Source organism: Ixodes scapularis, unplaced genomic scaffold (assembly GCF_016920785.2).
Source record: "Ixodes scapularis isolate PalLabHiFi unplaced genomic scaffold, ASM1692078v2 PGA_scaffold6__148_contigs__length_123643588, whole genome shotgun sequence".
Taxonomy (NCBI): Eukaryota; Metazoa; Arthropoda; class Arachnida; order Ixodida; family Ixodidae; genus Ixodes; species Ixodes scapularis.
In genome coordinates, this window is record NW_024609881.1 from 107,895,116 (window position 1) to 108,034,830 (window position 139,715).

Sequence of the window (139,715 nt, forward strand, 5' to 3'; positions counted from 1 at the left end):
TATCATTAAGTTTCTCCCCATGACATCGGATAGGAGTTTGTGATAAGATGTCGAGCGATGACCTAGTAATGAGATGGCGAGGCCATCTGTGTAGGATAAAATGCATTTTTTGAACAGCAAAAGTGAGCTGCATATGTCTGACGTAGTTCCCCGATCCAACGAATCGCATGATTAAATTACACTGGCCGAGTCTGGTTTTTTCGATACTTGGGAGGTTTAGTGGTGATGAGTAGGATTGTGCAAATACTCAAATTGTAGATTTATTTTAAAAATAATATTGTATTATTCGATATTTAATTTGAGGTCAGTTTTATCATTCCTACATTTCGAGGTATTGGCAAAGTCACGGTCGCGGCGGTTTGCTAGGTCCCACTGAGTGCGCTTCTCACCGAGCACCGGTGCACTGCGGAGAAGCGGTACCCGCGGCGCGGACACCGCGATCCTACGAGCTTCGCTTTGCCGCAGTGCACCCGCGTGCTCAGGGGGAAAGCGCACCTTCAAAACAAATTGATCCAGGAGTGCGCGTGGTGTATTTAGGGGAGGGTGGGGAGGGCTTGAACTTTGTAGATGTTGATATCTCCCTCGCAGAACACGTTAAAAATTAAACTACGCCGCACGCATTATTTGTTTTTTGTTTTTTTTTCTCTCAAAAGCAGAATGATTTATGAATTTCCTTGAATCAACTCTTCTGGGCATCACTCGTAAGTTTAATTTTATGACAAATCCGTCATTTATTCGAGCTTGCTAAACAAAACGATCCTAAACCGAAACTGGATAGCTAAAAAAAAAATGAGGATACATAGAACATTTTATTTTGCATAATTAATCACTCACTTATTTTTAATGTACGTCTATAGCGCTGGTTTTATATATATACTGCACTGATCTCACTCACTTTGTATATTTAAGTATGCATCTGATTAGTGTAGCGAGAAATGACTGGAAATTATGACCCTAGTCTGGCAACCAAGAAAGTCCAGAACGAAAAAAAAAAAAATGGAAGCACACGCTTCTGAGCGGTTACCGCAGTCCCTGATTCACCTTGAAGTTACCCGCGACTGCGCGTACTCGTCACTTTTAAAATGCCGGCTAAAGAAGGTGTGAGTGTCAACCAACAACACTGCAAAAAATTATAAATTAAAAAAAAAAGGCGAGAATGCGGGAGCCGGAGTTGGACGACGACTCGAGCGAGCTGCCGGACTGGAAACTGCCGCTGGCCTTCAACGATGCCAGGCACGCCGAATCGCAGTCCGGCGCCGCACACACCGTCAGCACGCAAACGTGGAGGATGAAAGAACGGGTAGGCTACGGGACACGAACCCCTTTGATGACTCGCTCGCGAAAGAGACAGTTGACGAGCGATCGCACGGCGAGCGTGTGCCGGCGGGACCGGCGGTCCGGCGCACGTTTGGACGTTGGTTCGCTCCTTTTGATGTAACCGAAAGTCCATCGGGCGGTCCTTTTTAACGGGAGAGTGTAACGCCGTCCTCGTAGCCTCGCTACTAGCTTCGTTCTTCCCTCCGGTCGTCGGGTTGGACGAAACTGCGATGCGCGCGAGGGGCGGTGCAGAGATCATCCTGACCTTGAGACCGCTCTGGTCACGAGGTGACGAGTGCTGTCACGTGACTGGTCGCCGTGCCCGCCGCCGCGACGTGCGTGCACGCAGCGAGCTTCCACGAGGATTCCCCGCGTCGTTCTTGGCGCCGGGCGAGTGGAAGCTCCTTCCGCGCATGCGCCGAATGACAAGGGGCAACGTTACGATGTGTGGTCGTGTGGCCGCTTCTCTAGACCCTGGAGGGACTCGATTGCTTGCCATCTCGGTGTGTTGTCGACGCCTGTGCGCGACGGAAGACGTGTGCAGTGGTGTGGCAGTCGTCGCGGTGCTTGGAACGCGTCTCAGACTGGTGTTTTCACTGCATCGTCATGAGTGGTTCCTCAATTTCCGCCTGACGGCGACAACAACGCACAAGTGTCATGCTGTCGCCTGCCACGATCATGGCAGCGCCACGGGGTCTTGACGTACGACAGCATCGCACTCCGGCATTAGTGATGGCGTTTGTCACCTTTTGGGGACCGCCTTTGACGCATCGGCAGAATGAGATGCCGAAACACCAGTCAGGGACACGTTACGGGCAAGGTAGTGGTGTGGTGTCGTCCCACCGGCCTCCTTTCTGGTTTCAGATGAAGACTGTGAGCGTAGCCCTGGTGATGTGCCTCAACATAGGAGTGGATCCACCCGACGTGGTCAAGACGCAGCCGTGCGCCAGGCTCCAGTGCTGGCTCGGTGAGGATACCGGCATCCGCAGAGTTACCGCAGCACGACGACGGTCGTGCTGGCCAACTGTCGGAAATGCGGAGCCACACCGCATTTCCGAAGACTCCGCATTTCCGCATGCGGAGTCTGTCTGCTTTTTGCAGGGGTTGTGGGGATGTCAGAATGCCAGGCTCCAATTGGCTCTGAATAAAGAATATGGGGTACACCTCAAAGCAAGCTGCCTCGAGGTCTACCCACTATCCTTCAACCAGAGCCAATCGGAGCTCTGCAAAAAGAAGCGGACGAACTTGCGCTCCGCATTGCTTCAGGGTCCCAAGCTGGCGGCCAAGCAGGATCTGCCTAAAAGGTCGCCGGTGTACAAATAAGCTTTACAAAGATCCATTTAAACCTGTTTCACCAGCTCGGAGGGAAGGTGGGTGCCAGCAGTCTTGCCACAATTGCGCCCACTTGTAGTCGCCGCCGGGATGAGAATGGCGGGAAGGTCTCTCAGTAGTTTCATCACCCCCAGTGCATGCTTCCTACCTCTGGCAACAACTTTGTGTCTCGTTTGGGCATGCACGCACGGCCGAAGCATGGCAGAAGGCTACGAGCGCATGCCGGACGCTAGGCGCATGAAAGGGACTTTTTGCGCTCCTTCCCCTGCCGGTGACTACTGCAAACGGTTGCTGCTCGTAGTTGTAAGCGGGGCTTCAATTTTTGCAAGCACGCCATTGCTGGTGGAGAGGGAAGATGTGGCCCTAGAACAACTAGATGGGCTACGCTTTGAGTATGAGCCCTTCATTCTTTGATATTTCTCGTAGGCACCTCCACGTTGGGGCTAAATGCAGAACGGGCACAATTGACGATTGTTAACGTTAGGAAGAGGGACTTTCTGACCTTTGGATACGGTGTCTGCAAGCTTGGCAACATTGATTTGTTCCGTTGCGGTTCGATTTGACATACCTGGAGGACCAAACGCCGTTTCCTCCAATTTTAGATAACTGGGTACGACAATCTTAAAAGGGCATGAAACCGCTTTCTGCAACAGTCTATTTATGGTCATAACTCAAGCTTTGGGCTCTAAGCATTCTAAAAAAAATACTATCGCAGATGCGAATGGGTACTGCCGGACGAGAAGAAGGGCCGGGGTCTTCTCCTCATCCGACGGTGCCCTCCAGTGTCTGTGATAGTTTTGAGGTAATCAGTCTTTTGGTACTGTTTTTAATACAGGAATCAACCATGCATGAATGTAATGTCTGGCTTTAGAGATGATTAGAGCCCATGGATATAGTTGAGACCATATATAGACTATCTCAGAGGGTGGTTTGTGCCCCTTTAAACATCAAGATGGCTCAAATGTCGGTACTGTCAAGTGTGGCTCATTCGGTGGCTCTAGCTAGGAGAGCAAAGGTGGCACGCGAGCGCTCGCCAACGGCGCGTGTGGTGCGGTGCAGACCCTTTACAGTCGCCGCCGCAGAAGGCCCTGGAGGCGATTGGGGCGGCCCTGCAGAAGCAGTACGAGCGGTGGCAGTCCCGGGCACGCTACAAGCTCAGCCTGGACCCCACCGTGGAGGAGGTGAAGAAGCTCTGCTCCTCCCTCCGGAGAAACTCCAAGGTATGCCCCGCCCCCGACGAGATTGGCTCGACACGACGTGGCCTTCGTCGCCATTGCACCGTTAAAACCTTACGGCCGGTTCACACGTCTGCGTTTGAGTGTGGCCGACTTCGTTGCAGACGCTTGCGACCGCTTATGGCTGGAGAAGACACAGGCGTCATTTGTCACCCTGGAGCACTTTCGGCCTGCCTACGTTTTGCGCGCCATTCTCTCACCGTGTGTGTGAAAAAAGTTTAACAGCGTTAAAGGCCATTTCTCATAGGTGATGCATAGATTTTGTCTCTCGAATACTGCGAAGCCTTTGGCCTGGTTACACGCTGATCGGAAGAGTTTCAGGGCTGCCCGATAGATTGTACTGGAGTGAGCTCTTGTTGTTAGTTATCTCAAGCGGTCACACTCAAAACGCCGACGCGTGATCAGCCTTCAATTATCACCATGTTTTCCAAGAAGCGGCCCTCTCTGGCTTAGTTGCTTCGCCGCTCGTCTGCTGCTGGCACCTCCCGCATCCTGCTCTGCTGAGGTGCCTCCCTTCTCTCTTCTCTGCTGCAGGAAGACAGAGTGCTGTTTCACTACAACGGGCACGGGGTTCCCAAGCCTACGGTCAACGGCGAAATCTGGGTGTTTAATCGGGTGAGTGATGCGACAGGTAGCGCTTGACTTCGCTACGTGTTAAAGTGGACTGCAGCGTCCGTTACAAGCTGTCGAAGCCAATTCAGCACCCACGACTTCATGCACCACGCATCACTACGCCCATCTGACTCTCAATTAACTCTATTGACTTGTAGCATTCGCTGTGGTCTATCCTAAGGTGAAACAATGTATGGGGGCAGTTTCTGCTGCAAATGAGGATGCATTTAATGCATCATTTGAAAGACAGATTCCAGGGGCTCTGCGTTAAACACTTGGCGAAAAAGTTGTCGAGGTTGCCAACCGCCACGATGGGCAGTGCTGCGCTTGACCTTGGCGCTAGCCGTTCGCGGTGGTCAGCGATCTCGCTTACTTTCTCGCCAAGTGCACGGCTTAGAGCCCCTGGGGTTCGATTTTGGTCACTGTGTGAGCGAGATGTAATTTGCCTCGTAAACCGAGCAAACGTAGCGTTCGTAGACGTTTCGTCTAATAACTTGAGCAAAGAATGCCATTGTCTGCTGCAAAGCACCATTTGGAGATGAAATAAACAGAACACCAAACGTCGTCTATTAACAGATCGGAAAATAAAGTAGATCGTCTGCTGCAAACTGTGCTCCGCGGCGAAGTGAGATTGAATGCAGGTTGAAATCGTGATTGTCTGCTATTTTGTGTTGGGAGCAATGGACAACCCGCGCTTATTTTGATGATGTCAAGTTGTTCTGCTGCCTTACATCAGCCGACATCGACCGGTGGAACAAGTGCCAAGGACAAGTACATCGGACACCGCGAGATTTTTCACGCTGTTTGTGTGTTGGCGGGACGTTCTCACCAAAATATTACCCGATTTCAAACTCACTAACAAGTTGAACATGTACCATTGGTTGATTACGTGCAGGCCATGGCGCCGCGTCAAATCAGAAGCCGAGAACGCTCTTACTCTCACCACGAGCAAATTCATATCCCCAGGAGTCAGGTTCCGAGTATGGTCCTTGCATCCTGGCAGGATTCAGAGCAAAGGCGTTCAGTGTTCGCTTCTTTCTCCAGCCTCCCCTTCATGAATGTGATGAGAAACAAAGTCGCTGTGTTGCGTCGTTTGCAGAGCTACACCCAGTACATCCCGCTGTCCATGTACGACCTGCAGCAGTGGATGGGGGCACCTTCCATCTATGTGTACGACTGCTCCTCGGCGGGGCTCATCCTCGATTCCTTCAACAAGTTTGCCGTCCAGCACGAGCGGGAGTTCGAGATCTCCCTCGGGGTCAAGGGACAGGCCCCGCCTTCCTACAGGGGCTGCATACAGCTGGCCGCCTGCAGGCCACACCAGGTGGGGCTCCTCTGTCGTCATTTTGAGCAGTTTTATATATTAGGTACAAGTTAACTGTTGTTATTGAAAGCACTGGCCGAGTGGCACGAGTCATCACCCGATTTGAAGAGATCAGTGTTGTGCATTCATCCATGCATCCATCCCCACCTTGTCTTGGAGTGTGCGACGACCCAGCAGGTGGGGAGTTTCACACGCGGAGCAACGGTCCAAAGTGTCGACACGCTTCCTTTACAAACTCGAGGCTGTTCGGCATCCAATCCCCATTCTCAAGTGCCGATGCAGTTGAATCCTCGCTTGGTTGGCTAAAGGGCTTCCTAATGGGGGTGAGAAAGGGGATGAGACATTTTGGCTAGGAAGTGGTAATCGAGCACTGGATCTGCGGGAAGGTGAACAGGCATCTCACTATTGTCTCTCGGAGCAACCATAAGAGGTTTTTCTGGTATGCGGAAGAAGACAGTTTGAACCTACGGCATTTGATGCTGACCACAGTGCGGCTAGGAGAGGCGGGCACGCACTCTCTTTACGTTGAGTACAGCTACGTCTTCCCTCGTGCCACTCTGCACCAGCAGCTGTAAACTGGAACAGAAATTTCAAACGCTTGTCTGCAACCTTTATTCTGTTTCTCCTAAGCTATCTTCAAGTTTCCTCCCCAGTCTCAGGGTTTGAACATCATGATTAATACACACGAGCTCTTCTGCACGTTGACCATTGTTTCAGAGAAACCAGGTGTGATTACAGGGTTGTTAGGTTCTTTTATTGCAGTCCCGTTGCAGGCTGAAAAAAATGAAAGCCGTTTACAACTCCCTGTAACGCCAATTAGAGCGCAGCTCTTGAGGAGGAGGAGGGAAGGGAACTGGGGGGGTCAGTTGACCTCGGAAAGGGGGGGGGGGGGGGGGGGGTCACGTGACGATGACGTCATCAGTGATGATGACGATGACGATGTGGTTGCCGATGACGTCATTGGCATCCGCATCGTCATCGTCATCATCACTGATGACGTCACCAGTGACATCACTGATGAGATCATCGGCATCCGCATCATCATCATCATCACTAATGACGTCATCGTCACGTGGCCCCCCCCCCCCCCCCCCCTAGTTCCTCCCGAAGGAACCCGAGGTCCTCCCGAGGTCCTCCCGAAGGAACCCGAGGTCCTTCCGAGGTCCTCCCGAAGGAACCTGAGGTCCTTCCGAGATCCTCCCGAAGAAACCCGAGGTCCTCCCAAGGTCCTCCCGAAGGAACCCAAGGTCCTCCTGAGGTCCTCCCGAAGGAACCCGAGGTCCTTCGGAAGGACCTCGGGTTCCTTCGGGAAAATTTACCCATAATGCACCGCGCGGTTACGGCGACGGCGACGCCGCTCAAGCCGGAAACGGGCGCCTAAGAGCTGTGCTCTAAAAAGTGATTTTCCCTCCTCATACATCGGCTTGGTGGGGCCAGCGAAGGATATGGCGGCGTTCTTGCCGCTGCTTGGAGTGCCACGGGACTGCCTCTGGAACATCCCTTGCACGTACCATGTCTTTCTGCGGCGCAGGTGCTGCCCATGAGCCCCGAGCTACCCGCAGACCTGTTCACGTCGTGCCTGACCACGCCAGTCCAGATGGCCCTGCGCTGGTTCGTGCTGCAGGGGGGCTCTCGCCTGGTGCCCAACGTCACCCTGGAGCTGCTTGAGCGGGTGCCCGGCCAGCTCCACGACCGGCGCACCATGCTCGGGGAGCTCAACTGGATCTTCACCGCCATCACGGACACCATCGCCTGGAATGTGCTGCCCAAGGCCCTCTTCCAGAAGCTCTTTCGACAGGTGGGCAGGTGGCGGCCACCTTTGAGCAGACAACAGGTCGCCACTGCGCCTGCTGTTAGTGTCCCGCTTAGTCCATGTTGGCTGGAGGATTGTCCGGCTTTGTCTGTGCCAGCCAGGGAAGTGTCCCGCTTAGTTCATGTTGGCCAGAGAAGTGTCCAGCTTAGTCCATTTCAATAAAAGGTCTCTCGATATGTGTTGACCAGGGGGGTGTCCCAAATTAGTCCATATTTGCCAGATAATTCTCCAGTTTAGTCTATGTTGGCCAGGAAAGTGTCCAACTTAGTTTGTGTTGGCCAGAAAATTGTCTGGCTTAGTCCGTGTTTTGGGCCACGGTTGACCGAGGTCTGCTCTTGCTGGCCGGTCGTTCGGCGACCAGCGTTGGTTCATGCACCCTTGCGGATGCTTGCCTCCCCGTGCCCAGGACCTGTTGGTGGCCAGCCTGTTCCGCAACTTCCTGCTGGCGGAGCGGATTATGCGCGCCTACAACTGCCAGCCCATGTCCCAGCCCGCCCTGCCGGCCACCTTCCAGCACCCCATGTGGCAGGCCTGGGACCTTGCCCTGGACCTCTGCCTGGCACAGCTCCACCGGGTCCAGGCGGGACAGCCCTTCCAGCACTCGCCCTTCTTTGCCCAGCAGCTCACTGCCTTCCAGGTAGCCACGACGAGATGCGTCTTCAAAAACTGAAGCTTGTGTGGGATTTCCCCCCCCTCGAATTGGTGTGATTGTAGTTGTAGAGCATCTGTCGTCGATGTCGCCAAATTGCTTCAAAAAGAAAATCCCAGAAACCTGCCGCGGTTTTCTCAGGATTCGATCCTGGGTGCACTGATTGTGAAGTGAGTGCGCTACCACAGAGCCGCGCCAGCTGCTTCAACATGCCACCCAATGAACCGCGTGTGTTGAGCACAGTTGCATGTATGAGTCTCGTGCAGCACCCGCTAAACGGCCCTACTTGCGTTAGAGGATCTCTGTGTGTATGAAATAGACAAGTGCGTCACTGTCCGAGCAGACATTGGCGATGGTTCCTCCACGTAAGGTGCAAGATACATTAAAACAGATTACAGTCGGTGACAGATTCCAGTTGATGCTCTGCCTTAAGTGCGAGCTTTCTGCCCTTGATAATGCTTTGTTGCACGTGCAGCGAAAAGCCGGCAGAAGGCGAGAGGTGCTTGCTGGAGGCAGAGCATCTGCAGGGCTCTTAACCTGTCACCGACCTTGGGGTTCGACGAGGTGTCGCAGCTGTTGCTGAATGTACACTTTAGATTCACTCAGGACTGTTAAATGTCTTGCGTCTCCACCCTTTGCGTCCCCGCGCAGGTTTGGCTGACCTTCGGCTGCGAGCGGTGCTCCCCTCCAGAGCAGCTGCCCATTGTGCTCCAGGTGCTCCTGAGCCAGATCCACAGGCTCAGGGCCTTGGACTTGCTCGGGAGGTTCCTGGACCTGGGACCCTGGGCCGTCAACTTGGTGAGGGCGCATCTTCCCGCTTTGGGGCGGTCGGTTCTCCCGAAGTGGAGGTTCTTGGGCGGTGTGCCACGGCGCTCGTCCTTTCCAGGCCCTGTCGGTGGGCATCTTCCCGTACATCCTGAAGCTGCTGCAGAGCTCTGCCCGGGAACTGCGGCCCCTCCTCGTCTTCATCTGGGCCAAGATCCTGGCCGTGGACCAGGTGAGGCACACCCTCTGTCCGCAACGCTCCTTTGGATTGGGTTCGATTTTGGCGACTGTTAATTGAAGTGAATTGGACTGTAGGGTAAAAATTCACTGAACTCATTGTTCAAAATCCAGGAAGCCACAAATTTTGTTTGAATTATTAGAAGTTCAAATTATCATAAATTCGTCTAGATATGACACAAGCTGAAATTATGCTTTGTTATGTGAATGTCTGCACATACAAAGCAGATAGTTGATGATTTCACTTATGGAATGTTGGTGAAATGTATGAGGTAAGTTTATTCGTTTCTCCGAAATGTTGTCTATCATACCGTTCAGAGAGCACATGACACTTCAAAACAAAATAAGGTTTGTTCATCCAGCAAAAAAGTTCTCGATCGTGGACTATTAGCCCCTTCGAGCGCGCTTCTTTCTGAGCACCGGTGCACTGCAGAGAAGGGGATACGGTCCATTCGTCACATGCACACTCGTCACAGGACGATTGGTCACAGGACGATTCGTCACACAGGAACATTCGTCATAGGATGACTCGTCACGCGGCCAACCGGTCCCACAATAGTTCGTCCTCCCAAAAATGTATTGTTCAATTTGGTTCGGGTGGACAAAGGCGAAGAATTTGTAACGAACGTTTTAGCTTCTGATTCGGTCCCGAACATTGAATGTTGGTTGGGCCTCACAAAGTGGGTCACCTCTTATCTTAGCATGTCTTTCGCTTCTCGAGGTCAAAGAATTTGTAACAGACGTTTTAGCTATCTGGGTCCGTCCTGAACGGTGAATGCGGAGGCCATAAAAGAGCGACTATTTTTGAACTGAGACTACATTCGAAAGGATGGAGGTGATCGCAACATAGAGAGGTAGAGCCATGATGCTGCACGAGGGGTACTCGTACACATTCGGCAGAATTAATTCCGATACTTGTTGGTTTTGTCGAATAGGTGTATGCAAGGCAAAACTAAAAACTAATTTGGCTGCCAGTCGGATTATTGCTCGTTCAAGCCTGCAACTGAGATCAACCTGCTCAAGACCCGTAATATAATGAAAGGAAAAGCGGATGAGTATTGTAATATTAGTTTATATAACCATTGGTTTACGTGACAGTGGAAAATCGTGAAACTCCTCATCAGGGTATGTGGGCAGATGTTGAAATTTACAATTTACTATCGTCCCCTCCTCGATCAATGTGACCAGTTGCCCGCATGACGAGTCATCCTGTGACGAATGTTCCTATGTGACGAATCATCCTGTGACCAATCGTCCTGTGACGAGTGCGCATGTGACGAATCGTCCTCATCCCGCAGAGAAGTAACGTTGCTTCTCCGCAGTGCGCCAGTGCTCGAAAAGAAGCGCACTCGACGGGGTCGCAAGAATAAAAAGTCTGAATTGTACGAAGATGCCGTTTGAATTAGCCGGCTTACTAATGCATTGAAAACATTTTAGGAGAACCAAACTTTTGAAATTTGTTTGAATTATCCGGATGTGCTTAATGTCCTAGTTTGCATTATCGTGAGCCTACAGTAGGCACTACAGAGATTGTCATACCTCGAGGCGTTTAAGGCACCTTGGACACGCTGGCAGACTTTTAGGGCAGAATTGCATTCTGGCGAAAGTTTAATTGGATTTCGTGTCGTCCGAAGGCACGCTTCGGAGGGATCCGGAAGCCGGCAAGGCTGCTGCCTGCCAAACCTTTGCTCCACCAACCACCAACTGCGTATGTCAACTCACATTGTGTGTCTACAAGTCGTGCTTCAACACGTTATGAGTTGCCCTATTAGATGCTCTCTGGCCTTAGTATGCGTCTATGGATTCTCCCCGTCATCCCACGAAATTAGAAAAGGCGGGAGGAAACGATGAAGCAACACTTTGAAAGGGACGAGCCATTTTGCGTGCGACAGTTTCATCGATAGACTGAAATACAGCTGCAAATCGTATTGCCCCACATCGCGCGCCGTTGTCGTGGGTCAGGCACGGATCGAGCGCCGGCCGGCCTCGTAGAGAGAGGCTGACGCTGGCGTGTGTCTCAGTCCTGCCAGGTGGACCTGGTGAGGGACAACGGGCACCGTTACTTCCTGAGCGTCCTCTCCGACACCCTGTACATGCCCGTGAGTTGCCCCCTGGGCTGTGTTCGGCGGCGTTGGGAGGCTCACAGCTCCCTCAAAACACCCGCAGGCGGAGCACCGCACCATGGCCGTCTTTGTCCTGTCCTGCATCGTCTGCAACTACCCCAGCGGACAGGTGGGTGCCGCCGCCGACCCGCAACGGGGACCCGGCGGCACTCGTTTTTTGCACTCTTTTAACAAAGATTATGGTTTTGGATGGCGGAGGGGGGAGGGATTTTGTAAAGAGATGTAACAGTAAGACAAATGTAATGTTGCCGACAAGATGTAGTGTCACCAACAAGATGTAACCTCGCAGACAGATTTAACCCTTTAACGGTCGGGTTTTTTTTTCCTCGAAAAAGATGTTTCCCAATGGTTGGGTTTTTTTCCGGGGGAATAGTATGAAAATGGTCAATGCACAGTTTTTCTTTAATTGTCTAGTGGGAGCATGTGCAGTGCTTGCAAGCTGTTTAGGTTTAGAAGTATTCAATTAAAATATTGAAGGCAAAAAGTTGTCTCCTTCCATTCAATTTCATTTTGGCACACCCACTTCCAGAGCATTCCGGCACCTTTAGCTTCCTAACCGGAGGTACTTTACAAAACCGCTCCGTCAGATGATAAGCTCTTACACTTTGAATTTAATTCTTAAAAGCATCGGAAGTCTGAATCAAAAGAGCCAATGCTCCCACTGGCACTTCCGCCAGGGCGGCCTGTATGCGAAGTCAGCATCACATGTGCGGAGCATCCAGGAGCGTCCATTTTGTAAATATAAATGGCGGGGGCCTGACCGGGAGCACCGTCCGGCGGTCTTTCGGCAGGAGGCCGCACTCAAGGGCAACGTGATAGCGCTGTGCACGGAGCAGCTGACGGACCCGAACGGGCACCTGCGCCAGTGGCTGGCCCTCTGCCTGGGACGCACCTGGAACGGATACACGGCCGCCCGCTGGTGCGGCATACGGGACAGCGCCCACGACAAGCTGGCCACCCTGCTCAGCGACCCCGTGCCCGAGGTACGTCCCCCAACCCGTCGCTGCGTTCTGTTGAGCGGTTCCCAATCGGGATTGCTGGCGTTGCAATCGCGGATCGTGGACCACGACGTTTCACGGATCCTTTGGCATCAAGGCGTCGGGACCTTGCGGCGATGGCGGCTCGAAACGTTTGCCCTTATTTTTTTCCATAACTGCTACGATCAACCACCGGGATCACAACGTCCGATGTCGTAATGGGTGGCACTTGGCATTTCCATACGTTGCCGCCTGCATGGTCGAGAAAAAATGCTTCTGTACTTCTAGGAGATCCATGTTTACTTTTACCCGAGTGTAATAGGTGAGGAGGCCAACATGACCTTTCTAAGTCAGTCTCCTGAGCGTTCAAACATTTTAGACAGAATGTTCCAGATACCGAGGGTAAAAGATAAGGAGTCCAGTGCGGCCTTGTGTTATTCCAACACTTTGACGCTCGTTGCTCCTTTCTCAATACTCTTTTTTATTTCTTCTTTTCAAGCACAAGTCCGCCGATTAAACCTGTATTTTCAGTTTTACGCCAGTCTATCCTTTTGCATCCGTGACTTGGAGGTCACGGATGCAAAAATTGAAAATGCGAGGTGCGTTGATTACGAGAGGGGAAAAAAAAGTCCAAATATTGGTACCCGTTGTGGGGGTGTGTTCATTATGTGAGTGCATTCATTATGCAAGTAAATACAGTATATTTTCTATTTATTTTTGCGCATCAATATTTCTTGGCTTTTGACAGTGATCGTTTAATCTCGCGGAGTCGACAAAACCTTCGCTTTAGTAAAATCTAGTTCCAGGGTCACCTCATAGATGACGCAGGCGTGCCAGTGCATTCTCTCATCAATAGAAAGCACCAGACCTCAATCCTAAGCAAACGCAAATGTGTGGACGGGCCTCGGCATGCCAACTGCCGCGGCACAATTCGTCGCAACTTCGAGGCCACTTTTAACGCTCGTGCGGCACGGGGCGTCGAACGGAGCGCAACGGTCAAAGACACGTCGCGGCACCACTTTTTCGCCGTCGCCTTCGAATGTTACGAGCGCCTAGTCCGAGGGTGCGTGGCTGCACCCTCATCCCAGCACGTTGGCCATCGCCTCCCCAGGTGCGAGCAGCGGCGGTGTACGCCCTGGGCACGATCCTGAACTGCCCGGCCAAGCGGACAGACCACGCGGACACGGTGGACCAGGGCATCGGCATGAGCCTCATCTCGTCGGTAGCCCACGACGCCAGCCCGCTGGTGCGCAAGGAGCTGGTGGTGGCCCTGCAGTGGCTGCTGGCAGTCTTCGAGACGCAGTTCGTGGCCGTGGCCTTCCAGTTCCTCGAGGAGGAGACCAAGGAGCAGTCGACCTTCCTCAGCCCGGGTACGTGGTGGCAGAGCTTCTGGCACCTGTGGGCGCCCACTCTGAGGGGAGCCGGTTAGGACCGCCGGCGTGATTTTTGTGGCAAGGGTCGAGGGCACTTTGATAAAGTCTTTAGGTGCCCTCCGGCAACGGACTGGCGTGTCCGTGGCTTCCGGTGGGACAGAAAATCAGGTGGTGCTTCGGCTCCCGGTGCACTCTCGCTTCGAAGGTTTAGTTTTTTCCCAGCAGACTTTGGGGGTTGGAGTACCGTGGCCAAGTGACGTTTGCATCGGTGGGGGCAGCGACTATATTTTGTTAAGATGGAAGCTTGCACGATTTGGCGATTCATAGTAGCAGCAACGGCGCAAAACGACGAGGACAAAAGTTGAGGAGACACCTGGAAGGTCGAGCGAGGGTGCTGTTTGTCCTTCCATTTCATAGCTAGTTCCTTTGAGTGGACAGAACCGCCCGAGAAGCTGTCTTGGCCGCGCTGGCATCTGGAGCGGGGTGGGCTCTTTGTTGCAGATTGCACGCCAGCGGCGATGAAGAAGGTGGCCTCGAGGGACCGCATCAAGCTCCTGCCCATCCCCAGCAACAGTGAGTGGCTTCCGTCCAGGACACCCGCGTAGGGTGTCGATCGGACGCCACTGGGGTCTGTGGTCGCTTTTGGTGGAAAAGTTGTTCCTCCGCCGGAGCGTAGGAGATGGCCGGTAGGGTATCTGGAGCGTGTTTCCGACCGCCGCGTCTTCATTCGTGGTCCTTCGATTTCATCCGGATGATGTCGTAGAAAGGTCATGTTTTTGCCTGCCGCAATCGTGGCAGTCACCTTTTTGGACGCGAAAAACACACCAGTCGAAGATGCGTTAGGGGATCGCTTTGCGCAGTCCTGTCCGCGGCGGTGGTGGACGGCCTCCCAGAGGCAGCCCTGGCGGCGCCCGCACAGCCTCCGCCGGCGGACCGGATGCGGCGGGTTTCGTCGAGCACGTCCATCTCGAGCCTGGGGACCCCGTCGGGGGCCCTGGGGGGCGGCGGGGTTCACAGCCAGGTGTGGAAGGCCCTGCAAGCCCTGGGGCACGACCCCCACCCCGAGGTGGCCCACCTGGCGGGGGTGCTGCTGGGAGCCTACAAGGACAAGGCCCAGTCGAGCTTCGAGTGGCGCAACCGCCGCCGCAACTCGGTCTCTCACTCGGAGCCCTCCTCGCCCTCGGGGAAGGCCGGCTACCTGGCGTGAGTGGGGCTCCCTCGACGGGTTTTCAAGGTCGCACGGGTTCCAAGGTCGCGGTTATTTTCAAAGCCGTAAGGACCTTCAAAGTGACGATGATTTCCAAGGCCGCCCAGACCTTCAAAGCTGTGCAGTTTTTAAGGGGTGGATAGCTTTTCAAGGTCATACAGATTTTCTAGGTAGAGAGTGCGACACTGTTAGCGCGAACAAGTGATTGCCAGCTTTTAGTGTTTTTTCTCTTAGAATTAAAAGGCTGTCATCAAAGATACCATTGTTATAGAAAGAGCTCATCTAGGGCTCTAATATAAGGGGTAAAATTGTGTGCCCACTAGTACTCCTTCCTAATAAAATGCGAAAAGGCACCGATGTCATGTTCGCGCCAGCAGTGTCGGATGTGCACCACTGTCATTTGACGGAATATATTTTTCAAGGTCGCAGATTCATATAAATTGCAAGATTGTACAGATTTTCAAAGCCATATCGATTCTCGCTCGAATTTTTCTATGTTAAGCAGATTTTCTATCAGACTTTTTATGGCATACGGATTTTCAACATCGTGGATTTTCAAGGTTGCACCATTGGGGAAGTGGGTGAAGAAGTTTCCTCAAACGACCTTGGGAGGGGGGCAAGAGATAAGCCACAATACGCACGAAAGAGATATTGAGGGAGCTCTATCAAGGTCACTGCAGCTCAATGAAGCCAGCAGGATTCGGCTTCCTTAGTCAAGCTAGCGACCACGCACTCTCGAGTACGCACTCGCATATTTTCATACCAGAACCTAACGACCTGGCGACATCCGGAAATGGGATTGATTTGGCCTTGCTGCAGAATGTCTTCGATCGATTTGTGACCCAGCATCAGTTCCTTCGGGTAGCCACGAGCGTGCCTTGTGGGACGCCCCGGCTGTGACAGTTTTGCCCCATGCCTGCAGGGGCGACTCGCCGCCCGCGCTGCATGGCCAGCGGCCGCAGCCGACTCGGGGCCATCCGTTCCAGCAGACGGCCCACTTCAGCCGCTCGCGCAAGATCTTCGACCGGGGTCCCCAAGTGCCCGCCCCAGTGAGTGCCCCCGCCACGCTCCTCGGGTCAGACGATTCTATGCCAGAGCACCTCTGGCAGAACGTGCGGCGCCCTCTGCAGGGCCGAAATGAATTCTGGGAATTGGCTGTATAGAACTGGTTGTTGCTGACAATGGAGGCAGTATGGGTGAGGGTGGGCGAGCTACTGCGCCACACCCTCTCTCACACGCTTTTTTCGGTGCCACGCGGTGTAGGTGCTGCGGGCCCAAAAAGGAACGCACAGGACGTTCCCGCGTGTCGTCGTGCACTTGGCAGCCTACGTTTTGGGATGTTTCGCTCCGTACAGTTTTGGAAGTTTTCCGTAAAACAGTCGGACGCCGAAATGCGTTTCCCGATTTGGCATGGGAGGAACATTCTTTCTTTCTACAGCGAAGCTCTATAAGAGTTGCATGTCGGATTTCTGGAACATTTTTTGTGTCATCATCCTCGCCGAAAAAATTTCTTTAGCAATTGAAGCAATAAGTGCACATCATGCATACAACATGCAGCGTAACATTTGTTTCAAAGCACAAAACAAGCATCCGAACCACATAATTGATGAAATTCACAGGGTCTCTTATGTCATCCCTAAGAGGACTTGAAGGCAGGCGAAAGCCCAAGCGCCCATGCATTAAAGACAGATTTACCCGCTGAGTCATCCCTCTTAATGTGCTGACTTATCCTTCTCAATTTCTGAGCCATCCTTCCCAGTGTGCTGAGTTATCATCTTAACTCGTTTAGTCATCCACTGAGTGGTCACTTAAAGGTTGTGGTACCTTTTCTGTCGCCTACTTTGAGACATATAAGGCTTTTGCCTTAATAAGGCACTCCTGATAACAATGCGAAGCGCTTAGCACGCGTTTCTTGGACAGAATTGCAGTTGCTTAAGCCGCCGCGGCAGCGGCAGCGTACAAAGTCTTTCATACATAAAGAAGTTTTGGTACAGTGCATTTACTTTTCTTTCATCAATCACTTGGTATAGACCCTTTTCCTATTTACAAACGTGAACTGCCGCTTGCGTCCCAAGCGACTTCCAGTCACGCCGTCTTTGCAAGCCTGTTGAGCTTGCTTACGTCACCAGTGCTAGAAAGCATAAATGCTGCACAAACAACAAAGTTGGAGATTTGACGAGGCCCTTCGGCTGTAGAATATTACATCTTAAAGGAGTCATGAAACGCTTTTCCAACTTTTTCCTGTTTAACTTTCCTCCTCAACTCATAAATCGCGCATTCTACCGAACAGTTCAAGAAGAGGGAAAGCGGGAGTCCCCTCTTGTTTGGACTCTCGTTTGTGTAATCCGGACACATCCATTCTCCCCCTAGAAGATTAGCCCGTCACTCAAAATTCAGACGAAAGTTGCTTTCCCTACCCCGTTCACCCCGAAGCTGACAATGCTGTGGATGCTACGTGCTCCTCAGGCCAGGCACACTTCTTTCACGTGATGTCGCTCTCTCGCGCATACCCACGCACAGAGAATGAAGTCGGGTGATGAAAGGGGGGCGGCTGGTTGGTCCGGCAAGCGCTTGGCTTCCGCCACAATGTCAGCTTAGGGGTGAAGGGACTAAGTGAGGTCAGGCGCCGTGTGACGTGCGTTTGGAGCCGGTGACGCGCTTTTGGGACCGCAGATGTATCCCAGTGAAAGGGCAGAGAGCTTACGAAGGGAAGGAGGTACGAAATAGTCCGCAGTGTTTTCGAATTTTCATACCGAAAGTCGGGCTTTTGACTTTCTACCTTTTTTCTTTTGGCCCACTGAACGACATGTGCAATTAGTAAAATCCCAATATAAATTGATTTATTCCAACTCAAAATTCGTTTCATGGGCCCTTTAAAAGAGGCAAGTTGGTTTACAAGAATACTCAAAAAAACATTTTTAACAGATCTCGCACTTCTTCGTTCTTTTGGTGTTCACCTGGAGAATTGGTGGTGAAACATTTCATCCACATTTCAAGCAGCGGTGTTAAGGTGGCCTTTGTTCATTCTTTTTATAAAGTTCTCTGGGACGTAAAAAGCTGGAGCACCACCTGGTGGCATTTGCCACAAAAAGGGTCTATAGTGCAGTGAGCAGTCATTGCAGGTGATACCACAGCTTCGCTGTCCAACCAACTGCTCAGCGAGGATTGAAGTCCCAACTTTTTTTTTTTTATGGAGGTTTCGCCGGTTTGGTTAAAACTGGCAACTATGCCGTCTATGGGTCACGCCGGAAAAGTAGCTCGGTTCCTGGCTTCTCTTTTTCCTCCTGTCGCGAGTGCCCGGCAGAAACCACACTGACCGCGGGGCCCGCCCCCGTAGGTGGCCGAGGACGACACGGAGGAGCAGGCGCAGCCACAGACGACGGTGCCCCTCGTGAGCACGGGATTCGTCGAGTGGTCGTCGCGCTACTTCACCCGCCCCTTGGCCAAGGTAAGAATGTGCCCCCCCCCCCCCCTCCCCTTTCACGGTGTCTGTGGCCGTGTTCCAAAATCTACTCGATCTGACTCCAGAGTAAAGGTTTTCTACCTTTAGTCGGGAGTAAAGGTTGAAAATCTTAGTGCTCGGAACCTATTCGTAACTCTTTGGGTCGTCTCGCAATACGACGCGCGGAAGTAGCTCGGATCAACTCGAGTAAGACGTGGAGTACGAACGACCCTTTTGATTCCAAAAAGTTGCCCCGACACTCTGCCCACCGCTGAGTTGACAGTGTGGTGGAAGCCACTCGCCCGTCGTATCGACCGTACATCCATCTTTCGCCGTGTGATCCCGCCCACTCCGACGTGCAGAGAGCGAGGTCGGGCAGCGATCGATATTGTTTATAGAACACGTAGCTTCCGCCGCACCGTCGGCTCAAGTGCAAGCAGGGTGCTGGGGTTGTCGGACGTATCGAGTCGTGGTACGATCGTTTGTCGCCTGACCACGTCCTTGTCACCAGGCGTCCCAGAACGGAGACCCGGAGAGCAAGGAACACCAGGAGAAGGAGTGGAGGTTCCTACGCAACGCCCGCATGCGTGCCCACGCGGAGCGGCGCAAGGCTGGTGAGCGAAGGCACTCCTTCTTGCGCGTCTATGACTTTTGTTCGTTTGGCCTTGCCGCGGAATGGCTTAGATCGATTTGGCATCTCTTTTAGGAGCGGCTTTGATCGACCAGGCCTCGTCGTAAGGTGGCTTTGATGTTGACTTGGCCTTGATGTAGATTGGCTTTGATATTGACTTGGCCTTGTCGTAGAGTGGCTTCGATATTGACTTGGTTTTGCCATAGAGTGGCTTTGATATTGACTTTTCTTTGGCGTAGAGTGGCTTCAGTTGGTTTAGCCTTGCCACGGAGTAACTTTGATCAGCTCGATCTTGCCATAAAGCGGCCCTGATTGATCTGGTACCCCGCATTTCCCGGCGGGGCAGGACATTGCCGGAAACCACGGCCAACAAACGTGGGCTTGGAGCGAGACGGCCAAAGAACTCTCCGACAAGCTCGTCCCGCTCTACGTTTGCCCGTGGGAAACTGTGGCGAATTTTCGGCTCACGTCCTTTGCCCTGTGGCACCGGCTCCTTTCGGCTTCCGCTGCCCCTTAGCCGACTCGGCCCGCAAAAGGAGCCGACTCGCGTAGCTTGCCGTGTTCGGGCGTGCCAACCGTGTTCAGAAAGCTGTGAGCCACGTCAACCCCCGACCCGTTCGCGCGTACCCGAGGCGAGTGCCACGCTCGGCACGTATGGGAACGGTCGTGGGTTGCAACATTGCCGGCGTCCTTCCCCGTCCAGGCACGTGGTCCGAGACGGGGCGGGTGGAGGAGCAGGTGTTCTACAGCCGGTGTCCGAGCGTGCCTTCCTGCCTCGCCTTCCACCCCTACGAGCCGGAGCTGTGCGTCGCCAACAAGGACTCCTACACGTGAGCAGCCTCTCTCCTTGCCTCAATTTTTACGCATTCTTGTTTGGTGAGGACGGCTTTCGTGGCTTTCGCGCCGCAAACCCGCATAATCATCAGCCTTGGTTTTGCGCCTTACTGGGGTCGCTCGCTGCAAACAGGGGTGTAATGTGCGATGGCCCCTAGCCACATACTATACTACTTCATCTTGCATGTGTCCATGGTGCGGACAAAAGCACGGGCACGTAAGCGGAGCTCAGCCAAACGTTTTTGTTTGTACTAGAACATGCACATGGAAGGTGCTTTCGAAAGCCACACGCCCGTGACTGTGCGTTTGTCCGCGTTGGAGGTGTTTGTGAGATGAAATATAGGTTTCTTTTTGCACCTTCCGGTGATAATTCTTTTTATGAAATTATTATCCACATCTTTTGAACGCGGCTCTGTTCAAAATACCATCGTTACTGCTGTCTGCGTGCGGACAACCATTCGTGAGACAAAAAAAAAAAAAAAGTGAAAGCCGTTTACAAATCCCTGTAACACCGAATCGGAGCGCAGCTCTTGAGGAGGAGGAGGGAAGGGTACTGAGGGCCACGTGTTCTCGGGGGGGGGGGTCACGTGATCCCCCCTGAGGGCACGTGACCTTGGTGGGGTTAACTGGGGGCAATCACGTGCCCCCCTCAGAGGTCACGTGACCTCGGGAGGGTGTCACGTGACCTCGGGTTGTCACGTGACCCCCCCCCCCCCCCCCCCCCCGGGTCACGTGACCAAAATTTTTCCGCTAGATTTAGCGGGGAAACTTTCCGCTAAATTTAGCAAGGAAATTTTTTCCGCTAGATTTAGCGGAAAAATTTTCCGCTAGATTTAGCGGGGAAATTTTTCCGCTAGATCTAGCGGGGAAATTTTTACGCTAGATTTAGCGGGGAAATTTTTCCGCTATAGCGGGGAAATTTTTCCGCTAGATTTAGCGGGAAAATTTTCCCGCTAGATTTAGCAGGGAAATTTACCCATAATGCACCGCGCGGTTACGCCGACGGCAACGGCGACGCCGCTCAAGCCGGAAACGGGCGCCTAAGAGCTGCGCTCTAAAAAGCAAATTTTGTGGACATCTGTTTTGGGCAGTTGTTTGACACGAATTAACGCGAGTGCATTGCAGTGGTGCAGCCCGTCGGCAACGCTTTTCATCAGTAACAAAACCCCGGCTAGGTGGCACAGGCTGCCTTCCGATTTGGAGAGTTTGGCCGTACGCATCCTTCCGTCTCGCAGGCTCTGGGACGAGCACGGCAGTGCCCAGAGTTGCCACTCCAACGACAACCCGCCCCAGACCCGCATCACGGCCCTGCGCTACCTGAACGCCCACGACCTCTCGCTCCTCCTCACGGGATTGGGTACGCCGCCCCCCCGGTTTTCTGCACGTTCCTGCAAGTGCAGGCACCGATACGTACCCCCACGGACGGTATGAGCCGAAATGTTTTTTTGAACGGTCTGAAGTATATAAGACTTCAACTTCACGACGTTTCATTTTAAATTTGGACCACTGCTCTCAAAAACACAGAAGCACGAACAACTGTTTCGGGTCACATCGTCCGTGACAGTATACATTGGCCATGCGGACGTCTGCGGCCAGTGCGTGCAGTAGACTCTCCTTAATCCAAACACCAGAAAGCCACGAATTTCGTTTGAATTATCGGAAATTCATCTAAATACGATGCGAGATAAACTTATGATTTGTTACTTGGATGGCTAGACATACCTTGCAGATATCTGATGATGCCTTGCTCTACAGAGGCCTACTAATTATAAGCTGGTATGCCACTCAATAAATATTAGTGAAATGTTTGAGATGAGTTTAGCGATCCCTCAAAAACGTTGTCTATTGTGGACTGTTTAGACAGCACATGACACCTGAAAACAAAATTAAGTTTGTTCATCCAGCGAGAACATTGTCTATTGCGGGCTCTTGGCCCCGTTGAGCACGCTCCTTACCGAGCACCGGTGCACTGCAGAGAAGCGCGCTCTACGGGGCCGCGAGAACAAGAAGTCTGAATTACACACAGACGGTCAAAGGAGGCGAAATTTTCGCACCTATTTCTTTGTGTTGACGTGGTGTCCTTTATGTCGGCAGCTCACAAACACCAGCGTTTCATTTGTAAGCGCAAGAAAAGCAATTTTAAAATGAATAAAACGATTTCCCAATACCATCTGGTAGTTGGGGGGCCGAGCTTCGTTGGAATGTTTCGCCTCACAGGTCCATTAGGAGCAGCGCCGCGACGCGGCGTGTTCGATGGAGGCGCCCGGGAAAAAGCAGCGCTTGGCACACCTCTCAGTTCTAGTACACCATACCTCAAGTATTCCCACTTGGCGGGATTGTAAGGTGTTGACGATAAAATTGGCGCTACCTAGTGACGACGATAGTAATTACGGTACCCTTGGCCGTTTATGGGGCCGTGACGTCGCGAGCGTGACGTCGGGGGCAAATATCCTGAGACGCATCGCGCCACCTTGATGGCCGATTTTGAAGTGCTCGCCAGAATTCGTCGGTTGGAACGAAAAATATAGCCATCTGCTGAAAATACAAGCAAGGGATTATCATTTACAGATACGGATCGTATTTCACCCACTTTGAAGTGTTCCGGGGATATTTCAAGTTTCAAATCTGCAGCTTATAAATACATTGAAAACATAGCGGGACAACCAAAGTTTTGAAATTTGATTGAATTAACTGGAATCATGAAATATCCGTGTTTGAATTATCGCGAGCCTACTGTATTTCGTGCAAAACGGGAGCTTACTGCTTTTAGTTTGTTCATTTTTGTGCAAGTGTGGAGCAAAACATTATTGACCGTTGTTATTAAAAACGTCGGCTAGGTGGCGCGAGCTGCCTCACAATTTCAGAGTGTTGGCTCTATGCAACCATTCGTCCGTCCTGTGGTGCGAGCCTGGGGAGTTAAGGAGGGTGTCGCTCTCTCTTTCAGATGACGGTGCGGTGAGGGTGTGGAGAAACTACTCCTCTTCCCAACGGCAGCTAGTGACAGCCTTCCAGGCCCTGGGAGACGTGCCGTCGACCGCACGAGGTTTCTATACTCTCCCTCTCACTGTTTCTTTTGACGTAGAAAAATGTTTGAACAGCAGGAGAGGCCTTATTACAGAACGTTTCGGGAAGAGACTCCCTTCGGAAGTCTCTTCCCGAAACGTTGTGTAATAAAGCCTCTACTGCTGTTCAAACATTTTTCTATGTTTACGACTTTCTTGGTGAAGACTTGTTCATTAATACACTTTGTCTCATTTGAGAGGGATGATTTTTTTGTGTAATTATTTATTCATACTGCAGGCTCATCCATTAAGAACAACAATACACCAAGGCACAAAAAACAAACTGACACCTAGAAGAGATCACGACCATTAGTTAAAAAGTATTTTCAGAGGGGCTCAACTCTAAAATTTGTAATGAATGTCTCGATTTTTGTACGATCAAGAGTAATTTTTGGTGACTGGTTTCATGCAGTTACTGTCTCGGAAAAAGATTAAAATATAAATGTATCATGATATGCGCGAAACTCCCTTATAATTTTTTTGTTGTTAAAACGAGCGTTTGCTTGCAACACTGGAGTCGTGTACAAAGGGCACTTTATTTGAGTTTAACCGTCATACAGTGTGTCCCAGATAATTCGGACAAAACTTATAAGAAAGGCGGAGCGTTCTGCAAAAGGTGAAACCAACTGTATGTTGTTTGAGTCTTACAAAAGTGCACAATTTTTTTTGAAGTGTGGTTAGTTATATGTACAGTTGAAGCTCGTTAATTCAAACTTGTGGATAATTCAAACTAACGTACAGGTACCATCCTATGCATCTCCATTGGAGGAACTCCCGGTAATTCAAACTTTGCTTTGTTCAAACAAATGCTTGATTCCCCTTGAGTTTGAATTGACGAGATTCTACTAATTAAATAAGACTGATTAGCTTACTTCTTAAATATTCCCCTAGGGGCTGACGTGTGAATTGGAAAGCTGTATAGCGCATTGAGAAATACCTAATTAAGGTGTTTGCTACATTATACGTTGCAAACACCCAATTAAGGTGTTGGCAACTATTTAAAAAGTTAAGTAATTGGTCTTAATTAATTAAACAACTTAGTGTGCTATGAAAATTTTGTGCACTTTCATAAAACACTTGCTAACAACATACAATTGGTTTCACTCCTACAGAGTGCTCCGTTTCTTTATTTTTTTTTAATGTTTGGTGCAAGTTATTTGGAACACCCTGCATATTATGTACATATACTTTAATCTCTTTTCTGAGTGCCTGGCTTCAAGCGTTTCGAGTCCTAGTAAACCAATAATTTCAGTCACATTAACAGAGATTTTTTTATGTGCCGGGTCTCACGAAAAAAGTTACTCTTGATTGAAAGATGGGTCATGTGATATTATGACGCCACACGGGACGATTTTGGCCCAGTGCAGCGGACTAGAGCAGCTCAACAATGGCGTTCCCTCGCAGGTGCTGGGATGGTGCTGGACTGGGACCAGCAGACGACCACCCTGATTGCGTCCGGAGACGTCAGGGTCATCCGCGTCTGGGACACTGGTCAGGAGAAGAAAATCCTGGTGAGGGACGGCCGCACACAACTTCGGTAACCGGCGGTGTAGCAGCCGCTGAGCGGTACCTCCAATGTTCGCGTTCTGCCAGGCTGCCGGTACTAATGGCACCTGCCGTTCCATGTTTTCCGACGGCACACGAAATCAGCGGACCAGTCCTCGATACCGGCCGTTGTAGACTACCGCAGAGGGAAGTGGTTCGTAAAAAATGGCACCGTCCCATATCTGCCCAACGTCGCGATCCTGACAGTTGGTCGGAGAAGTTCCGGCAAAAAGTGTCGGCGAGCGTCGCCGTCGCTGCAGCGTTCTCACTGCCGAAGCTTTTGTGAACTGTCAATCTGAACGGCAACCTACAGTGGAACAGGCGTAGCGCGACACTTCTAGGACGTCGTCGGGCGGAAATTGAGAGCACGAACGGGGACGCGCTAATTGCGCCAGTCGTGGATATGATTTGGGCACCGTATTGTTGCACTTAGACACGCAAAGCCTTCCCCGGGTCGCTCTGTTTTCGCGGGGTGTGCAGTGACGCGTGGCACCCCTCGCAGGACATGCCGACGGGGGCGGACTACCCGATCACAAGCCTCTCCACGGACCACCAGGGATCGCTGCTGGTGGCTGGCTGCGGGGACGGAACCATCCGGGTCTATGACCGGAGACTGCCGCCGGCGGACTGGTGAGTGGTGCTTGGTGGGGCGAAGGTCACCGCCGCGGGGGAAGGCCGAGCGGACGACGGGCACCGTGCTGCTTCGGCGACTCCGAGGCAAAGCACCAGACTAGGAGTCCCCCCGTCGGCGGGTTCGGATCCCAACTTGCAATCCGTTTGGGGCCGATCGCAGATAGGGCGCCGCGCGACAAAGATTTCGGTGGCACGTGATCCCCAAGGATCAGTTTGCCGATCACCGGCGGCCCCCTCTTGCTGGCAACCGGGTTGCTGCGTCAAGGAGAGGGCTTCTCTGTGGGGCTGCGTTCCTTGGAATTATGCCACATGCCAGCCAATGGGGTGGCTGCCACAGACTGCAAGCTTCGCTCCATGCGACAGGAGAATTTATGTGCCGTTTGGCGCAGCTTCGAGAGCTGATAACACCGGTTCGCTCCATGGGACAATTAATGCTTTTGCATGAATAATCGAAGCGAGGACGGAATTAGGCAACCATTTGCCCGTAACAGTGGGCACCTTTAGCTTCTTGTTCCTAGGGAGTTGGGCACGCGACCTTGCAATCCCTCTTGCGGGTGATTGCATTGATCAGTAAACCGGCCCAGGTGGTTGCAATTAGACCCCCCGTCCTTTGCTGGCGTACCAGATGCCCTTCGTTGGTTTAACCGCTTGATCTGACGACGCGCGCGTCGTGCAGCCGCATCATGACCCTGAGGGAGCACAGCAGCTGGATCGTGGACGTGCATCTGAGCGTGCGGGAACGGCGCATCACGAGCGGCTGTGTGACGGGCGACGTGCGCTTCTGGGACCTGGGTCAGACGTGCTCCACGCGCACCCTGGCCACCAACATGGACGTCACCGCCATGGCCGTGCACCCGGCCTTCGACGCCTTCGCTTGGTCAGTGCCCCCCTCTGCAGCCTCCTCGGGTCATTCAGTGGCAGGCGTCGCGGCGCCTAGACGCGTCTGTGTCCGGTGCGTTAGGCGTCCCGTGCCGTCCGTGCATCGAAAGCGGTCCCGGAGTGGCAGCACATAACGTCGCGGGAGTTGGCACGCTGTGCCCTCGGACATAGAAGTTACGGCGAAAAAGACGAGCGAATGCGTTACAACTTTTGACTGTGGTAGCTTTTGTGAAGTGTCGATGCAGACAGCGAACCACAGCAAAGCAGGCATCCTCCTCCACTGCCGCTCCACCTTTAGCATCGCAGCTTGCGACGGCACAATGCAAGTGTCACGTCGCCAGTTGGAAGTCGAGGGACCACAAGGGCGCGGTAAGCGCTCCAGTCGGAGACACCTTCCAGGCACCATACCGGCATGGCACGCCAGGCCATGCCGGCGTGCCATGCCCTTGTCCACTGCCGGGTTCCGCTCTTTCGAAGTCCGTGTGTTTCTGGTCTAGTTCACAATTGCGTTGACATAGATGCGGGGGGCTTCAGGGAATTCACTGATGTCCCAGCTGGTGCATAATGAATTCCCTAAAGCCACCGTATCCCCTCGCCCGGTATTGTGGTGCCTCAACCCTGTCCCGAGCGGTGTGCGTACCGCGTCCTCAATTCATGCTCCTCCGGTTTCCACCTAACGGCGTCATCAGTGTCGCGCCGTTACCTGGCACGATTCTGACTGTGGCACAGCTAGGCTAGATGGCACTAGGTATTGCCCGTCATAAAGCCTTTAGCATCCGTCCAGTGATCCATAGAAACCCAAGGGCGAATACAGCGGATGCCTCTGTTCCGCCGTCGGTTGCTCTCCGGCTTGAAAGTTTGCGGAAGCTTCGACAGCTAGGAGTCTGGACGCCGCGACGACTGCAACATTTGCGTTCGCACGTCCTTTTCGCCGCAATTTGCGTGACCGATCGCCAAGATTGCGACATCTGAGAGTGTGATACGCTGGCTCCCGAGACATACTAATTTGTTGCCTATTTCGGATCACTTTCGATGCATGGGCGGTACAAGAGGATAATCGCACCAGTGGAAGGCGTGCTCTAGGTACCGTATGGAAACAAAGTGTATATGGCCTTGTCCGGGGCACTTGAAATGCACCGGGAGGGTTTTTAGAGAGGGGGGTTCAACAACGGCGATGTTGACTTGGGTGTCGCAGCGGCTCTGCCAGCCAGGTGATCAGCGTCTTCAACAAGGAGGGCGAAAACATCGGCTCCATCAGGCACCACGACTGGTTCATCGGACAGCGGATCGGCCCGGTCTCCTGCCTGGCCTTTCATCCGTTCAAGGTGAGGCCGTGGGCGCTCAGCGTTCGGGCGAGTGCCATCGTTTAGTTCTGTGCGGCCCGTCGGCTAACGAAGCCGGGTGTACAGCAGACTTTCGTAAGCCGAAAGGGTCGCCGAGGACAAGAGCGACTCTTTGGGGGTTGCCCAAAAGTTGTTTGTGTACTCGGTGCGAATTATCTTTGGCACCAAAGTTTGTACAAGGAAGCCTTCGTGGCGCTGGAACTGGGAGCGGAGGCTTTTTGGGAGACATTCTTTCCGCACTTTTCAACCTACAACAGATTACTTCAATGAAAAGACGGTTATTGTGCAGGCGAGCTGGTGTAAGTTACAGATGATCATTGAAACCCGTTGTCTGTCCCACTTTCTTCTTACTTCACGAGTTTCCGATATTTAAACCACAGTCTCGGGTTTCAATCATCATGTATAGATTACTTCAACTGGGCAATCGCTCGCAAACTACCGGCCGACCCTACGACTGCGCTCTCTCGGCACGAGGACATCTTTTCCTCTCGTGTGTCGTCAGCAAAAAACGATTGATTGTGCACGTTCAACTACTTTCTTTTTAAGGAAGCAAGTGTAAGAGTTACTTTTCTGGCAGCGGCTTTGCTGCAATAAAGTGCTTAAAGCTTCCCAAGGTACACCGAAACGCTTATCGGGGCCCAGTCGCAGCTTTGCAAGAGCCACGTCTCCCGTTGCAGATGTGCCTGGCCGCCGGCAGCACAGAGTCCATAGTGAGCGTCTATGCGGCGGACCGCAAGCACTGACCTCCGGCGTGGCCCCCCCCCCACCGAAGCCATGGCCGCCTCGCCCCCGCAGTTGCGGTCCCGCCGTTAGCAACCTCGTCCCACCCGTCAAGTCTGGCAATATCGAACAACCTAGGCAAAGGGACGAGAGCAGAACGCTCACCGCTGGAGAAACTGAAGCCGACTCGGCGGTGGAAGCCGATCCGGGGATAAGAGCCAATCCAATGGTGGGAGCCAATCTGCCGATGGGTGCCAATCAGATGATGGGTAGCGATCCAATGACAGGAGCCGATCTGATGATTGGGGCCAATCCAACGATGGGAGCCAATCAAAGGATGGGCACCAACCGATGCAGACGACAGGTCATCAAGTGCCACCCGTCGGCGACGGAGGCAAGCCTTTGAGGAAACGAGCTTCCTCGGATGGCCACTAGCCATTAGGGACGTGCCGGCCACTTCGGAGCATAGTTTTTTTTGCCCCCATGCTTTCGAGCAAACCTCTGGTGGGAACCTTCCTATGCCGCCCGTGTAGATAGGCGGGGCAACTAGGGCGTGTACATTGTGTTTGCAAGGGACTGCACCCAAGTGCTTTAATCATCCGTTGTTTCACTGCCGCAGATGGCCGCGGGTGCCATTGGCGCAGGTAGCTTTGCTGTGGACGATGTCTCACATAAAAGGCACATTGTTTTGTTTGGAGCCTTGGGTCCTCTATGTGCATGCATTTGAGCACGACACATGCTCTACACTCCACACGTGCGTCACAGCTATGGTAGCACGGTAATTTGGTCGTATAGCTGTGTGGGGCTATGAAACAATTTTTGGACTATGCACGGTAATTCAGTCGTATAGGTAGCCTCGTCGGGCTATGAAACAATATTTGGACTATGGCTCTATGCCATCGCTTATAAAAGACGGAACGGAAAAACATTCTTACTTTTGTGCACGTTTAGCTTGAATGAAAACTGCAAGGTACCTTTTAAACGTTATTAGCAAACCCAAGTGGAGGAGACGGTTTTGTTTACTTGCAGTGCATGGTGCCACTAAGTCTTCGGTTAAACGAAGGCATGGCAATGATGTGTGGCTTTTGACAGACTTGGACACATGTCCAAACAACAAGATTTATAAAACTTCTCACTACGACTCACCCTGGTGTGCGTCGCAAAACTCCACGCCATACCTTGGGAGCCATATCTGGCTGCAGACTGGGAAATAGTAGCAAGTTTTCTCTGCATTGCGATAATGCAGCAACGCTTTTTTTTTTTTTCACTTGTACAAATCTCGTATACTTTCAGTAGAATCATTTCATGGCCACCCTTGGAAGGAGACTAGGATGGTTTTTCAATTTATCTTTTTGTGGCAATAATCCGTTTCCTAAGCACCTTAGAAAACCCAAAATTATGATCATGTGTGGTCTTTTCGTCTATTGCAATAGACCGATCTCACCAGCCAGTTTGACTACGCCACCGCTGCCGCAATGCATTGAGGGAACTTTAGTTTTTCTGCGCGTGCGACAACCTTGCTGGAGCCGTGCGTGTGCAGGCCACGAACAGTCTCGTGCACTGGCAATTGCCTCCTGTGAACTAAACTTATGGCGGCCTCGCGCATGCGCCAAACGCTTGGTGAGATCAGTCTATTGTGACTATGTAAAAAGTTTGAAACATTTTTAACAAGAAAATGGGACACGCACAATTGTTTTTTGGGGTTTTGTAGGATGCTTAGGGAGTCTTCTCCATGAGAGCACAATCTGAATATCCCCTTCCATGCCCCTTCAAGCTGCAGGGTATTTCCTGGACCTGCCTTTATTCGCAGGGAAAGGCTGTCTCCAACAGAGTGTCGTGGAAATCACAAACATGCTCACGTAAAGGACAAGACTGTCGCGTAGATGCTCGTTTGCATTCTAAGGACAGTCTGCTCCTTCTTTCTACTCAACGACACGCTAATCTGTTTCTTTGGCCGAAACACACTCGCGTGAATAGACCATAGCACGACGAGAGCCGTTCTAGCCACACCGCTGCCATACTGTGTCAGAGGTGCTTCAGCAGATTGTGCTTGCACGGCCGCCTGAAACCTAGCGTTTTGGACACCATCTCCTGTCCTTTCACCACTAAGAGGTGATCTAAACACACAAGCAACACAAGAATCTGCGTGGCTGGCAAACACTCGTGTAGAAACAGCCACCGTCTGCCACCGCAGCCACAGGGATCGGGTCGTTTGTTCTTTATTGAATGCCAAGTGGGCCTGCGCTGCTATCTAGTTCAGTTCTTCAATGAGAGGTCTCGACCCTACGTCACTGGCCGGAGCCTTACGCACCACGGTCTCCGCGGCCCGTTTAAATAAGGCCACGTTTTCGGCCACGGCCAGCGCTTCCGCATCCACGTCCGGGAGGCAGGAGAGTAGCTCGCGACCGTGCTCGCGGGCCCATGCCACGAGATACTCGGCCTTCTTGACAGCGTGCCTGAGTTTGCGTCTGACCTCTCTCTCCAAATGGCCGCTCTCTGCCGCCCCCTGGAGCAAGGCCCTGACCTCTTCTAGTGCTCTCATGACGTTGTCGCCGAGCCCGGCACCTTCCAGGAGCTTCCGGAAGCTCGCGAGCACAGCCGGGAACTCTTGGGCCGTCGTCTGCTCTCGGAGCGTCAGCGTCCTCTGCAGCGAACTCTGTACGGCTTCGGACGCGCTCGCAAACACCGCGTCCTCGGATAAGATCGCACTGACGGACAGCAGCTCCAGGGCACTCTCGGGGAGCAGGTCCCCGTTGTAGAGCCTGGCCACGTAAACATAACCGCACAAGACGTTGAGCGCGCTGTTGACGACGCAAGGCGCCGGCGGTTGCGATGTCAGGCGACTCAGCGGCGGGACGTCGGAGATTGCATCCGTAGGGGCGACCTCCGCGATGAGGGGCGCTCGCTCCCACCAGGGTTGCCAGACAGGCACGAGCTTGCCCGCCGAACCAGACGCGACGAGCTCTTCAAACTCTGCCTTCTCTTCCTCGGTGAGACAGCTCCAAGCGGACTCAGCATCGTCGAGGTCGACTTCCGCCAGTCGCTCGACGAGCTCTTCCTGCTCGCCTTGCTCGCCCTCTTCCTCCCGGTGTGCAGACGCGAGGACGTCCATCATATTGCGGCGAGCCTCGGGATCCGCCTGCTCCGTCCTCAGGTACGTGTGCACCCAGTCCTTGTAGAAGTCTTCACTGCAATTGTGGTGGCGCGCATCCTTGTAGCAAGCGCTGCTGCAGTACGCGAAGCCGCAGCGCGGACACGTGTACTTAGCAGACGGCAACTCGCAGAACTTGCACTGTCTGCTCTCCGGATTTTCCATGGTTGCCCGCCGACAAGTGGGTAGCTTCCACAAGGCACTATTCTAGTCCACACTGCCGAGACTGTTTTTTTTCCACCGACGATTGAGTGTCAAGGCCAAGTCACTGGTCTTTCTCAGCGCCCTTAAACTGTCGCCCGAGCAGGTACATCTCGGCCGAATCGCCGCGGCTGGCCTTGGGCTTCACGTAGTGGACGTAGTGGAAGAACTTCTCAATGTCTCGCGCGAGCTGGGGGCCTCGGCTGCCGTCCCAGATCTTGCACAGGAAGCTCCCGCCGACGGACAGCGTCTGCAATGCCACTATCAGTGACGCGTAGGCAAGCGCAACGATGTTGTCGTGATCAAGATGCTTGACCCCGCTGGCGCTGGGTGCCATGTCGCTGAGCACGCTGTCGGCGTGCCGGCCATGGAGGCACTCCAATATCCTGGCGAGAGTTTCGGGGCGTTGTATGTCCGCCTCGGGGAGGAGGGTCGCTCCGGGGATGGGGTCGAGCGGAATCAGGTCCACCGCAACCACGGCTCCCTTGGGCTGGTTGTAGTCTGCAAAAGAAGGGAGCAAGGTCAGAGCAGGAGAATGCAGCCTGGCAGTTCAAACAAATGCCACCAGAGGCCGCCAGGGCCCAATTTTAGCCCTAGCAGGCAATTCAACCTGAATTTTTACAGGAGTGAATGCACGCATCCACCGCAATGCAGTGAAACGCTACACGTGGCACTGTAGTCGCGGCTGTGGCAGCGCCCGCGCAAAGTACTTTGGGGTGCCGGCGCCTGCTCCTGCTCGTGCGCTTCTAATGATCTTCTTGCAGTGTCCGCACTGTTTCGGTTGCCAGTTGAAACTAGGGTCGAATAATGCTTTGTGAAATGTAATTGAGCTTTCTAAAGGTTTGTGTAGATACTGTGCTCCAAAGTGGAGCGGCGATTACGGTTTAAACTTTGAAAGTTTTGTTCTTTTGTTTCCCAATGGTAAGCTCCGATCGGTAAGTACCATTTCTCTGTCAGCGGTTATTAACGAAGGATGATTTCTTGTATGAACATGCCTGTTTAAGTTTCTGGGAGTGATCAGTGCACCTCGAAGCACACCAGGATTAATTTGAGGCTCGGATAAAACAATTTGTGGAAAGGGATTTGTGTGTCTCATTTTGAGCCGGTCATCTTCACGAATTCGAAGAGGAACCGTCTCGGGAAGAATGCGGGTACCTCTGTCATGATTCTATTTGATGTCACGATAGCCGTTGAAGTTGGTTGAACCATCATATTTGTTAAGATGAATAATGTTTTACCTCCTGTTTTGCAATTTCCGAGACATTTTTTTCTAACTGAAATTGATCTTCGAAACCTTGCGTTTGCAAAACGTGTATGGTTTGTCAGTTTGTTTTTCACCTCTTTTCAAATGAAACCTGTTTGTCGATACATACTTGTGCAATTCGCCTTTTTTGTGGGTACATAAGAAAAGCCTTCAGAACGCACTCCTTTGAAGAACCGGCAAAAAGGCAAGCAATGTTCTCGTACGCCGAATCTTTATAGCCAAGAGTTCGTTCTGAAGGACTTTTTTAATGTGCCCTAAAGTGGTGTACATATTTCTCTTATACTTTAAGTACCAAAAAAGACAACAGAGTGCTTTTTTGAAACACATGTTTGATGTACTTGCTTTAATTACTATTATGTATGAGTACTCTCGGCGCGCTAAACGAAGCGAGAAAAAAAAAAACGAGCAGAGCACATCTGGGGGACAGCTAGCACCATCTATCGAACTTTTCAGGTGGAAAATTATCTTTACAGGTATCTCTACAGGCAGAAATCATGTATCTCTACAGGCACAAATCATGTGCCTGGTACACTTTGCTTAGGAAGGCTATGGCTGCGCACTCCTGGTAAGGACCAGCGGCTGTTTTTGTCCAAGTACAAGGATAGGCGGCACTTTTCGTCAAGGCGCGATTGCCGTTGAAACGACGTCACGCCAGTTGAAAGTGGGATGGCTGAATGTGAATGATGCAAGTGACTCGGACATATCTGAGAATCTGGTTTTCGGTATGTGTAAAAGGGTTACTCTGGTCCCCCGGTGCACCTAAGCAGTCTCACTTGGTAGGTCGTTTTTGCAGTTTCTGCAGTATTAAAGCTAGAACGATTCTTGACTAAGTGGGGTCCCCTTCCTGGGAGCCTACTGTATACCTTTGACAAAAAGACTTTTAGAATGTAATTCTAAAATGTATGTGTTTTGGTGCACACTTGCCAAAGTGGCAGGCTTGTACGCCACTGGACTGTAAGCGACGGAGTTACTTGCACCATAGCAAAAGAACTTTCTCGAACCTCCTGAGGTTATAGAGTTAAAAGCTATCTAAGCTCAGACTCTGAGACTATTTCACCTTACAATGGACTGCAAAGGGCACTACGAGCTATTGACACCTATCCATGCGAATGTCGTAGCATACGCTGCCATCTATCGTAAAGGCTGGCTCGCAGATTTGCATTCAAGTGTGCCCGAGTGCGCTGCGGTTGCTTGTGACAACAGAACACACTATAGTCGGATACAACATGAGAAAGACTGGTGAAAACTATAGTCAGTTACAGGTTAAAAGTTTTTGAAGGAAGGGATAGGTGTGGAAGAGGAAAAAAAGCAGACTAAACACTGAAGAGAGCAGGTTTCCTTCTCTTCTGTCCAGCATTCCATCTGCTTCCTCCTCCCCAACCTTCCTTTCCCTCGCTAACTTCTTAACCTATAATTGACTAGGGAAGTTGAACTTGAGAGAAGAAGCGACCTCCTTTCCACAGTGGCTTTTTTGTGCTCGCCCTTTTCCCCCTCTTACTGTGTTTCTTATGTTGTGTCTGAGTCTAGTGCCATCTATCAAGCAATTGACGTCGGCAGTGCCATCTGTCGGCAGCTCTGTGGAAATTTCACTTTTTACCCGAACCTAGTTCTCCATTCTGGCGCAGCCCGTCCTATTGCTAGTTTTGTGGTACCACTGCAGAAGCAACAGCTGCACCTAGAGCCTCTAGGTGAGCTACGCGTAGAGTATCGACACTCTGTTCCACGACATTGTTTTGGGCGCCGCCATCTTTGTCCTTGTGCAGAGCAGACGCAACTGCCTATCGTCATAATTCAAAAGTGTGACTTCCTCAGCATTCGATTCGGTGTTAGGAAGCTCATGTAATATTGCTTGGCTCTGCTACAAACTGTTTAAACATTCATGGAGGACGAAGAAATGTTTCCTGTGGTTTCAGATAAAGCTTCAGACAACTGGTAACCATGATTGTAAGCCACAAAATGGGTAAGTGTCGTTACTCTGAAGCGTAGCTGACTTAGTGGCACTAGCTGCACCCGGCTGATATTGGCTTCGTTCGATTTACCTGCATTTGCACCGGAGCAGAAAAGTGTACGGCGGTCTACTTCCGGTCGTATCTCAATGCAGGTACCGGAATTACACTGCCTTACACTTTTCTGCACCGGTGCAGGAGGTCCTGGGAACGGTCGCACACACGCAAATGTGCCCCAACCACGTGACCGCGCGGCTCGCACGCGGAGGAATCTGACGGCAAAGAGAGAGAGAGTACCGACCTTTGCCGTCCGAGTTGGTCTTCCTTACGACGACCTGCGTCCAAGAGCCCGGCGCTGCGCCGCACTCGACCACTGTGTAGCCGGGCTTCAGTATCCCGTAGCGCTCGTCGATCTCGAGCAACTTGTAAGCGCTGCGGGCGCGGTAGTGGTCGTAGCGGGACTGCTTCACGTACGGGTCGTTCAGCTGCCGCGTCAACCAGTCTTGGGCGCACTTGCTCTTGCCCTTCACATTCTTTGGCTGCACCTTGAACCGTACGCTGGACACAGAAAAACGACGAAAGTGTGGCCGAAACACGACGCCGCCGATTCCACTCGTACACAAGGCGGCTGCCATTGGATCTGGCTCGGTTTGGATGTAGAAGTGGCTATATCTTATAAATCTTGTCACGTATCTTTGTTTCTTATTTAATTTGTTGTTGTTGTTGTTTTTTTCGATGCGCGATAGTTTTAAAAATAATGGACCGGGCCCTGATTCAAACCTTCAGCTATTGTATGTGGCCAAATTTATGCGTACACCTGGAGTTCCTGCAACCTCACCGAGTTCTTAGAAGCCTGGAACGCAAACTCCAGCTGGTGTGTTTACGGGTCATTAGTTTGTCCCGTTTGTCATCTCAGTGTCCTTTTAATAGCTGCGTTCGATTTACCTGCATCTTCTGCACCGGTGCAGAAAAGATTAGGGCAGTGTACTTCCTTCAAGTGTACTTCCTGAATGTCCTGAATGTGTATTCAGATACGACCGGAAGTTCACCGCCCTACACTTTTCTGCACCGGTCCAGTAGTGGTGCAGGCAGTGCAGGTTAATCGAACGCACCAAAACTCGTCACCTTTTTAAAACGCTGCAGATTGCCGCGATCCTAGTGGTCAAACAGTTTTAAGTTGCACACGCCTGTCTTGTTATAGCTCGCACCCAACGCTCGCACCCCAAGCTGTCAATCTGCGGAACTTAGACAATGCTGCGTTGTAATGCCACGACGACACCGCCGTCTGCCGTTTGCTCGTAGCTTTTACGCCCAACCACCAGGATCGCGACAGCCCGTAGAGTTTTCTAGAGAGGCCACTCTAGCGTTTCCCAGCGACTTTTGTTGAAGCTTCGAGGGTCACTCCGATGACTCCGATGCCCTACAATGCATGGGATGCAGAACACACCAGTAGGCTCGTTCCCCCACTGTGCGTTCTCCTGTTGAACTTTTTGTCGGGTGGTGGGTGGTAGCGGTGGCCCGTGGTGTCCTGTGGTGCGGCGGTGCTTTTGTGCCCGTTCCGATCGCTCCTCTGTGCGCCTGGGTACAAAAGCGTGCCTCGCAAGCCATGTGAATCAGCCCGAGGTACACCCGGTGTTCCGCTGCTAGCGTTGCCATCGTCGGCAACCCCAGCGAGAGGTAAGTGGGCCAGGCTTGCTTCCGCGTCGGCTTTAACCGGTTCTCGCGGTCTCCATGTGTGGTCGTTTGTTTCACTTTCGTGGTTCCCGTCAATATTTTCTGCTGCTGGCCTCCGAAAGCATGTCGTGTTGCGTCTGGCGGTCGGTCAAACGGCCGAGCATCGAGGTGTCAGTGCCTCGGTTACAGTCAAGGTCGTCGGCTACGGTCCTACGGTTCGCGTCTTTTTTTCCGGCGGCAGGCTGACTAATCGGGGATTGCACGCGCCTACGCGTTTCGGTGATGACCGACGTCCTGTCGTTATGTGTGAATAGGAAGGACCTTTCTCGGACGGAGGCGAGGCGGTAGGGGCTCACCCGAGCGCATGCCCGAGGGTATGACTTGCCAACGCGCGTTTTGAAACGCCGCGCGAATGCCCACGAACGGGACCTGCTGGTCGAGGGAGTGCCAGTGTGAACAACGGGCTTGGCGTCTGGCGTTTCTTTGCTCGACGTAAAAAGAACCTGTTTGCGTCAGCACCAGACATCGCTCGTTTGTTTGTTTTGGAGGTGACGGAAAAGGGGCTGGCAGCGAAGCGGGAGCCACGGTTGGTGCAGCTGCACATAGATGGCGCCAGTAGTTCAGTCATATAACCATATGAGCTACATATGATAGAAGTCCATCTAAAGAGAAACGAGCGAAGCGCAGGGCCTCATGTTTAGGGGTGTCGCGAACCGGCCGAGGTTCGAGTTCGACCAGGTTCGACTTTTTCGAACTTTTAGTGGAAATTTCGACGAACCTTGTATTGAGGTTCGGCTCGTGTGCGCATGCGCGAGAGGTTGGCCAGTTGGCTTCGGATTGGATGGTAATGGCTAAGAGATGAATTAAGTGCAGCGCTGATCGGCTATTTCAGTCAATACAGTACTAAAATTTAAGTTATTAACTTCTTCAGTGAATAGAATTAGTTTCTTTTAATTGCAGCTGTTCACACAATAAAATAACCCTTTGCATAAAAAAAGAAATTCTCCAAACCTAGACATGCTTGTATGGCCACACTGTCCACAAAGTCGAACCGGTCGAATCTGGTGAAAAGGTCGAAGGTTCGTCGAACCGGTTCGACCCAGTCGAACCCCGAAAGTTCGACCAAAAAATCTGGTTCGACAAAAGTTTGCGACACCCCTACTCATGTTCTTCCCACAATTCCCCTGAAATGCCTAACTAAAGGGTTCCTCACATCTTTGACCTTGAAGGTTAGGTTAGGGGGTTCCTCACATCTTTGACCTTGAAGGGGTTTATACCTGTTTTCACCTCAAGAACCATAGGAAAAAAAGTCCGGCTTCTCGCGGATGATTACTAATTTTCACCTTTAGGTGGAGATTTAAGATATATTTATTAGCATTTTAGAGTGGATACACGTTATATTATCAAGGAGTACACGTTTCAAACGCCAAAAGCATCGCCTGTGCCTCCGACAACCAAATCTGGCGAGAACTATTTTGCGCGGTGTATGAACAATGCGCAAAACTTGCTGTTTTCTTGAGGTGCGCAAACAGTTTGAATCCTTCAGGATCCTTTGTTAGGTTCTTTTTTTTTTTCCACGCTCAAGTACAGAAGCGAAATCGGAGATAGATACCCTCAAATTATTTTCTGCTGCAATCTGCTTTTTTTTTTTTTTATTTTATTACGTTGAATGGTGGAACAACTTTGTTGTGCTAATCTTGAAGCATGACTGGCGAGCTGGATGTAGCCTCAAAACTTCCGTACTGTAAGACTTCCATCCCAGTGCTTCACCAGCTCCAGAATCGTGGTGTGTTGTGAAAACAAATTTGTTTGTAGGCAGCTGGTTTGAGGATTTCTTCACATCTTTGGATGTCCTTTTCAATCCTGCCAAATACTCAGTCAAGCAGCAGAAAACTCAGCCCCGTGATGGGAAGCACAACAGAAAGTTTTGAGAGTATGGGTTGAGCCTCGTTTTGTAGCCACCGTAAAAGCATGCACAGCAAGGTTGAGTTCTTGTTTTTGCCCAGCACAACCGTCGGCCACCAAACGGACCTCGTCAACTCCCTTGTAAGTGCATTTTGCAGGGTGTTCCTTTGGCACTCTCATCTTCACTCCACATATAGCAATGGACAACATACTTGGGCACTGAGCCATCAGCTCGGTTTTCTATCAGTTGGCGGCTTTAATAGGCCTGCCGGTCATTGACTTTCGGCATAGCTTGGTTCTGCTAACAGTGAAACAAAAAATTTTTTGATGTCGGTCCTTCTTTCCCGCAGGAATGCGTAGGAAGCTTTGTATTTCAACTTGTGTACACGCTGCTCCGTTAGTACCTGTTGCTTCTTCGAGGGGCTGTCTTCCGTCTTGATGTACAGGGTGAATGAAACATGGAGACGCCAGGCTCTTTAAATCGACCGCAGTGTTGCCCACAGATGGTGCTTTTTTTTTTTTGTAAAATTTGCAAAGAACGAACTTATCCGAGGAAAAAGTAAAGACAGAAAAAGGCTTAGCTCCTAATGAAACGCAGCGACGCCACCGGTCAGCCATAGAGTTATTATAATGTACGCTAGAGGTTCAACTGGCGCTAGTGTCTATGCGACTTCCGGGAGGCAAATTGAAGCAGACAGCAACCAGTCTACTTTTGCGGTGCTCCTGTGCATTCCTATGGGAATGCGCACGTGAATTTTGTCTATTCGCCGTAAAATAACACGAATAACTTTTGTTATTTCGGTTGTACCGGATAGTATGTACCTTTATTGATATTGTGAAAGTGTAATTGATTGAGTTACAACATTTTTCTTTACCACTGAACGACGTTAAACTTCGCTCTATTTCAGGCTCAAACCTCTGTTCAACAGCCGGTGTATAAAAACAAGCGACGATTCTAAGCAAAATAACAATCGAAAGGAATGTAGAGTGCGTTTAAGGTTCAATAGCATTTTGGTGGCGCTTATATATTGCTAATATGTCCTTTCTGTCACTATATGAAGACTCCGTCGTGCATCTTTACAGTCTGCTAAAAAAATAAAGTATGTGGGCTACGAGAGGTGTGTCTTTTTATTATTTCCTATGTCAGGCAGTTTTAATCGGGCACCTGTTCTCCGGCTTCTCCCCATTCGCAAAGATCTGGAGCCTGCGGGTGATGATTTGAACCCAGAACATGCATCTTTGCACATATTCATGAGCAGACAGAAGAAAGCAGTACTTATTTATTACAAATCTGACTATAGTACGTGACTTTCAATTTATTTGATCGTCTGCATCCACAAAGAGTTACTTATCCAGTGTTACTGTGTAGTTCTTGCCGTCTCTCTTGGTTTTCCACATGTCCTTCGCTCGTTTGGCACGTATGTCCCTCATGTTGAAAAGTGCCGACGCCGTGTTCGCGCTAACAGTGTCCGACAGTGCACATAAATACACGTACGAAGCGGTTTTAGCATCGTTTTTCGTGCCACGAATTTCAAATGAAAATGCTGTAACTGACCAATTATTTCGTCTGCGTGACTGAGAAAAGTTCCAAGCTACCTAGTACGTACGAATTATTCGTGATATTTGCTCTTATAATCGAGCGCAGAGAGAAAATGCACCCGCTTTTTCCCATAGCAATGCATTACCGGAAGTCAATTTCGGACTGGTTGCTGTCTGCTTCAATTTGCAGCAGCACACTAGCGCCAGTTGAACCTCTAGCGTACATTATAATAACTCTATGCGGTCAGCAAACAACACGGCGCCATTTCGCACGGGAGACAAGAGATGGCGCAACAAACGCCGCCAACGAACGAGCATACGGTGTCGAGAGCAGGCCTTTTTAGCAGACGATCTTTTCGACTCAAAAGCGGCGCGCGTTCCGCAGGCGGCGACAGTCGCAGAAACAAAAAAGACAGGCGCGGTATCAGCAAGGAACTGCAGTTCCTTGCCTGCAAAAGGGCCGGCTCTCGGCGTCGTCTGCTCGTTCGTTGGCGGCAGTTGGCGTCGCGACCGCTTGCGCCATCTTTTGTCTCCCGTGGGAAACGGCGCCGTGTTGTTTGCAGACCGGTGGCGTCGCTGTGTTTCCATAGGAGCTAAGCCTTTTTCTTTCTTTACTTTTTCCTCAGGTAAATTCGCTCTTTAGAAATTTTACAAAAAAAAAAAATGCTCCATCTGTGGGCAACGCTGCACAAAGTCGTAGCGCGATTAGTTAAGAAACCGAATTTTCCGGTCGATTTAAAGAGCCTGGCGTCTCCTTGTTTCACCCTGTAGTGTGCATTTTTGATACCGTGGTGTCCCGAATAATAGATTGAACTGAGTGTGAAAGGTGTGATAACATGCATTTTCATTGAAGCGCGAGCGCTATGCGTTTTCTGGACATTTTGAATGCTCTTAAAGGGCCCATGAAACGATTTTTTGGTTGGGATAAATCATTTTAGATTGGGATTTTACTAATAGCACATCGTTCAGTGGACCAAAAGAAAAAAGGTAGAACGTCAAAAGCCTGACTTTCAGTGCGAAAATTTGAAAACAGAGCGGACTATTTCGTACCTCCTCCCCTTCGCAACCTCTCTGCCTTTTCACTGTGATACATCCGCGGTCCCAAAAGCGCGTCAACGGGTCCAAACTGACGTCACACGCAACCGGACCTCACTTATTCCCTTCACCCCTAAGCTGACATTGTGGTGGAAGCTACGCGCTTGCCGGACCAATCAGCCGCCTCCCTTTCATCACCTGACTTCATTCTCTGCAGCCACATTTGCCACGCTCACGTGGCAAGTGTGGCTGGCCCAACGAGCACGTAGCTTCAACAGCACTGTCAGCTTCGGAATGAACGGGGTGGGGAAAGCAACTTTTGTCTGAATTTTGAGCGACGGGCTAATCTTCTAGGGGGAGAATGGATGTGTCCGGGATTACACAAACGAGAGCGCGAGCAAGAGGGGACACCCCCTTTTCGTCTTCTTTAACTGTTTGGTGGAATGCGCGATTTATGAGTTGAGGAGGAAAGCTAAGCAGGAAAAAGTTGGAAAAGCGTTTCATGACCCCTTTAATGGTAGATGTAAAATTTTCACCTTCTGCCTTTTGTAGTGTGATTCCCTCGCTCGAAGTTTCTTAATGAACGGCAGCACGCTTTTGGCCATAGAGTTTCAATTTCTGATCTCCTCCACGAGTTTCCAGTTTTGCCTCGTCTTTCTCGTGCTTGTGTTTCAAGAGTGTGTAACCTTGTTATGGACTTCACAGCACAAAACATGTCCCGACAAACCGAAACGTCCTTTCCACTTTGAAACTGCACCTTGCACGTCGCTGCTAAACTCGGACAGGAGCGCGCGTCGTCCTTTGACATTTGACGCTGCACGGCATTTGGTGTGCAGAACGTCGAAATAAGCAGTCGTCGCTGTGATTTTGGAAGTCCGTAAAACTTTTCCACAAAGCCCTTGACAGATGTTTCCGACGCAAGTCTGCAGTTCAGAGTTTTCTTATGTTGAGACCTTGGCAGTGGTACAATTTTCCTCGTAGTAGCATGGCGCAGCTTGGGATAGATTCTTCTTCTTGTCACGGACCTTTCACCAGTCTCTCTATGTCCATCCTTTTCCATAATAACGATGTCATTGGAGAGCTCAAAAAGCCAAAAATTGTGTCATGTAGCTCAGTCGCAAAAGCGTCTGGAGTCCACCATGTTATTTTGATCATGTGATCTCCTGGGCACTAGCCAATTGGTTGACTGGATTTGGCTAATTTTGAAAAGAGCAACAGAAAGATTGGGCTCATTTGTTTTTTATAACATAGGCACCTTTTTAGTTGTTTGTTTCGTATAGATGACTCATTTTGATTGGCTGGCATCTAAAAACATGAAGGGTCTAGATCTAGATCTATTGTGTGTTTCAGTCAAAATTGGCTTAGTTTCTGAATATGACTTATTTCGAGAAAAAAAAAAAGGAAAAAAAAACAACCTTTGTGTGATATTAGTATATATATTTTTATTCTTAATAACTTTGAATTGAACACACTGGATAGGTGGCGCAAGTCGCCGCCCGATTAGAAACACCTAGCCATACTAGCCGTACTCAACAATTATTTAAATTTAGATGCTGAGAGGTGCCACTGACAAGGACAATCGTGATTTTTAACGGTGACAAGTGTGGACAACTTGAGACGCAAAAATTAATGTTTGAGAGTAGACAGTAGATAAGTACAAGTGCCTAGATGTATGGATCAACAGGCATGTGGAATGCCTCATTAAACATAAAACAGATGCACCTGAAAAAAAAAAAAAAAGATTCAGAAATGCAAGATACACTTCCAAAGTTATGCCCTCTTTTGGTAGTGTTGAACGCGCTGCACAGTGGATTGTGCCAAATACATCGTCGAACTGAGAGGTACAGCCATCACATGTACCGTGTACAACACTGACTTTGAAGAAAGCATGTTTTGCTGTGTTAGCTGTAGTAAGGCAGTATTTTAAGGATGTGCACCGGATTAAAAAAACATAGAGACCATTTTCTGAACTCAATCGAATGGGTACCTTTTTACAAATACCGAAGACTTAATGTGGGATTTGTATATCAAAATCATGCTAGATTCGCAACTTATGAAACACTTGTCCACTCAGAATTATAGTATGAAAGTATAATATTGAACTCGTTAAAACCACCTGATTTTGAATCCTTACAAAATAAAAGAGCCCAATTCACTCATCAGAACTACTCACCTCTCACGAGTGTTTCACAGCTCGAATCAGAATCTGATCTCTCGGAACTGAACAGTCTACGAAAACTGTCTAGACAGTGCTTTTTCATCACCTGTAATGTAGCCTGCCTTATTTAGGCCCCATTTATTCTCATGTTCCCTATTTTATATATGTATATATATATAAACGAATATGTGCAGATGAATGAACCATACTTAATCCAATGAATCAAAGAATGAATCAAAGAATCAAAGTTTTCAGGAACCCGCCGAAAGCCAAAAATATATATATATATTTTTGGCTTATATACATATATATATATATATATATATATATATATATATATATATATATATATATATATATATATATATATATATATATATATATCTCCCTACGGTGTCATCACGCTCTCAAAATTTAACCGTTACAATCACGGACTCAACATCAATTTTTCACACTTTCTATGCAACATTGGGTAGGGTTCTAGCCTCTTTCACTGACATTTATTGCCATTTGTTGTCTCTCTCTACTTGTTTTTGTAGCTCCGTGCCTGTTGTCTGTCGTATACTTTGTTGGACATTACTGGCCCATTGTCGCTCGGAATGTCACAACCTTTTAATGCAAGTTTGATTATTATGCGCATTTGCGAAATGGAAAAGAATGAATGATGTGCGTGTATTTCTCGAGCTTTCTAACTTTTCCACTCAGCTTTCTTGTAATTGCTATCCTTAGTTCATTAATAACGATGAATGAAACCCCCAAGGCTACAAACACCACACAGAACAGGGTGTATTATGTTCTCACAATACATACGTTGGGCACTGTTTTATTGATTGCTGGGAAAGATGGAAATTGATTCCAGTCATGTGTCACCTGCTCGGCATTCTGTAGATCGAGGTATTGCTGAACAGGATGGGTTCACATGACAATAAGCACAGTGATGGAAGTGCTTCGCCATTTGCGCCAAATTGCGCCATGAACGAAAGTCTGCTACATCTCGTGCCAAAGCGTCATTTTCGCTCAAAATTGCGCCATAACTGCGCCAGGATGGGCTTAAAGCGAAATATAAAAAATATTTAATATTGGTCGGCCCTTATATTTAGAAAAGTAGGAGGGGAAAAATGGTACGAGCATATTTCACGGCGTCTCTACTCGCCATATAATTTGTTTCATCTTTAATCTGAGCACAATCGAAAGCTTGAACGCATACAACCTCGAACACGCATACTAAAAGCGCGAGGCACGGGCATTCACTGCACCCGATTGGTTTAGCCGATGAAAAAACACGTACAGGGAGATGAATGCCATGATTCTCGCGCTTTTATGTTGTTTGATTGGTCCCATTAATCGTAGAGTCGGCTGTAGTGTCGACTTCAGGTGAAACAAAGTATAGGGATTGTTTGTCTATCACTCTGGCTGGTTGATGCGCTGACCAGTTGATCGTCGACATCGTTACCAGACGATGTCTGCGAGGTCAGGAACTACAAGTCTCGAGAAAACGTTGCAAAACAGTAGGATGGTGGTACACTCTGATCACAGAGAACCGGGATCTTGTGATCCTGGTGAAATCACTCGATTATCATGTCTGCCACATGCCTTCGTGCCCTGACTGCAGAGCACCGTGGCACTTGTGCCGCTCCCCTCCATGTTCACTGCATCTCACCTCACATGAGCGCGCATGCGTCGGGCTTCACCGCTTTGCACCGGAGTGCTAGGAGCAGCGACTGACCTGTTGGAGGGTTAGCGCAGTAGGCACGGAATTCATTCTCGGGATTATTACGGATCGACATTCTTTGTCTTCATTGCAGATTAACCTATAATAATAAATAAACAAAGGAAACAGCAAGAAAAGAACAGAAGAAAAAAAAATACGGGTGTCTATTTTTTTCAATAATAACGGTAGTTCCTGTGCAGCTGTCGAGTGAACGAGCAGCGAACTTTGATTTAACACTAGTTTCAAGGCCGCTGAAGACCAGCGTCACATTTAAAGCACAAGTGTGGGCTTTCGCAATATTTGTCAGTGGTTGTTTTTGTAGTTTATGATATTAGAGTTTTGAGTTTGGCAGGTTCATAAAACTTGGGGACGCGTTTTTATTGGTGTACCGGATATGCTGGTTTTTGCTGGCATTTCGCAGAAATTATATTTACAGGTCAATTAAACTACCGAGTGTAGAACGCGGATGGGAGGGAGGCTTTATCGCAACTGAAGGTTTGAGCTATGATTTATTTTTCAACCATTTTTAGTACCCATTTTAAACGACCCCCCGCTCTGACCAGAGCCTTATTTTAAGAAAAGAAGGCTATCTGTTCCTTTTGCATCCTATTTATTTTCAGCGCAACATGTGATAAGTAATATGCTCTAATATCAAAGGGGAACTGGCAATCATTATCACCGACAAACTCATTTAAATATGCAATCCCTTTTTTTTTTCTTTTTTTTTTTCATTTGCACCTGTTTTAGAAGCGTCAGCGGCTGCTTCATACCAATATTTTGAATGCTACAGAACCTGCTACAAAGGTTCAAATGCTGCTTCCATCACTGCATGCTTGATTGGTATATTTTATTAATCTGGCACAATCATCTGAACAATTTATTGACCAAACAGTCCCGGCAATATAATATTTGTTTGCGGTGCACGTCTGCACACATTCAACATTGGTCTGAATGTTGTACCGTCAGTTTTTACTTGACCTTCGCGCTATTTATTTCGAAAATGCATATCCAACTAGTGACTGATTGAACCGAAACCTAATTTGACAACATTAATGTGAACGCGGGGTTAACGAACACATGCCTGCATATTTTTAGTTTATACAATTTGTGTTGTATATAACTCTTTCTAAACCTACATCATTACCAACGCGCTCACTAACAAGTGTAAGAGGTAAAAGTAGTATGATGTTTCCATCCTTGATCATAACTTATCTAGGTCATTGATGTTTGTAATGTGAGAAATACTTTTTTTTTTTTCGCTGCATATTTACGTCATTGCAATAACTTGCTTATTTCGAGGGAAGTTATTAAAATGAAATTTTATTACTCCGATGCACGGCAAATTCAGTTCACCGTTTGTTGAAATAACTGACGCCACCTGGCGGAAAACGAGGTTCGAGGATTCCCAGTTTGAAACAGTGCGTGCGCGATGGAGGAGAGGGAAAACGTCTTTAAACAAACCTGGAAGCACAAGAAATTAAAGAAAAAATATAAGCCACCATAGGCACAAGAGGGATCTTGCGCATCATTGCAGCTCCGTCTACAAAGAAATCGATGCAATGTACCCGCAGAGTTATAGACCGGGCCTGAGATTTCTCGATGTTCTTGTCTACAAATCGGTACCAAAACACCTGTCCAGACGTTTTGCAGACTTAATATATGCGAGGATTATAAAAGAAAGATAAGGATAGTTGAACAATGACGGTATCGCTGTCTGGCTCTATTGAAAGAGACGAAACAAAAGCTTCGAATGTCGGTTCGACTGTCGAAGTTCATCCAGCTTAAAACAGAGGCTCCGGCGAACTTTTGATAGCCTTTCGTTAGACAATAATTTTTCGTCGCCTAGTTATTGAAGTTTCAAATCTGGTCTGAGATCCGACGTCAATCGTCTATCCATTCACCTCGATTCCATTTCCTTTTTTAACAAGGCACAGCACGGCTTCCGTAGAAATTTCTCTTGTGAAACACAGCTTCTTTGCTTAACCCATGACCTTTTTTCTAACCTCGACTCCGGTTTACCAACCGACGCTGTATTTTTTGATTTTGCTAAAGCTTTTGACAAAATACCACATAACCAACTGCTACTAAAACTTTCATCGTTAAACCTTGACACCAACGTACTATCATGGATTAAATCTTTCCTCTCGCAACGAAACCAGTTTGTTTATGCTAACGACTCTTCATCTGCCTTGGCCCCTGTAACATCCGGTGTGCCCCAAGGAACAGTCCTTGGTCCCCTACTCTTCCTTATTTACACCAACGACCTTCCCCTCCAAGTGTCCTCATCAATGTGTTTGTTTGCAGATGACTGTGTCGTTTATCGTGAAATAGCATCTCCCTCTGATTCTGCAGCGCTACAAGATGACCTTAACTCTATTAATAAATGGTGTAGTAATTCGGAAATGTCCCTCAACGTTAACAAATGTAAACACATGCGCTTCTCTCGTTCCACCTTCCAAACTTCCTCTACTCTTAATGATGTTCCTCTACAACAAACTGACACGTACAAGTATATTGGTGTTCTTCTAACAAAAAACCTCCCTTGGGACAGCCATATCAATTCAGTGGTGTCTGCTGCTAACCGAAGCCTAGGTTACCTCCGTCGCAACTTCAGATCTGTCCCAAGTAACCTAAAGCGACTCGTTTACATTTCCTTAGTACGATCAAAATTGGAGTATGCATCCTCCATATGGCACCCTCACCTTTCTTCACTAACAGACAGTATTGAGGCTGTCCAAAACCGTGCTGCCCGGTTCATTGCATCTGACTACTCACGTTTTTCTAGTGTTACTCGAATGAAATCTGACCAGTCTCTTCCCTTACTTGCTACCCGACGGAAAATGTTTCGTCTGTGCCTGTTGCATAAAGTCTATCATTCCCCTCCTCTACTACATCAGACTCTTCTCACTCCGCCAACTTATTCGTCCTCTAGACTAGATCATCCTAAAAAAATAGCCCGGCCACGATGTTTTTCCACAGCACATCAAAACGCCCTTCTACCTTCCCGGTGACATCGCAGCGATCAAGGATTCCGCCGCATTTCGCGAAGTGATTCAACAATGTTGTAATACCCACTCCCCTCTCTAACGCCTCGCGGCCTTGAGGGTATTGTAAATAATTAAATAAATGTTGTAGTTTGGGGGGAGGGGAGGGGAAGGGAAGGGAAGGGAAGGGAAGGGAAGAGGAGAGGAGAGGAGAGGAGGGACGGGAAGAAGGAAGTAAAAAAAAGTCAAATTTGGGGGTTTTACGTGCCCAACCAACGACGGGCATCTGGCACGCCCAAGCGAAGGACTGAGGATTAATTTCGACCACCTGGCCGGAAATGCCGGGGAGGCTCACGGCTAGAAAAACGCTAAAAAAAAAAATATATATATATATATATATATATATATATATATTTTTATATATATCTTTTTTAAATTGCTCGATTAATTTGCCAATTTTATGCATGTGACGTCCCCCCCCCCCCCCCCCCCCCCCTCCCCTTCCCTCCCAAACCCGAGAGCGCGCGAAAATGTTAATGTTGGTTTTGGCGCCACCTTTATTTCCCGCTTTCCCAATAGCTCTTTCGCATTTAGAGATGACAAATGATCGACATGCCGGGAAGAGTGCAGAGTATTGGTATTCGGAAAATAAGTTGGGTGGCTCAACAAAAAACAAAAAAAAAACGCAGGAGCTTTTAAGAGTAGCCAAGCTTGGATGTTGTGTTGTGTAATAAGCAGTGACGGAAGTTCCGCGCCATTCGCGCCGCGAAGGAAAGTGCGCTACCTCGTGCGCCAAAGCGCCATTTTTGCTAAGAATTGCGCCGTACCTGCGCCCAGGTGAGCTCGAAGAAAGCAAAAAAAACGATAAAAATATTTTGTTATTGGTCGATCCTAATATTTAGAAAAGTAGAAGGAAACGAAAGCGCGGTAGAAATACGTATTTCACAGAGTCTCTATACTCATATCGTATGGTATGTTTCGTCTTGGGTCAGAAGTTAGTCGAAGGCTCAAACACTTATAGTCACGAACACGCTCTAGAAGCATAACCGGAGGGGCTATTCGCAGCGCTTGATCGATTTACAGTATGAAATGACCTGTACAATTAATTGACGAACGTCACGATGTCTTGCTTTCGACGAGCGTGCCCCGTCATCGTCTGAATTTCCAGTCGATGCCGACGTTGTCTGGAGCTAAAAAATGTGTAAGGAATTGCAAAATAATCGCGGGATGGCGACTATTGTAATAAGACGGACCCAGGGTCTTTTACTCCTGATGATATCACTCGATTATTGTGTCTCCACGGCATGGCTAGTCCTATAGCCTCCTCTATGCTCACAAAGCCTGGCAGTTCGACGACGGAGCTATAGAGAGAGCCCGGTCGCAGGTTTGGAGCGGGAGGATGTGGTAGCGCGGAGCATCGAGGTTGTAATGTAATCAGAATGTAATCCTGGATTTACGATTACATCCTCATTCTTCAGGTCTTTGTTGGGCCTTCCAGCAGAGGTCGGAGAGGCCAGTCCTCCCTTTCACCAGTGCTCACTCCATGTCAGTTAAGCATGGCATAGTAAGGTCACTTTTCAAGTCCTCATACTCCAAGTCGTGCACGCATTTCTCTGAAAGTATACCTGAAGTTGCAGCAGCAGAGGTTGGAGAAAGCAGGCTTTCCTGCTGACCTACTTCGTTTTACCCTTGAGAGGTTCATTCTCAAACCACCAACTTCCGTAAGCTGTTTCCAAAAAGAAAGGTCGTTTCGCTGCGATTCCCTACTCGCACAATTCCGCGCACCATTTAAGATATATCGCGTCCAAGTTCGACACGAGTGTGGTTTTTTTCCTGCCGTATGCGCCTCAAACAGATGTGTAAAAAGGTTAATGGGAGCGACAGTCCCAGAGGGTGCAATGAAAAGCATGCCAAAAAGTTCGTAGAGTGCGAAGAAAGAAAGGTTTACCATTCAATTCCACTAAGCTGTGGCAGTCAGTACATTGGACAGACTGGGAGATGCGTCAACCATCGACTCAGAGAACGCAACTTGGAATCATCAAAGGCTTCAAATGAGTCGTATCACCCAATTGTCGTTCACAGCCGCACGTGCGATGACTGTATACTCCTTATTTCTCTGATAGTAGAATACTGGGCGGGCACACCGACAGATTTGGGAGAGAAATCATTGAATCATTTGCCATGGGGACTGTAAACAACAACATTTTTGCACTTTCATTATCATTGACAAAAACAGAGGTCGACTTTTTAACACCAGAGATGACTAGATTACTGACACCTCGCCGTGACGCTAGAGCTTTTTAAACTTTTATATTTATTTGGGACTTTGAACAACATTTCTGCAGCTTCATTATCATTGACAATGACAAAGGTCGAATTCTAAGCAATCGGAGATAACTAGATTAGTGATACCTCGTCGTGACGCCAGCGCTTTTTAAACTTGTATTTACAGTAAATTCCCTTTCCTTTATAACAATTATTTCCTTTCCTTCTTTGAGAACGTTGAACCTTTGGGGGGCGGTTTTATCGTTGTGCCATTCTATGTTGTTGCTAAATGAAAGATGTCCTGTCCTCGTCCTCGCTGTTTTTTACTTTCAAGTTTTGTATCTATTAACCAACACGCTCGCTTTCAATCGTAACGATATTCGCTTTAGGAGTTTTTTTTTTTTTTTTTTTTCTCGCTTTCCACGAGCTTGCTGAGTGGGACCCAGGTGTAGACCTTTGCAAACATCGCGTCCTGTGCGCTGTCATCTTTGTCTGCTGGGCTGTGGAAGGCCTTCTGCGCATGCGCTGTTGATCTGCTGTGCAGTTCATCGGACGCTGCGCACGCGTCCACAGCTCAGTGACTCAGCGTTTTTCGCCCGGGTGATGAGCGATGCAGAGGTCTATACTCGCACGCAACGCCACTGACCAAGCAACTCCTTTGTTGCGGTGTATATGTCAAGAACAAAAGTAAGAGTTTTTCCAATATCCTTCGCAAAACTTCATGACGTAACATGGGGGGTCGCAGTCCTCCTTATTGATGATATTTCAATTCGTGGCTCATGGTTTCGGACCCGAGGCAGTGGCCCGTGTCGACAATAGCGGAACCATAACAATGTCTGGAACTCGGCGCGTGTCCCGTGCTTTGCTGCAGCGCGTGGATATATGATCAACATTGGCGCCCGATCAGCTGGCCGCTTGTTTATAGCGGGGGTGAACGCTGCTCATTTTCTTCAATTTTTCCTGCGCCTTCTATCGCGTGGGCCGAAAAAACGAACGCGTGTTTCATGGGTCATTAACGTTAGGGATCTAGTTTTGCGCAAAGTGCGAAAATCGTTCCATCGCCCCTTTCATTAAAGCCTTTGTGAGGCACGCTGTAATTGTATTTTCGTGGGAAAGTCGCTATTGCAATTTCTCCATCCTTTATAACCGCATAAATAAACTTTCCATATTTGGAAGCGTTTTGTCTTGCTACGACAGGGTTTCCGAGATGCAATGAGCTCCACTCCGAGCAGCCTTCGATTTTGAGCGTTTATCGAGCCACGTATCTCGCTTCGCCCGACGAGCAGAACGAACCGTCACCCCAGATATCTTTTTATATGTGAAGGATGCCTGCTGCAACGATCTAATCGGATGCGAAAGGAGGCACGCCCAGTTATTTCGTCAGACGTCGTTTCGAACCATCCGATTTCCGCTCTGTCTGCAACTTTTCCATTCAAGGTGATGCGTTCTTTTGTTGTTGGTTTTTTTCGTGTATGTTAGTTGCACGATTTTTTGAATCCACGTCCTTTCTTTCCAAGGTTGTAACCCCTTTTCTTGGATAACTTATTTTTTTAGACTAATTTGGACTTCAATTTAGATTTAATCGGGCCTATAATAACATCGGAGAAAAGAATTACATTATTTTCCAAATGCGTACATCATAACTCCCAAATCTTTTTCATATATTTTTTTTTCCGGTGCGATCATGATGAATTGGGTGTATGTAACTCACGATAACTTACCACGAAATTCATGCACCCTATTACAGGCAACTGACGCATCAGGTACATACAGCTTGTCGTTTTATTTGCAGTTTTGGGCCGCCCTTACCTGCATGTCAAGCTCTTTATCGTGCGTGGGGAGAAAGTACCCGAGACTGTGTTTTACGCTCGAGTACTTTTCACACTGGCTCGCTTGATTTTCGTTCTTGCCGTCGTGGCTTCCGTTTTGATGATAAGTCCCGGGTGATAAGTCCCCGTCGGATGGCGAGCACTTCGGTCGGGATTCAAACCGGGGTTCATTTGACCCATGGATCAGCGCGACAGAAGGTCCCGATCTGCTCGGGGCGTCTAGGGTACCTCCAGCAGAGCACGGTGCTCCAGAGGGAGATCGCGACTTCGGGACCTCGGAGGCCATCGCGCAGAGCCGTCGCGGTCCCCTAGATGGCGGCACGCGCGCTCCCTTCCGCCCTAGCGCGACCTGGATCAGGCGGGCGGCGTGTGCGCGGAGAGCGGTCGCGGCGGTCGTCGACGGGGATTGCGTGTGGCGGCCTCGTGCACAGGTGAGTGGCCCTCCTCGTTCCCCCCGCTCTGCGCTTCCGGGCCGAGCTCCGGGGGCCGAACGCCCCTGGCCGACAACGGCCTTCGGGCACTCCCCGTGCTCGTGGTCGTCTGCTTCCCGACGGCCTGCGTCGTTGGCTATGGTCGCCCCCCTCGTCCTGGGCGGAAGTTTGCGGGGAGTACAGCGTCGCGTGGTCCCCCACCGGTGTTTTGTAACTTTCCACGCTGACAGTTAGCGGGACGGTCCTATCGGTCTCCCTTGGACGCTGTGTTGCTGTGCTCTATTGACAAGTCCGTGGCAAGCGTCCGTGGATAGCACGTACTATACTGTCGCGGACAATATCATCTCGGGCAGTCAGTCGTCTATGCCTCTCCGGCTTTCTTGCCAGTGTTTTTCTTTTCTTTTTTTTTCCTTTTGAAATAAGTTTTTGTTTAGATTTGGCGCGGAACGCAGAGCTTAGGTCTTAATCTTTGAAAGTTTTGACGATTTCAGAAGGTAACGAAGCTTGCGGGAACTGTAGGCACCGCGAACGTCCAGATCATGCGTTGCATTCGTGTGCACGCTGCCTGCGAGAACGGCAGGGAGGTCCTTCAGTTGTGCCGTCTCCAGCGAGGGCTTTCCACCTATCGATGAAGCTTTGGCATCTTCTGAGAGCTTCGAGCGTGCAGCCGAAGCACGGCAGAAGGCAAGAAGTGCGCGCTCCATGGCTTTGGCAGTGCTTTCTTTCTCAAAACTTCTGAAGCCAACGAGTCACGAATAAGAAAAAAAAAAAGAAGGGTTTATTGGCAGCAGAATTGCAGCACGTGAAGCATGCTCGAGCTTGAGCGGCTTGCACGACCAAAAGCGTCCCTGTGATCGGCCCTCCACGATTGGCCTAGAGCTCACTATGACGTGTTTAGTAGGATTATTTCCGCTCTCATCGACGGAAATAAGAGCAAAGTCAGACTCTCCACTCTGACGGTGTTCATTTAAGAACCTAATGACGAGGCTTCCACCGCGCTTTTACGCACCATCGGAGTTGCCGCTCGTTACTAATAATCTTGGTCGTGACGTCACGGATGAGAACCCTAATGCCCGAGTCCCACTAGAGCGACAAACAAAAACAACTGACACAAACAAGCCTCCGACTACCTCCGACACATGCAGCATGCTCCCGGTGGTGCCTTTGGCATGCAGCAGTTTAGTCGTTCGGTGCTCGTGAACTAAACACGACTGATTGCAAGCCTGCCAAAGATTTCCTCGCGTGCATGATGCCCGTGTTTGAGCATAGCCTCATTTATTCTACGAAGACTGTCTAATCGCGAAAGAATCTGATTTGAGGCTTGTCCTGACGGTTTTTTTTCTGCTCTAGTGAGACTCGGGCAAGCTGTGCATGGACGCCGCCATAAGCCACCTTTGTGTGTGTGTGTTTTTTCCTCTTATTCTGTTTACTAGGGAGCCTTCATGTGCGCTTTGCTAGGGTGATGCCACCCTTTGTAATACCACTCGCCGACAAACCAGCAGCCATTTTGTTCCTCGGCGATAATCCATGGGGCTTCTAACCCTCCCGGAAACAAGCACCTTATCTCAGAAGTTCGGAGGAGTGTTGTGGAACCCACGGAGGGAGGATTAGCATTTTCCCCCTCGGATGGGATTACCGATGGACACAAAGGCCACTTTCCGGCGCACGGGGAAACAATGAGAGAAACAAAGTGGCGGTGGAAGAGGGCGTGGGAAAGGGTAACAGGCAGTTGGCATCACTCTATGCGAAGCGCACATGAAGGCACTCTACTGTTTACTACACATCATTACCATAAAAGGTCAGGTTACTACAATGCCATTTTAAATTCTACTGTGTTCTCCCCAGCATTGGCCTTCCTGGAGGTTCGTGAATGCCCGTTTCAGTGCTCGGTATCTCGGTACACGGTCACTGGATCCTGGAAAAGTAGCGTATGGCATGCACGTAGCCAGGGGGGAGGCCCATGGGGCCCGGACCCCCCCCCCCCCCCCCCCCCCCGATATATTTCATTTTGCTGGGACCTTCTCTCCCCCCTCCCCCGCATACAGCAATTTGTCGTGGGCGCCCCCCCCCCCCCCCCCCCCCCCCCCCCCCGAACCAAAATCCTGGCTACGTACCTGGTGTATGGTCACCATTTTCGTTCATAGACTCGGCATTTTCTCCTTGACATCTCCCTTCTTGGTGAGCCGATCTAAATTCGCTGGTGACGGGTAGCTTTATTATAGAGACGTTTCTTGAATACCGAGATTTTGTTACCCACACGCCGGCGAAACAAGCGCACATCTTCGCATCGGTACCACGTGCAACGCCGGTGCTTGACGACATTTAAAAAAAAATAATTCTCCTCTCTTTAAATTCGCAAGAACAACAATGTCATTGTAAGAGATCCGTGGAGATAAGCATGATTGGTAAGTGAATGGGTCCATATCACATGAGCGAATGACATTTTAGCGAACAGCGACGTTTGAGCGAATTAACGTTTTAGCGAATAACGGGGGCGCGCGTTAACCCATCCGCCGCGCTGCGCTTTACGCCGCTTCGCGGCGACAGTCTGCGGCAACTCATTACAAAAATGTGAACCCATTTCGCCCACCCGAAAACGCCGCTTCGCGGCGTCCGACTATTCGCTAAAGTGTCATTCGGTGAAACGTGGGCGTTCGCTAAAATGTCATTCGATCAAGTGAGTGCCTCCCGGTTCAGAACGACCCTTTCCAAGCTTTGAAGATTTGAAGGGACCGAAATGGCGGTTGGGGCCACGGCAGCTGAGACCGATTAGCCAATCACCTTGCAAGGTTTGGTCCTCTGTATACGGTAGTATCTGTTTGTGTCGGGCTAGCAGGCAGGGAAGGTAAGGGCGCTGCTTTCCCCAGGACCCAATGATTTTAGGTAAGAGAGGAGGTTAGCAATGGCGGCTGTAATCATGGCGCGTGTGGCGCGGACACGTACTCTGTCTTGAAAACGCCTAGCAGCTCGGAACAGTCCTCGGGGCTTGACGCTCGCGCTTTGTCGTCTCGTGAAAGGGCCGAGAGCGTACGCGCTGCTTGAGGGAGCAAAACAGCCAGGGCGCATCCGTGTTGTTCTCAGTAACATTGGTTTTCGGGCTGGTGCCACTCTTTGGGGCCTTGTTCCAGATCTCCTCGAGTATATCCGAGTTACTCTCATGGGTCATATCACGTGGTAACAGGGATGGAGCGACGCTGGACGCCAGGAGGTTTTCGAACGCCGATGTAGAAACCCTTTTCTCTAAAGTGAAATCGAGTAAATTTCAGAACACGGCTTCGGGGTGCCCGCTGACCAGAGCAGGCGTTTGTGGGGCAGAGAACAAGCATGGCACAAGATGGCGTCAATGCACCGGCTGATGCCGAGGGCACGCTTTTCCAAGTGGCTCAGACCAAAGACGAGAATGACCCGACATCAACACTTTTAGATGCTGTCTCGATGGAAGTGGTTAACTAATTTTCTAAGCTCGTTGCCAGGTTGTTGTACTCTAGGTCTACTCAATGACTCGTCCATATGCCTCTCGTATAAAACAGTGGTTGAGGTTCCGCAACTTTCACGAGTTAAGATATAGAGCGCCTGAAACGAGAAGAGGTCACATCCGACGCGGAGTTGTTAACTCTTTGCCCGGCTGTATGCGCTTCTCTCATGGTGGTGACATCGGGTCATCTTGTGGCACGATGCTTCTTTCTTGAGCACGTCGTTTTGGTTCACGAGACTTTTGTTTTTCTTCGTAATTAAGCATCGCGTCTGCGTTACGCCGTCTTCACGATGACATCACTTCCTGGCACCGCGAAATACGTCGTCCTTTCCGCGTCGTGCGCATCGCCGTCGTCCGTAACGAAACCAGGTCCTCGCGGTCCTTCTCAGCAACCGCAGAAATAATTTGTTTTCAACGGTGCTTCAGCGCTGACGCTGCAGTGTCCCGCCGTGCGGATGGGACTGCGCAAGCCGCCGTCCGATTTGAAGCCCCTCTTCGATGTGCACTCTGGCCCTTTCTGTCCTATGTCTCCGCGGCGCAGGTCAGGGAGTAGTTGCCCACATTTAATAGACCGTTCCGATACTTCCGTTAACGATGCCCGGTAAGAGCTAAATATCGGATATCGTTATCGGATTTCATATCGGAACGATCTACTAGGACTTCTATACTGGAACAAGACTTCGGGGACGGTGTGTGCTCTACTTCTTGTTACGTGTCTTCATTTTCCTTCCCTATTTCGGGTTCGATCATGTGTTGCCCAATTGTTGCCTTCGAATACAGCATCAGTTGTTTTTGGTCTGCCTTCAGGTCAGGACTCGGAAGGGCCTCACGAACCACTCTTTTACCCTTTGGTGCGTCGTCCTCTCGTGTACTTGCGCTTCTGATGGCCGAACTAGGGCTGGGACTCGAAGACAGCTTCGATTCAGAGCCGGCAAGAGTTATTTGAGATCTTTCCATCGGGATACGGCGGCCCTACCGATGACATCCAGTACACGCGACGGCGTAAGCAAGCGCAATGAAATCGATATTTTGAGAAGCACTCTAGCTCTGTCTTTGCGGACCAACTCCTTGACTTTGTTGCAGTACTGGTTGATTGGACTGCGCGGACTCGTTGTGGTGAACTCAGAAGCAGAAAAGAAACGACAGCGAAAACGCGTCACCGCCATCTTATATTTGTTTGTGCAAACAAGTTTGAGAGTTGTCGTTGGGTCGGTTCCTTCGGTTTTGCTATTTGCCTTTCACCCACAGAGTCATACACGAGGTCGTCTAATTGACGCAAAGAACAACGGGCAATTAGCATTATTATGCTGTCAACGAAACATCTTGTAGAGTGCTTGTTGACGAAGGATTTCTGTGATCCCCGTTTTGTTCGATCAAAGGAAGGCAGTGTGTGCCGTCGTGTCGACTTAGCGCGAGTGCTGATTCGACGTACTCGTGATCGGATTCAATGGACGTTTCAATGCCGGGAGAAACAATACATGACTTGCACGTGACGTCGTCCTGTCATGCTGGTTTTCATTCCTACACGTTCTTACCGAGAAAAAAAAAAAAAAGCGCATTTTCTTGTGTGCGCCGCCATTTCGGTTTAGCTCTATCGCGGACTGTTCATTTCAGGAGGGCGGAAAACCAGAGGTGGTGCTTTAGGCTCCCTATTGCTTTAACAGTGTTAAGAAAACCGGCTGTCGCGTGGCTTTCCCTTCCATCTGGAAGGTTATGAATGACGCTGTGCTATTCAACTCGAACCGGTATTCGCACACCGCTATACGGCAAAACCGTTTTCTGCAATTTCAGACGACCCTTGTGGGGGGGGGGCGCCTGGCAACAACGATTTGAAGCACCAAGATTGCCGGAGTGCCGCTACTCTGATGCGTTAGCTTATGTAGCGGGTCTAGTCAGCAGCAAGGACACCACAATAACGGCTGTTGTCACGATGCCAGTCCGAGCCATTTATAGCGCTTTTTGAACCGGCCGAGCCGGCGACTGTTGACTCTCGAGGTGGCTATGGTTCCACCTGGTTGCACGCTCCGGTGGCCTCGTGTTGTCGATCTGCGGGATGAAATAACCGGATCACCGCGGTCGCCGTCATTGAATGGACCTCGGGCCTGGGCGGGGGAAAGAAAAAAAAGGCGCGCTCCGTCGTCGTCTAGCCGTCTATGTAGGCCGAGTTTCCGGCACGTCGGCCCGAATTGCCAAACGGTTCTCTCGTCGAGTCCAATTTGGGCATCCTCGGATGGCACGTCGTCAGGCTTCTGCGGAGGAGGGATTTCTTTTCTTTCCCACGCTGTGCGGCGCAGCAGTGCGAAGACTTTTTGTCCCAGTTTTTATTTATTTATTTATTTTTCCCCGGGGCGCCTTTTTTCCTGTCCGTGGAAGCCGTGTGCCGGCGTCGCGACCGTTGAGAGCCTTCGTTTTGAATTGGTACGCACGCGACTTGGCTTGGCTTGGCTGCCTGCCGGGCAACAACTTTTCGGGACGTCTGTGTGTGGTGGTGGCAGGGCGAGGCGTCTCGGCACTTGCAGAGAGGAGGGAGGTCTTCCAGAACAGCTCTTTTTTTTTTGCGCCTCCACGGGGGTCGTATGGGACCCAACCGGGTGTTTTTGAGTTTTTTTTGTTTTTTTTCGTTTGGTCTTTTTGGGCTTCGAAGGAGCGGAACACGCGCTGTCCCAGATTCGACTGGACCCGTTTTTGGTCGCTTCCTATCGTGCCCGGTTGTCTGGAGGCCCCTTTCGCGTGCTCCGATAGTGGGGCGAGGGGGGTCGCTCTGTGCCACTTCTAATCCCCCCCCCCCCTTTTTTTTTCTTTTTTTTTCTTTCTCTCGATGATGACAGGTTGAGGTCCCGCGGCGGCCGAGACGCTCTGCCATCGAGTGGTTTGAAGGCCAAGGCTACGTGCCGGTGTCGTCAAAAAGATATCCTGCTTTGCTTTTAGGTGTTTTTTTTTTTTTCTCTTCTTTTAACACGTTCTTGTGGCATTTATTGCGGCGTCTTTAAAGTGAAGAGTGGGTCGTAAATTTCACCTCATTGCCACAGAAAGGTAACAAAATGCGGTTTTCTCTCGGTAAAAGGAGCAACGCTCATCGAAGGGCAGCCACTGCAGAACACGTGCGCTCGTGACAAAACGGAAAACGGCCATTGTTTGTGGTCTCTCTGACTTCGTCCATGGTCACACCAGCGACCGTTTTGAAAGCGCCCGCGTATGTTCTGCAGCATACACTGTGCACCACCGAATGTGCTTTTCTCGGTAAGAACAAGTAGAAATAACCATTGGTGCCGTTCGGCGTCGGGTACGAGCCATGGATTCCTTTGGTCTTACAACTTACGAGCACCCTGCAGAAGAACTGCACCCAAGGCGCCCAAAACGCTGGTGACCCCAGCGGTTTGCATATGGGACACGGAGACGGACCAGGGCGGAGCACAAGTTCGTCTGCTCCTCGCTTTAAAGGTTGCGATGACGTCAGAACACCGAGCAAGCCAATCAGAGCTCGGCGTCCTTCTGACGTCACCGCAACTCCTGCGCAAAAAGCAGACGACTTACTCTCCGCAAAACCGTAGTAAACAAAAAGTCAGTTTTTTTCGCGGAACATTGTTACTAATTTCCTTCTTTATGTGGAGCATTTTAGAGTAAGTATCTGTATGTTACTCTATCAAGACGTACGCGTTTCAAACGCCACAAGCATCGTTTCTCCCTCCGACAACCAAATCTTGTAAGAACTACTTCGCACGGCGTAGGAACAAGGAGGAACTCGGCGAGGGACGCTGCAAAACAGCAGACGCGTGCGCTGCGTTCTGTCGTCGCGTTCGTTGCGCCCCTAGGCGGTGGCGTTGCGCGGACACGGGTTGGTGTTTGACGAGAGAGCCACTCGCCAGACGTGCTTGTCAAGAACAGGCGGTTGCGGTCGAGGCGTTTTTTCCCTGTCCGAGTCGATGATATGCACGAACGTGTACGCCTCAAACCGTTTTGCTCGTGCACCTTTTGCGCATCGTGGAAAGCGCGAGGCAGCCGTCCCTCCCGCGTGTCGGCGTGGGACGAGCAAAGTGGGATGTGGGACGGTCGCCGACCTTGCGGCTTTCCTCCCTACTCCGTTTCGTCTTGCGATGGACCACAGCGGGCGCTACGAGCCATCGCGAGCCAATCACGACGTCGGTTGAGTGTCACATGATGTTTGGAAGGAGCGGGAGCAACGCGCGTTGGGGGCGTGCTGACGTCAGGCGTTCGCAACGCCTGATTGGCTGAGGTGGCTCGTAGCGTCCGTTGCGGTCCATCATAAGGTAGTCGTCGATGCCCACGCGGTGCCCGTCTGCCGAACCGTACTCGACTTCGTCGTGGTCTGGCTTGGTGCCACGCTCGCGGTGCTATCGCCACGGGCCCTGCATTGTGTCGCGCGCAGTGGCGTGGGAACTTTCGATATGGAGACGTCTTAGGCCTCGACGTGGGAGTAAATCCGCGGAGCCGGTGTGAGGAAGATGAGAAGCGGAAGTGGCTACGTCATCGCGTGCACGCGGTGGGAGCATTGGGCCCAGAACTTGGCCGTTTGGTGGTACAGGTTTTCGAAGATGCGAGCAGAAATCGATTCGTCTCTTGGAACTGCATCTGGCGAATTAAGGATTTTGTAAAAATTATAAACAATGTGCAATTCTTCCTTTTATTTTTATTTTTTTTTTTTTTTTCAATCAAGTTATTGATTGATAAAAACTTGTCAGGGCTTGTCAAGTGTTTTTGTCTGCATTTAGAAGGCGGAGGTCAGTTTCGAGACTTCCCAGACCTCACAATTGCAACAACAGAAAAATAAAATAAAATATTTTTTACCTTTTTTTTTTAGACGCTTAGATACGGGGATTTGAAAGATTGAAAGTGCTTTCACTGGGAAAGCAGAAGAAAAATAATAAAGTCCATCATAAACGCCTAGATGTTTATCGTCACGTATTTCCCTTTTAGACTTTGTATGGGCTTTACAGATGAGTGACATCCATGCAGGAAAAAAATTAATGCATTCAATATACCCACATAAACACACTTATATCTGAACCGAATGGAAGTTATAGTTATTATGTTGGTTAGAGACGAAGAGGGTAGTGTCCACTGTCTCTCACCCACATATTTACAGTGCCAGAGCTGTTTTTGTGTCTGTCAACCTTGGATCAATATTTTCTCGCACATTATCTTCTTTTTTTTTTAAAAAGGGGGGGGGGGGGGGGGGGGCTAGGGGGCATTCGAATGGAAGGCAGAGGCATACGGTTGCCTGATGTCGCTTCTGCCCCCTACAAAGTTCTTGGCAGGTCAACCAGCCAGCAGTCAAGCAGGCTATAAAAGAGAGAAGAAACTACTTGGGGATCTAGGTCTATTTCTAGAAACAGTTTTTACCCGATACATGTATTTTACACTTTGTCATAATATTTTTTTTTACTCAAAAACGACATCACTCACCACCAAGAATTCCCATTGCTTATCTTGAAATTTTGAAAAGAATTTTGAAAGTTTATTTGTTCTTCAATTTTATTTGGTGAATTCAGAATGCGGTAAGTGGTTTGTGACTTTTCGTGATTAGTTCTAATCACGGGGTTGTGATCTGTGCTACAACTTCATAAGATAAGGAATTGTTGTTCTTTTGTTTTTTTGTATTAGCTGAGGCAGTTTGAAGTAACATATTTTCTTGGCTTTTAATATAGTTTTGAAACAATTGGTTTCTGCGCAAGTCTCGCGGGTGTCTGTGAAAATTTCCTAACATGTGGAGGATTCTTTTTTGAAGAACTATTATTTTATTGTAATTCACTATTGTTGTTCCTCATACTATACAGTGTATGATATAGCATAACGAGTAATACAGCAATTTCTTTAACCACACATTTATCAATTCTGTAAATATAGCCTATTGTTTTCGATCGGACCGTTTTTAGACATCTGTCGTCCAGTTTGATTCTTCATTAAGCCGTATACTCTGGAATTTTTGGTCCTTAACTTGTTCTAAAGGTATTCCATTAAGACTAATTAGTATGGATGTTTTTTCTTGTTTAGTGATAGATCAAAATATTATATATTTTGTGTGCGTAAAGCTGCAGATTGTAGTTTTTCAGCCAATTGTGAGCATTTAGACTGGGCCTTCAAGTAATAAACTCCGAACAGCCTTTTACGGTTGTTATATCATATGCGTAAATAAGATATAATAAAGGACCGAGAATGGTTTTTGACATACTCCAAGTTTTACTTCTAATCTGTCAGAAGCTATTTCATTTCAACAAGTTCTAGAGCCACATCACATATTTCATAATATTGCAGTTTAATTAATAAGATATGCTGTATCATATCAAATGCCTTGGTGAAGTCCAAAGATGGACCTAATCTGCAATAGGTTTGTTCAGTGTTGTCAATTATTCTGTCTTTGGTGTGGACTAAAGCTTGCTGTTTAGAATTGTGCCTTCGAAAGCTATAGCGTGCTCTTCTAATGTTATATTTGCAAAACCAAATCCTCTCATCTTATGTTTATTACCGTTTGAAATATTTTGGAAAAAATAGGCAGAATCGAGATTGGTTATAGTTATACAAACTTTTATTTTTCCACCACCTTTGTGAACTGGACTTACTCTTGTAAGTTTTTGCTCGTTTGAAAATTCCCCGGTTGGTTAGCATAATATTTGCAATATAGGAAAGAATGTGTAATTTTTTTGGAGACGTGTTTCACTGGCGCTGATTTGAATCCATCAATTTTAGCTGCAGTGTTCTTTAAATTTGCAATCAACCCAGGAATTTCAAATGGTGTGGTTGGTTTAAGAATTACTAATTTTTTCAAGGACGCAGTCCCGTCTATGATGTAACCTCCTCTGCCATTCTCCCCATTACTACTTGTACCAACAGTAACAAAATGTGTGTTCATAATACTTGCTAAGTGCTTGCTTTCAATTTTTTTATTTTCAAGAATTATATAGTCTATAGGCGTTTAGAAGTCTTCCTATTGGTTATTTCACTTACTGCATTCCACTCTTTCCTTGGCCTGTTTTTCACGTTGTCAAACGCATCTTGATAATTATCCCGCTTTGCAATTTTTATATTTGCCGCTGGTTTGTTCCTCACCTTCCCAAATCACGTCAAAAGCTGTTGGTCTAGGGGTTTGACGAAGTCATCAAACATCTTATTTTTCATTTATTCTTTTATAAAGACATCCACCTATTTATGGCTTTCTAACTTTTTTTTAAATTTTCTAGGTTGAACATGGTGAAAGCATTGTCATAACATTTCTTAAAGGTCTTCGAAAACTGGCTAAATGCACTGTCAGCATTCTTTTCTTCAGCTCCAGTCAGCTTTGTCAATTATTGCAGAAAAATTAGAGAGGGATTCGTCATTCCTTTTTGATAAGAGTATGTACTGTAATGTTCAGGTCGCCCATTATCAGAAATGTAAGCGTACATGACCCAAGGTAGATAAGTAGTGCTTCCAAAAGATAAAAATATTATGTTTGTCTCCAGTCGGTAGTCCATACAAAATAAGTACAACCTTATCGGTTGTACGAGCTGATAAAAAAAAATTTTTCGACATAAGAAATGTTTTTCTTGATATAAATTGCAACACCACCTCCTTGCTTTTCCATCCTTGACATGCTTTTGCGTTTACAATTTTCGAGATGAGGCACCTGATCATTTTCCGTAAGCCAGGTTTCGGTGAACGCGATTGCATCTCCACCAAACTATTTTGGTACTTTTGTCTATTTGCTTTGCACCTTTGGTCTTCAGCTCACGGCCAGCTGCTCAGGGTTGATGCGTTGATGCGTGGCTTGCACGATTGTAAGAGATTGAGCGTATATTTTAACAGTGCCACACTTACAACATGGGAAAGGGGAAGGCGGGAGAGAAACTTGTAATGGGAAGGTCAAATGTGACTGTTTATCGAAGTTCTATGTTTTGTTGCTCCCTTTTATTGGCTGTTGCTGCTCGGAGCACTCGGAGCCCAAGTATGAGGGTGGTGCAAAAAATGAATAAGAATGATACCTAGTATGCAGGAAACCCTACACAGCAATACAGCTTAAGTTGAAGGGGAGAGAAAAACGAATCAGCAAACAGTCGTTTAAACAATACAATGCACAGGAAACAAGAATTTAACTTGCATGCTACTGCATGATGCAGGTTAAAGACCCTAGGTTGGCAGTTGTATTGCACTGGTTAAATTTCTTGTTTACAGAGAAACTTCCTGCTGTGTAAATTTCCGTAAAACAAATGATTTCCATTCTGTCGGTCGCAAACCCTAAAAGTGTCCAATGAAGATGGCTGCAGGGGCTGAAGCCTAGGTCGGTCTTCCCTCTCCCCCCAGCAGGAGTGCCAAGCAATGGCGGAGCGTCGGGGCCTCAAGGCCCTGGAGCTGTGGTGCCGCCGGGTGACGGAGGGCTACCGGGACGTACGGGTGTGCGACATGAGCGCCTCCTGGCGGGATGGCCTGGCCTTCTGCGCCCTCATCCACCACTTCCGGCCGGACCTGATCGACTTTGACGGGCTGCGCAAGGAAGAGGTGTTGGCCAACAACCGGCTGGCCTTCTCGGTAGCTGAGGCCCAGCTGGGCATCCCGGCCCTGCTGGACGCCGAGGACATGCTGGCACATAGGGACCCTGACCGGCTCAGCGTGGCCACCTACGTGTCCCAGTTCTACCAGTACTTCGAGGGCGGTTAGTTGGCGCACTGGACATGCGTCTGAGCTCTGTGACCCCCTCCGTCGGGTCTGATCCCGAATAGAGTCAAGTGTGCAAAGGCGATTAGTCTCGTGTGAGAATCGTTTGATTTGCCACTGGATTATGGAACTGGTCCTGGATCCAACTGGGTAGTCTTATTTCTAGCTGGGCTGTTTCATTTCCAGCGTGATTGTCTCATTTCCAGCTGGATTGGCTCATTTCCAACGGGATCAAGCTGGATCGACTCATTTCCACTTGTATCCAGCTGGATTGGCTCATTTGCAACTGGATCCAGCTGGGTTGTCTCATTCCCAGCAGGAGTGTCTCATTTCTAGCATGATTCTCTCATTTTCAGCTGGGTTGGCTCATTTCCAACTGGATCAAGCTGGATCGACTCATTTCCACTTGTATCCAGCTGGATTGGCTCATTCCCAACTGGATCCAGCTGGATTGTCTCATATCCAGCAGGAGTGTCTCATTTCTAGCATGATTCTCTCATTTTCAGCTGGGTTGGCTCATTTCCAACTGGATCAAGCTGGATCGACTCATTTCCACTTGTATCCAGCTGGATTGGCTCATTCCCAACTGGATCCAGCTGGATTGTCTCATTTCCAGCAGGAGTGTCTCATTTCTAGCATGATTCTCTCATTTTCAGCTGGATTGGCTCATTTCCAACTGGATCAAGCTGGATCGACTCATTTCCACTTGTATCCAGCTGGATTGGCTCATTCCCAATTGGATCCAGCTGGATTGTCTCATTTCCAGCAGGAGTGTCTCATTTCTAGCATGATTCTCTCATTTTCAGCTGGGTTGGCTCATTTCCAACTGGATCAAGCTGGATTGACTCTTTTCCAGGTGTATCTAGCTGGATTGGCTCATTTCCAACTGGATCCAGCTGCATTGGCTCATTTCCAGCTGGATCCATGTGGGACGAGTTTTATAACCCAGCTGGTAATGGAATGATATTCGCCTGGACATAGTTGGGGATACCGAAGCCCAACCTTTGTTTTGATCCTTCCGACCTCTCACTGTCGAGTAGTGGTGCCTGGAACGTGTCTTCGACTGGTACGTCATCCTCATTCGCAGTTTCTCGATTTTCACCCAATGACGTCACTCAAGTCATGCTGTTGCCTGCCACGATCCTGGCAGTAGCACAGCAGCAGAGGTGTGGGCAGTAGAAGCCTGTTCTGCTTTACAGTACACATAAATCTCAGCAGCCACGAGTTGGGACACAGCAATGACAGCAACACCTTTTGCCGTAACCTCTGTAACCAGCCGCCAGGACCGGTACATCCGACAGCATGACATGCCGACTGCTGTGGCGTAATTTGTCCCCATTTCAGAACACACAGCAAGAAGCCAGTCTACCTTGAGATGGGGCATGCAGCTTTGCTTTAGGGTGTAATTTATGGTTTTGAGTAATGCCTTGTGGCCTTTCCTTAAACTCTTCCTCAAACCCAGTTTGGTTTTGATAAAAGCCGTGTGGCTATAGCCTTATTTATGGTGAAGTCCTTACGGTAATGGCCCAGGGGTAAGTGTTCTGGCTATGGCCTTTTGGTAAAAGCGTTATGGCGTTATGTCTATGACCTTGTAGTGAAGGTCTTGTAGCAACAGCTTTGTGGTAATGTCTTAGGAGCAACAGCCTTCTGGCTATGACCTTGTGGTAACAGCCTTGTGGTAATGGTCAAAGGATAACGGCTTTGTGGTAACGTCCTTGAAATAACATCCTCGTGGTAATGGCCTAGGGGTATCGACCTCGTAACTATGGCCTTGTGATGAAAGCCTTGTGGTGATGCCCTTCTCTCTGCGCAGGCCTGGGCTCCCGGCGGAGAGCTGCGTCAGCGCTGAAGCGTCCTGCGGGTGCCCCGTCTGCAACGTCCCCGGCGCTCAGCGTGGGCCCCCCGACCAAGGTATGAGGCCCGGCTGGGCCTCCCAGCTAAGGATCTCGACGACTGCTCAAGGCGCGTCTCTGGTCACTCCTCCGCCTCCCCGGGAACTCCGAACGACGGCGTCCGGAGCGGACCTGCCGGAGAGCCCGCTTGCCCGCACCTAATCCCTGCGAGCACAACGCTACCCGTTGGCTTCGGCGGCATCGAGGAGGCTTGCACTCATACCAAAGTTTCGTGTGCCGCAGTCTCACATTTTTAATTTCCCAAAAGGGAGCTTGCAAGTACGCTTACGCCTCCTCCAAAGTAGTTTTTCCTGTACATAGTATCTTCCACCAACCATTCCTACTACTCTTTTTTACCGAGCATTTTGGAAGCGGTCACACGAGCACTTTATACATTTTGCTATTACCGTGTCGCCTCGAGTGTTTTGTACTTTTACACGCTGTACACCGAAAGACAATAAAGGTGCTTTCCTTTGGATGGGTGTGCCTGCGTGTGTGTGTGTCTACTAAAATGTGCACAGCAGACTGAGCTCTGGAACATTTATGGTAAGAAATTTGCACAATCTGGTGGTGGGGCTCTCTGCGTTTCTTAAGGGCAGGACGGTTGGAAATGTCGCCAGATGCCCAAATCAGTCGGCACGGTATGTCGAGGGCATGGCCAGTTGGCGAGCTTTGTCCAGCCGATATGCAACTACGGACAAGGTGCTCTGCCACGCAGCAGGTCTCTCTATACTCCATTTCACCTTACAATGGACCGCAGAGGACTCTACGAGTCAATCGAATGTTACGCGAGTGTCGCGTGACCTTTGGGAGGCGGGTAGTGATGTGCGGGGCGTCCAGTTGTGCGACTTGCAACGGCGGATGGCCAGGATGGCTCGTGGCGTCTGCCGCGGTCCGTCGTGCAGTTAAATGGAGTATAATGGCACAGACGTCGGGCTGCATAACATTCGGTGCAGAGGACCGGCAGTTTGATATATATGTGAATGGGAGACGAGTTTCAGTTCTATTTCTAGGTTGACCTTTATTTGTGGACAATCTGTAGGCAAGCGGTACGGTGCAGCTTGTCACAGAGGGTCTCTGCCTGCCCACGGCTGGCTCGGTGCCGACGCCATTCTGCTGTGCACATTTTAAAAGGCGCTCACCCTAAGCACAGTGCACCAGCCTCGACACTCAATAAACTGGGTGGGGTCGGGCCGTAGAAAAATGTGTCTAGAAATACTATACCTAGTTTTCTTAAGACTAAGTCCCAGTGCTGAACTCGCATGCCCCTGGTTAGGGTAAGATTGGAAGGCTGAGCTTGGCTCCTGGTCATTGCTGGGTGTGGGAAGAATTAAGTGGGTCTTTTGGAAGGAATGGGCCCTCTATTGAGTCTGTTTCAAGCTGTTTCAAGACGTTCATGTGCCACACAAGTTCCAAGGAAGGTTGTGGAAGTTCCATCTCTATAATCAAAGTTTGGCCACTGACTTGATGGCGTGGCTCTGATGGCTGCCGTTACGGTCTGCTCTAGCCAGTTGTTGCTTTCCATGAAGGTGCTTTATATACAGGAAGAGGGTATATCTTTTAGGCAGAACAGTGTCTTGGCCTTGAGACATTGCAGGAAATTTGTGTTGCTTAAAGCTTAATTTTTCGAAACAAAGGAAAATATGTGGGTTTTTCTTCTTTGACCCAAGGGTTCTTTTATGCGAATATTGAATCAGTGGCGAAATATTCTCTGTGTGAAGTTTCAGGGCCCACAACTTCGGAGCATGTAGCCAGAATCGCTTAAGCTTCACTTTATTGGAAGGAGAAGACTTTATATTGAATTTTTACGGGACAAGTTGCTCATTTTCCCAAACCTTTACTTTTTTTAGTGAATATTACAGATGTACTGTGACTCGAAGACTGAAGAACCGGAAACCTCTTCCAGCACAAACTAGTTTTTTCTCGCTTTGCATTGCATGAAGCAAAATTTGACTGGATCAATTGGGTTGTTGAGGTACTGTGTCGGTCAGAAACATTGAGAGAATTCGTCTGATGCACCCTAGTGAGAATGGTCCAAGGTAACCTTTACCCTCCAGCGGCACAGCATTCGATAATGTTACCGCTTCACATTGCAAGCAGATGACTTTCTCTACCTGCTTGACGAGGAAGCCGAAGAAAGTCTGTAAGTTCCTTCGTTTGATGGGGCAAGGTATGATTTTCTTCTCGATTAAAGACCTGGGTTGCTTTTGTAAACTTTAGCACAGAGGGTAGACCTGTCTGGGCTCGTAAGCACCCTGCCAGTGATTAAGCAGCAGTCGTACAACAGGCATGAAGCTGCCTGACCTCGGTGAGTTTGCAGTTCGCATCATTCCGAATTGGTGCTGGAGCCCCAGTGAACGCAAAATTGGCACAAAGGTTCGGAAAGCTCTCCATGGGTCTGCAGTTTGGTGACTCTTGGTTTGGGCTATAGAGCACTCGAAGGTGGCCTCTAGAATACCCCACAACGTGGAAGAGATTTCGATCCAATTCTGTTTTGAATCCACTGATAAGCTATACCAAAAAATGTAGCCAAGTTACAGTTACGTAAAGTTAGAACAGCTTGTGAAGATTGTAAGGAATTGCAATTGCTTAAATACTTTGGATTCGCTGCTTTGGAGCTCTGCTGGAAGGGCAGCTGGCTTTTGAGGCAAGGCAGATTTGCGCGTTGAGTCCTATGGCTTCCTTTCCCATGTGCCACTCTGCCACAGAGTTTGTTCCCAGCTGGGCTCGCTTCATGCTCACTTTTGCGAGTGGTTGACAGCTTTACCTCTAAAACCCTTCCTAGTTTAGGGACTGTGCCTACCTTGAACATCTTGCGGTTCCGGGACAGGTTTTCTGTCTGAGGGGTAGCGAACAAAGTAGCAACCAAGCTCAGCGCCTGCTGTCAACGGAGCTGCCGTTGGCGCTTATTATTTTGTCTGGAGCACGCCTTCAACCGGTGTGTCTTAGAGTCCTGTACTGCCAACGCGTCGAAGGTGGTTTCGAAGTGGCAACAAATGACACTGAGGGAGCTGGCTTGTGCCGTCGGATGTTGCTTTCCTGGCAGTCAATCGTCGAAGTTCTGGCAAAAAAGACAAACTCTAGCTTTGCGGTGCTGTTATGACTGCCGAAGCTTCCGTGCATGGCACAACTAACATCATCGGGATGAAATCGGGAAACCATAAATGAGAATGTGGTAAATGGTCGGAGACTCGTTCGAGTCACAGTAGCACTGGCTAACATTTACTATTTTTAATTGACTTGCACCTCCTGCACTAGCTGCGTTCGGTGCACACTACCGATTTGATTTAGGAGTCTTGGCTCTCTTAAAACACATACTGCAACTGCACTTTTCTGCACTGTGTTACATTTGTTTGTAGTTGTGCATGCTGGTGCTGGTAAATCAAGCGAGCCCAGTGCTCATTGACCCGCGCGTATCGAGGTAGTCTCTCGGCCTTTCGTGGCACCAAGGCCGACCCGCCCACCCCCGTTGTTTGCCACCAGGTGCTGGGCGTCGCGGACACCTGCCACGTCTGCCGCAACCGGGTCTTCCTCCTCGAGCGTCTGATGGTGGATGGCCGGCTGTACCACCGCTGCTGCTTCCGCTGTTCCCGCTGCTCTGCAATCCTCAGCCCCGGCGCCTACAACGAGTGCGACGCCAGCCCTGGCAGCTACGAGTGCACGGTGTGCCCCAAGGATGAGGGGCCCGAGTTCGCCCTCGACGAGAATGCCCGTCCCGAGCCAAGCCCCAAGCCAAGCCCCAAGTTGAGCCCCAAGCCGAGCCCCAAGCCAACTCCGTCGCCCGTCTCCAAGCCTGAGGTGCCAGAGAAGAAAACGGAGCTTTCGGAGAGCGTGCGCATGGCTCGCAAGCACTTTCAGAGCACCATGGTGACGAGCGCGACGCCATCTGCCAACGGGACGCCCGAGACTACGCCCATGGCAGCCCGAAAGACCGTCGAGGAGACGGTGCCCTCAAAGAGCGAGTCGGACGTGCCGGTGCGGGAACATGATTCGAGCACAAACGACGTCGCCAAGTGGACGGCAATTCAGAAGCCGGAGTTGCCAGCCTTCCTCAGACGTCACGAAGACGTCAGAAGTTCCACCGTCCAGGAAAACATCAAACGGTTCTCCAGGCTCTCTGCAGACACTAAAGGGTGTCTGACGACGTCGAGAAGCAGTTCGGACCTCGGGACGCCGGAGCAAGTCGTTAAAGACGGCAGACTTTCCTCAATTCATTCTTCCTCCGAACAAGGCTTAGCAAGTGCACCGAAGACACCCGGGGTACCGAGTATGCCACTCTCTTCCCCGCCGCCAACCAGTCCGGAAAACGGGGGTCCCAAGACGACCGGGCTCTCGAAGCGGGGGCTGGACCTGCCGGTCATCAAGTCTGACGTCCCGCCCACGGACCTCCTTCCGAGGCCTGCTCCACGCTACAAGACACTGAAGCTAAGCACGTCGGGTCGTTTGGCAGGCGACGAATCTTCCCTAGAAGACTCAAAACACGCGAGTGCGATGACCAGCACGGAAGAAACTTGTCTGGACGTGCCGCCTCCGCTGCCCCTCGGCCCCCCTCCGGATCTAGGGGGCGGAGAGGAGAACCTGAACGGCCTTCCAACGTCCTTGAGCACGGGTGCACCGATGCAACTGGAGACCCCGAACCGCAAAACCGGCGATCCGACCCGGCTTTCTTCCAGAGAGGAAGCACCAGCAGAGCCCAGTCCCAAGCCAACGAGTCGAACGATTTCGGGGATTTCCAGCTCGACTCCAAAGACCCCAGCCGCAACCGTGTCGCCACAGGGTACCCTGACCAGGTACCCAAAGACCCTGAATCCTTTCGGTGACAGCGACGAAGACGAAGACTACCCCGAGTCGCTGAATCCTTTTGAGGAGGAGGAGGAGGAGGAGTCGACACCGGCGGACAGCGTCTACGACTCCTCGCTGAACCCGTTTTCGGAGGACGATGACGACGAAGCCCCCCGAGCGCCGCCACGATTGACCCCTGTCAGTCAAAGGTCAACGAACCCCAGCCCTCTGCGGCCTTCTCCGCGTGCCCGCAAGAAGCCAGCCCCACCCCCCCCTCCCACTCTGGCGGCCCCCCCGAAGGAGGAACCGAGTAAGGTCGGCCAGAAGGAGGAACCGAGCAAGGTTCTACCGAAGGAGGAGCAGAGCAAAGCCCCCCGGGACACCTTCGGCTACTGGAAGCGCAAGAAGAGGCCCGCCCCCTCGGTGCCCATCCCTGTCAGGCGAGAGGTATGGGGTGTGGTGGTGAGGACTTTTAGAGCGCAGCTCTTAAGCGCCCGTTTCCGGCTTGAGCGATGTTGCCGTCGGCGTAATTGCGCGTTGCATTATGGAACTTTTTCATAATAACGTCACGAAGGTCACGACCTTCACAGTGACCTTCACGAGTGGCGTCACGAGGATCATAAGTGATGTCACAAAGGTCACTCGTAAAGGTCACGACCTTCACAGTGACCTTTACGAGTGACGTCGCGAGGGTCACAAGTGACGTCACGAAGGTCACGACTTTCACGGTGACGTCAGGAGGGAGGATGGGGAGGAAAAGGAGGAGGGGCATACCCTCCTCTTCATATGCTTCCCTCCTCCTCCTCAAGAGCTGCACTCTAATTCGGCATTACAGGGAATTGTAGACATCTATAATTTTTTGTCTTCCTGCCTAAGGCTCGAGCTGTTGTGTTTGCAACTGCCCCACCGTTGCAGCGAGGCACAGATGGTGATCGGGGCGCAGTTGCCGTCATCGAGTTTATGTCGGCGCAGAATGTATTGGGGGGGGGGGGGAGGGGGCTGATTTTGGACTTTTGAGCATCACATTCGTTGCGAAAAAGCACAATCTGCAAAATTTAGTGAGGAAGTTTTTCTGCTAAATTTAGAGGGACAACTTACCATTGTACATGTGCATGTGAATGAGTGTATGGGCAGGTACCCAACGACAAATCTAGCAAGGATGCATGCACACAGACATACAGATTGAGTAAAAAATGAAAGCCGTTTACAACTCCCTGTAATGCCGAATTAGGGCGCAGCTCTTGAGGAGGAGGAGGGGAAGGTACGGAGAGAAGGGTATGCCCCTCCTCCTCATTCGTACCCTCCCCTCCGCCTCTCCTGCTACCCTCCCATTTAAGGGAAAATTTTCCGCTAAATTTAGCGGGGAATCTATCCGCTAAATTTAGCGGGGAATCTATCCGCTAAATTTAGCGGGGAAATTTTCCCGCTAGATTTAGCGGGTAAACTTTTTCCGCTAGATTTAGCGGGGAAATTTTCCCACTAGATTTAGCGGGGAAATTTTTCCGCTAAATTTAGCGGTAAAATTTATCCGCTAAATTTAGCGGGGAAAATTTTCCGCTAAATTTAGCGGGGAAATGTACCCATAATGCACTGCGCAATTACGCCGACGCCGACGGCGACGGCGACGCCGCTCAAGCCGTTAACAGGCCCCTAAGAGCTGCGCTCTAAAACGCAGTGTGCATAGAATCGAGGGTTGACAATTTTTTTTGAAGTACCATAGAGTATCTTTGTTATGGTGCCCTGTACGACAAATGAATCGTGTCGCAAGTAAGACGACTCGCAAGTCACGGTTGACAAGTTTACCGTGACATCCCGAGAGATAGTTCACCTAAAACCGAAAGCAAATCGGGTGAAAAAAAAGCAGTGGGCTAACTTTCAGTGTGCAATAAGAAAAAGTAAAAAAAAAAAAAGGAGCTAGTTTTAGATTTTATGACCTGCAAAACTTGCGACTGCAGGAAGGGACAACTGTCCTTCCCAGTCAGTAGTGTTCGCTTACTCCCGTTATGGATAAGTAACGCCATTTATGCCAAGGTCACCCTTGGCCAGGGTCTTGCAATCGGTTCAAGTCGGCCATCTTGACTGTGTTTTTTTAAAAAATAGCAAATCGTGCCCCTTTCGGGGGTGGGGCATCCGTTGGGGTGTTAAGGCAGGTGAAACCCTTCGCAGAAATCGTTGTACCGCCGTTTTAAATCTTGTTGTAGAGCGAGTGGCCATCCTATCCGGGAGGTAATGACGACGCTTCCGCAGCTACACGTAATTCTAGCTGTGTAAGCACCATTATTACCTACCACCCCAACAGGATGTAGGGCGAAGAAGCAAAAATATAGCTCGTTAAACACGTAACCGAGAGAGCTTGCGCAGTAAACAGACTAGGCAATAAGCTATCTTTCACGGATGCTATGTTTGGGTCACAACGATAATGACAAAGTGTTGACATACTTAGATGCGCCCGAGGTGAAAAGCAGAAGTAGCGAAGGCATTGTTGCCTCCTGGGCTTGGCTTTGCCGATTTTATGTGAAGGCAGCACAAACAGGGATAAGGCAACGACGAGCTATCTCTGGCTGGTTCAGACACTTGCGACTGCCTACGGCCATGTGCCTTAAAACCTTTTAGAATCTCTTCTGGCTAGCGAAGTGCAGTTCCAGGGTGACACTATAGATGGCGCCAGCATTCCAGTGTGTTCTTATGTCGTAGGAGATCGCAGGAGCTCAGTTGTAAGCAAACGCAAGTGTGTGAACGGGCCTTCATGCTCACATTAGACACTAGTAACAAAGAATCAATGTCAGTTATACAGCTTGGCAAAAGCATTGTTGCTCTGGTGTGCAGATCAAGCGCATCCCTCTGAGGGAGATCCAGGCCGAGATGCAGGAAATTGCCCAAAAGCAGGAAGAGCTGGAGCGGCAGGGCCGGGAAATCGAAGTGAACATCCGGGACCGGAACGGCAAGTACCCGGACGCCGGAGAAGGAGCCGCAGGTGTGGGGACGCCGCTTTGCTTGCTTACCGTCGCGGTGCGAGGTACATAGGCGTGGACACTGCGCACGTCGCAGCTGCCAGATAAAGTCCTCTCCTCGTCTTGGTTGCAACCGGCGCCGCCCGATGACCCTTCGATAAGCGGCTAAAGGCTGGTTCAGACAGCCACGTTTTCTTAAGTGACGTAACGTATAAGTCACCGGAACATTTGTGTTTCAAATGCCAGGTTATCTCCTTGAAGTAGTTGCCACGCTCAACATGAAGCACAGATGTCCCGATGACATGTACGTAAGTTTTCGTAACGTAAGGAAACGGGGCAGTGTGAACCAGCCCTTAGTGGTAGCATGTCACGGGCCCGGTTTCCCACGCTTCTTGATGGGAGACGTGCTCCTTTTTAAGTTTTTTCTGGGTCTGCCACGTTGTGTAGAACTTGGCACTTGCGCTATGCGTGTTGCTTAGACACAGCTTCGTCCTTGACCCTAGTTTCGTGCCTCAACGGTGGCGAAGAAAATTTTATGAACGCATCGGAATGGAGAGGTCTCTGGCACAGTGTTCGAGCCAGCGTCCGTCAAGGTTGGAGCAGACGTGCCGAAAGCGCGGGCGCCCAAGTGCCATGGCCACAAGACACTTTTTTAAGTTTTTGCTTGTTTCTCCTCCATTGCGCCGCCTGGCCGGCGGAGACGCTGTCGGCATAGGTTACTTGGGCACGCGCTCCGACAGGACTTTATCTGGTCAGTCGCGTCTATGCCTTTGCAGCGCTGTGTGTCCTCGCCTAAAGAGTACCTTACACCGCGCTCACTGCTCGGATCTCTGGGTTCGGTCGCTGGATACACCCAGGGTGCCCGCACCCCTCAGTCCGCACTCGCCACTCATGGATGGAGCCAGCATATACCTCTTAGAGGACAAGGCCACGGTGCCGGATTTTCTATGTCGCTGATCGGATTCCAGCATGGCACATAGACTGGACATGAGCGATGCATTAGCATTCACTACAAGTAAAGATGATGCAAGTTGGCACAAAGGTGAAGGTGACACTGAAATTGTTGGAACACATCATTTCATGAGGGCAAGAGATGACTAATTGTACTCGTTGACATTTCGACCAAACTCCGCCTGTTTAGGTGAAGTAATAAGACAGGGCACTTTGTAGACTCTAACCAATATCTTCAATGTTCCCGACGTTTCGAAGCCGGCTCGGTTCCTTGATCACGGGTGACTGTATGTGGGCCCAAAGGCTAACCACAATCTGAACCGATCCACCGGAACACTGCCAAGCAGCTATATCCACGGGCTAAGATGTGCCACACTCAAAAACAGAAGAAAACAATGCTGAGAGAGAGAGAAGAAGAAAACAATGACAGATTGCTACCTCTGGGCCCACATACAGTCGCCCGTGATCAAGGAGCCGCGCCGGCTTCGAAACGTCGGGCACATTGAAGATATTGGTTAGAGTCTACAAAGTACCCTGAAAAGTAACAACAAAAGTAATGTTGTTACTCTCGACGTTGCATCAGATAAATGGAACTACAATTAGAAGTTACATTTAGAAAAAGTAACATGTTGCGGTTAAATGTTCTGAAAATGTAACTAAGACTGCTGATGACCTCTGGCAGCAAACGTTGGAAATCCAGGGCACTGTGGCCTCGTCATCCAGGAGGTGTTGAACCAACAAAAACATTAGCACAAAGTTTCATTAAAAGTTACCAAGATGCCCGTCGAGTGCACAAAGTTGACAGCAAAAATGCGAAGCAATGAAACATAGACTAGAATTTGTTTTTTTATGGTAATCTATGAATGAATGGTTCTTGTGCACAAGGCTTTGTGGCTTGGCTAGCCAAACTTGCATTGGTATGGCCACATGTGAACGGAAGGATAGATTTGCGAGGTGCAGGGGGTGAAACCTTGTCACCTCGAGTCAAATATAAATGCTAAATGGACTAACAGATTACCTACGAGTAGCTGGCATAATGCTCAAAAACACTGCTGGCTCAAACTAGATGAATTGTGTGGCACTTAATGTGAACAATGCTGTGCTAGAATAAACAGAAGCGTGGCATACTTTAGCAGTATCCAGCGACTCCGGGAAAATGGTGCTCTTCAGGCATGACTACTTTAGGCTCGTTCGATTCACCGACATCAGCTGCACTTTGCGCACACTGTTGCATTCGATTTACGAGTGCAGCCCTCCTTAAAGCACATAACCGAAGTACGCTACCCTGCGCTCTTCTGCACCGTGCTACACTTTTCTGCAATGGCGTAGGCTGGTGCAGGTAAATCGAACGAGCCCCTTAAACTGCACTCCTAAGGAGGTCATCTTGCGCAACTTGGAGGTTAGTCTAACTGCAAGGTGGTGGATTGCTCGCTGTAACACGCGCTCGCATAACTGCGCCGGTTTTTGCTGAAGCGCTTTGTGCCCACTGACCCCGACCGTGAGCCAGCGGCGCCCGACGTAAAAGTGTGAACAGTATGTCGAGCCTGTCAGGTAAGGCCTTGTGAAATCTGCAGAAATCCACTTTTGGCATCATCTACTCTCGCTACCAAGTTTGTCCAATGGGACAGGCAGTGAGGCACATTCTGTGCTGAACCAGTTTTAACTTGATCACCAGTTTGATCCAGTTTTGTGGACCGGTTCTATCCATCCATTTTGCTCGGTAAACCAGTTTTATCCGATTTCGTAAACCAGTCTTTTCTGTGTCAGTTTTACCCGGCTAACCGATTGAGCAAATGAGTCGTGTCCAGGGCCGTACCCAGAAAAAAATTTCGGGGGGGGTTTTCGAGGACAACGGCGGCCATTTTGTCTTATTTTCGCCTATGAATCATGTGCATCGGTGGCATATAATGGAGAGTTATAGCAAACCGAAGAACCGGTCCCGGTTTGGTACCCGGTAGCCGACCGGTGCCACTGCGCGTGCGCAGAGGTGGAGATTAAAATCGGCTGGCTGCAAGTGCACCGACCAGGGCCGTACCCAGAAAAAAATTTCGGGGGGGGTCAGAACCCCCTATCCCCCCCCCTGGTTACGGCCCTGGTCGTGTCCACCGGTTTTTACCCCTAAACCAGTTTTATTCTCTAGTTTTAACCGGTAAACTATTTTATCTTTTTATCTACGCACTCAAAGGAAAGGAAGAGTGGTGACTGCTCCAGGTTGTTGCTACACACAGGCAGCGTGTTGGTCTATAGGGGTCCCGTGTGTGGGCTCTAAGATGGCCAGCGGGGACCGTTGATGCCTCTGTGAATTGCAGACTCTGAGCCCTCGCTGGAGGAGGAAGAGATGATCATGCATCTGTTTGAGCTGGTCAACGAGAAGAATGCCCTGTTCAGGCGCCAGGCGGAACTCATGTACATGTAAGTGCCTGGGACAGCTTTGCTCTAAGGGCGGTCTGTAACAGCCCCCGTGTATGACGGCCGTTTCAGAAAGCGATCCCAGCGTCTGGAAGAGGAGCAGGTGGAGCTGGAGTACCAGATACGCTGCATCATGACCAAACCCTGTAAGTTACTAACGATGGCGGTCTCCAGGCAGAACGGCGGGTGACATTAACGGGCTAGGGGCATCCTGTGGCGCGGTGGCGCATGTTATGGGGCAGCCATTGTCCCTTTTTGTTTCTGATCGAGCTGAAACTTTTCCCCGAGTCTAATGGAACCTTTGGTAGGGCCCCGCGGGGCGGTAGCTTACGCCTGCCGCGTCCAAGTCTCCGGTGCAACCACCATGCTACCACAGTGCTTCAAGGTACACTACAATTGCAACAGACTTTTTATAGTACCTGGCTAGGGCACATATTTTCATAAATATTGAAATATTTAGGTGTCGATTTTAAAAGGAGCCGTGGATGCAGTGTATGTTCCATCCTTCATTTTTTTCTTTCTTACATGTTTTCTCTGGATGTAGAATGCAGAGCACAGAAATATGGAGGAGAGGTACGCAGTGGGCGTACCTCTCCTCTTCACTTCCTCCAGCCTATGGGAGGCTCTCAAAAACAACTTCTGTTTTGATGTCACTGTGATGTTAGCCTCAATCCAGAAGTCATTCCTGAGCCGGCTTGCATGGGCGCATGAAATTGCTCTGGACGAGAAGGGCAACTTTGCTTAATTCCGAAGATTTCGGGATAATGAGTGATTTCACATTAAAAAGCCCTAGTAAAAGACACTACGTCATTTGCTTCGCGGAAAATGGGATACATATTTTTAAATCTAATTTTAAACACTAGCAGAAATCGAAACCAAAACTTTGACTCCGTCCGGCAACATTGGCCTCAAGTTGTCAAGAATGTGGCTATCACGTGACACGAGATGTCACGTAATCCTCTACGCAACGACGGGCAGGGTTGGAGCGAGCGTGTGCCAGGCGCAAGTGTCGTCTGCACCGCACTCTTTACCACGTTTTGGTGTCTACGACATTCGACGACGTCTGAACAACTGCGGAATAAGTCTGCGCACGTAGTGTCCGTAGTGTGGACGAAACTCTGAAAGACAATAATTACAAATGGTGAGACGACGACGGCGGTTGCAACGCGGGGGATGGCAGTAACGGTGGGACTGCGGTGGGGCAGCCGGACGGCTCCCGAGAAGCACGCGCAGGCGTGCCGAGAGGAAACATTGCTGACGTCACCCGCTACGCTTTCCCGGAGGAGTGAAATTAAGCTAAAAAGGTCAATGGTGATGACGTATAGCTCAATGTCGACTACGCCCATGCCGAAGCCTTGACTGCGCTGTTGGTTGCGCCTCAATTCGTCCGCTCGAGTCAGCCGATTTCGGCAACTTGGCGAGTTGCAAAATTTGCCGGACTGTTTCAGAAACATTTAGATAGAACTGCATCGTAATGTTTGACGTGTGGTTTTCCTGGGTTATACTGAAGAGGGCTGCATGTCACGTACCTATCGTAACCAGGGAGTTAAAATGCATTTTGGGTGTGCATTGCCCCTTTAAGACTCCTAACGAAACTGCTCTCTTCACTTCTTTTGTCAATGGGTATGGCACTAACCTGTGGAGACAGGGCATGTGTGCTCACTGCACGGCCATTGGCCAATCCCGTGCGCAGTGAACCAGAAGTGCGAGGAGGACGCCAGTCGGGAGGAGGAGCTCCTGCAGCGCCTCCTGGAAGTGGTGGAACAGCGTAACGAGATCGTTGACAGCCAGGAAATGGACCGGCGCAGGTAAGCCTGCCTCCCCCGCCATTTCCGCCTCTGGCCTCACTTTCTTCTCTCTCTCTCTCTGCGCAGGGTCATGCAAGAGGACTGGAGTATCCAGGAACAGATGGCGCAAAGGCAAAGTGAGTTGTTCTCTCCGCCATCAAACATCTCCGGAAAACGAAAATAGAGTTTATACTTCGCCCAGTATGACGGGCAAGTCGACTAAAGCGCGCCTCGCCTCTTTCATAGGAGTTTGGGGATTGTGACATGGTCCGGTGAAATTAAACAATGTGCTACTTGAAGGACATTGCAAGAAGCTTTGAATCTTGGATTCACCTCCGTCATGTGAAGAATGCGTGGCAGCGCACATTAGTTGTGCGCTTTGTCAACGGTGGAGCAGGACCACCAGCGTGGACATGCGTTTTGCTGGGAAATTAAAATGCATCCAAATTGAGTGTTTTTTTTTTCATGGCCCTTTAAAATGTTGCGTGTGCTTTATATAATTGTAAACTATGCCAATTTAGTGGTTTTGGTTCTGTTCAAAAAGAATCTAATTATATCATGCCTTTAAATTTACTAATTAAAAATTAATTATATCGAACATTATTAATTTTCCTAAGTAGGCACTTTGGCAGAAACCAATAGGGCATCAAGCTTTTATCTTTGCAGTGCATACTTTTCACAAAAGCAATTTGGCCAGCATTCCTTGAAACACCCTGTATTTGAGCAATAAGTACAGTAGACTCTCATTACTTCAAACCCCAAGAAGGCACAGATTTTGTTTGAATTATAACAAGGTTGAATTATCAGAAATTCATTTAAATATGGTGCAAGACAAAATTATGATTTGCTTAATGAATGGATACAGATAGCAGATATTTGATGATTTCGTCTACACAGGCCTACTACTGTATTTTCCGGTGTATAAGACACGTTTTTTTCCAAAATTTTCGGTGGTGCGTCTTATAGCCTCCCAAAACTAGAGTTCCATAACAAAAAAAGTCAAGAAAACGAAAAGAAAAAAAGAAGACACGTCGCTTTGCGAGTTTTCAAGTCACGGAGGCTGCGCGAGTCTTGGAAGCCGCGTTTCACGACATTTGCGCAACCACACATTATGAAGTTTCTTCGCGGCAAGTGTGTGAATATAGGTGCGTCTTATACGGGGGGGGGGGGTTTGTCTTATACAACGATGCGTCTTATACACCGGAAAATATGGTAATTGGAGACACATATGCCACATATGAAACATTGGTGAAATCTACGAGATAAGTTAATTCATCACTCAAAAATCTTGTTTATCGTGGACTGTTTAGACAGCACATGACACCTCAAAACGAAATTAAGTTTGTTCATTCATCAAAAAAGTTGTCTACTCTAAACTGTTAGCCTTGTTGAGCACCGGTGCGCTGCAGAGAAGCCACACCCATGGAAGTGAGCTCCGCGGTTGTTGCTTCTTTGCAGTGCACCGGTGATTGGAAAGGTGAATTAATACATATGCTACTTCAATTTGATTTTCATTTTGAAACTCACCGGGCTTAAATCAAAGCGCGGGGGAAGTTTGGCACCTTTGCGCAGAGCAAAAGGCTAATAAAAACGAGAAACCTAATGCCGACAACGTGCAATAGTTGTGACAAAGGACAGTAAGCACGATGTACGTGGGAATGCAAAGGAATTTTAATGTAGTTACGCAGGCATGAACCTGGGGGACTAGGAATGGTGCTGCTTGCAAGAAAACCCCATTTCGATGCAGTTTCTCTAGTTCTTTGTGGTACCTTCTTTTGCACATTTAGTGCGAGTCGCGGCGCCATCTTTCTAGGCATGCATATATTTGTGTTGGTAGCTGCGGGTGGGCTCGAAGCGGGCCGCAGGCCGATTGGAAGACTTTTAAAGGCGGGGTTTGGAGACCGCTGAATTTCACGAAAATGCTGTTCGAATTAAGCGGCTTATAAATACATTTAAAACATAGCGGGACAACCAAAATTTTGAAACTCATTTGAATGGACCAGAAGTATTAAATATACGAGTTTGAATTATCGTGAGCTTACTAAATAGTTCAAGCCACCAGAGATCTAAAAATACTTGCAAAGCCTGGAACAGTCACAAGGTCATAAATCGTGCGGCGGACAGATTGAACTGAGTGGTGGTATATTTTATATATGTTATATATAAAATATATAACATAGTTATATATTTTTAACAAACTAAAGTGGGAGCCTTCTCTTGGTACCACTAATTTTAAAAATTTGAATACGTAGATACTGTACAATGCCCTTGAATGTACAGCATCTATGGCAACTTCTACAACCGAAGCGACGCAGTAACGTAGGCTTCGTGCGTTTTGCGGAGGATGTCGCTCCGAGCGAGTTCTGAGTAAACGTCTTTCCCGTGCAGGCGAGATGAAAGAGAAGATGGCCAGCCCCGAAGCCCCCAAGAAGCCCAAGAAGGTCAAGAAGGCCAAGAAGTCCAAGGAGTCCAAGATGGAGGACGAGGACAAGCGCAAGTCCCTGCGCAGGATCTTCAAGGACAAGCTGGTGCTTTCCAAGTGACGCGCTACGCACCCCTCGAGTCCCGGCCACACCAACCCTTGAGGGAGAGAGACATCGTCCCGTCCGCGGCATCGACGGACGTCTTCCAGTCCGAGGAATTCTTCTATTTATTCTCCGTCTCGTTTTACGGGTGGACGAGCTCCAAAAGTTTGTCCGCATCGGCGATGCTTCCGCCCTTGCGAAGTGTAGCAGACGCGAGTCTGCCGTCTCTTTTTTTTTTAAGCCTTTATACAGTCCATTGCAGGTAAACAATAGCGAAAAAAGCTCCTCCCCCAAAACGCCCTCTACCCTTTCCACTTTTGTTGAGCGAATGCTGGAGAGGGCAAGTGAAGAGTAGGAAAGCTCCAGTTGGTAGCGAGCAGAGAGCCTTGTGGGAAGGCTTCTCCCGCTTTTTTTAACCTGCAACGAACTTTTAGTTTCTTTTACACTGGTTTATTTTATCCCAACACAATGCTGTATTGGGGGGGGGGGGGGGGGGGGGGTAATTTTTTTTACCACATTGAAGAAGTGCCAGCTCATTCCATGCTTGCAGCTATTCCAATGTATACACGCGCTTTGCCAGTGATTTGCGGGCGTTTCCGTCATTCGCCCCTCCGCACTTGGCAGCGCCGCTTTTGCGACGCAACGTTTGTCGACCAGACCGAGCTTTTTTTTTTGCTGGGGGATCGAGAATCAATTGTACAGCGCTCTCAAAAGTATTCTGCAGTGGCCGGTTCGTCGGCACTTGCACTAACCGCCGGCTCGATTTCTTTGCAGCAGAAACTTATTGATGAAATTCTCCGTTGTCTTCCCCCACCATGGGGGACGCTCACTTTTGCGCGACTCTCGCTGGAGGAAGTGTCCCAGGCGCAGTGTCACTTCGAGGTCTGCCATAGCCTTGCCAGTGTAGATAGGAATGGATGATAGAGGGCGCAATGTGATAGGCACACCTCCGAATTTGCTCCGGCCTTGTGTACCTTAGAGCAGCCGCCGTACTCCATTTCAGTATATCCTACGGCACTCACGAGCCAGTCGGAGCAACAAAGCAAAGCGCGGGATAGTTCTCGAGGGGGGAGCAGTACTCCGGTGGCGTGTTTTCACGTGCCCGGCTTAGGTGCTCTGAATGGCCCGCTAGTGCTGCAGCCTTTGCAGTCTGCCACGTTGAAACAAACAATGGCGCAGTGGAGACTGGTACTTGTTTTTGTTCGATATCCAAGTAGGGGCCGCGTTTGTTTCTAATTTAGAGGCAGAGTTTGCCCAAAGTTGTTTTCGATGTGCTAGTCGCGACGGTTACGAGCCTACGAGACGGCGTCTATTAGAGAAACGCGGCGTCGGTGCGGCTTCCTAGAATTCGTTCCGTCCGGACAGGTACATGGACGATATAAAGAAGGCCCGCAAATGATGCGACACCTCGTGCAAATGCCTCGCAAGATGTGAAGGATGCCTCGTGCACTTTCCCCGCAAGGTGCGATGCCACTGGGCAGTGCGGAACGGCACGTCGGCTCCATTTTATACAGCAGTATTTTTGTGATAAAAATATTCTGTCTGTGGCAACGCCTCTTGGTCTCATTCGTCACGTTGGGTCAAAAGACGCCTTTGCGAGCGCGTCGGCCAAATGTGACCGAAACGCTCGAATAGCAAATGTGACGTGAAGCGGGCAGAACGGTGCTGCTGCTTCTGTGAGAATTCGTTTTATGGTTGCTTTTCCATTCAAAAGAGTGGCAAGGTGTCTACTATTACGTAGCACCTTTGTGTCAATGACAGCACAATCTCGCAGTTCTGCGACATTCTTTATTTGCATCGAGTCGCCTCTTCCCACCCCATCGCTGCACTGCATACAGTCGGTAGTTTCTGCAAAGTTGACGACAGTGGACGTTGCAAGCCCATCCGAGCCAATCCAGCGCTGTGAGCATATCACGTAATACTCGCACGGTATGCGGAGAGCAAGTCGTCTGCTTCTTTTGCAGGGGTTACGGTGACGTCAGAACGACGCCAAGTTCTGATTGAAGGGTAGTGGGTAGAGATCAAGGCAGCGCTTGTTTTAAGGGCCACCCACAATTCTTCCAACAGAGCCAATGGGAGCTCGGCGTTCAAACATCACCAAAACCCCTGCAAAACAAGCAGACAAACTTGCGCTCCGCTCTGGATTGGCTCCTGTGGCTGATAGCATCCATCGTCATCGCATGCGCGCAACACCTGCTAATCGAGACGCTTGGAAGCGCGTTCAGGTGAGGTGGCCGTACATGTTGTACGCGAAATGTTCCCCCGACTTGTCTAGAGGCCCACGACACCCTTGGTCTTGAACTTGGCCTTAACGCGCTCGAAGCTGTGCACTCTGAAGTGGCTGCCGTAGATGCGGTGGAGCTTGCCGGCGAGCTCGAAGGCAAACTGACTGTGCGCTTTGGGCACGGTCCGCACGCGTCCCTCGGCTGTGAGCAGTCTGAACACGTTCTTGGTTTCTTGGATCACAATGCCCCTAACACCCACGTAAGACGGACACCGAGACGCCGCTACCGTGAGATGACATCCCGTATACTCTGCCTTGAGCAAGCGTTCCTGGGCGCCGCCGAGAGACTCCGCGTACTCGCGCCACATTCGGTGGACGGCAAGGAAGGTGTCGTAAGATGGCGGCGGATCGGGGCCGTGCATGAGCCCAAGTTGTCGCTTCTCTCGCGACGTGAGGAGCTTGCGTTTCTTGGCGTTGCGCGATCTCTTCTTGCGACGGAGAAGTCGTTTCTGGAGCACGGCCGTGTAGCGGGCGAGAAGCTCGGGATGCTGGCCGCCCACGCGGTCTTTGAGGAGCCGCCGTACATAGTTGGTCCCCTGCGCCGGTAGCTCCTCCGCGTAGTGCATATCTTGGGATTGCACATAGATGTCTTCCTCGAGGACGGTCGACTGCGCCATTCTGAGTGTTCTCCGATTTTTAGCTAATAAGACTTGCCGCTTCAGTCAAGCTCACTGCTCAAGTTGATTGCACGGCTGAGCGGCCCTGAGCCAGTTGGTCGCACTTGTTCGCCATTTTTGTAAACGACGACTAGGTGAATATCGTGAATTACTGAGCCAGTTTAATCGGGCGGCAGTTTGCGCCACCTGGCTAGTGTAAAACTCAACTTTCTATCGACCTGGTTGGTCGATGTTTGAAAGACCCTCTTCTTCAAAAGCAGACCATGTGATTATTCGGATCGGTTGGAGACAACGAATCTGAGTTTTAGGAGATCGTTCTGATACCTCTGATAACGGTGCGATGCCGGCGGAGTATCGTGTAGTGTTATCGGAAACTCCATAATAATTGGGGTTGTGGGGATATTTATACAGCGTGTAGTTGGTCTGCCATTAAAGTTGCGACGAGTCACACGCTGTAGATGAGCAATTTAGCTTGTGCAGTACGGTCGCTAGCCTGGGGTCTTTAACGTGCACCACGCAGTAGTGATACACGACCGCACGCCGGTACGATGCTCATCCAGATCGAAACGGGCAGGGGTGGGGCTCGAGCCCAGGATCCCTGGGTTCTGCAGCGCGAGCTTTCGCTCCACGCGCGTCGAGCTGGGTGTGCGCTTCAGCCCACTCGGCCACCGACCCCCTCGGAAACTCCGAAATGAAGTAGGAGTGGCGGAACGCCCTTCCCCCTCTGCCCATAAAACTCCGGACCACCGCGTGAGCCTTCAGAAAGCTCTGTTGTGGACGAGTTTCAAATACACATTGTTTTGTATATTAATTTTTAAAGAAAGGGCCTAATTGATTTAGCTTCTCCCAATGTGCAAAATAGACATAAAGTTACACCTAAGTATGAAACGTCCAGTCGGGAATCCAGTCATTCTATCTATGGAAGGTCCAGTTTTAAATTCTAGGTGACAAATATCTTTACCCCAAACGAAATTACGGTCAGTGCGCGGGCGAGCTTAGAAATTTAAACATGACGATTTTAAAGGAGTCATGAAACGCTTTTTCAACTTTTTTCTGTTTAGCTTTCCTCCTCAACTCATAAATCGCGCATTGTACCAAACAGTTCAAGAAGTCGGAAAGGGGGGAGTCCCCTCTTGCTCGGAATCTGGCTTGTGTAGCCGGACACAGCCATTGTCCCCTAGAAGACTAGCCCGTCGCTCAAAATTCCGACTAGTTGCTTTTCCCACCCAGTTCACCCCGAAGCTGACAGTGCTGTGGAAGCTACGTGCTCGTTGGGCCAGCCACACATTTTCCACGTGATTACGCTCTCTCGCGCATACCGACCCGCAGAGAATGGGGTCAGGTGATGAAAGGGGGGCGGCTGATTGGTCCGGCAAGCGCGTAGCTTCCACTGCAATGTCAGCTTAGGGGTAAAGGGATTAAGTGAGGTCCGGTGTCGTGTGACGTGCGCTTGGGCCCTGGTGACGCGCTGCGGGGGCCCGGTGATGGTGGCTAGCAGCCCGGTGACGCGCTGCGGGGTCCGCGGATGTATCACAGTGAAAAGGCGGAGAGTTTACGAAGGGAAGGAGATACGAAATAGTCCGCTATGTTTTGCAAATTTTCGTAGCGAAAGTCAGGCTTCTGACTTTCTACCTTTGTTCTTTTGGCCCACTGAACGATGTGCTATTAGTAAAATCACAATATAAATTGATTTACTCCACTCCAAAATTCGTTTCATGGGTCCTTTAAGAGTCTGGGGCAGGAGACATTTTTCAAGTTGCAGTCAGGGGTTAAAATCACCATAGTAAACCTCATCTCCCCAGGTCTCGAATAAGGTCCCAGCAGTCAACCAGAGTTCACTCGTAAGACTTTGGAATAAACATCCTTTATTCTGTTTCCAAAGGCTGATAAAAACATAACAAAAAATGGGCAATCTTTCTCTCGCGATAGTAAAACAAATCCCAAGAGACATCCCATGCCCCAACAATGCAATACGGGGCAAATTCAACCGCCACCTCGACAATTTCCAATGGCTCTTTTGCACCCCCGTAAAAACTGCACGGCATCGAAAAAGACCAGACTGCAGCTTCAGAAAAAAAAAAAAAAAAAAAAAAAAAAAAGATGACGCAAACACCCGTCGGTGGCACCCACAAAAAAAAAAAAAGCCCCGTCCTGCATATCGACGGGGCAACAACCACTAAAATGTTCACAAAGAAGAAAAAAAAAAAGCAAGGAGGGAAGGACGAGACCATTCCTAATCCAAGAACAGAAGACACGGGGGGGAAGAAAGAAAGAAAAGAAAGTCTGTACAAAAGGTAAGCAGCCGATGGCGTCCATTCGGACCGGCTAGCAGTCTGCAGACGGCGCAAGAATTGATCCAGGCCCGGGGCGCTCGAGTCGGCGGTTCGGGTGTCACCCGACGCGGCGCTATGGCACCTGAAACGCGTCCCCGACGGGCGTGTTCAGTGTCCTGTCCAGCCCGTACATCAAGAGTGGTCTCGAAGTGGCAGCAGACAACGTCACGGCACTGAATCGAGGGAACCACTCCGTAGGACGGAGAAAACACACCAATCGGGGGCGCGTCCCGGGCGCCACGGCGGCGCCGACGTCTGCCCGGAGTGCGGGGTGGCCGCTAGCGAAGCGCGTCCCGGCCGCCTTTAAATCCGTGTCTCAACCACGGCCGGCGCGCCCCCCCCGTCCCCGTGCCTGGAGCAACCCCGACGCCGGACCCACGTCGGTCATCCGCCGGCGGCGGCGGCGGGCGCGGTTGCCCGCCGCGGTGCCGCGGCCCGTGTGCCGCCTCCGCAGCCCCTCGTGCCGCCGCGGGGCGACGGCTGGCCCCAGGCGTCTGCGGCTGAGTTGGTGGAGGTGGTGGTGGCGGCACTCTCGTCTGCTGTCTGCTGCGAGCTGGGAGGACGGTCCGTTTCTGCTCCCAGTCATTCCACCACCCGCAGCACCTTGCCAATGGCGATGGTGCGGCCTGCAAGCGACGGACGCGTCTCAGCCACGGGGTTGTCGCTTTGATCTCGAGAAATCCCTCTGAATCTCTGCGTCGATGCAGCGAAGCAATACAGACAAGACCCTCTAGTCTGCTTCTTGCACACAGGTCGCGATGATGTCAGAACACCGCTAATTGGTCGATTGAAAACAAAATAACGGTGGGTAGACCTGAGGCATCGAGCATCTAACCCAACCAAAGCTAATCAGAACCTCGTTTCATTCCTACCTCACTGCAACCCCTGCGCAAGCAGACGACTAGCTCTCCGCCTACAAGGCCTGTAGAAGTAGCGTCCTAACTAGTCGATACATGTGGTGCAGTCTAGCTTGCGCCAGTGTTGGGAAGCTCGCGCTGGAGGCGAGACAACTAAAACCCATCCCCATCTTTCTCATCCCGTCAGCGAGCCTGGATTCATGATATCGCGGGTGAGCAGAGTGATTTGGGGGGCACTCACCCTCGTCCCTGAGGGTGAAGCGCCCCATCTGTGGGAACTCCTTGAAAGGCTCCATGCAGACCACCCCCGCACACTCCATGCGCATGATGGCAATCTGGTCCTGCTTCACGAACCGGGGCCGCGTCTTGCTCTTCTCGCCCGTCTTGCGGTCCACCAGGCAGATGATCATCTGCACATCGCAGCGGGCACAAGCTTCAGGCAACAGCGGGGCCACAATCTACCACTCACGGTCGCCCGATGTATGAAATGGAGCTACAAGCACCGCGAGTAGATGCAACCCCGCACATGCAATGCACTATGCGGAGCAAATGTGACATTGGTGCTTTTCAAGTTTCGTTAAGATGCAGTACTGATGAGTACAAAGTATCATAGGTCAGTTGGAACCCCGAACTATCACGCTCCATCACACTAGAATTTTTGCTGATAGCAATCCAATTCTCAAATAATAATTAAAAAAAAAATAATTGCTTGTACAGTTGTGAGCAAGAGGGCAGATATGACTGCACATGCTGAATATGTCGCATTGTAAGGGGGGGCATAGTTTTCGAAGCTCAATGGTGCAATCCTGAAGGCTCAGCAGCTTTTCTTTGAGCAAACGCCGTTTTCACGAAACTGCTGTCACGGTAGCCTCAACTTGCACCAACTCTGTCTACACTGTGCGAGCCCTTGTCACCAAAAAAGCACCGTCAGCTGATCGGACGACCCTGGTAGTCTACAGAAAGGATTGGCCTTCACGCCGCGTACATGCGCGTCTGTGGCTAGGACTCGTGGAATTCTGCTGCGTTTCGGAGCAACTTTGGAAAGGGCGAAAGCTGCTGCACCAGTGAGCCATTCAAAGTGAGGCAAGCTGCAATCTATTGATATACGCTCCCCTCTCCAAACGCTTTCACTGCTCCCCTATATTAACTGGCCCAGGAGGACCTTGTGACTTTCGAAACACTGTTGTTGCACTATTTGCTCAGAGTTGCCAAGTGTTGGCGTGTGCCTACACACAGACATCTTCAGAGCATATAGTTTCCACACAGATGCAGTTTCTTCAAAATAAACCTGAGGTAGTTTTAGTTAAAGTTATCTTGAAACAACCAATGTTTGTAATAAATTTTTTTTTAAAAATTATACTTTTTTTTTTTTTGCATTGCATGTACAGCAGATATTAATCCAAGTAACCTGTGCAGTCTATTCGAGCACATACTATCAAGTGAGAAAACCCTTCTCAGACCTGACAGTTCAATAAATAGTATTTTCCCTCAATCCCACGTGGGGATCAACGAGATTGAGGGGAATTTTAAAATTTTAAGCGGCGATTTTAAAATTTAGTTATTTTAGCAAGTGTAGTTTTGTGGATCAGTATTAGATCAATAATGTAATTTTTTTTTAACATCTGTACAGGCTGAATTTGCATGGAAGTTTATGCTAAAACGGCATTATCTCAAAGCACAAATCTTGGGCTCCTTGCATGTTTGCAAAACGGATGACTCATCAACTAGGGCAGATAGAAACAACTTTTTCCTGCCGTATGTTGATAAATATGCGAGTCATACAATATTATGAGCAGATTTCTTACTATAAGCCTAGGAAATTTTTAAAATGATCCATTATTTTATTACTCAGTTGTCACATACTGGACGCTTACCTTCAATGCATTGTAGAATCAGTAATAATGGTTCAATCTCGAAAGTACTTCCAACATTGTATTTTTTATACTGTGCAGTATCTAGCCACGGATTAAACATAATTTCTTGTTCAGTAAATGTTTCCTTACTCCTGAAAACAAAGGCAGGAGAGTTTTAAGTATCCCGAAGACCGTACTGCTGACCGAAAAACCGACCAGATATTTGCAACCAGAAAAAGAAAAAAATAACAAGCTCTTGCACTTTCCTCGAGTACCACCAAACAATAGGGGCGAAAGCTCCAAGAACGGCGTTTCTCCTTAAGGGGGGGACACTGGCTAGAGGTTGAACTTCTGAACTACCCAAGTGATCGGAATGAAATTTGCAGGGGAGATTTCACTTCAGATGTATGTGTACTGTGCAAACTTTCAGCTCTCTAGGACAACTTTACATACCTGCATAAAAAGATGTGTCACTCTTCATTAAGAAATCTATGATATGCAAATGAAGCTATTAAGTACCATTTTGAGTGCTTGAATATAAAGTGGGGGATGTGGGACTTCGGGCTATCTAGTTTTTATAGCTCAAATGTAAATATTTCGGGAAGAGTGATTACCTCAAAATATGAGATGTATATCTGTCCTATGTCAATTTTTGAAAACATAGTTTTTTCTCAATGAGGACTTCAACTTAAAACAAAATAAAGTAGATAGCCCGATTCCCCAGTAAATTTCAGTTCAGAAACATCTCGATTGTGATATCGGAATATCTTTACCTTCGAACAAAAGATTCCTTCGTATGAAATTTGCAGCAAAAAGCGGAACTGAGAAAAATGCATTCAAACATTGCACTCCTTAACTATGTTACTGCTTTACAACGTGTCGAAAATATTTTATATCAACGTAACTATTTGGTGCATGGTTATGAAATTTAGTGTAAGGGTGTATAATATATTTTGAATACCAAAAACCTCAAAATTGAAAAATGAATTTTTTAAAAAAATTTTTAAACTTACGCCCATGTCCCCCCTTAAATGAAGGCCAAAACCCCGCGACGTCCAGATCCCACCACATACACTAAATCACCCACTCTAAGCAAGGTCTCTCGCGGGCCTGTGCTCCCAGCCACTGCAGGCAGGCGGCCAGGAGACGTGGCCGCCCGCTCGACATGCAGCGAGGGAGGTTTGCTCTCCCAGTGCCATGGAGGAGGTGCAGGCCACGGGGACTGCCTCCAACGAGGCACTGGATCGATCCGCGAAACTTCCCCAAAGGAACGGATTCCTCGTTGCAAGCTAGCCGGAGATCCCTTTCAGACAACTGCGTGCCGCGCCGCACCCCCAAAGCCCCGACGTGCAGCCGAGGCGACGTGCAAAACGGGCCGTCCTCGCCGCGGGCACCCGGTCTACGCATTTTCGGACGTTGCTCGCGCATAGAATGAAAGTTTTCCCAAGAAGTCAAGCCCGTGACAAACGGGAAAGGAGGTCCCCTCCAGGGTGCGCCAAACTCTTTTCCCACTACCCGGACGGGAGATGCTGGCACGAACGTCGTCTCGGACTTCCCCAGACGAAACGCGCTCCGCAAGGGCGTTTGTCGCCGCCGCCCACCTTTACGGAACACTCCTCGATGGCGGCGTGGATGTGTAGCACGGCGCTGTAGCCGGGGCAGATGATGGACTTGTGCTCGAGGATCACCACCTGTGCGTCGAAGATCTTGCCCATCTTGCACGGCTGCACGGTGTCGCACAGCACAAAGCCCGGGGAGACCTCCTGCAAAAGTGCCGCAATGCGCCGTCAGGGGCGGGACTACGGCACCCACACTGCGCCTCCGGCCGGCGCATTCGGCGTACTGCGCCGCCCCTGCATCGAAAGCGGTCTCCGGGTGGCAACAAGCGATGTGGCAGGAGTGTTCCGCCGTCGGATGCGACGATCCTGGCGGTTGGCCGCGGAAGCCACGTTAAGGGGGAACGCCATTCAGAAAAACTTATATCTCTGCAAAAACGGTAGATTTTGAAAAATGCTATTTACATCCACCGGCATCTAGAGAGCATTCCCAGAAAGTTTTATCCGTGTACACTGCATAGTTACATTTTTTATAAACTATTTTCGGTCCACCGTACTAAAGGAAAAGGTAGAGGTTCAAGCGCTCTGAACGCCTACTTCTCCATTCCACTTTGACATAAATTTGGCGTCGGGAAAGCTATTGTTTGGTAACGGGACTTTTCAAAAGAAAGGAAAGGCTCACTCATTGTTTTTCCTAACTAGACTTTAATGGGCAATGCAACTGTGGCATCTTTTTTTTTTTACATTGTGGATGTCTTTTATAAAAAGATGTCTAACTTTACCGACAACATTCGAGTAAAAAAAATTAGTGAAAATTTTCAGCGCAATGTTGACATAAAAAACAACTTTTTGGAAATTTTGTTTTCACAGTTGCACTCTGCAGGCATTCTTCTGTGTATCTAGCAAAGAAAAATGTTGAGTATTACATTAGGTTTCTAAGAATAGTTGTCCTGAACAATGTCAGTGTGTTCCTGATAAAAATTAATTTCTTTAACAATGCATGTACACAGATAAAGCTTTGCACTGCATTCTGCCTCGCAACTGCCACTACTGTCAATTTCATATACCCGAGCCAAAGATTCAGAAGTTTACCCTTTCGAGTAGTGCCCTACCTTAAAAAGGGGGAGCGAACCCACGTGTTGCCATCGTTGTAGCATGCCACCTCGCATCTGCTTAATTTTGCGAGAAATATTGATTTGGAGAGCAACCTGCAGCGAAACGGCCGTCTACCACATCCACCTCTGCTGCCGTGTCACTGCCAAGATTGTTTCAGGCAACACATTACGACGTCGCCGAGCAGAAACCTAGGGTCCACAAACGAGGACACGACGGAGACGGCGGGCGGGGACACGTTCGGGGTACGCTGAGCTTACGGCGACTTGATTCCGGGACTCACCTCCTCCTCAACGCCCTTGAGCTTGACCTTGACGTTCTCTCCCGAGGTGATGAGTGCCGTCTCGTCCTCGTCCGACCAGAGCTGGAGCACCTCCACAGTCTTGCGGTTGGGCATGAGCAGCAGCTGCTGGCCCCGCCGGGCGGAGCCGGACTCCACCTTGCCCAGCACCACCGTGCCCATGTCCTGGGAGAGGGCACGGCCCCAAGTCAGCGTCCCGCGACAACAGTCGCCGCGAGAGCGCGATAAAAGTTGCGTCTCACAAAGCAAGATCTCGTCTGGACCTCGCAAAGTCGGATCTAGTTCAGAGATCACGGAGCAAGAACTAGTTTGGATCTGTGAGCAGCATCTAGTTTGGATACCACAGAGCAACATCTAGTTTGGATACCACAGAGCAACATCTAGTTTGAATATCACCGAGCAACATCCGGCTTTAATTTCACAGAGAAACACTTACTTCGATCTCGCAGAACAATGTCTAGTTTGAAATTCACATAGCAACATCCAGTTTGAATCTTGGAGCGAGATCTAGGCTGGACCTCGCAGAGCGAGATCTAATTTGGACTCCACAGAACGAGATCTACCGAGAGCTCGTGAAAAATCCGAACCCGGGTTTTCGCACCACAAAAATGAACGAGACATTGCGGAGAGCTCAAACTCTGTGAGAACGTAGCCCCAGGCGTTCGAGCAAGATGCCAAAGTTTCAGCACCAACCGTTGTCTAATTTAGAAGTTGTAAGTGATTTTTTGAAATTTTCAATGAGAAAATTGGGGCCCATTTTCACCCATTTTCGGTTTCTTGAGCCAAAGAGCTCCATGTGTTCGAGAGCTCCGTCAGCTGCCATTTTCCCATTGAAATGTTCAGAAAATCGCTCACAACTTTTGAATAAGATAACGGTTAGTGCTGAAACTTTGGCACCTTGCTCAAACGGCTGGGGCTACGCTTTGACGGAGTTCGAGCTCTCCGCAACGTCAGTTTATTTTTGAGGTGCAAAAAGCCAGGTTCAGATTTCTCACAAACACCCAGTAGTGTGGACCTCACAGAGCAACATCTAGATCACAACTCGGGGAGCGATACCTTGGATTCCTGAGCGAGTCGAAACGGGACCTCGCGGAGAAATTCAATCTAAGCAAGCAAAGAACGCTTTGTCTTCTACAAGGCACCATCCACAGACAAAACACTTTTTCACTTCGCAACTTTTTACAAAAAATGAAACTCTGCAATCGGAAACAATTACTCTTCGACAATTATCGCCGAACCAGGATTAATGCAAGGGATGCCGAGGCACCTTTGTTTGTCACCCAACCAAAGAATACAGTAAACGCGCGCCGCGCTAAACTTTCGAATCGACGGTTTCTCTCAAGACTGGGCCCGACGGGCCACGCACCTTGTACTTATCGACGGCGGGCATGCGGAAGGGTCCCTCGGAGCTGCGTCCCAGGGGGGCCAGGCCGTCAATGTACTCGAGGAAGGGTGGCCCCCGGTACCAGGGGCACACCTCGGGGGGTGCCACCTCCAACAGGAAGGCACCCGTGAGCCCCGAACAGGGCATGAACGTCAGCTCCTGCTTGGGGTTGAAGCCGCACTTGCGCAGGTACGGCACCAGCTTCTCCTTGCACTCGTTGTACCTGCACCGGGGGGACGCCCCTTCGGTCACTAAGACACGAGCCTTCGCGGGCCCGCACCGACGCCACCCTTACGCCGCGGTTCACGCTGCAAATGCGTTGTGGTGTAATATCTCGTTAATGCGAACTCGAAGGGGACCAAAAAGTTAGAATAATGCAGAGTTTGAAGTACTGGGAGTTTTCTTCCTAGAGACAGATAGGACGGGACCTGCATGTTAGTTTGTATTATCCGCAAGTCTGAATTAACGAGATTCCACTGTACAAGAGGCGGTCCTCGGAGGCCGTCCCGATTCTAAGGGCTCAGCCCTGTCCATCCATACATGCATCCATCCGTCTATTTACTGCTTGTGCTCCCAGCCACTGAAGACGGGTGGTCAGGAAGTGCGACCACCCGCTCACACACCGTGTGGGAGGTTTGCTCTCCCAGCGCCGTGGAGGAGGTGCAGGCCACGGGGACTGCCTCCAACGAGGCACTGGATCGCGCAGAAGGTAAGGCGGTTGGTTGCCCAAGGAAGTGCTTTCCACATCGCAAGCTAGCCAGAGATCCCTCTTTGACGATTACGGCTCGCTACGCAGCCTGAAACCAACCGTGCAGCCGAGATGACATAAGAAAGAAGCCTCCGACTGCATACTCTAAAATGGGTCATCCTCGTAGCAGTTACCCATTTTAGAGCTACCCATTTTAGAGCACCAAGGGTCTGGTCCGGACGCATTTCGTACAGTGTTCGGTGGATCACCCCACACAAGTTGCATAATGCCTGGCAACTCGGACTGGGTGCAACATGAGGGTAGAAGACTAAAAGCACGCACTGTGTGCGCAGTTATCCACCACCTGGCAGAGATGTGCAACGTACTGGTAAAGGCAAAAGAATGGCGACAAAAACAATCCCGACATTGCAGCCGTCTCTGATCGGACGCGTAAAAGTCCACTTACACATTTCCATTTGCCTAGGACAGAGTTTTTGCAATCTCTTACAACGAGAAAACACACTGGCCTCCCAGCACCGCCAATGACCTGACCCTGGATCTGCATTTCACTAGAGAAAGAATTGTGTCGCTTTTGCGAGATCAAATATATATGCCATCTATGAGAAATGGTAGTCAATAAAATTGTGAGGAGTTTCCCAAGCCAAGACAGGAAGAACGGTACCAAAACTGCGAGAATACAAGAGGCTTTCAAGGGACAATGAAGGCAATTTCGGACATCTTTTTGGCGATTGAACTGGATTCCAGGCACGTCTCGGGCCACGTTGCCCAAATTTCAGCCGAAACCGGCGCTTGCGTACCAAGCAAATCATTCAAACAGTCGCGGTAATATCATACTGGGATCGACTGGGGCGACGCCCCAAGAGTTGCTGGAGAAGCCAGGAGAAGCAAAGCTCGCGCATACCTGCCAACCTAGCAACATAAAAATTAGGGAGACCGCCGCGCGCACAAGGGGGGTGAAACTTTTGCGTTTTTTCTGACAAGAAACCCCGTGAAGAGGCACTCTGCACGAATCACACAGTTTTCGCAGTTGTTTTGGAGTAAACTGCTGGTGGTGCCCTGCCCTTCTACGGCACAAGCATGGTTCTGATGCTTTCGAGAAGCAGTGTGTATCTTGATGCCAAGCTTGCCGCCGTGCGAAACACTCACACATCACAGGCGCACATGGTACAGAATCCATACTCGTCAGCTTTCCACGAAGCGACCAAGCACGGAAACTCAGTCGCATATGAACTCAGAAATACTTGCAAGTACAGTAATACAAGCAAGATCATTCCAACAGATCGGTGGTTCCAACTAAACTCGGAGAAACACAAAGAGTAGTTTGACGTTCCGCACCTCACTAGACGACCTGACAAAGCCAACTGAAGCCTAACGCACCCATGGTCATATTAGCCGTGTTCCAAAATGCGCTCTAACTTCAGGAGTGGTTTCGTACCTTGGCGTTTGAAAATCTACCCTCGCTACTGCTCTCAGTTGTCACGTGGTAACCCGCCAGAGTAACCTAAAGCTACTCTCGAGTAACGTACAACAACACACGCGTCACGATTATAACAATAAAACATCATGAAAAAAAAAAAAAAAAAAAACTACGGCAGATACTTTTTGGGAGATTTGAGGTCGGGTCCGTACAATCGGGAGATGTGATAAAAATTCGGGAGGCTCCCGGACAATTCGGGAGAGTTGGCAGGTATGCTCACGTGACCGATGCGGTGCCGAGAAGCGCAACATCATAAGAGACGCATTGCGATTGGTCGAAACGAGAGACGTACCCTTCGTCACGTTTTGGTTCGCAATTTTTAGGAATACTGTTCTAATTTCCGATTGAATAACCACGAAAAGTATGAATCGGACCAAAAATGATTACTAAACCGTAAATAAAACAGCATAATTGTCTTTCTCTTTGCTACGCTGGACGCAAAACGAACGAGCAACTATGGGCAAACAAAATAAATTAAAAAAAAAAGAACTCTGCGCGGGACACGCTGGAGACGTTTCGTTTTGGTTTCAGAAGTCTGTGTTGTGTTTACCGTATTTTCCAGACTATAGTCCGCACCCGGTGTATAGTCTGCAGAGGCAAATTTGGGGTCAAAAATGAAAGTTTTTGCTTGGATAGTCCGCACCCGCTGCGTAGTCCGCACCCAGTGCATAGTCCGCACCTGGTGCTTAGTCGACACGAAATTGTTTTCATATGCAGCACACCTTGACATATGTATGTTTGCTTAGCTCACAAAAAAAGCCTACAATATACATAAATTATCAATAACATACTCTTTTATTCACAAAATCCGTCCCGTCTCGTCAAAATCAACGATATTGAAAAACATAATTCCTGTATAGTCTGCACGCGTAGATAGTCTGCACAGCCAGAAATTTCAACTTTTAAACATGTATAGTCCGCAGACTATAGCCCGGAAAATATGGTACTTTGGAAACACGGTGCTCGAAGGATTCTGCAAAGTGGTAGTCATGCCAAATTTATGCGCTGTAGATGGCTCTTCACAAGTCGACTGAAGACCAGTATCTGTTCGGGCGACGCTAGTTTTCACGTGTCGGTTGCTGTTCGTGTTCTTTGACGACGAAAGGACGTCCGACGTTGGTGAAAACCAAAAACGGTGCTGTTTATTTTCTCCTTGTTGGGAGAGTCACCCGCGGAAGAACCGGTTCCCGGAACGGCTTGGTCGCTGCCACTTTCCCCTCGGCATCGCCCCCGCGTCCCCGTCCTTTGGCAACGCGCCGCTGTTGTCTCACCCGCGCAAATGTTGCTCACTGCTACAAAGCCTGCGGGCCGCTCGTTGCCGGCTGGGCGGTCTCTGTCGGGTGATGGCGGAGCCCGCCACACACATACCATATTTACTCGATTCTAAACACTCCCTTTTTTTCACACCCGCGATGTTCAAAGGGGGGGGGTGTTTAGATTCGGAATATGCCCCGAAAATACGAAATTTGCACAAGAAATATGAATTTAATATAATCAAAATGAAAGAATAAATTTTCTAAGGGAAATAAATAAAGACTCGAGAGTAGCCCGCTTGCCTTCAGTTTGCACCACCGTTGACTAGTTGCTTTCGCGACTAGTGTTTTGAGGATGATGTAGGGTGGAAGTTTCCGACAGTCAGCTGTGATGCACAGCATTACGGTCACCCTTTGCTTCTCATAGCCAGTCGTACGCACTGCTCGGGCGCCTACTGGGTTCACGGTGCACGTCCTTGGCATGTCTATGTACACAGGGGTCTCATCGGCATTGCCGATCAGCCCGAGTGCGTAGCGAGAATCGCGACGCAGCTTCATCCGGCGCTTGGCGATGCCGGTGTCTCCGATCACAAATTTCTTGTTGGGAGGGGGGTGCTTACTTTCGCATGCAAACTTTTTTTCAGGTGTTTATGTTTGAAATGGGGGGGGGGGGGGGGTGCTTAGAATCGCAAAAATACGGTACTCCCGTTCTGTTGGTGTTAGGTCACTGAACTGAAGCTCGAACTCACTCGCGAGAGCGGCATTGTCATCCATGTGGACAGATTCGATGAAATGACCGCGCCGCTATGACCCACCGCAGTAACCAGAATCTCGATCCCCTAAATACTAGCTATACCGACTATCCACACTTGACGTCACTCCCTACGTCACCTCCGTTTTCGGAGGCCCAGAAATGAGAATGGAGATAGTTCAGCTTCGGTTTCTTCAGTTCTTTCGTAGGCACGGCAATACGCATCACCAATGTCTACAAAAAATTGGGCAGCACGCTAGGTTCCCAAGAAGCCTAAAACACCATTTAAAAAATTAAATAAAATCGTCTTCAAGACTTTAAAAAACACATGCAAAGAAAAAAAAAAATTTTTTTTTTTTTGGAGCATTTTGAATGAGAAAAGGAAGTCCTAAAACTAATTTACAACGAACAAGAAAAGCTTTTTGAGCTGTATTTTTTGGCTTGAAAGGAATTTGTAGTTGGCACCCGCAAAAAAGTGGCCCCTATTTATCACGTGGCATACCTGCCAAGTTCGGAGAAACTAAGTCCGGGAGAATTGGGGTTGGAGAAGGAGGAAAAGGAGGGGGGAACCTTTTTTTTAAAAAAGAAATATTGGCAACCTATTTACATAAAAACAACTTCATTACATTTATATTGCACTGCTCACGCTAGCGGGATACACCTGGGCCTCGCTATCATTGCAGCAGTTTGTTGCAACGACAAAAACTCCTTGTTTAAAGGCCGACGACCAGACTCTAGATTCTGCAAGGCAGAAGATCCTCCTCACCCTGGGGGGAGGAAACAGGCAACGGTGGACAGAGTAGAAAGGGGGAGAGGAGGAAGAGGGAGAAAAGTGGAAAGCGCGAACTGGTCGTCGGTCTTTAAGTGCAGGAAAGGGGGGGGGGGGGGGTAATTGGTGTTTTCCAGATTTTCTTGTCAATCATACAAAATTGGTCAGAATTCGGAAGAATGCCAGGTAACATGGGAGACAAGGCAGGTACGACGGGTGCCTGCGCTCTTTTTGGAAGCTTCCCGTGGTCTCTAAAAGTCACTTACTCATCTTCGCTTGAAGTGCAACAAAACAACTAAGATTACTAGATAAAAACTAAAAAAACTAATCTTTTAGAGCCCAAAGGAAGTTCTTGAGAGGCCAAGCACCACGCGATAGACCTGTGCGCCAGCTCCCGCGGGCACCAACTACAAATTCGTCTCGCGCCGTAAATATAGCTCCAAATTTTTTTTTTTTTTTTTTTTCGTTTTTGTAAATTTATTTTATGACAATCTCTTTCCATCTAAGCTGTTTAAAAAAGATTATTTCCTTTGCATGTGCTTATTAAGGCACGCGGTCTCAAGTGCATAAACGGAATAAAGGTCCCGAGGAAAATAAAACGCGGCCGGCACCCACCTCTCCTCGGACCACTCGACGGTGGGGTCATCCATCTTGTTGACCAGGACGACCAGGTGTCGCACCCCGGCCGTCTTGGCCAGCATGGCGTGCTCCCGCGTCTGGCCGCCCCGCTCGAAGCCCGTCTCAAACTCCCCCTTGCGGGCGGAGATGACCAGCACCGCCAGGTCCGCCTGGCAGGCGCCCCCAATCATGTTGGGCACGAAGGACCGATGGCCCGGGGCGTCCAGCAGCGTGAAGTGTTTGTTCTCCGTCTCAAAGTAGGCCCGGCCCACCTCCACCGTCTTGCCCTTGTCCCGCTCCTCCTGGTTCGTGTCCAGAGCCCAGGACAGGTACCACGACTCTCGGTTCTTCTCCTTCGCCTCGCGCTCGTACTTCTCCAGCGTCCGCTTGTCCACCATGCCCGTCAGGTAGAGCAGCTGGCCCCCGATGGTGGACTTGCCCGCGTCTGCGGATGGGACGTCCGTTAGCCGGCCCTCCCCGAAAGGCACCAAACCGCAAACGCCGGGGACGGCTTTGCCAGAAGCGGCGTTTAAGCAGAGACCGCATAAAAGAAATACTGGGCCGCACGAGCGCAATTGCCACCCAGCTTGTGCACTAGCTTGGGTGGAATTTTGTTTTGCGCACCATTAGCCAAGACGCTACTTCTAGCAAGCTGGCCCAGAGGCAAAGATTTCTTTAGTTTTGAAAGGCAAGATTGAACCACAGAAAAAAAATAGATTGTGGAGACCATGGACAAACTGCTACTTACACTTTAAACTGATCCTTCGCGCAGTCCCATACTCTGTCAGCGTAACCTGGCAGGCAAAAGTTAGGGCCCCTTAAGCCCGTCGGAGAGCAAAGCATGCAACAGCTCTCCACACAAGGAGTGCATTCCCACACTATGGAGTTGCATGCCTCAGTCCTCCTCTCCAAATGGCTCGCCGAGGACCATAGCTTTCGTTCCTTGGCCAGTTGGAACAAGGTACAATCCTGCACAAGAGCCCACCGCCTGCAAGCGATGCATACTCAAGGAACCCCTTCCTGGGGCCCTAATGCGGACACATGGCGAAAAAGATGGCAAGGAATTCGGCGGCAGTGACTGGCTGGTGCTACGCTAGACCTTGGCGCCGACCAATCACGGTAGTCGAATTCTTCGCAAACTTTTTCGTCAAGTGTCCAGACTAAAACCCCCGGTCTTGGCATTGATGCAGTAGAACGGCCGCAGAAGCCTACAATAATGCATATACAAGGGAGTGTCCGACTGCTAATTGTGCATCAACAAGTGGCTCAGGCCCGCTAAAATAGCGAGTGAATCGGAAAAAGACAACTCATTTTGAAGCAAGGAGGTCAAGGACATTTTGAAGCTTCGAGAACAGAAACACGGATTCTCACACTGGGTTCCACAAACCCTCCTCAGAGGATCCTCAAGAGTTTCCCCATTCCCTCGGTCATAAGTAAAGTGTATCGAGTTTAAGCGCTGTTTTAGAAGACCTGGGGCCTTTATTGATGCCAGACCACGGGGCAGACATTTTTTAGTGTGTACATTAATGTTTACAAGACACAAGCTTCAGCACTGCTTCATCTCATAAATGTTGAGACCGATTCTTCAGCCATCCACCCAGAGAGAGAGGCATTCCTGGAGATTACGAAGTTCAAGAACTCGTGCTCAAAAAGACAGCCCTCCACCTTCCGAGACCGGGCATAGCCAAGGACAGGGAGGGGCACGCACCGACATGCCCAATGAAGACGACGTTGATGTGCTCCTTGCGGGGCCCCTGGTCCTCGTCCTTGAGGGGCTTTTTCTTGGGCTTGGAGGAGAGCTCCATGCGCTCCTCCTCATCCCCCGTCGAGGGCGTCTGGTCTCCTGCCGGGCTGTCCTCCAGGGTCACGCACTCCCAGTCTGCACACGTAAAGCGATCAGGGAAGCCGCTTTCCACACTGCTTATGGGACTTCCAGCAATATCACAACGAGGACGTAGCTCTTGCAGTGCGCTGCACAGGTGTTCATGCAGCTTGAAGGACAGCCAAGAGTGATGCAACTGTCTAAAATACATACACCCTCAAGACTCGAGCCAGACAAGCTGCCAGAACCTTCCTCGGCAAAAGGTTACCTCACGAGCCAAAGTAAAGCCGCATCCAGAACACCCCAGATTGACATCTCTGCCAACACCGTCGTGTGTAGGGCAAAGCGGCACACTGGAGCATTGCAACACACTGCACTTTTCATTCCAAGCAAATCAAATAGCTCAAACTGTCTGCACATGTTTTAAGTGTAGGTGCAAGTTGGTGTACTCCATATGTTTGTTGCAAATGAACAAGCCTGTGATGAAAAAGCGAGCTGCCCAGAGAAAAGTGCCTATCTCCTGTACAAGTCCCAAATCTGTCATGTATGCAATGCAGGGCACACAATTTGCATGGCAACCTAGGGTCCAAGAGTCACCCATGCTGATAGTCATGTCTCGATATGGACACCTCCCCCTCCCCCTCCTCCTCCTCCTCCCTCCCTCCCCCCCCCCCCCCCCCCCCCCCAAATCATCTATACCAATGAGGCAAAAATATACGTATTCATACAGTTTGTCCTCGAAACTTTAGTCAATACAGCGGAGTACCCACATTAAAGGTCTGTTCTTGGTCATAACCAATTCTACAAACTCTAAGCATCTTAAAAATTCCAATGATGTAACGCCAATTTCCTCATTATAAATGTGATGAAAGGTTGGGGCACGCCCCTTTCCGAGCGAATTTTTCTACTCGGGAAAGGCGGGGCGTGCCCCAGCAGCTGTGTCAGCACGGTGAAGATGAGCAATCAGCAGTGAATCGCAAGCTGCCTTCCCAAGAGAATAGGCTTGCGATTGGTTGACGAGCGCCCACCGTCACTGCGCTGACACTGCTGCTGCTCCGCCTTTCCCCGAGCAGAAATATCCGCTCCAAAAGTGGTGTCTCCCAACCTTTCATCACGTTTTTAATAAAAAAATCGGCGTCACATGATTGTAATTTTATAATGCTTAGGGCCTGTAGAACCAGTTATGACCAAGCACAGACGATCCCAGAATCCTTTTTAGTGCTTCTTGCATGATTTATGGCAGCAAACAGACACCACATTTGTAGTGGCGTCGGTACGCTTACGAAACGGCAACCACTCTCTGGAACACGCATTAGTGCCACCAACGAAGCTAGAAAGTTGCTCCATCATTCCCCTCTATTCCGTTTGAATTGCCCCGCTAGAGCAAAGAGCTCACTCCCACATGTTCGAGGGATTACACCGTCATTTCTGTGGGGCGGCAGCAAGATTAGAATGTGTCAATGTGACCAGAACATGTCAACGTTCTAAGGGTGCTTGGCACTTCCCTCGTCTTATTTTACTGTCAAGAAGAAACCCACTGTTGTGAATCTGTATCTCATCCAGATGAGGGGAGGCAGACGACATTGGGAGCTGTATGTGTTGTAGGCTCAACCAGCCAGTTATGAAGAAACTGTAGGGGTCTGGTTTGCTCAGTAGCTCCAGCATGCAGCGGTATATCACTGCTGTGTGATGCCCGTTCAAAACCGCAGGCTAGCAGCCGTACTGAGCAAGCTACAAATCTTATCTACACACACGAGATGCCCTTTGGTGCAAACGAACATCCCACTGTCTGAACATACAAACAACACAATCACTCGCCCCCGAGCAAAACGTCCCATAAACTTGGGCCAAGCGCGCGCGCGCGTACGACTGAACGATGTTCAAATTCCTCGGCCCACAAACGGCGCCAGCAGCCGCGGCCTTCACGCAACCCGTGAAGAAAAAGCTGACAAGTGTCCTCACCTGCCGGAGAGTCGTCCATGCTTGCCGAATCTTCCCGGTCGCTGTCTTTTTTGTCTGGAAAACGAGAACAAACGAGCGTTGGACGACAACCACCAGCTGTCTCGGCGACTGCGGTGGCCTTGCGAGGCACGGGGTGGCAATCACGACACGAGGCAAGCGTGGTGTAACCGCGTGACACCCGAAAAACATCCAAAGGGCCACGTTGCCGAGCTAGGGGTGACAACCGCTGCCCGTACCGAGCGTGGTGTCAGTAGTCCGGGCCCGTCGACGCAGTCAGTGGTCGTGGACGGGGCACACAAAGCAAACTACGCACGCGTCTGGTCAAAGACGGAATCTCCCGGCTGCTGCTACGTCAGCACATTGCGACACGTCGGTGGAGGGAAGTATAAAAAAAAGAAGGGCTGGGAAAGGGGGGGGATAAGTAATCTCTCAACGCGGGAAGCAACGCTCCAGACTACAATCCGCAAGGGAAGGGAAGGGGGGAAGGCGGCACAGCCTTTGTCGAACCCACGTGTCAGACTACGCCAGTCACTAACTGCTGCGACGACGACCGTAGTGCGAGGTGAATGACACGTCGGACCGGCGACGTAAGCCTAGCTCCGTCGCGAGCGTCGGGAAAACACGCGGCCTTGTGACGGGCCGCTCTTTGGGGAAGTCTAGCCGGCCACTGCGGGTACGAGCGGGGTACGAGCGCGCGCCGAGCGGACGAGGCGGGGAGCCTCCATCGGAGCGACCGGCCCCTCCGATCCCGTTTTCGAGCGGATCGGACGGCGGAGTAGGGCGGCACGGACTCGGCTTCGGGGGCCGAGGACTTACCGGACGGCGAGTCGTCGCCGTCTTTCTCCTGCGGGTCGAGTTGTGCCATCTGCAAGGTGGCGAAAGAAGGCACAAATGGCGGTGCGTCCACGTTCAACTTTGAGAAGGACTTGGAGATGTCGTCGTCGCCGATCTCCTCGCTGTGTTCCTCCCAATTGTCCGGAGCCACTTGGCCTTCGGGAGACGATGTGTCCATAGCGATCACAATTTTTCCTGGGCCGGGAGGAAGGAAAAAAAACTTGCCCCCCACCAACTCCACCAAGTCAGCGCAGAACACCGCGTGTGCAAAATTAGGCTTCAAAAAAAAAGGGCCACGGAGAAGGGGAAGGGCTGGGGGGAGAGCGCGCTGCGCGCCTGCTCCGCCGCCGCCAGAACGCCGGAGTCGTTGCGGTGCGGCGACTCGGCCTTGAAATGGAGCGCAGAAAAATAATGCCGCATTTTGGCCGCCGCCTGCAAAAATTACGGACGAAGTTCGTCACTGCAAAGAATAGACCGCGCGAGTTTTTATTTATATTTCTTGCCGCTTTATTTAATTTATGACGTCACGGCAATTTTTCTGGTATCCTTCGTGAGTGTCGCGAAGAGTCGTGTGGTACATGTGTTACTAATATATCTATCAGTCGATACGCGTTACCTTGAAGGCCATTTAAAACTTGTATAACTCGATTGATTATTAGTATTTATATATCTTGAATGCTGCGAACAAAACGCTCTGCAAAACTGACATCAGTCACGTGATAACACTGGAGTGAATAAACATACGCACGTGATGTCACGTGACCGTTATCGGCACGCTCAAGAAAACAACGCAACACGGCAAAGCCCGAGCCCGCGCTGCAGGCCCGCACTTATCTGCGGCTTCACGGTCGAAAATGGCGCTCGCTTCGGCCAAACAACTGCTCGATGAGTTGATGGGCAGGGACCGAAATCTCGCGCCCGCAGAGAAAAAGAACACCTGCAACTGGGAAGATCCCGACGTAAGTATCTTTGTCTGTCGGCGATCGAGTCGTGGGAGTCGAGTTGGCGAACGGCGCGAACAAACACCGCCGCTGGCCGTGGGTTGCCCGCGCTGGTAGATTTGAGCGTCGTTCGATTCAGTAGCGCTCGAGGAAAACCCCCTGCCGGCTTTGGCGCGGATGCCGCGAACCCGCCGACCTTATACACTCCTTTGGCACGAACCTACCCGCGCCCGTCATGAGAGAACATGAGCCCACGGCGTGTTGCTGCAATGCCCTCGAGCTAACTAGCCTCTTGTCGTTGCTTGTGCGACCTACTCGCAGAGACTGGTCCGATCTTCTCGAACCGCTCGTTGGAACCGCGCATTTGATCCTTCAGGCACTGTGTGCCTCTCCTTGACGTTGTGACGATCACGGCAATAGCAGTTCTACCCGGTCGCCAAAAAGGAATTCCGTTGGTGGACTTTGCGCAGAACGCTAAAAGGGTGGGGGACGGGAAAGTTTCAGCACAATAAGTTGCCCCGAATCAAGAAGTTAAATGGGATTTTTCTGCTGACTTTTCGACGATGCGCCACCGTCCTTCGTCGGTGCAGACAAGCTAGCTGGCTGCATCGTGCCACCGCTCGTTGATGGCGGTAGTAGTACTTTCGGGCACACACTTGGTAAGAACTTTCCAAAATCAGAGTCGAGCAGTTAGTCGATGTAACAGGCGCGTGTGTACCCTTTGTTTTCATTTCTGATCAAGCGGCCTTTCCTCTCGAAAGCTTTTAAGATGTGCGAGCGGGCCAGACCAGTTTTGGAACTATTCTGATTTGAAAGCCGAAACTCGGGACCACAGGACAGCAAGAAGGAAAACTCGGGGCATTTCGAATGCTCAAAAAAGCTGCCTCCATCACTGAGCCTTGCTGGCGATTCTTTGTGCGAGCTTAACCCGTTGTTGTTTTTTCCGCAGGTGTGCAAACACTTCCTGGCTCAGTTCTGCCCCAACGACCTGTTCGTGAACACCAAGGCAGACCTGGGCCCCTGCAACAAGGTGCACGACGAGCGGCTTAAGAGGGAGTGAGTTTTTTTCTCTGGAAGTCCTGTTTCCCGCACAATGGCGGCACTCCCGTGTGGGTTCACTGCGCCCAGTGGACGTTCGAGCAACTGACGGCTGTGCGCAGTCATCCCGCATGTTTCCATTACCATGCCTAGAACATGTCTTTGGCTGGTGTGTTGTTTATCGTCTTGCACGCCCACACACGGAAGTGGTCACGGGAGTCAGCGGCCCGTTTAGTCACTTGCCACGATCCCTGCTGTAGGTCAGAGCATGCGCAAAAATCGCCGTCGTCGTAACGTCCCAACTTGTGGCTGCCGTAGTTTCCGTCGGCCGTTCGGCTGCAGAAGAGCGCACAGTAGAACTGGTGTCGCCCGCATCCAGCTCTGCCACCGTTCCACCACCAGGGTAGCAGACAACGCTACAGGCTGATGGGTCCAATCAAACAGTGTCAAAAGGCGAATTACTGGGCCTTCCTTCTACACGATGGGTGGCTCGGCAATGACAGGACATGTACAGAAACGCGACGAACACCCCGTCGCTGCACTTTTGATGCTGCCCTTTCAGTCCCATCACCTCGTGGCGTTGACTTCTTCCGGACGTAAGGTGGAACAAAGTATGAATGTGCCGACCGTGACATCGCGAGGCAGAAATCAAGGAGGCTGCGAACAAAGGCTTGATAAATATCCGAGTTGGAGAAGTGTTTTCGGCACCGTAACTTCCATCTCACTGCCTTTTGCCTGGAGCAAGGATCGAAAGGATGTTTTTCCGGGAGGTAGGAGAGCGACCGTAATTTGGGCGAAGCAGACGTGGTGGTAGGGCGTACGGTGTTGCACAGGCACAACGTCGCATCTCTTCCAACTGCCGCAGGTACGAGGAGAGCAGCCGCTACAAACAGGAAGGCTATGAGGAGGGTTTCCTCCAGTTCTGCCAGTCGATGCTGTCGGACGTGGAGAAGCGCATCCGCAGGGCGCGCCAGAGGCTTTCCCTGAGCAACCAGGAGGTGGGTGGGGCTCTGCCCCGATCCGCGGTCGCACCGCGAGGCGGCCCGATTGAAGGGTCGGGGGCGTCTGGCTGCGCTCCGTCGCAGGGTGGCATCAAGCCCAGGGAGCCCTCGGAGCCCACGGACGAGCGGGTGATTGTACTGAACGAGCGGATCCAGGGGCTGCTCCAGCAGGTGGAGCAGCTGGGCTGCGAGGGCAAGGTGGAGGAAGCCCAGGGGGTGATGAAGCTGTGCGACCAGCTCAAAGAGGAGCGCAGGGCCCTGGACAAGGACTCGGACACCGCCCACTGGCTCAAGGTGGGCAGACGGCGCAGGGGCCGGCATTGCAAATTCTAATTAAACTAGTTTCCAGATTAAAAAAAAATTTAAGTGTTTGGGCCTAGGTGGGACACCCGCATTCATAGTAAAATGAACTTTGTCCAAAAAGTATATATATTTTAGTGCAATATTTTTTTGCGAGACTTGTTTTGGCGATTCCGAAAAACATGCTTCTGGTTTGGGGTCGACATCTCAAAATCGGTCCGAACCCAAAATCTGTCTTGCTACGCGAGTGTTGCGCTAAAGAAAAAGTGATTTTTGGAGGGCAGAAGTTAGTTTTTGGGATGCCTATGCAGTCGCACGGCTTGGAAGGACGAGCACGGAGCTCCAAACGCCGTCTTCAACCAGATGGCCTTCACTCTTGCTTCAGTTTGTTTCAATTCGATCCAACCCATCTCGATTCGCCCGTTAGATGTGATTCAGTAGCTGCAACGCAATTATAATGCTTTAGGGGAGCTTGTAACGAAATCGTCAATACTGTCCCATGCCCGTCGGCACTGCAAGATGGTTGCGGACGCAGTTTTCAGTGCCCCCACCTCACAGAGGTACTTTGTGTGTGCTTGCTTTTGACGGTGGTTTGTGTGCATCTGGGGTAACTCCTCTGGTTTCTGGATGAAATGAGTGGGGCAGGGTGTTATGATACTGGCCTTATCATACACTTCAGAAGGATCTTTCCATACCAGTCCTATTCTACACTTTGGCAATATATCTTATCCTACCGTTCTTATACTACACTTCGGCTGGACCTTATCCTAGTCGTGTGCGAAATGTAGATTCCGAGTTTAAAGTGAATAGTGGTTTTGGCCAAATGTTTTCCAATCAAATTTTTTATAGTTTCTCTAAGCCTTTCACTACTGTACCATGCTTACACGAAAACCCAGCTGAACTCGTCAAGGTTGTTCCCAAACCTTTATGAGCTAAATTAATTTCAATCTAATTATATTTACCAACTATAGCCTCAGAAAGTTCAGTGTCTACATTAGGTTGGCAAGTAAATGACGCATTTGACATAAAGTTAAACCTATGAAATGCCCAGCTATACCTAATTGAGGGGATTTATAAATATTTTCGCTATACACAAACACTTTTTCTCCAGTCACGAAATATTATTGCAGGTTGTCAGAGCATCTCTGCCTAACATGCATCCACACATAATACCCAGTTTAATTTTAAAAAATTTTGCTGCAATGTATATGTCAACATTCACAAAGTTTCCATTTCTTAAGTACACCACACAAGCGCGTGCACCGTTCCACTTTCAAAGTGCGCTTTCCTCCTAAGCACACGGCTGCAATATTTGTGCTTTTTGAAGCATTCTCTGCAACGGGATAGCCCCTTAAATTCGAATGTCCGCACACTACCTCATCCTACCGAAGTGTGGGTAGGGTGGCGCGGCCCCTGAAAGGGATGCTTCCCTGGTGCGCAGCAAACGGCGGAGCTGGCTGCGGCCCAGGAGAAGCAGATGGAGGTATGCGACATCTGCGGAGCCTTCCTCATCGTGGGAGATGCCCAGCAGAGAGTGGACGACCACCTTATGGGGAAGCAGCACATGGGCTATGCCAAGCTTAAGGAGGCCGTTGAGGAAATGGTGGTACGTCTTCCAGCCTTCCTGACACGCTTTCCAAAAGGTTTGCCTGCACGAGCGCTCGAGCTGGGAAAGTACAGTGGATCTCAAAGAGGAATGGACATACTAACACATTCTGCCAATATCAGTGACTTAATAATACTAATAATTGCTTATTTTTCATTAACAGTAGGATATATTATCGGTGGAGGAGGTCGAGGAAAAAGAGTTGTTCATAGTCAGCTTGAACAGCCCTCGGCCCCCTTACCAAAGCCGTAAAGAATTAAGTGTTCAAAAAAGTAAAAAAGAGGCATATATTGCAAACAGCATAAACACACTTTGTCTGTCGTATTATAAACACTGAGCGAAAAGCACAAACAGCATAAACACCCTTTCTCATTTTAAAAACATACAACGAAGTTCAGATGAAATTGTTTCTATATTTATTTTTTTCCGATTTAGACAATTAAAAAAAAGGTTAAAAAGCATAAATTTTAGTATTTGATGTCTGTAGTTACTTTAACATCTGGAAACCTTCCGGCGGTCCGCATGACGAGTGGAATGGACAATCATAGAACTTTGTAGGAAGGTTAATTCGGTCAAAAAAGTTGGTTTTCTTATTCGTTCAGATTTAAAACAATCGCTAAGCTTGTAGTTGTTCAATTCTTTGAATATGGAGCACTTGAAGGCGCTGAACGTATCAAGTAGCATCTTTTCTCGAATGAGTCTTTTACTGGTCCAATTAGTGTCGGTGAATTTTACTCAAAGAAGTTTTCTTTGTGCTCGAAGTTGAGACGACTTCGAGTACAAAGAAAATAAGAAATGAAAAACTGCTGTTGTTATTGACGGTAAGCCACAGATACGCTGCGCCAAGCTGAAGCAAGCCGTCGAGGAGAGGGTTGTATATTGCCCTCCTCCTATGAGGTTCCAGTGCACCGAGGGTGCCTAAAGAGTTCCAGTCTCCAAAGGCTTGTTGTAAGTGCGCGCGAGCAAAGAAAGTACAGTGCGTCCCAAAAACAAGTTTCCACGCTAAAGTAAGTATGGAAAACTCAATGACTCGCTGTATTAAGCGGTAATTTTTCTCAAGTCTGTCTTTTACTGGTCTAATGTATGTATGCAAATTTGAAGTTGGTACTTTGAGTGCAACAAAGGTAAGAAACTAAAACAATGGAAGACTTTTACAATTTTCTGCAGTGCCGAATTAGAGCGCAGCTCTTGAGGAGGAGGAGGGGACGGTATGGAGAGGAGGGTATCCTCTCCTTCTCCTCTCCCTCCTTCGTGACGTCGCTCGTGACCTTTGTGATGTCACTTGTGACGTCACAAAGGTCACTGTGAAGGTTGTGACATTCGTCGTGACCTTCGTGACAATTCTTCGGGACCCTTGTGACGTCACGTGTGACGTCATTATGGGAAACGTTCCATAATGCATCGCACGGTTTACGCCAAAGGCGACACCGCTCTAGTAGGAAACGGGCGCCTAGGAGCTGCGCCCTAAAACTGATGATTTCAATGACGGTAAGCAGCACATGGGTCATGCTAAGTTCAAGGAGGCATTGAGTAAATTGTGGTAAGTCACCCACCCATGCTGTGGCATGCTCCAAAGGGTCCCTTTCAGTTGCACTCCCTAAAGTGTTCTCTTGCACAAACGCTCGAGCGAGGAAAGTACAGGGTGCCTCAAAAAATAAAGTTTGCGCACTAAAATGACAGGAAAAATTGGCGACCTAACAAAGCAAGCGGCAAATATTCTCAAATGTGGCTTTTACTGCTCCTTAAGATTTTTGCGAGTGTGAAATCTCTTGTTCTTAGTTTGTGAAGCATCCCGGAATCGGCTGTGCCCCAATGTCTTCTTGCGTCGCAGGGCAAACGCGAAAAGGAACGAGAGGACAAAGAGAAGCAGCGGGAGCGCGAGCGGGAGGAGCGCCGGCGACGCAGAGACGACGACGGCTCCCACTCACGGAGGACAGACGACAAGCGGGACGACCGCAGGGACGACAAGCGGGACGACAAGAGGGACGACCGCCGGGAGGACAGGCGAGAGGACAAGCGGGACGACAAAAAAGACGACAAGCGGCGTCGGCGCAGCCGCTCGCGGCACAGGGACGACGGGGACCGGCGCAGAGAGGACGGCGACCGGCGAAAGGACGACGCCGACCAGCGTAAGCGGGACGAGGATAGGCGTAAGCGGGACGACGACCGGCGCAAAGAGGACGGGGAGCGGCGGCGGAGCAGCCGGCGCTCGGAGGAGCGGAGCCGCTCGCACAGGGACTCCTCGTCTCACCGGTCGTCGGGGCACGACCGGCACCGGCGGTCCGACCGGAGGGAGGACTCTCACCACCGGGACCGCAGCCGGGACCGGGGCGGCGGCTCGTCGTCTTCGAGAGGTACGCTTTTCGTAAACGACTCGTGCCCAAATGATCGTTTACGGGGGCCGTTCACGGTTTTCTCGCACTTGGAGGTACGGTGTACGACTCCGTCGGTTGCGTGACGCAAGTCGTACGATTGGGAGGTTGTCCCGGCTCGCGGAAGTGTTGGCCATCCGCGCCAGGTACGTTGTACGACTATGTCGGTTGCGTGACGCAAGTGGCTTGATTGGGAGAATGTCTCAGCTCGCGGAAGTGTCGGCCATCCGCGCCAGGTACGGTGTACAACTACGACGGTTGCGTGATGCAAGTGGCACGATTGGGAGGGTCTCCCGGCTTGCGAGAGGGTCGGCCATCCGCGCTATTTTCTCGTCAGGGTCGTCGTCATCACGAATGCAAAGGGCAATAGAGAACTCGTTGGGTTCGTTACTGCCGTTTGCAGAGACGGGACGTAACGTGGCATTTGTTGCGATCAAACCATGCCGATTGCCACCGGTTGCATCGGCGACATCAGAATGCCAGGCTGCACTGGGTCTGGTTTTCACTACGTCTCGGCGTAAACAATCCTTAAATGCCGCTGGACATCGTGCCGGTCGGACGAATCACGATTTGTGGGGACGGAATAAGGGAACGCTCCCCTAGACCCAGAAAGCGGGCGTCGAGTGAAGCGCCGCGGTCGGAGCGTCCCGAGGCTGATTCGACGACGCTTTATTCGATGCAGTGACCAATGGAGACGCGAGCCCCAGGCACCGAGATGACAAGTGAGTGCGCGGGACCACAGGTAGGTGTCTCTGCGCTCGCCTCTCTTTCGCTTTGGGGGAGGGGGGGCGGGCTTTCGTGCCTCTCTTCCGGCCGTTGGCCCTCGCTCACGGCGAGACGTGCCCATCAGGCAAGTGCAAAAGAGCGGGGAAACTGTTGGGAGGACTTGCTTCTCTTCTTGCGGGGTCTCTGGTTGGGGGGAGGGGACACCTAAATAGGCTACGCTTCGGAGTCCGATGGTGCTTCGTCGGATTGAATTGGATTCTTTCGGCTAAATCCTTTGCAGCGGTTGGTTGCGGTTTAAAACTGAACCTAGCCATATAAACTCTGTGCCTGATATCATTGTCACCAGTCGTTCGAAGCCTTACCCGAAATCGCAATTAACGGTTTTCCTTCCGCCGGAAGCGTTGTAATGGTCCGCAACAGGGCGAGGCAACTTCGCCCGAGCTTACCGACGCCACGTCTAGGGTCTGAGACGTCGCATTTTCGAAAGCTAGCTATTGCCGATACCGGACCGTTCCGGAAATTTGCGACGCCTGCTCCGTCTTTCCGGCGCATTACGACGATCCGAGGTGCAGAACATGAAATAGTACCGACAAATAGAAGAGTAGTTGCCGTGACGCAAACAATGCAGGGCGATAAGTAGTGTGTATCATACTTGTTTTGCTTCGTTATATACGCAAACAATGCAGGGCGATAAGTAGTGTGTATCATATTTGTTTTGCTTCGTTTTATTTTCCTCGTGTCGTGAACTCGCGCGGATGAGACGGAATGGAATGCGTCGCATCCAAGATATACGAGGTGCTGGGGTCAGCACGTGCGTCGGAACGTGAAAGTCTATCGCACCCAGCGTGCAGCAGGCAACAAAATGGCGGGGCAGTCTCGGGAAACGGAAAGTCGGTACCCCAAGCGTCGCTTACTCTGTGGCTCTAACGGGGGAAGTTCTCGGGCGGAGGGCGGTGGCAGTCTGGTCCGTGGTGTCCCCTCCCCCTACCCGAAGCGGGCTTGACCCTCCCCCTCCGGGCGTGGCCCCGTGGGGACGACAACAGTGCAGACGTCTTCTCAAGCGGCGGGCTCTTACTTTCAGAGGAGGCAGGTTTTGGTGCCCTTGCGAAGGTGGCACCAAACAATTGTGACCCCCCCCAAACATTTTGCCAAACAAACGCCAAGTCTCTGTGTTCACAAGTAAGTTCTGCCGGGGGTGAGGCCTAGCCGCCGCCGGCTTAGGAAGGGGCACATTGCCGGTTTGGGGCAGGATTTTTTATGGTTCGGGGGGTTGTGTGCGCGACTTTGCTTGCTTAGCCTCGGAGAGGGGTGGGCTGGACTCTCATTGTTGGAGGCGTCGGTGGCCGCAGCACGCTTCGGGAGACATCCCTGGCCGTTGCTTCGAACGATGCTAGCCGCGCAAGCGGAATGGGAGACCTGTGCGAGGACAGCACACATGCACGGAGTGTGCTGCAATGCGCCACGTAAACAAGGAAAGGTAGCTCGTGCAAAGAACAATACATGCCACGAAAGATGGCGATACGAAAGTGAATTGAGCAATTTAGACGAAGTGGCGAAACGATCGACGCTGGACAAAAGTTCCGTGAGATTTGCAGAGTTGAGTGGGACGAGCTGTTCGATTTTTTCAAGTTAAAAGTAATCGAGCTGGTCCCAGTCTAGTACTTCAGCATATTCAGTGTGAACCTAACTCGTTGGATTGCTGGCAACTGATAGCATTGGTTTGGTCTACTAGTTAGTGCAGTAGTTAAAGCATTTGGGAGATGTTCCAGGATCAAAACATAAACCAGGTGCATTTATATTTCAGCTGTGCTCCATCTTGGGTGGAAGTGTGTATTTCTTTTTTCAGTTTGTGACCATCTGTCGAATTAAATTTCACAAAATGTTATTCTTTTTTTTCTGGGACAAATGATATAGAACCTTTCACTTGCACCTCTCAACCAAAAATCAACTTGTAGTATTCTGAGCAAATTACTTGCAAAGCAAAGCAAATTACTTGCAAGAAATTGTGAGGCAATGGTGTTGCATAGGTGAAACGTTCTACCATTCAGGTGATAGTTCTAGAAGCACGTCTAGCCTGTTCGGCCAGACACCTACATTCATGGCGCTCTTCATCGGAGGATTTCATGCGTGGCATGCGCACACATGAAATGATAAACCTGGTGATCTTCCAGAACCCTCTAACCCACTCCTCCTCTCCCACCCTGCCTCCCTTCCTCCTCTCCCACTTGTCAACCAATCCGTGGTGATCCTTGCGGCCCAGTTTTTATCCAGGCCTTACTTTTGGGCTTCACGAAATGCCGAACTCCTAGCCAAAGAATGTTTCACGTTAATAATGGGGTAGTACGCGGCTAAAAGCCGGAGTTCGTTGCCTTCTGTAAGTCGGTTGCAATTCGAAGCTGTGGTTTTCTTGTCGTCGACATGAAGATGAATCTGTGTGGAACGCTGGTTGCCGATGGTTCCGCCATTCTGTTATCTTTGTAGACTGATTAATTTTAGTCGGTCTTTGGGTGTTTCTATAGTTTGCTGCAACATGCAGTGTAATTCAGATAAGCGTGGTCAAAACCACTAGGTTAAGGCAAAACTGGGCACATGTTAGTGCTGATCCTGGGATCCTCCGCCATAGATGCGTAGATATCTTGCGAGCGTGCTGCGGCTACCAACTCCTCGGATTGGCATAAATTGTTCCCGGGGGTAGTCTACGAACGAGCTAAAATTAACCGCATATACTGAGCTTCGTGTCGTTGATTCAGGATGCACCTCAACTATCTTCTAGGTTCCACAGAGTGCAGCCGGGAATGGGGGGGAATGCTTGCGTCTTGTGGGGTGCTTGCATTGTGGGGATGCTTTCTTTTAGCTCTCTTTTTTTCTTCATCACTTCTTTTTTGTTTTCCTGTGACGCCTGTGCTCTCATTTCTAGCAGTCGAATGTCGCTTTGAGAGGTTTGATAACAAGCAGACGAGGTGTGAGTGTGTAAACGGCCGCGCAAACGCAGCCCTGCCATGACGGCCTCCCCCGCCATCGACGTCTCGACACAGGTGGGCTGCAGCCGCTCCCTCCTCGCCACTCTCTCACTCTCTCTTCTTTTTTGGGGGGCCGCACGGTGCTCTCTGCCCTCGGCACTGTGCGCCACGGCAGTAGCGCCCTCTGGACACGAGAGAGGGAACCGACGTGTTCTGCCTCAGGTTTCAGTTGCACGACGTGGGCGCCAGACGTCGTTCAAGCACACCACCGACGTTACACTTCGTTTCGGCTTAAGTCCGGGCGCATTCGACACTACGAGGTAATGGAACCAATAAAGCAGCGGCGGGAGCGCAGGTCACAAGAGCTCTTCTGTTTATGATTTGTTCAGAGATGATGGAACACGTACGGAAACATGATGAACACCATGATTGCGCGCTTTTGACGCTGTCCGACCGGTCTCGTCGGCTCGTAACGTCCGCTGCATCTGGACTCGGGGTGGAACGAAGTGTGGCGTCGGACCGCGAGGATTTTGGAAGTGTCCGCGAAATGGGCGGGCGAAACCGAAGCGAGAGGGCGACAGAAGACTGGAAGACGAAGGGTTTGGTGCACTCGTTTTGCCGCAACGCTCCCTTACGAAATGAAGTCAAGAAAGACAGGATACTGACTTTGCAAGTTATATTTTGCCGCTTTTTCGTGTTTACGAAAGGTTCGCCAGCGATAATGGTACTACCGACGTCTGCTCACATGCCCCGCCATTGTGACGCCTTGCCATTTTGACGCGGCCGAAATGCACGGGGAGAATGGCGAACCTTTCTCTCCAGAGTGATTGTTACATATCCTATGGGCGAAGGGGGAGCCGTTCCGCAGGCGCACCCGTAAGAAGCGACGCATGTAATGCCTGCATCGAGCATGAAGCAGCGCTGCAGCGTCTGTCTGCATGAGGTAACGGAGCGTCTGAAAGAAGTAAAAGAGTTTAAACGGGAAAAATTTAGCTTGTGGTTTCAGTGTCTTGTCAAAGTGCTTGGTAGCTTTCTTTTTAATTATTATTCTCTTTTACAAATTTATATCTACCATCAGTCGGCCGATAAATATTTGACTTTGCTACGGCCCTATAGACCGGGGTCTCCAAACCTTGGTCCGCTTCCAGCAGGCGCCCTGCTACCAGCACAACAATAAGTGCACGTACTGAACAGCACCACAGTGCGCACCAAGTGCGTAAACAAAGATACCAGAAAAAGATGAGAGAAATGTAGAGCATATCCTCAGTCCTTTCTTTCATAGCAGCGTAACTATGTATGTTAAAATTCCAATGCATTTACATGTATGTTGTGCTTAGTATAGTTCTATCATTCTCGTTAGTCTTCTGCCCTGTGTGAACATGCCAAAGTTCCTACGCATTTTGATGTATGCCTCGCACGTTTTTTGGTTCTCAATTATGTAATGTCATAATTAGCTAAATATTGAGTTTCAAAATGAATGGTATGTATTCAACCACCTCAATGTTTAGTCTTACTTTCAATTTTGTATTTAGTCATTTGTCTAGGATTATTTATTTGGTTTTTCCACATTCACATTTACTCAAATTGTTTTCCGGCCCTTGGGACAGCGATGGATCCTCGCTCCGAGGCCTTAGCCAAAAATGTCTCAGAGACCCCCACTATAGACCAACGTGCGGCCCCGATGCACGTGCAGACGCGTCTCCAAAACTTGGTTTCTGCGCAAGCGCAATGCTCGTGCCCAGCGTGGGCAAACATTGGCTTGTTCGTAAACAGCGTGCGCCGCGAAAGCTTGCCTCGCATCAAGACAGCATTCCCCGCCGGTTCTGGGCGGGTGGCGCACGGTACCGAGGGCAGATGGCCGAGTCGGCACCCGCCGGTTTGCCTCTTTGGGCGCGGGTGGCGCTTTGGCCAGTGCCCTTCCAAAGCAGCGCCTTGCCTTACCTCGCAGCAGAAGAGGAGGCGCCGGGCGAGGGACGTCGGCCGGGACTGCCCGGGGGGACGAGCGGACCGGCCAAAGAAGGTGCCTGTTTGCATTCTGTCCTCTCTGGAGAAAGCCTCTCCTCCCTTTCAGAGATTGCTCGTCGTGGTCCCCGCTCCGGCGAGCGGACGACAAACTCGTAGCTAACCCCACGCGGAGCAAGTTTCGCCGAGAGGGGCGGGAGGCCACATTAAAAACTGGTACTGTAGCCACCCGTTGTGTCTTATTTGCGGCTTCGGCCTCTTCGGCGCACGCCGATCTTGCAGCCGCCAAGATGGTTGTCGGGCAACGGCACTAATTTTTAAGGCTTTTCGGTTTCTAAACTAGGTGGCGCCAGCTACCGCCCGTTATAAAGGGTACGGCCGTTGGCGTCCATTCATCCTGTTTCAAACAGGCACAACTGTTTACAACCGTGTGCCTTAATACTTTAAAATCTCTTACAACGAGAGCGCCATCTGTCGGGTGGCCGTAGGACACCTGGAATTTCCGCACATTTTCTATGTTGTTTGCGCATCATTGTATCTTAGCTTAGGAAACTTTTTACAATGCTATAAGCAATCCATTTCTCATAGATGGTACATACATTCAGTATTGCAAATGCTGCAAAACCTACTATACTCTAGTGAAATGCAGTTTCAGGGTCAGCTTATAGGTGGTGCCGGTCGTAAGGAAACGTAAATGTGGGAACGGGCCTTTAAGCAGCCGTGCGACGTATTGGTATGGTGGTCATCGCAACACCAGCAACGACCGACTGGCGTGCTTAGCATCCCTTGCAGTGGAACTTCTCGGACATGACGACGAAGTGCGTCGCAGGAGCCGCTGTACGTGGAACGAACCTGCGTAGCACTGTGGCGGTAACCCTTGTCGTGGGTTGTGAATCACGACCAGACATGACCAGGTCGGGTGTCACACCTAGCAGTTGGGTGATTTCTAGAGACTCGCGTGGATAATAGTTTTATCATTCACATCCGCATGCGCAGACTTTGTATCCGCTCCTGAACCGCATCTGCAACTTTCTTAATCGTTGCATCCGATCTACGTCTGCAAAATTCAGAACTGCGTCCGACCTGCGATTCACGCATTCTTCTTAAATCAAAATCGAGCGTGATTGAAAATTTGAAGAAAAAAAATGTAGAATCCACAGGAGTGGTTATTTATGAATGCAGTACCATTTATTGTTGCACACACGGGCAGGTTAGGGGGAACCTGAATTGGTGCATAGGTCACAAGAAGGAAGTTTTCCGCTAAATTTAGCAGACAGCCTGAAAACACGGCCAGAAAATGATACCCTTATAGGTGAAAACCTGGTTTAGTAGCTTAATAATGCTATTGTGTTAAAATTGCTGGATGGTACCTTAAAGGGGCAATGCAATGATTTTTGTGCTTTGCGCAAATACCGCTTAGTAGGCATCCCCGACGTTAATGACCTGTGAAATGCCCGTTCGTTCTTCACCACACGCAATCGAAGTCACAGAAAAATATAAAGAAAAACAAGCAGCGTTCATCCCCTCAACTCACAGCCAGAACAAGCGGCCACGTGATCTGGAGCCGATTGTATGCCGCCAATGTTGATCATAGCCGCACGCTGGGGTTGGCAAGGCACAGGACACGTGCAGAGTTTTAGACATTGTTATGGTTTGGCTATTGTCACCATTGCAGCGCTTGGACACGGGCAACTCCCTGAATGCTTCTCGAGATATCGATTATCACAAGCCCAGATCACTGGGTGGTACTGCGACCGCCCGGCCGTCATCAAGTTTTGCGAAGCAGAGATTGAATGAAAACGCTCGCTTTTGTCCTCTATATTACACCGCAACAAAGGAGCGAGTCCCACTACTGCCGGTAAGCTCGTGTAAAGTGAAAAACATTCTAATTGAACATTGTTGCACCGCCACTTTAACTCTTATAACCTGTTGGCTTATCTTTGTACAAAGAACTCGAAGTCGAAATACTGTGGAAGTCATCTTTTCATGTTCTTTCGTATTTATATTACATGCGATCATCCTTCCAGAGGCACTTTGCGCCGCTAGAAAGGTGACTGCATTTATGAGGTCATCCTGGGTGTCTGTGACAGTCTGCCCAGAAGATGCGCTCGAAAGGAAGGAATTTTTTTTAATACTTTTTGCTTTGTGGCGTCCACTTCAAGCCGATGTGTGTTAATAAACAAAAAAGTTGGGGCGCAAATTAGCCGCTGAATATTAGACATAACACAACCCGGAGACTGCAGGTAGGTAAGAGACGACATACGCAAAAAATCTCTAACAAAGATGAAACCGTATTTTCTAAACATAAAAATGAATAAAGGACACACTAACAACATTGTGTTATTTTATTTAGGTCAAACAATAAAATAAGAGAGAAAAGGCATCATTGCAGTGAAGTAGTCGTATATACGTGGTAAGATGCGAGTACACCACTAAGAAAATATCGCAATATTTAATAATGGCAACACCACCTACTCGTTTCAGTTTTAAACATGAACCCCCAACCGCTTGCTCCAAGCCGCATACTTCGCAACTTGCAGTCACTAAAAAAAAAAACTAAAAAAAAAACGCTCTTTTGTCATGTTTGTCAATGAGCCTGCTTCTTTCATGTGGCTCTTACGTTTTGCGGTTTCTTTGCCCTACGAATGTTTTGCGCTCCATCACTGCCAAACGAGAACACACTTTCCCGAGATGATTGATGCCCCTGCATTCTTTCCTTTTTCTAGGGACAGTATCTTTGGTGAGATGGAACGTTCGATCTTCGGTGAAAATAAGACGCTTATCGGTCGCCTCAACAAAAATGTGGATCCAGACCCATGGACATCCGCGTCCGATCCTCCAAATTTCATTCATTGTTACCCGCATCTGCCAGTCGACTGCGGATGTGCAGGGCTCGCGATTTCACAAGACATACTTTTGGCTTAGAATCTCGCCGGACGCCATGTTGACGAACTTTCGCGACGCGTCCTACGAGCAGAGGTGGTGCAAGATCTTTACGTCGCGGTAGACTTCGTTTGCCAAAGTAGTCGGTGATACAGTAGAGCATCGTCTAGTGCTTATTGTTTTATACATGACAGTCTTTATTCGGATTTAAGATGAGCCAGGAACTCTGAAGAGAAACGAGTCGAGAAAAATCTTGGATATCTGTGGCCCAGATACTTTCCCGGTCATACTTACCGACTTCTGTTGGTGGCGGAGCCACTCTCCAACGCTTTGGTGTTTCAACGACGCCGATAACCGAGTGTTAGTGCGTAAACAAGTAGCGGGCACCGGCCCAGCAGAACGCAGCTTACCGCAAGGGAAAAGGCTTTCGCAGAGCTGCCCTACGTTGCGACGTCCGGCCCTCATGCAGCACGAAAATGGCAGTCGAAATTGAGTGCCTCTCGCCCGTGCTCCATAATCGGTACGTTTCTACAGCGTCGTACAAAGTCCATACTTGACTAGAGCGATCGGCCTAAAGAGGCCACTAGCCGCCCACACTGCAGTTGCACAGCAGGTTTCGAGTACAGAATGGAGGTGACGTTGGGCGTTTGGGAATCTTAGCTTGACAGCTGAGGCTACCACTTACGGTGCCTCTATGCTTAATAATTAGGGTGTATCACTTTTCCTGGAGACCTACAAAAACCGGCATCCACACAAGCCCGCCGTTGCGCTGCCTCGGCGTGGAACGTCGGCACGCACCAACTTGGCTGCCCGGAAGTAATGACAAACCAGCGAGGTCCCGCAACAATTTATTCTGGCGAGAGGAAAATCTGTCGAACGCTACCCTGGAACCGTGCATCCAAGTTCAGAGTCCGCACCTCTAGGCACGTAAATAGCGCTAACACGACGTCGGCTGGCACTTGTAAATATCACAGCATTTTCCCAGTCGCTGAAACTGGGAATAGAACCGACGCCACCCAGATAAGAAAACCGTAGTGTTGAATTTTTGATGTCGCCTTGCCGAGGTTGGCGTGGGGCACCGACCGGACAAGAGTGCTGCATCGGCAATTAGCTGGGACTCGAGTTCGTTCTGCGAGGACGAGCGTTTGCCGAACACCGGGGTAGCACTCGTACCTGATCCATGCCCTGCACTGGTACCTCCTAGGAGACTCGACAAATCCAGCACCATGGCCTTCATCTATTAGGAGTCGATAGACCTCGTATGGCAGAGACATTGGTGTTTACCTCGCTAAATAAATATTTACACTCAATGTAGCGCACACTCCCAAATTTTTTTTTTTTTCTTCAGAAGTGCACTGTACCCTGTTCACCCTTATGCCGAGACTGCGGCCAAAGCTAAGAGCGCAAGCTAGCTCCGCGCTCTTTTGAGACGCGCATTTCTAGCGCGATCGCTTGTTCTGCTGAAGAAAGCTTAGATGCAACAACCGTGTGGCAATGGCTGCGGTCTCGGCTTAAGGGTGAACGGAGTATAGAGAGCTCGTTGTAGAAATAAGTTATGTCGTGTGGTGTATTTGTTAATGAGTGCAGAACTCTGTCGGTACTAGATGCACCAAGTCCCTTCAACGTATCTGAGCAAAAGTAGTCCTCAACCGTCTGAGCTAGTTCGGCTCAAAAAGAAGTCCTTGAAAAATCCGCCTTGGCCAGTCTAGCTTGGAGCCAGTCCAGCTTGGAGGCAGTCCAGTTCATAGTCAGTCCGACTCTTGGTCCGAAAGTCCGAGTAGCCTCTCGTCGTCGTCTGCTGCTGCTATCAGGTCCTGCCCTCCGTTCCTCCGGGACGCTTCCACTAGGGCAAGAAATTGGCCCCCCGGACGCTTGAGGAGCTCCGCCGGACTCCCCGACTCCACGATCCTTCCATGGGACATCACCAACACCTGGTCGCAGTCCAGCACAGTTTGCACCCTGGATGGGAGTGAAGGCACGCGTCATTCTTCGGGCAGTTGCCAGGTATACCGGCTATGAACGCAATGGATACAACCATACCGGCTACAATTATACCCGCTACGAACATACGGGCTACGACTGTTACTGACAAGGCTCTTAAGAACCACTCGCCTAGGTGTCCCCCCAAACGCTTGCGTTGCTCATCTGGTATATGCTCATTTGCTTACCTATGAGCGATGAGCAGAATGGTGGTGTTGCCAAAGATGCTCCTGATGGTCTGCTGGATGGCACGGTCAGTATCTGCATCCACCGCAGCAGTGGCTTCGTCCAGGCAGAGGACCTTCGAGGTAATAAAGCACAGTCAAGGACGGCTCCATTCGGAGAATGACCCAAAGGGACAACAACGCAAAAAGACCAGGGGCTCCGAGTTCCAAGCTGGACACTCGGGGAGGAAGTTCCTCTCCTTCGCTTTTCCTCTACGTTCAGCTTTGTTCAAGGAAGGAAGTTTTGTTTTTATTGGAATGCAAGTGCCGGTGACAGCGGCTAGCTTTTGATAAGAATAGTAACTAAAAAATGAATAAAATAGCTTGTAAAAAGTAAAACAAAAATTTAACAATTACATAATAAAAAAATTGCATGAGAACACTTAAGACTGCTTACATGTAGGAAGGCAAAGCATTATACCGTAAAATACTGAGCATCCGCCCACCCCCAAATTTCCCAACATCTGGAAAAATATGCACAGTACATATAGGTCGAATTAATGACCTAACAAGTGCCCATTCCCCACTGTTTATTATTTTCTCCATATTTTGAGTGGGTGCTTGCTCGGCATTTTACGGTAGTCCCGCGGGAGAAACGTTTTCGAGTAATACTTCTACACGTATTATAGTTTAGGACTACGTCGAGGACGACTTCCTGGAGGTCGACTCCAAGGACGGCGTCTAGGACGACTTCAAAAACGACTTCTAGGAGGCCTTCTAGAACGACACCTAGAAGAGGACACTTAAGGAAGCCGTGGCGTATTTGCGTGGGCAGCCACGTTTGCATTCGGAAGCCACCGGGAGGATGGTGCAAAAAGGCAGACACGGGTGTCTCGGTGTCGCCGCGTGCTGTGTGACGCGCTTGCAGCGAGACGTTTGAAGACGCGCCAGCAGCGACACCGATGCGTCTCGCCGTTCGTCGAGGAGAGAACTGCGAGGTGCACGCTTGTCGGAACTCCGCCGTCGAGACCCCACGGTGCGCGAGTGCGACGCCGACGCCCGATGACTCCGCCGCAACACATTGCAGTCATTGCTTCGTTTTTAGAGCGCAGCTCTTAGGCGCCCGTTTCCAGCTTGAGCTTCGTCGTAGTCGTGGGCGTAACCGCACATTGCATTATGGGACACTTCCCATAATGTTTTCACGAGTGACATTATGTGGGTCGCTAGTGACATCATGAAGGTCACGACCTTCACGAGTGACGTCGCAAGGGTTACAAGTGACATCACGAGGGAGGAGGAGAGGGCATACCCTCCTTCCTGTACGTCCCCTCCTCCTCAAGAGCTGCACTCTAATTTGGCATTAGAGGGAATTGTAAATGTCTCACTTTTTACTGGTGCGTCTAGCACCCTATACCACCCGTGCAATGAAACCGGTTCCTAAGTGGCAACGTATTACGTTATGGGAGCTGGCCCGTCGTGCAGTCGGATGTCGCCATGCCGGTGCCCATACCCGTGTCTTGTAGAGCAATGCCCGGGCAAGGCAGAGCAGCTGTCGCTGCCCCACGCTCAGGCGGCACCCCCGGCGACCCAGGGTCATCCCAAGGTCGCCCCCGAGTGCCCTCAGTGCGCCCCCGAGCTGGCACTTGTCCAGGGCGTGCCAGAGCTGGGTGTCCGAGTGCAGTCCCCTCGGGTCGACATTGTCCCGCACCGACCCCGAGAAAATGAACGGCTCCTGCGGGATGGCTGCCAGCCGCTGCCTGCGGAGGGTGCGTTGGGATGGCCCAGATGTGAGAGAGGGAACGGACCGTGGACAGCACTTGCAATTTAATAGCAGTTGCGTCCTGGAAAGGCCGTTTAGACGTGCACGTGCGTGCATTGTTCTGTGGCCAGGAGGACGGCGGGCAAAGGAGCAGTATAAAGTTTCGACCATGCTTTCGCCACTCCCTCGCTCCTCGTAGTACGTCAAACGCAGGCCGCAAGTCACGTGACCCAGACAAGCAGTTCGAACAACTCTCAAATCTAGGCACTACAGGGGTGGTGGGCAATTTAAAAGTGGTTACAAAGTGTTAGAGAGGTTAGAAAGTCGATCAGCAAGTTGAAGTTCAAACAAAAGCTGGAGAGAATGTAGAATACACAAGGGGTGAGGAAAGTATATAAGCATCTACATAGATATGAAAACTCTGGACACTAAACAAACCAAACCTGAAAACTTAAAATACCAACAGTCAAGTGCTGGGGCAGAGCACACTACCTCTGTAAAAAAGGGAGTAAGAGAAGCTGAGAGAAAAATGTGGGAGGAGAGAATGCAGTGCTTCCCTCCCCCCTAGTTTAACCTTCCACGGACAAAGCCACAGGTGGAGTTGGTGTCGCAAGCTAAGCAACCTCCCCTTTCACACTAAAATGTATAGTATACATTTTACGTTGTGTCCCAACTTAACCCTTCTGCCTTCTTATTTTGGCTGTAGTCCTCCATTTTGTCTTAATCTGTCAGTGCAATAAACTCTTGTTCACTATCCAAGTGCATTTATTGCCCAGTATTATCAGTTAGCAACAAAAGGGGGAGGAAAGGTTTCTTGGGAAATTTTAGGCTTGCTGGGGTTCCCTAGGATGAAGAAGTTTGAGGGCCCCTGGACTAGGACATGTAGGACAAACTATGAGGAAATAAATATGTGATGTTCCGTATGCTGCGGGGAAGACGAGACAATACATGTGGTGTTGAGGTGCACAGGGCTTGCTCCCACCTTCCCCGCGGGGGCGATGGATTTAGCCGGAGCGCTCGAGTTTGCAGACGAGAATGGAAGAATGGATGATAAGTGCATTTTAATATCGAAAAGGAGATTAGGAATCTGGTGAAAATGATCTAGGGAGAATAAAATGACATACAGAGGAGAAATAGGACTCCCTCGTGCGTGGCTCCGGCCCAAAGTCTCAATTCCGCCTCCCAGCGAGCCCAGTGCTGGGGTAATCCCGAGCAGATTTGACTAGAGAAAAATTGGCGACTCCCTCGCCGGGGAAAAGAGGAGTGGGTGATGTTTTTAGTTTTTTTGCTCGATCCCCCAGCCTGGCGATAGTTAAAAAAAATTGCAGAGGGGAAGCAAACTGGCTTAGAAGAGCAAAGGGAGGAGTCGTATTTTTGGAGTTTTTTTTTTTCTTTTCTTTTTTTTAAGCAAGGCGGTGCAAGCTACCGCCCGACATAGGGTACAGTCGTTAGCATCCATCCATCCAACAACAAATTACATCAAGGGGAGCCGGCATGCCCTCAGATGTCGAAATCCTGGCGGTTGGTCGTAGGAGTGCTGGCAAAAAGATTACAGGACAGCAAATCGATGGTTGAGGCGAATTTGTAGAAATCACAGGGGTGATTCCCTATGAACACAATAGCATTTACAATTGCACACCACCGAATTTAGCGGGGAAGCCGAATCAATGCATGGGTCGTGACAAATTTTTCCACTAAATTTAGCGGGGAAACTCCGCTAAATTTTTGTCGTCCTCTACGACAATGTTAATTCCTTGTCGTTGAGATCACCCTAGAGGTTATCCTTGAAGTCGTCCTAGATGTCATTCTAAACTTCATCCTTGACATTGTCTAGACTGACGTCAGAGACATCTAGAACAACCTCAAGGACGACGTCCAGGACGTCAACGACGTCGCCTAGGAGAACCTCTAGGGTGATCTCAAGAACGACCGCTAGGACAACATCAAGGTCATCAGGTTCTTCGAAGAGGGAGCGAATGTGAAGGAGTGCGTACGTATGGCGCATTAGGGGGCCAGAATATACATGGCTGAAAATCATGAGTAGAAGCTTAAAATCATGAGCCATTTCACTCTGTGAAGGTAGACGATCAGCAAAGCTGTTTGGCACACGACACAGACCTAGCTGCCTCGAGGAGCCGAAGGAAACTAGACATGCGCCACGGGACCGCCACCCCGGGAGAGTGGAAGTCAACTAGAAATACAAGCGCTTGGAACGACAACAAAAAGAGGGCGCTGCGAGCGTAGACATGACCGACGGGGGTCGCACAGCGGCAAATCTTCGAGAAACCTTTATTATCTAACTGAGAGTCTACTGATCTTGAAAATGGTGCCTCTTGATAACTGATCTACTGAATAGACCTATTGCTAAATTACCCAAGCATCAAAAAGAATGCAGTGAATGGTGTTCCATGCACTGCACGTTCCGGCACCTGCAGCAGTAACTGCTCTAAAGCAAAAGCCTAAAACAAATGGCATCTTGCATGCGCGTTCGTCAACACTTTATTTTGGTTATTTACTTAATCAAATCTTTTATACGGGGAAGGCGTGCGCGTGCGGCGGTGCAAGCGTAGAGTTTTTAATCGCTGCACACCAAAAATCCTAGCCATAAACAGCTTCGTTGTAATAATGCTTTCGCATTAAAAGGCGAGCAGACACAACGGTCGCTATCGTAGCAGCGTCCCGTCTCGTGCACGCGTCGGTTTCTGCCGACTGTCTGACTGGAGTGCCACCTATGGCAGAAAAGGCATCCACTGCATCCATCTCGCGTCATCAAGTGGAAACTGAGAGACGTGCACTCTTGAGGGAGTGACACACACTTCAGTCGGAGACGAGCTGGAGGCACCGTTCGGATGGAGAGCCTCACCTGACCTCCCGGGGTCCGACTTTGGTGACGTCCACGCCGTCGATGAAGATGTGGCCGCTCTCGACGGGCACCAGGCGGAAGAGGGCCTGGAGCAGGCTGGACTTGCCGGCCCCCGTGCGGCCCACCACCCCCACCTTGGCCCCCATGGGGGCCTCGAAGGAGACGTCCCTCAGGGCGGCCGGGTGGCCCTCCCGGTAGCGTAGAGTCACCTTGCTGAACTCCAGCACCCCACAGAAGGGCCAGCCGAACGGAGGCTGCGAATGGGACGAAGCTTTTTGCCACAATTCAATAGAGGAGCTCTACATTGGCCAACATAGAGACATTAAATCAAAAGCTTCCTTCCTTCCCCAGCCACCAGAAAGCTACTGTCGGTATGACGCAGACACCATACTTGAACGACAATAGTGATCAATGAACAATGGTGCTGGCAAGATGAAAACGGCGAGGCATCCTGAATGCCTGGCCCCCACCACGAGCTCGTCGCTTTTCACCGTGCGATCGCTGCACGTGCACGCTTGAGGCTCGTGAGCCATTGAAGAGCTATCGAAGGCAGAAAGCTAGCGCTGGAGGTAGGAAAACTAATAGCTTCATCCCCTGTCAAATAGCGAGCGCTCACAGATTTGGGACTCGGAGCATCTAGTCTTGGTGGTGGAACGGCTGAGCAAAGGCTCTTGAATGCACGCAATGCAGCAGATGGTAAAGCTGCTCCATTCGCTAACATTTTTGCTGTGCGGCCGCCACCACTGCTGCTAGGGCGTTGTTCCGGCCGTTCTTTCCACCACCGCCACCCCCCAATGTCTCACCAGCCCGGCGTACAGCAGGAAAGCCGTCGAGCGTGGCTCGCATCTACAATCGACATACATTTCTCACTGAACAATAAGTATAACCCAAAATAAGAGTGACTTTTTACGCATCTTGATCGCAACTTTGGATGTTTGGCGTGAACGTCGGCACCTCAAGACCATGTCCCACACGTGGCTTTTGTCCCCCTAGAAGATTAGCCCATCACTCAAAATTCATACAACAACGGCTTCCTTCGCTCCCGCCCATGGCTTCGACGGCACTACGCGCAATTCGTAAAACGGAATATCGTCACAAAACAAATTAGACGCTTGTGTTGAGACAGAGCAAGACTGGTCTGCCTTTAAAGAATGGCAGCAAAATGTGCATGTTATGGCAATGCCCGTTTATGCTGTAAATGAAGAAATGAGATGTTTGAAAATCTCTGCAAAAGCTCTTGAGGAAGAGGAGGGGAGGGTATGCCCCCCCTTTTCTTCCATACCCTCTCCTCGTCTGTTCCTCCTGTGCCTTTCCCCATCCTCGTCTGTTCCTCCTGTGCCTTTCCCCATCTTCCTCTCCTCCTCCTCCCTCCTCTGTACCCTCCCCTCCTCCTCCTGCATACACTCCCATCCTCCTCTGTATCCTCCCCTCCTCCCACAGTTTCCCCGCTAAATTTAGCAGGAAAATTGATGCCACGTGACCTCAACACCAATTCAGCTTCCCCGCTAATTTTAGCGAGGAAAATGACGTCACATGACTTTGCGTCACGTCATCCATGAACAAAGTCAGTTTCTCCGCTAGATTCGGCAGGAAAATTGACGTCACGTGACCTCAACACCAATTCAATTTCCCGCTAAATTTAGAGGGGCGGCTACGCCGACGGCAATGCCGCTATACGCGGAAACGGCTGCCTAAGAGCTGCGCTCTAAAATTTAATTAGACAGTGCAGTACCATTGCTAGCCTGGGGTCTTTAACGTGCATCACGCGGTAGTGATACACGACCGCACGCCGGTACGATGCTCCTCCAGAGCGAGGCGGGCGGGGGTGGGGATTGAACCCAAACACCTGCAGCAGCATGAGCCTTCGCTCCATGTGCTCTGAGCTGCAGAGCACCAACGCACTCGGCCACCGATCCCCTGGTATAGTCGTGCAACTCCCTCTGAAGTGCCGATCGGCTAACTTGGCAGACGGCCTTCACAGTCTGCCAAGTTATGGCGAGACCGAGTAAAGACGGAACTTGGGGAAAGATCTATGCCGACGACGGTAGGCGGCGGACGGCGAACAGGACGGGGTGGCCACCCACCAGCAGCGTGCCCTCCAGGGGCTCCTCCTCCAGGTCCCTGAGGTACTGGCCGGCCCTCTCGACGCTCACCAACTCCTTCTCAGTGTCCGTGAATGAGGTCACCAGGCTGCCCAGCAGGGAGGTCACCGACAAAGCGTACGACAGGGCCAGCCCCACAAAACCTGCGGGAGGAGGAAGGACCCGTTGGCGACGACGTAAATGCGTGGGTCTCAACTTCTGGCCGGCTTCGTCCGTTCCCTGGCTCAACAAGTTGTGGCCGAACCTCGTGGCAACGAGCAGCACTGTGACGTGCCTCTGCACCCGCTTGATTTTGCTACTACAGTCGGTGGCGAGGTGAGAGCGGCAAGAAATAGCTTCGGTCGCTCCGCCTCCGGCACAAACTCCCACCTTTGAAAACGCTCCAATGTCTCGTGCACCTCAAGCGCTTGCTGGAGTGGTTAGGCCAGGCACACGTTCTGACGTTCTCACTCTGCCAGTGACTACACTAGATTTCGCAACTAATACGTGTATCCTAGCCTAATATGCAACCTCTCTTCCTACGCATGAGGGAGGAGACTGTTAAAACAATGCTCACTAGTGTTGTCCCTTGTCCCTCTTGTTCCCCTTCTCCAGGGTTTATTTTCTTCATTTTCCTCACTTCCCCCTCGCTTTGCTATGCCATTGGTCGCACATGCTACGACGTCGGACCAACAGCTGCACTCCATTGCCGACACACTCTTCTACGGTCTCGCTGCGGCGCGACCAACACGAGCAAGCGAAGTTCATACAGGCTTCATAAGCAAGGCTATCGCTTTAAGAAATCTATCATCCCTCGGGCATGTTCTAAACGTGTTCTAAGCGCATAGCATTCGGAACGCCAGGTCTGCCCGAAACCACAGCCCGTCGCACATGTTACACACCGCACTCAACGGATCGTCCGTGAACTGGTGACGAAACTTCCGGTCCGCCGCCGCCGCGTAATTACAGCGCCAGGAAGAACGCAAGAAAATAGAGCACTGTTTTCTTGCATTTTTCTATGTCATGTACAAGTCACCGAACCAATCGTGTCTCGAATGTCGCCTGCCAGGCTATCTCCTTGTACTGGTAGCCACGCTTAATATGAAGCATACACGTCCCGGTGACTTGTGCGTAAGCTTCTATAACGTAACATAAGAAAACGGGGCTGTGTGAACCAGCCTTAATGCCAACTGACTTCCTGTTGCGGCTGTTCCGGGCACTCTCATTTTTGTAGCCGCATCCATTGTTCCTCCCGCTTCGCATTGCTGCGTTCGCCGTCGTCACTTCCGCTCCGCATTCGTGGTACGCAAAATCCCCCAAGCAAGAGCCTTCATAGTATGTGTAGTGCAGCGAGCTCACGCAGAGGAAAGTCCCCGCCTTGAGAGTAGTTGCCAAATGTCTGCGGAGGGCATGCTTGGCGACTGCACGCTCCATGCCACGCGCTCCGTCGAGGCTATATCGCAGGTGCGGGCAGGAGCGAGCTAAAGGTCCGCTTACATACTTCCGTCTGCTTACGACCAAGTTCTTATAGCCTCTTGCACTGGAAAAAACGCTGGCACCCTCTATGAGGTGACCCTGGAACTGCATTTCTCTAGAGTGAAGGTTTTGCAGTATCTGTAAGATCAAATGTGCGTACCCCCATGAGAAATGGTTGCCTATAGTATTGTCAAGTTTTTCAAGCCAAGAAAGAAAGAACGACGCGCAAAATTAATAGGAAATATACGGAAATGCCAAGTGTACCACGGCTACACGATAGGTGGCGCCAGTGTGAACTCTTGTCATATTAAGAGGTCTTGAAGGTAGGCAGTCGTAGGCAGTGGAAAGTGTGTGAAACGAGCCTTCAGAGTTGGCCTTAGAGGCAGTGTGTTTCAAATCTTTCGGGGGGAGGGGGAGTCGGTCCCCGGGGGATCGGGGGTCTCACCGGCGCTGACCCCCCGCACCTGGTGCTGAACGACGGCCAGGAGGGCCACGCAGGAGGTGAGCAGCACCCCGAGGAGCTGCAGGCGTAGGTTGAGCCACTGGCTGGCCGCCAGGGCTGCAAACACCGCCTGCTGGTTCAGGGCCACCTTGTGTAAGTTCTCCTGGCAGAACCTGCATGCCCCGTCAGTCAGAAAAGGCCTCCCCTCTCGCCCTTGTAGCCAAACAGCACGGGGCAACGAAGTGAGAGCACAACTGAGCTTGAAGGGAATGTCGAAAGAGACGTAAATAAAAATGACCGCATCTCCACGTGGTGAATGATGTTGATTGGGGCGAAGCTCTGGTGGTGCTGATGATACTGATTTTATTGTTCATAGGTAGTCCTGATGGTGCTGATATTTTTTTATTGCTCATAGGTAGTGCTGAGTTCCGGGTTGCGTTTCGATTTCATTATTACAGCTTTATGGTCGGTGAAATGCAGAACCAGTGGTTCTTCTAGTGGATCAGCTTGGATCCGCTAGAAGCCGTGGGAACGCATCTCCACCGCTTAGGTCAACGGTCCATGTCAGAAAGGGAATGTGTGGTATGGAACGTGGTTATATATGCATTTGAGCATTGACCGCAGCGCCCTCTTGTCTATAAACGTTGAGACAATGCATGCAAAGTTTAACAAGATTGTATACACACTTGACTGCAGTGCCCTCTCCTGTATAGACGTTGAGTGGCTACATGCAACGTTTCATCCATGACAGAAACCCCAGCTCTTGAGTTACTACCACATCTCAGAGCCCCCTACTCCTCCCGCAGTCGTGGCCGAGTGGTTAAAGGGAAACTCCGCTTCATTCTCGGTTGTTAGCAAACACTGCGACTCTCTTTAGTGTCATCTAGAGAGACCGAATGTCAAATATTATAACGTAATACCGCCTAAAAGATCACTAAACCGGCCGACAAAAACTGAGACGCGCGAAGTCACCAAAATCCGCTAATTTAGCGGGCGACGTGCGGCGCAGCCAACTTTGTATTTCCGTTGTGGCTGACGTCTGTTGCATACGCAGTTTTTTTCTTGGTATTTTCTTTTCCAGGGAGAGCTTACCGGGCGGCGCTACGGACGCGCTCCACGTTTGACTTTGAATAAGCAAAGAGGCGAGCCTACTACAATAGAGATCAGTGGGCGAGACAGACCAAAAAAAAAAATGAATGAGAACAAGAGAAACAAAAAGAGGAAGAGAGAATTGTACGGGATGAGTTTCGCTGACATGCGTGCCAACCGGTGCCAACAGACTAGCCGCCTGGGTTGCCGCCTACATAGCCTGCTTCGTTGCTGCTTGCGTTGCCTGTTCGCCGCCGCGGCTAGGCCCGCCCTCCATCCTCCCTCCTCGCCCTTCCCCTCGCATCCGCGTCTTTCTTGGGTTGCCGCTAGAAGATCACGTGACCCCTTGTATTCCACGTGGGTGTGTATGCAACTGACGTTGAGAGTACAATGTTGCCCGGCTGTGCCGAAGTTTCAGTTTCGGTTTGCGATTGTGGTAAATAACAAGATCGCACGAAAAATATTTTGCTTTTAATGAGACAAACGGTCTAGGGTTGTTTTGAAGTACTTTTCACGTTTATATCACCCACTATCTCAAAATTTCTGAAATCAAGCGGAGTTGCCCTTTAAGGCGATGGACTAGAAATCCACTGGGGTCTCCCCACACAGGTTCAAATCCTGTCGACTGCGCAAACATTTTTTCTTTATAGGTGAGCACGGACGCCGGACGGACAGACCGACGGACAAGGCTACACCCTAAAGAGCTTCGCCCCTAAAATTGAGCGGTCCCGTGTTAGTCCACGACACGGCCACGGCGTCGCACTCGCAGACCGGGGGTGCGTGAACCACTTTTGGAACCAGACATCTGACCATTTTTTTCCTAACACTTTTGTTGTTTTTTTGTTCTGGAGCACGTGAAAGTGCATCTCTTGACACAAGCTCTTGGCGATGACAGTGCTACAACGGCACTTTGCTATAGGCGATAACAAAGTGCCGTTGTATATAGCAGGTTATTATACGCTGTGGCATAGCTCTGTGGCAACGCCTCCGCTTCACATGTGGCCAGACCTAGGTTCATTTCCCGCGGGTGGCAGACAATCTTTTTTGGGGGTTTGGCAACCTCGACGACACACACCCTACTATGCCAACTACAACAACAACAACTAACATGGTGGTTCTAAGCCGGTCGCTTATGTTTTAGGACCCTCTTTGGATTGGCAGAAGGTATGGGGGACCCCATCCACCAGTGGGGAGGGGGAATATTGGACAAGTACAATTGCAAAGGGGTAAACGGAAAAAAATCTAAATGTGTGCAAACAACACTGAAGTTCTAAAACGGAGAATATAGTCAGCCCTACTAACTTGGCACACATGGTTTGGTCTGTTTAGCTTCGTGGAACAGCCCGCATCAAGAAAACAAAATGTTTAATCGTTCAACTCGACTAACAGTTGAGGGCCTTGGGGACCCCAAGAAGGCCTTCAGGACCCCTAACGGTCTGCAAGCCCCCATTTGTGAACCACTGAACTACAACATCGACAACATAAAAACAAGGGACGTCATTTCCAGCCGTGCTAAGAGCCTATAACAGCTCTTGCTGTAAAAAGACTGAACCGTTTAAACTGATATTCGACAGGCAGGACACACTCTCAATGTCAGGGGAGCCTCCCACCTGCGCTTTGATTAAAGCTCGGTTTCACCTTGCATTGGCACAAGGGCAATGGCCAAACTTTGGCCGGAGTGACAGTTACCTGGAAACAGATCCCAGGCTGCGTATGACCGGGATCCCAGCCAGGGTCTCGCTCAGATGGGAGTAGACGGGCGACAGGGTGACGCTGCTCAGACGCTTGAGCTCTCGGGAGGTCCACCGGTAGTATTGCTGCGCACACATCGCACACACATTGCATGCCCATTGCACACAGATCTCCACCAAACAAGGATCGAACATCGGGACAAAGCGAACCAGCCGCTACATACTCGTTACTTCTGGAGCGGCAGCTTAAACCGAACCCAAGTTCCCACTCTGCTCACCCCGTGCAAACCACGAAATGCATCGGCAATGGGCGATCGACTGCTCAACTTCCGACAGGGCATTCTGGAAACTTTGACGTCCGGAGGCGGCACGACTATCGGCTGAATCAAATACGCCGAAACACTCCTGCACTGATGCAACGAACCTGCCCTAGTGGGCTTCTTAAGGGAAAAATACATAGAATGGGACCGAGGACCTTTGGCGTGACGCCGAATCGTTCTGAGAATCTGTAAGGCACATTTTCCGAGGCTTAGTTCCAAGACGAAAGACAAGGTTCCTCTTCCCGGCAGTAACGTACAGATAAAGTGAGCAACACCTTGGACCGCAGTTATGATGCCCAAGATGCGTCTTTGGCTGGTGTTTCTAACGTCCTGCCCCACCCATACGTCAAAAGTGGTCCCTAAGTCGCAACAAATGACGTCCCAAATCACAAATGACGCCATGCTCTTGCGTGTCCCCGGCAGCTTGTGCAAAGCCACCGGCGAGCTCACCTGCAGGGAGTTGTAGCCAAAGCCCAGGGGGAGCAGCACGAGGGTGATCCAGGGCAATCCGTAGGCGGTGACCACCAGGGTGCCTGCCAGTGCTGCCCCCTGGGCCAGCAGGATGTTGAGCACGAAGGGCAGCGTGTCGTCTATGGACCACACGTCCGTGGAGAAGCGGTTCAGCACGCGCCCCGCAGGACACGACTCCACAAACCACAGGGGCGCCTGGGGAAAAGAAAGAACAGCCACTGTGTAACGTCAAAACAAGCTAGCCAAGTCACACCATCCGGTTCATTATTCTGAACGAACAAAGCTCTCGCAGCTTTTTTTTTTTTCTACACAAAGAAAAATTTTAAAAATGACTGCATCTCCACGTGGTGAGTGATGTTGATTGGGGCGAAGCTCTGGTGATGCTGATGATACTGATTTTAGGGAACGTGGTTATATACGCATTTGACCGTAGCGCCCTCTCATCTATAAACGTTGAGCCAATGCATGCAAAGTTTAACGCGATTATATACGCATTTGACCGCAGCGCCCTCTCCTGTGTAGACGTTGAGCGGCTACGTGCAACGTTTCATCCATGACATCCCGAGCTCTTGAGTTACTACCACATCCCAGAGCCCCCAACTCGTCCCGCAGTCGTGGCCCAGTGGTTAAGGCGATGGACTAGAAATCGATAGGGGTCTCCCTGCACAGGTTCGAATCCTGACGACTGCGCAAGCATTTTTTCTTTTTTTAAGAAGACAGATGGGATGGCAGTCGATGTGAGCACGAACGCCGGATGGACAAGGCTAGACCCTAAGGAGCTTCGCCCCTAAAAGGCCAGCGGAGACAAAAATGCGTCACCCTCGTCCGCCCTTTTTCCTTTACCTCCTTATTCTTTGTTTAGAAAAATCACACTAACCGGTACAAGGCTTGGCAGAAATAAATATTGGCTCGTTGCCATCGTCTCACTTACAGGATTCCTGGGATAACTTAGTTTTGGTAAACCCACCTGACGCCTGAAATGCATTCGGCTCTGGGAACAAATTATTTACGCAAAGGTTGTATCCGTGAAACCCGCAGCTTGGCACTTCCGCGCGTGTGTAAACGATGCCCAAATAGAGCTCGATTGGTGTCTGCTTTAGGAGATGATGTTGCTCCTGCTGTTGCGTCTACGTATATCGCATGCAGACGAACAGAAACTCGCGAACTGAAAGAAAATAAGTCACGAGTGCCATACAGTGCACAGCTACAATGAAATATATTGTTTGGAAGATGAGGGCGACGATCCCTCAGTTGCGGAAGGAGGGTAAACAGCTCAAATGCAAGGCGGTTGCCTTTAGACGGTCCGTCATAGTGGCCGCTTCTGAACCCCACTTTCACCGTTAAATCGTCCCCCATTTAACACCCTTACAATAGGTTAGCTATATATTTACCCTATGCCCGGAGCTAACAAGCAAGTTAACGTCGGGGAGTTGTTGCGATCCCTTTACCTTGAGAACTTTGTCCAGAAGAAGGTCATGAATCTTGACTGCAGCGGCAATTCCTCCGTAGGCGAAGAGGAACGCTCGTGCCAGGGTCAGGAAGCCATTTGCCACAGCCAGACCCCCGTAGACGGGCAAAAACACGCTCAGCACGTCGCCTCCTCCCGCGCTCCTGGTGGAGGCGAGATGGAGGCACTGATGAATGCATGATATTGGTCGTATTCTTTGTATTGGGTGGTAGTTTGCGCCACCTAGCCAGATGCATTTACACTTCTCTTCTTTGAATATTGACACTGACCCCCTCGACACTTTTCCTTGGCTGCTGTTGCAACAAAAGCGAACATGGCTGACAAGTACTAGAGAAACGGTATATGTTTCACTTGTGGAGCAGAGCGATATACTAACAGTCTCTCATTTTAATCCTCCAAGTGGGTCGGGAAGCGCCTGTCGCTCTTGCAGGAGGCGTTGCGAAGTGCGACCGTTGCCCAACGTTCCTAGTGTGCCGAAGATAACCCTTTCTCCCTGAAGCGCATGCATGCGTGGTATATTTAGAATGGTGCTCACATTATAAAAAAAAAAAGCAATTACACACTATCTCACAAGCACATGGTAACGTTCAAAGGTCCCAGATATGCTTTCTGCTCATTAGACTTCAGTATACGATCTACATTTAAAAAATGTCTTTGCGTTTTAAATAGAGCCTGCTAATAGGCTCCGTCCAAAATGAAATGAACTGCTACTTCACTTCCTCGTAGCACTTCGGAGTGTTTTTGAGCATGTGACCCCTTCTCAGCCGTTAAGGAGCTGGCTGCGAAAGGAAAAGGGACGGGACACCCTGGCTCCATCATTTAATTACTCTAGCAAGTACTACCCCAATTTTTTACTCCACAGCTTGTGAATTCAGCAGAGCGAAAACAACTGTGGCCCCCAAAGAGTGCGAGTTTTAGATCCTTTCAGTGCTATGCCACCGGCAAAGTTCTTGCGTGTCCTCAGAATTCAATCTCTGATGATCAGCACAAAAAAAAGTGGAACTCAGAATCCTTGAGAACTTTCCGAAGAGAAAAGACCAGATGCGCGATGCCTGCACGTCGGTGAAACGGACGATGTTGTAACAGCACCATGTGGTAAACTCTCATAATTTCAAATTCCAGGAAGCCACAAATTTTGTTTGAATTATCAAAAGCTTTTTACCAGAAATTCATCTAAATATAATGCAAGATAAAATTATGATCTCCAATATGAATGGCTACACATTAGCAGAAGATATTTGATGATTTCTTCTACACGGGCCTACTAACCGTAAGCAGGTATGCCACACATAAAACCTTGTTGAAATCATTTATCATGGCACTTCAAAACAAATGATTAAGTTTGTTGATCCAGCAAAAAGTTGTCTATTGTGGATTATTAAACAGGGGACACAAGAGCGATAAAAAGGGGCGCAGCACGGCACTTTCCACAGCAACTTGCACGAGTGCTGTGACGTGGACCTGTGCTATGCCTCCGCATCAGGGTGTCCGTGCAAGTTTCCATGGAAATCGCTTAGCGGCACCCATTTTCATTGCTCACGTGTCCCCTGCTTTAGCCCTGTTGAGCGCGCTTCTTACCGAGCAGCAGTGCACTGCAGAGAAGCAACATTCACAAAGCTCGCTCCCACGGGTGTTGCTTCTCCGCAACAAGCGCGCTCACCGGGATCGCGAGAACAAAAAGTATGAATTACCAGAAAACGTTGTTCGAATTAAGTGACCTATAAATACATTGAAAACAGCGGGACAACCCAAATTATGAAATCTGTTTGAATTAAATAGAAGTGTGATATAGCCGAGCTTGAATTATTGCATGCCTACTGTAGGGAGGTTACCGAGGGGCGGGACTCACCTCAAGGAGGCCATGAAACGAGGAACGCCGACGGCAGACGAATTGGACCACGACACCCAGGCGGCCAGCCACCAGTCCGTCGAGGTGCGAGACACTGTCGCAGGAAAGCAAACCTCAAACACTCTCCTAAAGGAGACAAGATTGGTCTGTCCGTTATGCACCCGTCACTTAAAACTGCTTGGAACAATTTCATTTTGGAACACAAATGGGCCGAAACGAAAAGCTAGAGATGGATTTGAGCGTGATCCCCAGCTTGTTCTCACCGCCCCCTAAAGCGACTTCGTCCACGAGAGGGCGCTGCTACAGTGCGACGCATCTTCTACTGGTGTGTTTGCCGCCTTATTCCGCCCGTGTGTCTTAAGTTTTTCCGAAGTGGCAATGAATTGCATCGCCAGAGTCGTCGTGTCGTGCTGTCGGGCGTCGCAATTCTGATGGCTGGTCGTAGGAGTTCTGGCAACAAACATGAACAAATGCCGGTGTCGCGGTCGTCACGACCTCCAAACTCCCTGCTAACGAAACTTCCGTGAACTGTGAGGCTGGACAGCGACCATCAGCAGAACAGGCGCCTGCCGCATCTGCCTCTGCTGCTATGCCACCGCCACCATCGTGGCAAGCAACAGCGTGCCACCTCTACGACATCATCATTCAATGATGATGTTTACCCCATTCGAGCACGCGGTAAAAAACTTTCAGCCTTTCCACTCTGGTGAACAAGGAAGACCAGCAAAGCTGTACTATGATAGGACGACCTCAAGGACGACGCCTAGAGGACGACGTCTAGGACGACCTAAAGGACGATGTCTAGGACAACATCAAGGACGACTTATAGGAGGACCTCGAGGACGTCTGGGACGACCTCAAGGACAACGCCTAGGACGACCTCAGGGATGACGTCTAGGATGACCTCAAGGATGACTTCTAGGACGACCTCGAGGACGTCTAGGATGACCTCTAGGATGACTTTGAGGATGACCTTGAGAACAACCTCTCGAACAACGTCTAGGACGACCCAAGGACGACTTCTAGGATGACCTCAAGGATGCCTTCTAGGACGACCGCAAGAACGACTTCTAGGACGACGCCTAGAGAAATTCAGTTTTTCCAATTTGGTGAAAATCGGCGTGGAAAGGCTGGAAAGGTTGCCGCCGTTATGAGCGAGGCCGGCAAGCCGGTTGTTTGGTTGCCGCTGTTGCTCATAAATGGTGGTAGCTGTCAAGAGTTTTGTGTCGACATTTGTTTGGCACCGGACACGATCCTCGGGAACCTAGCCCTTAACAGCTCCGCTGTAAAAGTACCAATCGGAGACGTGCTGCAGGCACCACGACGTCACCACTCACCCTGCATGAGCAGCACGAACAGGATCACCACGAGCGCCAGCCAAGCTCCGACCGCATCCCAGTACGACCGCACTGTGCTCAGACGAACGGCGCCGATCTCTCGGGCCTCCGGCTCCAGGGGCACCTCGGTGGGTCCTTCACCGCCGTCCCCTTCGGCACGGGCTGCACGGGGGGACGCCTGCGTGGGACCCTCGCCCACTGCATCCCCCACGGAACGCCCGAGCACCACTGAGGGGGGTCCTGTGGGTTGGGCCGTAGAAAAAGTGTGCGTTAGGAAACCGATTGTTTTGGTTCTCACATTTCAGCGACACGACTGGCTTTGTGACCTTGCAATGTCGCATCGACGCTGCGGCGTTGCGTTGATTCAAAGGGTTTTCTAGTTTGTTTTTTCTGTACTTGTCGGCTTCTCGAGTAATCATACTCTGCCAGTTATCTCCCCGCTTTCTCTGACTTCCCTTTACTAAACGTGGGCTTAGTATGTTAATTTCATGCTTCCATTCTCACGATGTCTCCAAGAATGTGTGCTTGTTCGAGTAACAAACTGATGAGGCCGATAAACTCAACTTCACTGGTCCGGGGCTGTTCTGGCCACCGAAGCACCATAAATGCGTCCCCCGTCCTTTCTCAGAATGAAAGTGGGCCAAACACATGGGCCTCGAAGATCCTCTCCGCAGTACACTTCCCCCGAGGCTACAGGTTCCTCGTTCGAGCTAGGGCCGTAGGCTGGCCGCCGAGCTACTGCCACGATGCCCCCACTCTGCAAGCTCAAATCAAACAGAAGAGCCGGAAGTTGCACCAGCTGATATTCATTCACAATTCTTATAAAAGTGCAGGGAAAACAAGGGTAGAGAGATTGATTGACTGAAAACGTGTATTTTT

At 50.1% G+C, this 139,715-nt stretch overlaps 8 protein-coding genes across 10 annotated transcripts in view; 3 read left to right on the forward strand and 5 right to left on the reverse strand.

Moving 5' to 3' along the window:
* The first annotated feature begins 970 nt into the window (after positions 1-970).
* On the forward strand, positions 971-28,750 carry LOC8050877 (regulatory-associated protein of mTOR). Its single transcript, XM_029987405.4, has 26 exons — positions 971-1,300; positions 2,182-2,284; positions 3,709-3,869; positions 4,419-4,499; positions 5,596-5,820; positions 7,352-7,618; positions 8,040-8,270; positions 8,934-9,080; positions 9,169-9,279; positions 11,306-11,383; positions 11,451-11,516; positions 12,199-12,390; positions 13,496-13,754; positions 14,259-14,330; positions 14,618-14,960; positions 15,887-16,013; positions 18,302-18,412; positions 18,918-19,020; positions 19,741-19,867; positions 21,107-21,228; positions 22,816-22,914; positions 24,338-24,444; positions 24,981-25,108; positions 25,788-25,988; positions 27,186-27,315; positions 28,011-28,750. Exons 1-26 carry the CDS (start codon positions 1,157-1,159, stop codon positions 28,074-28,076), a joined length of 3,801 nt encoding a protein of 1,266 aa, XP_029843265.3. The 5' UTR covers positions 971-1,156; the 3' UTR covers positions 28,077-28,750.
* Positions 28,751-30,256: 1,506 nt separating this feature from the next.
* Positions 30,257-31,369, reverse strand: LOC121832862 (zinc finger HIT domain-containing protein 2). The gene has a single exon (XM_042294665.1). It carries the CDS (start codon positions 31,367-31,369, stop codon positions 30,305-30,307), a length of 1,065 nt encoding a protein of 354 aa, XP_042150599.1. The 3' UTR covers positions 30,257-30,304.
* Positions 30,257-35,396, reverse strand: LOC115308169 (rRNA methyltransferase 2, mitochondrial). The gene is made up of 2 exons (XM_040504739.2): positions 34,917-35,396; positions 30,257-31,906 (listed from the first exon to the last, which is right to left on the reverse strand). Exons 1-2 carry the CDS (start codon positions 35,248-35,250, stop codon positions 31,470-31,472), a joined length of 771 nt encoding a protein of 256 aa, XP_040360673.2. The 5' UTR covers positions 35,251-35,396; the 3' UTR covers positions 30,257-31,469.
* Positions 35,397-51,227: 15,831 nt separating this feature from the next.
* On the forward strand, positions 51,228-83,111 carry LOC8050873 (MICAL-like protein 1). Its single transcript, XM_042294666.1, has 10 exons — positions 51,228-51,323; positions 63,920-64,265; positions 66,081-66,178; positions 69,643-71,388; positions 73,768-73,915; positions 77,153-77,255; positions 77,325-77,398; positions 78,946-79,060; positions 79,127-79,176; positions 81,428-83,111. Exons 1-10 carry the CDS (start codon positions 51,237-51,239, stop codon positions 81,580-81,582), a joined length of 2,922 nt encoding a protein of 973 aa, XP_042150600.1. The 5' UTR covers positions 51,228-51,236; the 3' UTR covers positions 81,583-83,111.
* Positions 83,112-83,338: 227 nt separating this feature from the next.
* On the reverse strand, positions 83,339-84,633 carry LOC8050871 (ribonuclease P protein subunit p29). Its single transcript, XM_002434510.5, has one exon. The coding sequence runs from the start codon at positions 84,463-84,465 to the stop codon at positions 83,836-83,838; it is 630 nt and encodes a 209-aa protein (XP_002434555.4). The 5' UTR covers positions 84,466-84,633; the 3' UTR covers positions 83,339-83,835.
* A 1,677-nt stretch (positions 84,634-86,310) lies between these two features.
* Positions 86,311-104,530, reverse strand: LOC8050870 (eukaryotic peptide chain release factor GTP-binding subunit ERF3A). 2 transcript variants are annotated; one of them, XM_002434509.5, is made up of 9 exons: positions 104,040-104,530; positions 103,224-103,277; positions 101,148-101,318; positions 99,437-99,884; positions 93,845-94,085; positions 92,461-92,643; positions 91,110-91,271; positions 87,897-88,065; positions 86,311-87,424 (listed from the first exon to the last, which is right to left on the reverse strand). In XM_002434509.5, exons 1-9 carry the CDS (start codon positions 104,233-104,235, stop codon positions 87,381-87,383), a joined length of 1,668 nt encoding a protein of 555 aa, XP_002434554.1. In that variant the 5' UTR covers positions 104,236-104,530; the 3' UTR covers positions 86,311-87,380. The 2 variants fall into 2 exon arrangements, with proteins under 2 accessions (XP_002434554.1, XP_029843257.1); XM_029987397.4 differs by lacking the exon at positions 104,040-104,530 and adding an exon at positions 103,460-103,570.
* Positions 104,531-104,852: 322 nt separating this feature from the next.
* LOC8051780 (luc7-like protein 3) lies at positions 104,853-117,187 on the forward strand. Of its 2 annotated transcripts, none has more exons than XM_029987399.4 (8): positions 104,853-105,016; positions 105,948-106,054; positions 106,902-107,034; positions 107,122-107,331; positions 108,779-108,943; positions 110,775-111,297; positions 111,998-112,057; positions 116,950-117,187. In XM_029987399.4, exons 1-7 carry the CDS (start codon positions 104,912-104,914, stop codon positions 112,039-112,041), a joined length of 1,287 nt encoding a protein of 428 aa, XP_029843259.3. In that variant the 5' UTR covers positions 104,853-104,911; the 3' UTR covers positions 112,042-112,057; positions 116,950-117,187. The 2 variants fall into 2 exon arrangements, with proteins under 2 accessions (XP_029843259.3, XP_029843260.3); XM_029987400.4 differs by having other exon boundaries at positions 104,863-105,016; positions 116,953-117,187.
* Positions 117,188-120,680: 3,493 nt separating this feature from the next.
* The window catches only part of LOC8050868 (ATP-binding cassette sub-family C member 10), a 35,660-nt gene continuing 16,625 nt past the window's right edge, over positions 120,681-139,715 (reverse strand). The window contains exons 9-19 of the mRNA XM_029987387.3: positions 138,837-139,076; positions 137,500-137,593; positions 135,631-135,793; positions 134,162-134,377; positions 133,390-133,517; positions 130,615-130,784; positions 128,697-128,857; positions 126,613-126,866; positions 123,501-123,747; positions 122,015-122,127; positions 120,681-121,805 (exon numbers count right to left, since the gene is read on the reverse strand). Of these exons, the coding sequence (XP_029843247.3) occupies positions 121,595-121,805; positions 122,015-122,127; positions 123,501-123,747; positions 126,613-126,866; positions 128,697-128,857; positions 130,615-130,784; positions 133,390-133,517; positions 134,162-134,377; positions 135,631-135,793; positions 137,500-137,593; positions 138,837-139,076 (1,997 nt within the window). The 3' untranslated portion in view covers positions 120,681-121,594. The remainder of the gene's footprint in view (positions 121,806-122,014; positions 122,128-123,500; positions 123,748-126,612; positions 126,867-128,696; positions 128,858-130,614; positions 130,785-133,389; positions 133,518-134,161; positions 134,378-135,630; positions 135,794-137,499; positions 137,594-138,836; positions 139,077-139,715) is intronic.

Coding starts and splice junctions, on each gene's coding strand:
- LOC8050877 (XM_029987405.4), top strand. CDS start 1,157: ATGCGGGAGCCGGAGTTGGACGACGACTCGAGCGAGCTGCCGGACTGG. Junction 11,384..11,450: donor CCGACACCCTGTACATGCCC/GTGAGTTGCCCC, acceptor AAACACCCGCAG/GCGGAGCACCGCACCATGGC. Junction 27,316..28,010: donor TGGCCTTTCATCCGTTCAAG/GTGAGGCCGTGG, acceptor CTCCCGTTGCAG/ATGTGCCTGGCCGCCGGCAG.
- LOC121832862 (XM_042294665.1), bottom strand. CDS start 31,369: ATGGAAAATCCGGAGAGCAGACAGTGCAAGTTCTGCGAGTTGCCGTCT.
- LOC115308169 (XM_040504739.2), bottom strand. CDS start 35,250: ATGGCAGCCGCCTTGTGTACGAGTGGAATCGGCGGCGTCGTGTTTCGG. Junction 31,907..34,916: donor GACCAACTCGGACGGCAAAG/GTCGGTACTCTC, acceptor CTTCTTTTGCAG/ACTACAACCAGCCCAAGGGA.
- LOC8050873 (XM_042294666.1), top strand. CDS start 51,237: ATGCGAAAGGAGGCACGCCCAGTTATTTCGTCAGACGTCGTTTCGAAC. Junction 71,389..73,767: donor CCATCCCTGTCAGGCGAGAG/GTATGGGGTGTG, acceptor TCTGGTGTGCAG/ATCAAGCGCATCCCTCTGAG. Junction 79,177..81,427: donor ACAGATGGCGCAAAGGCAAA/GTGAGTTGTTCT, acceptor TTTCCCGTGCAG/GCGAGATGAAAGAGAAGATG.
- LOC8050871 (XM_002434510.5), bottom strand. CDS start 84,465: ATGGCGCAGTCGACCGTCCTCGAGGAAGACATCTATGTGCAATCCCAA.
- LOC8050870 (XM_002434509.5), bottom strand. CDS start 104,235: ATGGACACATCGTCTCCCGAAGGCCAAGTGGCTCCGGACAATTGGGAG. Junction 101,319..103,223: donor CATGGACGACTCTCCGGCAG/GTGAGGACACTT, acceptor TTACGTGTGCAG/ACTGGGAGTGCGTGACCCTG. Junction 91,272..92,460: donor TCAAGGGCGTTGAGGAGGAG/GTGAGTCCCGGA, acceptor GCACTTTTGCAG/GAGGTCTCCCCGGGCTTTGT.
- LOC8051780 (XM_029987399.4), top strand. CDS start 104,912: ATGGCGCTCGCTTCGGCCAAACAACTGCTCGATGAGTTGATGGGCAGG. Junction 107,035..107,121: donor TTTCCCTGAGCAACCAGGAG/GTGGGTGGGGCT, acceptor GCTCCGTCGCAG/GGTGGCATCAAGCCCAGGGA. Junction 111,298..111,997: donor CGGCTCGTCGTCTTCGAGAG/GTACGCTTTTCG, acceptor TATTCGATGCAG/TGACCAATGGAGACGCGAGC.